The following is a 143,416-nucleotide window of genomic DNA, read 5'->3' on the forward strand; positions in this document are numbered from 1 at the left end:
GATTCAAAGATAAAGTTTGGGAGAAGAATATTATGTTGTTTAAGGGTTTACTGTGTTAATTAAACTTCCAATGCTTCTGCTTGGGCCTTAACTCTGTAACTTGGTTATCTTTAAGGAAAAATTAGTTCCTTTGCACTATTCTATTTTTAATGCTTGTTTTCATGATAGTCTTTACTCTGGTGGAGATTTTTGTTTGCTTGTTATGCGGAGCTATTTTTTGACCTGTTAAAATGGAGTCACCAAATGCTTTCATTCCTCAGATAGAGGTAAAGGAGTTTGAAGAATGGTTTTTTCTTAAGTGCAGAAATAAAGGGGGTGTGGTTTTTATTACACTGATGCTAGGACTGAAGAAGGATTTCCATGGAAAGTGCTATACTGCTAAAACTTGCATATGTAGTTATTTGGGGTTTGCAGAATATTAGTAAAGTACTTGGATATGTTGTGCTGTTAATTTCATGCTTGAAAAATGCTATTTAGTTCCAATTCAAATTGGAGAAACTGATTTTAATGTTGCAACAGATATTATTTTAACTTGAAACATCCACTTATGTACTGGTATGTTAGAGCAAAAGTTACATTTTATCACTTAAAATTTTGAAATTAATTTCATTTTTATCAAAATTAATGTGCAGTTTAATCTCTGGACACACTAGAATTGGCCATATGCCATTGAAACCAATCTTTCAACTGCCTACATAGGGAAGGAAGGCATTTTTTAAATCTACTTCAGCTTCTTGACTAGACTAGAGAAGGAAGTGAGGCTAGATTACTCTTGTACAAAGAAAACAGGCAAAAACAGTCGTGTTTCAGCTGTGCTGAATACTTTAGTTTTTTATTTTCACACTATAGAACTTAAATTTTTCTGAAGACTCAGATTTAAAATATCTTTAGTTCAGCTAAATTTTCACCTGTTTTTATGTATTTTTTCTAATAGATGCATTTTATTGGTATACATTGTAATAAGCTGCTGAATTTCTGCCAAATGTGGACAAAATAAAAGCTGCATTCTGTTTCTACCATTTAAATCTGTTCTTAGTTTCTCTCTTTTGTTTAGTCCGTGGCTGGTAAACTGTCCACTTGCTGTTTAGGTTAAAAGAGACAGTTGCCTTAATTGCTCAGAGGAAAACTGACCTTGACCATTTAAAGCTTTATGTATTTCTGAAATTACTGTAACTTCTGTATAATTGCAATAAAACCTTTTTAATACAATTCAGCCACTCTTTTATGAGCAACTTGTCACTATCTTTACTGAATGTTCAGGTGTTTAAAAAATTAGTCTGTTTAAAAACACCTGTTTTAATGGATAAGCACCCTTTATTCTATGCATGGTTTATTTTTAGGGGATCACTTTAAAGAAGGAGCACTGCGGGCAAAACACTTTTGTCAATGAGGGGATATCAAGAACACTTGCTAAACCCACTGATGCTTCAGCAAATTATTGTGAAGACCAGACTGTGGCATTTTTCAAAGTCTAACTCTCTGGGGTTTACATTTTATATTGCTGATCAGCTTGAAAAAGCGCACTAAGGTGTGCACTAGAGAGAGGGGGAAGTTGCCCTCAAAACCACTTTTGGGGGGGTTTGGGGGGACGGGGGTATTTAGGAGTGTTTTGGGGGTTTTTTGTGTGTGTTTGGGGGTTTTTATCACTATTTGTATTTGAGGAGGGCTCCACGTTTTTTCCTTTAAAATTTAAGTGCCCCTCTTCGAAGCCTCTCTGAGCTGTTCTGTATTTGCCAAGCAGGGAGCCTAGAGCTAGGCCGGGGTTCTAGGTTCGTCCTTGGCTCTGGAAACAGAAAATTTCGGTGTATTGCCTCGCACTGCCGTCTTTTTGTGTTAGGGAACGGGGGAAAAGGGTCATCTGTATTTCCTTCCCTTCTAAACCGCTGAAAATAAAAAAAAAAAAGAGGTATTTGCGCAAGGACCGTTTGGAAGCAAGTCCTGTGGGGGGCGGAGAGGAGCGCTCACTTTTTGTTGGTAGTGTTGTTTTTTCTTACCGGAGCAGGACATGCGGGTTTGCGCTTAATCCTCTACAACCCGTGTCTCTGAGCGCCCTGCCGGGTGCGGGGCGGTGTCGGCCCGGCCCCGCTCCCGCCCACAGCCCGGCGGGCCGGGGTCAGGGCCCGGCCGGCCTCGCCCCCGCCCGCCCCCGCCATCTTAAACCGCTACGCGCCCGAGCGCGGCCAGCCCTGCGCTGCCGCTGCCCGCGGCCATGGCGGGCCCCAGCACGGAAGCTTGGACATGGCTGCTGCGGCCGCCCACGGCCACCGAGCTGCTGCTGGTGGCCCTGTGCTGGCTCGGCTGCTACTGGCTGCTGCGGCGGCCGCGGCTGCTGTCGGGGCTGCCGCCGGGCCCCGCGCCCTGGCCGCTCGTGGGCAACTTCGCCTTCGCCCTTCTGCCGCCTCCGCTGCTGCGCAGGTGGGCGGTGGATGTGAAGGGCGACCGGCTCTCCCCTGCCTTCTCGCCCCACGTCTTCCTCACCGGCCTCACCAAGATGTACGGCAGCGTCTTCCGGCTCTTCGTGGGCAGCCGCCCATTCATCGTCCTCAACACCTTCGAGGCGGTGCGGGAGGCGCTGGTGCAGAAGGCGGAGGTGTTCAGCGACCGGCCCTCCGTGCCCATCGTCCTCATGATCACCCATCACAAGGGTAAGCGCCCGGGGACACCCCAGTCCCGCTCGGGGAGCTGCCGCACGCCCGGCGAGGCCAGCGTGATGCTTGCAGCTGCTCGGGATCGTGGCTGCTCTGCTGGAATTCATAATTAACTCCCACGGATTGTGGACTGAATTATTTACCTGCTTTTTGTCCCTCGCCCTGCTTCCCCCTCAGAGCTCGCCTGGAGAGGTGCAGCATCCCGGCGAGGTTGCGGTGCGTGCACCGCAGAGCATCTCTGGGAGACAGGAGTGCCTGATCCCTTTAGCTCTGTGTGCTGGAGAGGGGCTGAGGAGCTGCTGAGCTAGCTGAGCGGTTTGGAGAAGAAGAGGAGCCTCGGGGGAGACCTTATCTCTCTCTTTACAGCTGCCTGAAAAGGGCTTGTAGCCGCGGGCGTGGGTCTTATTGCCCCTGTGTCCCGGGTGATAAGGGACAGGACAAGAGGAAACGGCCAAGGGAAGTTTAGGTTGGGCATGAGGAGGAATTTCTTCACAGAAAGGGTGGTTTGGCAGTGGAATGCACTGCACAGGGAGATGGTGGAATTACCGTCCCTGGAGGTATTTATGGAAAGGCTGGATGTGGCACTCAGCGCCATGGTCCCATTGACAAGGTGGTGCTCGGCCATAGGCTGGAATCAACATCAGAGATCTTTTCCAGCCTTATTGTTTCTGGGCCTGGCATTTGTGCAGGATTTAAGGCACAGCTGGCCTGTCACCTGGGGGCTTTCTGATTTTGGCTGTGTGAGGGCAAGAAATTTCGAGTACTTGGGCACTGGTATGAAATTGAGCACTCCCCCAGTTCCCCCGGAGATCAGGCTTCTGTGGAGTCCTGTGGCTGCACAGTTCACGCTGCCTGCGTGCAAGCTGCTGTTGCTGAGATATTTCCAAATGTGTTATTCTGCTTGTCAGAACTTCCTGAGCATATTTGGATTTGGTTGTCTTTTTTTTTTTTTTTTTTTTTTTTTAAGAGTCCAAAGGAGAGTTACTAGCTTTTGCAGGAAAAAGGCATGAAGAGTTTAAACACATGCTGGTAATACTGCAGGTAGAATTTCTTCATGTTTAGGTTTTAGGTCATTACTGATTTCAGTGTTTATGGAGATATATTTACCCTTTTTCAGTTTAGGAGGTGTGCCCCAGAAGGCTTGTTAGTGTGCTAGCTTGTTGTGAAACTTAGCTTTTTTATTTTTTCCAAGGCTAGGGGAATCTGGTTTTTAAGTGCATGAAACATTTATATTTTTTCTATTTTTTTTTTTCTATACCAGAATTGCTCTAGCAAAGAGAAGAAGAAAGGGACCTAGATCATGTTTATTAAAATACTATCAGGTACTATTGCTGCAATCAGTTTAAAGAATAAAAAAATAAACTATGTATTGTGTTGATTTAATAATATTGTTCCAAGACAGATCTTACTGGCACCTTGTTATCATGCATGAGTATTTTTAGGTACAGTACTTCAGCAAGAACTGGAGGAGGAAAGGGGAAGAGGAGTTAGATAATTTTAGCAGTGCTGTAAATGCCTCATGTTCAGGCTCATGGTAGATTTCTTTTTCCTTGAATGCCATGAGTTTCAAATGTTTCTTTCTTCTGTCAGACATTTTTGAATATGGTGAAGCAAAGAGTAGCCTGGGCAGTTGGCAGCTTTCACCAGTGGTGCTCCAGGAGAGCTGGAGGTACCAGGAGCCTGTTGTCCATGGCCAGAGCAGGCTTCAGCTAAGCCCAGGGACGGTGCCTATGTCGCGTCATGGCAGGGACGTTGTGTTGCTCCAGGTTTGGTTTTATCTGGGCCAGGGATGTTGTGTTGCTCTAGATTTTGTTTTATCTGGGAGGTCTCCATAGGTGTGCTCATCAGGCAGCATCAGGGCTGCCCAGTGGTCCATCAAACATCCCCAGCTGCTCCATAGTGCTCACATTAGCAGCATGCTGGATTGCCACAGATGTAGGAGAATTGTAGAGTGAACAACAGGGGTGGTGTGTTCTGGGTGCACAAAGGGAGAAGTTGGTGAATATGGGCAGTGGGGCCACTGCCCCCTGCAAGCTGGCTCTCCAAATGCCAGTGGAAATCACAGATGCTGGCTTGGGTTTAGTGTTGGCATGAAGAGATGACTGAGCCTCTGTGATGCTGCGTTTTTGCAACGGGTGTTGCTTTTTTCGTGTATGGTTCATGGGGGAGGTAGATGGGTTACAGCTCTCAAACTGGAGGCCTCTTAAGATTGGTTTGGGAGATAATTTCAGGAGTTTGTGGGTAAGATGTTGCTGCAGGTCAGGACAGCAGCAGTTGTGTTAGTATTTACTAGGAAAGGAAACAGTAAAGGCAGGATGATGGTAACTTCAGATCTGCCACTCACAGTTTGGGTACTACAGCTCTGGGAGGTTTACTGTCCATTTTGGGTTCCTGCATGTCCTTGGGTTCTTTGGGCTCCTTTGTTCTGTAAGTGAGCTATTGTGGTATGAACTTACAGAGCTGTTTTCTTGTAAGCTACATTTGCTGGTGTAGTTTTCTCTTTATCCTGAGCAGCTCTGCCAGGTATGGTATGGAAGAAAGAGGGGGTTATCTCAGCTCTGTGGCTCTATTACATGTAAGATGCAAATAAAATAATTGTGCCAGGGGAAGAGCAGGTAGAAGTATCAGAAACGGCAAGTAGTACATTTCAGCAACTTGATTAACAAGTGAGGGAGGCCTTCTTGGCTGGATAGAAAGTGTTATAAGAGCTTAAGGGAGAAGGTAGTAGTCAATTCTTAATTCTTAATTGATCATCATGTATGTCTGCAGAAAGGGGAATAGTAGACTGGGGAGAAACAAGACATTTCTGTGGTCTAATTTTAGTATTTTATGTTTTTGTATTCTATAGCTATGAGGGGTAGCAAAGACTGAATCTGCAGGGTTCATGGAGTCTGAGTGTTTGTCTGCCTTTGTAGCCCTGCCCTGTTCATATCCACAGGTGGACTTCTGACAATACAGAATTTGAATGTTATCGAATGTCATGACTGCTGTGTTTGTCAGTGTTCTCAGTACTGTAGCAGCACAAGAGCTAGCAGTAAAAAATGGGGGGGGGGGGGGGTGGAATAGAGAAGAGGATGTAAGCCTTTGCCAGAACTTGCTTGTTGTGAGGATTCAATTTTTTTCATGTAAAAAAGGAGGAATAAAATGAACTCTCAAAGTTCTGTGTTTGTTAGTTGTATTGAAAGGGTTTCATTATCACTTCATAGAAATTAGACCTCTATAGTGAGCATGAAGTCCTGATTATTATTATTTCAGAATTTATTATTGTATGTCTTTCAGGTTTTTGTTGTTGTTATTTATTTTGCTTTAATTTGTTTGCAGGGGAGGTTGTTTTTGTTGGTGGAGGTTTTTTTTTAAGTATAGAGATGTCTGTGCTGAGTAACTTGGCTTTTTAGGGCAGGCAGATTTTCTTTGAAATCAGCAAAGAGCTATTCCATATTGTAGCTTGGTAAGGATGCAGTTGAGAGTTTTCTATCTTCTCTTACCTCTGTTGTTCTATCTTTATGCTCTTCTTCCATGATCTGTCTCCTATGTCATTCTTTCCCAATTTACAAATCAGTTATTAGTATTCTGCAGCAGTTAGGGGTTTGGGGACACCCATGCTCTCTGCAGGACTGCTGGAGAGGCTCACTGGGTGTGAGGAGGTGTGTTGTTGCTGTTAGCTTTTCTGTGGCCCTAGGCGAGTCTCTTTTACATTCAAGACAATAGGTTTGTTTTCTTTTATGAAAGTATTTGGATCCTAAAACTAATTTTCCTAACAACAAAAAAAAAGGGAAGAGATTGTGGGTGCATAGCCTGTTTTGGAGAGATTTGTTGTGGGGTAGAAATAGTGATAACTTTGTTTTGTTCCAAGAAATTAATGTTTCTTTCACAACCCAGCCACAAACGCTGGAAACCCAAGTTGGTTCTTGGCCAAATTCAGCCCCCGATACTCCTCTGTTTTTTCACTTAACCTACTTGAGACTCCAGTACTAACAGGAAACAGTTGAAAGAGGAAATCTGGAAAGTTTTTAGTTCTATTTTTGAAGTGCCAGGAAGTAGGCATTTGTATAGATTGCCTGAGGAATGTCTTTATGCAGAGAAGATGAAATTCAGCTGATTCTGAGCTTGTCCTGACTCTTCCAAATGTTCTTGTTTAGGACATTTGAGGCTAGGTCATGTGTTTGTATTCTTTTAGCATTAAGGGCTAGGAACATTAATTTATAATAGAAATGTAAGTAATGTTAAGTATTGAAACATGGTGCATCTTCTAGTACTTATGTACTACTTCTATTTTCTTATGGCCATTTCTCCTTTTAAATTCAATGTTAAGGTTTGCAGTTGACAGAAAAATTGATGTTCCTTTTACAAAGTAGCTTTTTGTTTCCAGAAAAAAAATAATAAAAACTGGTATCATTTTACTAGAAGAACAAATGCAGAACTAGGTCATGTTTGATGACTAAACTTTCTCAGGTTAACCATGGAGTACATTAGAAATCACAGGTTGTGTATTTGTTACCCTGTGGTATCTTTGGTGTGGTCTTTTAGTTCAGCCTAAGAGATGTTTCTGTTTGAAAGTGAGTAATAGAGATTTAATTTGTGTTTCATAATGACACAATCATGCAGAACAAGTGCCTAAGGGCATCAAAACTGTGGAGATGCAAATCAAGCAGGGTTTTGCCAAGTGTCTCTGAACCTGTCTTCACCCTCCTAGTTTTCTTGCAGTGTGAGTATCCTGTATTTTTATTATAACTTAAAGATAAAGCTCGCTTGTAATAGACACACTTGCAAAAAGTATTGAGAAGTTTGTATAACACGAAGGCGAAAAAATGCAGATCAGTTGATGTTTTAATGTCTTCTGTTATGCCTTGCTGAGGAAGATCATGTTTCAGAACGCTGGGAAGAAAAGGCTAACTGTTTCCTCTTCTCCATCTATTTATGTCTTGCAAAATCTAATGAAACTAGTGATGTAACTTGAATATTCATTTCAGTGATGAGGAGCAAGAGGGACAGGATTTCCAAAAGCTATAAGAACTGTGTGTTTTTCCTTTAGCTCCTAGACAGGTGCCTGGGAGAGATTTGCTGTGTATCATTTCCTTGTCTTCTGGCTCTTGGGTTGCAGGCATGTCTAAGTATTTCTAATTGAAAACTGGGCATTTTGGTTTCAGTCTCTCCCTTTTTCTTCCAGGTGTTATTTTTGCACCTTATGGCCCTGTCTGGAAGCAGCAGAGGAAGTTCTCTCTGTCAACACTGCGTCATTTTGGAGTAGGGAGACACAGCTTAGAGCCTAAAATCATTGAGGAGCTGAACTTTATAAAGGAGGAAATGCTGAAGCATGGACAGGATTCATTTAATCCCTTCCCAATCATTCGCAACGCAGTGTCCAATGTGATCTGCTCCATGGCCTTTGGCAAGCGTTTCAACTACGAGGATGACGAGTTCAAGACGATGCTGAAGAACATGGCCCGTGCCCTGGAGCTGAGCGTGAACAGCTACATGATCCTGGTCAACATCTGCCCTTGGCTCTACTACCTTCCCTTCGGGCCTTTCCGGGAGCTTCGGCAAACAGAGCTGGACATCACTGCTTTTCTCAAGAAGATAATTGCCCAGCACAGGGACACGCTGGATGCAGCGAATCCTAGGGACTTCATTGACATGTACTTCATCCATGCGGAAGAAGAGAAGAACAACAAGGAGAGCAGCTTTAATGACGATTACCTGTTTTTCATCATTGGGGATCTCTTCATTGCGGGCACAGATACTACTTCCAACACGTTGCTGTGGTGCCTACTCTACATGTCTCTTTACCCTGAAGTCCAAGGTGAGATTATTTTTATTCTAGGTGATTTATTCCAGACTGTAAAGCTCCAGATGGATGCTCAGAAACAGGAGCAATCAGCAACAGTGAAGAAATCATTTGGAGTGCCAGTGGTTTTTGTTGTATGTATGATTTGAAAGGCTGGTATGTAATCAGGCATCTTCTATCCTGCTGTTCTATGATGATTTCTGAGCTACTGCTATATATGCCCTTTAATCTGTGAATTTCTTCTGTCTTGCCACAACTTCATCTTTCCCAAGCAATTCGAGGGAGCTTTAGCATGTTTGAAAACCTTTGTCAGTCGTGACATTCCAGGCATATAGAAATAACATAAGATTGACATAAGGCATGTGAAGACCATAGCACTAAGGTCTACTCTTATAGCTCCCTGAGCAGGGAGGTTCTTGAGCCTGGCAGCAGAGTCTGGGGAATTGGAACACTACCTGCTGTAGAGGAAGATCAGATCAGAGACAGCTTAAGCAAACTGGACTTGCAGAAATGCACAGCACCAACTGCCAGTGTCATTAGAGGCCCTCTCCCCATCAGTCTTGAGTGCTCAGGGCAGTTGGGTGAATTGCTGATGGAGCACCTGACCACAGAACAGGGGCAGAACAAATTTGGCTTGTTCAGTGTTAGGGAATGATGACTGAGGGGAAGACTTATCCCTGAGGTGTGCAGTGAAGGGAAGGGAAGCAGTGAAAACAACCTACAAGAAAATTCTGATCAGACACTAGGAAAAGAAATTGCCCTGTGAACATGGCAGAGGAGTGACACAGATTTGCCCTGAGAGTTAACAGAATCTCTGGTTTTGGAATTTTTCAAAACTAAGTGGGTCATGACCGGTAGTTGCCTCATCTACCCCGAATTGGTTCTGTTTGGAAAAATCTCTTTAAATATGTCAAGGCCATAGTTTATTGCACAAAGTCAACCAGACTGTTGGCCAAAGATTGCAAAATCGGGCACCAGTTCAGTACATGGGAGAAAGAGTTCACTGGGGACAAATGTAAAGTAAACTTTTATTGTGTTTTATTCTTCTGTTTTTAATGTTGTGTTTTATCACACAACATCACACTTGTCTTGATATGCAGTTACATGGATTAGATATATTCTAAATTACACAAATGGAATCCAGAAGAGTTCATTTTTTTTAACTTTTTTCCTTCTGCCTGGTACTGTATGTATATGTGCTAGTCAATTTTCACTTTTCTGCTGATTTCTAACAGTTTTATTACCTCTCTCTGATTTCCCCATACACTGTGGCTCTTGTCAAGTAATCTAAATATGCTCAGTAGTCCAGACTGTCACTTTTAGTATTCCATTCCTTATATCCTGATTGCCTTGGAGTTATGTATAGGCCCCCCTTTTTTATTTTTGTTCCTGGTAATACATTTCCCTTAAATATCTTTGCTCCCTAGAGAAAATATCTGAATTGTGTATCTTTTAGAAGTAGCAAAAGTTGCTTGCAGACATGGAAAGGCAAACTAAGGGCTATCAGAGGGGGAAAAAAAGGATTTTTCTCTTTGGAAAACAGTTTTGCTTTTTACACGGAAATGGAGAATGATGTGGATAGACAATATGGTGAAGCCATGGGAAGTATTTAGTTTGTTCTGTTCCCTGACTTTGTTTTGGTCCTTGACTTCTGAAGATCTGTGACATTCTTAAAAATATCAAAAGTGGTGGTTCAAATAACATGCTATTGCAGAGACTGCTGGAGTTTACATTTTGCAGCTGGTAGTGTGAGCAGCAGTTTGGCTTCTCTCTGTATAGTTCCTCTTATTTTTAGAAACTGAACAAATGAGTTGTTCAGGATAAAGCACTGGTGTGACTTTTGGTGTGAGACAGTCTCCTTAATTTTTAAATTTGTTTTATATATTGAAAGCTTTATTTATTTGTTTAGATTATTGTGGACGTGCATGCCTGAATATAGGGCTATGATATGTCCCTAATAGAAGTAGCAAACCCCCACTAAGAAGGTCCTGGGGAGCCACCCCTTCAGCACATCTCTTGCTGTTTTTTGTATTTTTTAATGCTCCTCTTCTGGGGCAAACCCAGTAGGTGGCAGCAGTGGCTCGTTAGATACAGTTCAGGCAGCACTTGGTGATGCTGCTTGGGGAAACTGGGACAGCTTTTTTGCATTGAGCTTTTATTTAATCTTGTATCAGTGCTAAGGAGAGAAAAGAGCAAAAACTGTCAGCAGTATCAGCAGCCTGGTTGGAAAAGGTAAGCAGAACAACCACAAAGTACGTAGGATATAAAGGGGAAAAATGAAAACTGATTTTTATTATTTTTGATTAAAGGTTAGTTTTGAGGTCTCCTCTTTCAAGATTGGCTTTTGTGGTGTAGCCAGATTGCAAGTTACTTGCAAGAAGAGGCACATCATCCTGTATGTACTTAGGTGAAGCAAATCCTGAATCTTGGAAACTTCCATGAAGAGAATTCTTGTATGATAAACCTTCAGTGAAATGAAAGGGGCAAGGAAATAATTTGATATTTTTTGCCTCCCATGAATGAGAAAGTAGATAAGCTCATGACTTTTCTTTTTTTTGACTTTGCAGAAGGGCTGTGTGGGAAAGGAGCATCTGCTGCTGCCTCTGGGGGAAATGGGAAATAGCTGAGTTTAGGTTCTGTGAACAGGAAGTAGGAAATGTCAAGAATGAGTTAAATGGCTGGAGTGCTTGCAGAAACAGAACCAGAATTCCTGCTCCAGAATGAAGTATCTGAAGCAGCTTCATGAGAAATTTTCCCATCCCTTCATGCTCAGGCGTTTAAGTTTTCAATTGCAGAAACCTGATGTTTCCATCATTCAAATGACTGTATCATTAAACTCCTACAGTAAGATTACAAATACATTTGGAGTAGCAACAGGACTTTTCCTGTACTTTTCCAATACTGAAGTGTATGTCTGTCATCTCAGTAGCTTTACTCTTGACTGTTGTCGAGATTGTGCTTGGTCATTTTCTTCTTAGCTGAGTCTGTTCCTAAGGCTAATGTTGGCTTAGCTGTTTCAGCTAGGAATCACATCTTGAAGTAATTTTTGAGAAATCTATGTAAACAGTGAAGCAAGCGTGGTCAGATGAAATTGAGATGATGTCTTCTCACATATTATGTCTTTTGACTTCTTTATTTTTCTTGCTCCTTTTGAATAGAGAAAGTTCATGCAGAAATCGAAGCAGTTCTAGGACATGACAAAGTTCCCTCTCTTGCTCACAAGGCTCAAATGCCCTTCACAGAGGCAACCATTATGGAAGTGCAGAGGATGACTGCAGTTGTTCCCCTTTCTATTCCTCGAATGGCCTCAGAAACTGCTGGTAAGCATTTCTAGAGACTTGCTACTACAGCATTTCTCTGAGGATGAAGATCTAATAGGACATACAGTGATAATGTACAAAAACCTCATTTACGTATTAGACCTGTTAAACAAATATCTAAAATGCCCCTTCTAGGGAACAGGAGGCCTTGACATAGTTCTCAATGTAAACAGCATGTCTGACCTGACATTCAGCAGTTTTTCTAATCTCCAGTGATTTCTTCTCTGGAGGTCAGCTTGTATTCACTTATGTATTTAGTCATGGTTGGCAGCTTAGACTCCACCTTTGTACCTGAAACAGCAGAGCTGTTTTTGTCATTCTGACACAGAGGTCTGAAAACATCATTAATTGGTTTGCTAAAGGCTTATACCATTGACCTCCATATGTGCAGAAAATATTAAGAAATACCTCTTCCAACTCATCAATGTGTTTTCATAAACATAGCTGAGCACTGGCCAAAGTTAGTGTGAGAGAGCAATGCTTGGCTTTTAAACCTATTACTGAATTGATCTGTTTTTTAAAATGTTTTGATTTGCAGGACAGTGAGGTGCAACAAGCTGAAATGAGACTAGTCATTTCAAAACCCGTGTGTCACAACAGTTCAAAATCTGTGCTTTGACTTTGGTGGGACTCTGTGACAGCACAGGAGCAGGAGAAAACTGGGTCACAGCGTTGGGGTGCTGCAGAGTGCATTTCTGATAATTGCTGTTTCCTTCTCTCTGCAGAAGCTGTTGTTGTAGCTTGGTGTCTTTCCAGCTGCTCAGGCTTGTGTGATTCTGACTCAATCAGGGTAGCAGAGATCATCTTTGCCTTCAGCTTTTGCTACATTTGCAGCCCACAGCTAGGGATCCATACAAATTTTTGCCACATCCTCTTGTTGTCTTTTTACTGGCATTTTTCCCATGTTTCCTTCTAGCAACTTGTCACATCTCTTCTCTTCTTTTATCAAAGTGCTCCAGGGATATACTATTCCTAAGGGGAGTGTGATTGTGCCCAACCTGTGGTCAGTACACAGAGATCCTAATATTTGGGAGAAACCAGATGAATTTCAACCATCAAGATTTCTGGATGAAAATGGCCATCTAATAAAGAAAGACTCATTCATTCCTTTTGGAATGGGTAAGATAATCCACATGGAGTCATTAGCTGGCTGGGTGGGTGGGTGGTGGTGTTTCAAGTGTAGGGCCTTGGGGGTGAGAGATGTTAGTGTTGCACATAAGACCAATTATAGAAGTAGATTTAGTATCACAGTTGGTAGCTTGAGAAATGGTTTGAGTTTCTAAATAGCCAGTCACCAGAGAGAAGTTATGAATTGTCCTTTGATAATACTTTTGCTGTGGATATAAATGTTGTTAATATGAGCTAGTACAGATGAGAAAGGCTTAGACTCAAATACAGGAGCTCAGAGCTTTGGAGTTCATAGATTAATGGTAGTTTGAGCCTTTTTTGGACTATGTTAGTACAGGAATTACATATGTTTTTACAAATAGGTCAACTGTATAAGGCCAGTAACACTTCTCTTCTAACTGTTCTTTAGGTAAACGTGTGTGCATGGGAGAGCAGTTGGCAAAAATGGAGCTCTTCTTGATTTTTTCAAGTCTTATGCAAAGTTTTACCTTTATGTACCCTGAAAATGCTGCAAAACCATCCATGGAGGGAAGGTTTGGTCTGACTTTAGCTCCATGTCCATTCGACATAATAGCTTTGAAGAAGTGATACAGCATGAAAAAAAGATTAAGCAAAGAAATATATCAGTTTTAAAATACAGCTCTTTCCTTTTTATTATTTCCAGCTTATTTTGTTACTTTCTTTCCAGAAAAAAAAACAAAACAAAACAACAATTGCATAGGTTTTCCTAGTCAGTGAGAATGATCCATTTAGACTTGTGGAAAGAGATTTTTGTTTTTTGTCTGTTGTTGCATTCCACTAATAAACTGACAGCATAGTTTTAAAGTTGATACTAAAACTTGGTGGGCTTAACCTTTGTCTATTACTGTCAGTTTGTCAAATGTTGATTATGGGAGAATGGTCCAAAACATTTGTTACTGTTCTGACAAATAGTAATTGTAAGAGATTGTGAAAGTAGCACATAAACATTTCATTTACCAAAGGAGTGAAGCACATAATGTAATATTAAAAGTATTAATGAATGAGAAATTTTTAGCATTTTCTGTGAAAAGAAATATTGTAACTGAGCTTAAACAATTATGTATACTTTTTGGAAATTACCTAATGACATTACCTTTAATCTTGGAGGATTCTTTTTTGCAAGTAACTTGTAGGTGTAGTAGATTGGATCCAAACATCCTTGAGATTCAGGGCTCACTAAAAAAAACCAGGTACCAAGTCTGAAAACCCAGGATTTGAGGCCAAATGAATCCTTAAGTATGCCCTATTCTCCACATGAAATGAAGGTGCAGCATCTGGATGCAGATGTTTTATCTCAGAAAACAAATGAGAGTAGAATTCTCTGACAAGAAACAGCAGAACTCTCTTCTCTCTGGTGCCAAACATATTCAAGACATCTGTGCTGACTCTTGACATTCATTGTTTCCCTCATGGCAGCAGTGGCTGCAGGCTGGACGGGACCAGCAGCTGCTCACTGGGGAAAACACTGCATGTGTAGTCCTGAAGTTGAAGCTGGCACTCAGGTTTTTCATCCACAGGCACTGTGGACAGTACTGCCACAACCTCTGGCTTTGGGAACTGGAGTCTTCAAATATGGCATCACTAGAGTGGTACAGGTGAAGCCTTACACATGGAGCAGGAGAAAGCTGTCAAAGTTGAGGTTTGAATATAATGGCTCTCTCTTTGTTATTTTCCATATAGAGTAAAAATATCTGTAGTTCATACAGTTTTAGTGTATCAGTAACTTACTCTTTTCACATGCAGAATCTTAGTGCTGTTAACCACTGTCAGAGCAGCTGCCAAGGAAACCTCACGCTAATTGTTTCAGAACAGGGCATTCTGTCTTGGCTTGTATTTCAAACATGGAAAGTGATCTTTTGGGGGAATATGTAACAACTAACCTTTAAATAGTTGTTCTTAATCGTTCTTCAATCTCTTTACACTGCTTTTTATCTATCAGAATTTCATATCACATTAATTAAGTTCTTATATACTCTTCTAAAGATTTTTTCCTCCTCACTGGAAATCTAGTGAATACCCAGAGCCCTCCTAATGTCAAGTTTACAAGACTGGAATTGAATTTTAATGTAATTTAGAATTGGGTATTCCATAGCAGAAATGAAACCTAAATTGTAAAAGAAGAGACCACTTTTCAGCTTTAAATTAATGTCTGGTTTTGTCACTTTTAACCTTGAAGTTTTAAAAGCCAGGTAGTGCCTAACAAAGACTGTAAGATAGTTATTTTGCATTTAAATTAAGGTTTTCTGTTACCTGTTTTGAATAACAGAGTGCCTTAATTTCTGGATTATGTATTTGGTTGGTCAGGTATCCCACTGTTTGTGTGAAAACTTTCAGTTCTTAATTAGGTTGACTTTGGACTATGTAGGCTTGTGGATTAGGGTTTTTTTGTTTGTTTTTTTTTGTTGTTGTTGTTTTTGAAAACTTAGTACAATAAAAAGTTGAGTTTGGTACCAGTGAACTTGCTCTAAAACTTGACAGTACTGGTGAATTAAGCACTTTATTTAATTTAATTTTGTGTTTTCCAATGAATATATAGATTCTGTAGAGTTCGGATTTTTCTCTGGAAATCCTAAAATTATGCTTAATTGAGAAGCTAAAATTAAGTGCTGATAATATTTATCTTTCTGTTGAAATGCCTCTTTAAACAACATAATGATGTTGGTGTGCAACTGATCACTTGTACAAAATACCTGTCCTTTTAATCAATGAGGACACATTTGAAAAGCACTTTAGTATTTTTTTACAGATTTTGAAGAAGATGCAATTCACATAATCTGCTATGTGAAACTGTACATACTTGTGCTTGTTTTGCCTGCTGAGTTTAGTTTAAAATGTCACCTTTGAAAACTGTCCTTTGAAAATTAGCCTTCTGCAAATACTGCTTGGAGAATGTGTTTTTTGGTGGTACCTGTAATCAAATGCTGCAATGTGCAACAAGCTAAAATTACCGGTGAGAGGTTCCAACCACTTCAAGGTGTGCTAGAATACATGATGCTGTTGGAAATGACAATAAAAACCTGCCTTTCATACCTTCCAGGTGCACTGAAATTTTCACAGGATACCATAAAAGTAGCTAAACAATAACATAAAAACAGCAAAATCTGTGGTTTTCAAAGTGTGTTGCCATCTTTGGTAAACTGTAAGGAGTGGTAGCAGGTTTGGTTTGTTTTTGTAAATGTATCCTCCCCCTCTCCCTTTTTTAGCAGAGGATGCATCTCAAATGCCTTGTTGAAAAATGTATGTTCAGATAAGTGGGTGACTGTTTCTGAATGCTGAAAATATCTTTGCTTCTAAAATTACTTCGCTTCAATGTATTTTTATTTTGAATAAAGTAATTTCCATGTAAATGTTCCACAGCTTTGCACAGTCATTTCAATGAGTTTCACTTACTGACTAAACTTGTGGTGTTTGACATCTTACATCTTGCAGAAAAAGCTCCTGAGTAAGAAAATGTTAAACATGCTTTGGATGAGGTATGAAGGAGGTGGGGAAACAAAGTGAAAATGGGAAAATTCAGGCATGTTAGGATCCAATTTTTTAAAGACACTGTTACCCAGAATAAAAGAAGAGGGAAATTTAGGTCTGAGGAAGATAAAAGAGCAAATGAATTGTCAGCAGGAGGAGATGTGCTGTCTGCAGGAAAGAAAACCTGGGCAGAAGTTGAGGTGTAGTTTCTTTGGACTCCTGGCATCGAGGGAGGCAGAGGGCAGAGAGGGAAAGGGGTGCCAAGGGGGAGCCTGGGAAAGAGAGGGCAGAGAGTCCCCTGAGGGGTCTCAGGGGAAAGTGGGAGATCCTTCCATATGGAAAGGTGGGGCTGAGCAGGAGTCAACTGAAGTGTTTGTGGAGAAGGGGTGGATATCAGCACTGCTTTTAACCAGGATCTAGACACTCAGGAACAGCAGCTATAGGTGGAAGTCTTGTGTCTTATGTCCTTGCAGGTTACTTGGGATATTGTTTTTTGGGGGGGTTTATTTTCTTTGGGGTTTGTTTTTATTTATTGGTTTTGTTTTGTTTTATAAGAGAGATTCATTATTACCACTCAGGTGTCATTGATGTACACAAAGATCATTAAGGATGAGTAAAGCTGTTTCCACAGCCACTTCCTGCTCCTTCCTAATCCAGGTGATTTTTTTGTAATAGGTTTGTGGCACAAAGTGCAGATATGAGAATACAAGACTTTATTTTAATAAAACAAGCTGCTTAATGTTTACCCCAATGCTGACTCAAGTAGTAATTGCTGTGTTGTCAGCTGCTGCTGTTGCTGACTTGAAGTGCAGGTCTTTCTGGTGATAAGTGAATTAGATGGAAAAACAGGGCAGTCTGCATCTGATACGATTCAGCTGTGTTCATTTAGTGTTTATAATGGAAGAATTTTTGTTGTTGTTTCATTATATTTGTTATTATATGAAAGTCCCCTTCTAGTCAGGAAACATTTGTTGTGGAGAGAGAGTTTGGTTTGTTCACAGTGATGTGAACAGGAGGAACACTGAGGGGCTACAGCGTGTCCACAGAAGGGCAGTGGGGCTGGGGAAGGGTTTGGAGCAGAAGTCCTGTGAGGAGTGACTGAGGGAGCTGGGGGTGTTTAGCCTGCAGAAAAGGAGGCTCAGAGTGACCTTATCACTCTGAAAGGTGGGTGTAGGCAGGTGGGGGTCGGCCTCTTCTCTCACCCAACCAGGGACAGGATGAGAGAACACAGTCTTAAGCTGAGAGAGAGGTTTAGGTTGATCCCTTCACAGAGAGGGTGATTTGACATTGGAATGGGCTGCCCGGGGAGGTGCTGGACTCACCGTCCCTGAAGGTGTTTAAGGAAAGACTGGATGATGTGGCCACCTGGCGCCATGGTCCAGTTGACATAGTGTTGTTTGGTCACGGGTTGGACTCGATGGTCCCGGCGGTCTTTCGAACCCCATTGATCCTGCGATCCTGTGAGCAGCGGCAGCGGGAAGGTGGCGCTGAGGGCAGCGCGGCGACCTCTGCGCAAAGGGCGGGCATCAGCGCAGCCCCGGCCGGCCCAGCGCCAGCCAAGGGCTGACCTTGGCCTCGCTGCTGGCTCCTGAGGAATGTGAGGTGAAGGTGAAAGACCCAAGGCGCCTCCCGCCGGCGGGCGGCTGGGACCGGGGCCCGGAACCTGCCCCTTCCCCCGGGGCGGAGCGCGGCCCGGCCCCGCCTGCCCCGGCCCCGCCCGTCCCGGCCGCGCCGCTCGCTCCGTGCCTTCGCCATGGCTTTCGCCACCCGCCACTTCGTTCGCGCCGCCTCCTCCGACGCCGCCACGGCGGCCGCCAAGAAGCTGATCATCAAGCATGTCACGATCATCGGCGGCGGCCTGATGGGCGCCGGCATCGCCCAGGTGAGCGCGGGGCGGGGGGGCGGCGGCGCCATGGCGGGCGGGCCCGGCGCGGGCCTTTCCCGTCCCTGCGCTCCGGGCTGGGCCCGGGCGGGAAGGGGCTGGCGACCAGCATTAGTAAAACCCGAAACAGAGCAAAACAAGGCTCCTAGCGCGATGTGTTACAGTCCGTGGTCAGACTCCTTCGCGCTTGCCTGTCCGGGCTGTTTGTTCGGGGGGCGGTGGCTGCGCTGTGTCCCGGCCGCTGGCAGAGCGCGGCGGGCTCGGGCTCGGCGCTGCCGGGGCGGGGTACAAAGTGTACAAAGCTCTCGGCTTGCTCAACTTCCACTCTTCTGCTGATCACACGGCTGGCCAGAACCACCAAAGGCTGATGGTTTAAATGGCTTAACGTGATTCTTAAGACAATGCGTGGACTAACTGTAAACAGACAGTGGGAAAATGATATGTGGAAAATGTTGTTTGGGAAGAAGATTCTTCTAACTTGGCAAGGGAGCAGATCAAGTAACATTTTAGACACTTTACCAGTAGAAGGTGGCAGCTAAAATGAGGATTTAGCTGTCAGTCATCTTCAGAATTATGAAGTGGTTAATATTTAAGGAGTACTCATTTTCCCAGAGTTTAATCTCAGGCCTTTGGCTTTTAAGTTCACCTTTAACTTGACAGCTTTGGGACATGAAATTGGAGTCCTTTCAGTGATTGAAAGTTTCTGCACTTAGTTCATTCAGAGAAAGAACTTGTTGCTCAGGATACCAGGATAGTTGACAAACTTCACAAAGAATAAGAGGAGTAGGCAAACATCCAAGCAGAAAATGATTGGGGCTGGAGCTGGAGTTCATGAATAACAGTTCTCTATTTCAATGAGTTAATAGGTTTGCTGCTCAGAATGAAAGATTTCTTACATTCCTTGCAAATCTCTAGCAGAAGGAGTAAAGAGGCATTTTTTTTGTTTTGTTTTGTTTTGTTTTGTTTTTGCTAAACTTGGAAAAAAGTTGTTCTTTCATTTAAGAAAGATGTGCACTATGCAAAGCTTATAATTTTCCAGGTAAGTGAGCTGACCTTGTTCTGCTGGACTGCACATTTTCAGAGAGCAGCTTGTCAAGAGAAACATGTCTGGTATTTGACAGTAACAGGGGTTGCAGGCCTCTACCACTGTAAAAGACCCAGGATTGTTTTGCTGACCATCTGCCTCCAATATATCAATCCAAAATTATCTCAAAGCAGAGGTCATTATAACACTGAGTGGTGTCTCCCCTGTACCTTATTAATAAAGGTGATTTTCATCCCTTTTTGAACCCTTGAGAAATTGTGTCTCCTCTTGCTTTTGCATGCTAAAAGGTGTGGCTGAAAGCCATAATTTTTGATTTTGCCCTGTGAAAAGCACTTCTGTATGCGAAAAGCATTAATTGACTCCCCAGCACTCATGTTTCTTGTATAGCATTCTTAAGATCATTGGATAGTAGAGTTTAGGCAAGTGTGTGTTTGAGTTGCATGGAAATGGTATGATCTTGTCTCATTTGCATTCTCCCTGTCCGTGTAAATATGGTGGGAAATGGGAGATATTAATTTTTCTAGGATTTTTCACCAGCTGTGACACCAGTGATGGTGTCATAAATGGATCCTCAGTGAAGCATCTCTTAAAAATGTACTCGATAATGATTTTTCATCTGAAGATTAAAGAGTCTTGCTTCACTGTTACAAATGATCAGCAGCAGATGAAATTTTAGAAGCCTGGTTTAAGGAGTTTTTATGGAATGACCATAGTGAAAATAAAAAACCGAGTTGATTAAAGAATTATCTGTCTGCAGACTTACCCCTTGTTAAAGCTCTTCTGCTGCTGTCCAGAGACAATCTGGCATTTCTTTATTTGCTAGGTTAGTGAGGCAAATTGGATGCTTTTCTTCAGAAGATATCTGTGCTTTTGTTTCAGCTAGCTTTGTCGGAGTAGATCTTGCATAAGTCTTTAGTCATCAGATGTAAGGTTAAATGCAAAGTAAAAGACTGTGGAAGGGGAGCTCTGAAGTTTAGTGACTTTAAAACCATCAGTAGAACCATGTTTTAATATCTGTTTTGCACAGCTACTAAATCACAATTCTGTTAGTTCAAGGATTCTGAAAGTGAAGATAGGTTGTTGCTAACTAACAAGAGGAACATAAATAAAGTAAGAGTGAAGATAATGAGCAGCTGATCTTTAATATGCTGATGCAGTGTGAGACAGTGACATTACATGTTTGGAATTAATTTAAATATCAACCAAAAAGGCAATCCAGTGCTGCTGCATGCAGCTGAGCCAATGTTTGCACCAAGGGCATAATAAGGAGACTTTGCAGCCATTCCTGTCTGTGTGCAATCCTGGAGTGGCAAAAGTTCACTGCTGCTCCCAGCTCCCCTGTCACCTTCCTGTTGTTGCAGGAACATGCTCATGGCCTGACAGCAGAGCTGTGACCTGGGGACACAGGGTTGGCCAGCCCTTGTACCACCTGCTCACCCTGCCAGCATTCCAGTTTTGGTGTCCACAGCCCTTTTCATTACGAGATCCAAGGCTCTCAGCTAAAACACTGTTCCTTTCAAGATGGCTATTTGTTTTGTAGCCACAGCCACAGAATTTAGATGCCTTCAGACACAAGATTCTGCAGAGGGTGTGAGAGATTTCTTTATCCTTTTCCCTCAGGCTGTTTGAGACCTTTATCCCTTCAGCATCACCCCAGCTGTATACAGACTTTTATGATTTTTCTAGTCAAGTGCAGTTAATTCAATGTCTTTTAGCTCACTTTTGCCTAAATGCTTGGCATATTGCCTGTCTACACAAATCAATATGGTTGGTTGTTTTGTGACAATGATGTTGAATTTTTGGTGTTCTTTTACCTTTCAGGTTGCAGCAGCCAGTGGTCACACTGTGGTGTTAGTTGACCAATCAGATGAAATCCTTAAAAAGTCTACAAAAGGAATTGAAGAGAGTTTGAAGAGAGTGACAAAGAAGAAGTTTGCAGATAAGCCTGAGGTTGATGCCTTCTTCTTTATTCCTCTAGGAAAACTTGAAAGAATAAAAACTGCCATATTCAACTTATGACATTGCAGTTATGCATTATAGAGTGTGTAATTATACTTGCTTAAAAAGAAAACTTTTTTTCCCAGTGTGCTCAAGAACCTAGACTTTCAGTGTGTATTTTTTTTTTTTAATTTAGGGAGGTTGAAAGATGTATTATGTCTTACTTCATTTTCTTTCCTTAATAATAATTCAGCTTTACAACGCAGATTTAAACCAACTTGGCAATCTTTTAAAACAGATGCTAAGTGTGAAATGGAGTCAAATTATTCATTGTAACTTAAAAGCAAGCAGTCTTTGAATTCTTACCTGGGAATGCACCCATTTTGTCCAAAGACAAATAGTAACAAAATTGTCTTAATATGTGAACAAGGAGTCTTTTATTGTTTTTGTCCTTCTTGACACTTGGGCACAGGATTACTGCAAAGGAAGTGAAGAGTGCAAGTGACACATGTTGGATGTATAATTTTGCACTTGCAGCAATCCACTATGGAGCAGCTGATGAGTCTAACTTTGTATCCTAAGGGTTACTTGTTGCTGTGCTTGTTTCTCTAAAGTCCACAACAGATTTATTTATTCTTTTGATACATATTAACATATACAATGTGTGCTGATACTGATGGTTGCCAGAAAGTGATACAGCAGACAAAGGAAATGAAGGGCTTGTTTGCAGGAGTATGAAAGTGCCAGGATGAGTAGAGCATACGTACATAATTATGGGGAGTCTTGTAATCAAAAAGAAACCGTCCACATAATACTTGCACTTTTTGTATGATATTATATTCTACCATGTAGAGTTTTTTGAATTTGTACTACATCTCCTTTTACCCTTGGCTAAAAGTCTTGCATTTCTGTTTGACTTCTGCCCTCACAAACTATGTAAACAGATTTACCAGTGAAAAACATTTCCCCCCACTTTTTCACTGAAACTATAACTACTGATTGACCAGCCAGGTGATCACTCAGACTCTGGTGCTGAAGGCTGGACTACAGCAAATGGTCTTCCTAAAAGAATGAGTTTAAAGATCTCTGCTTCAGAACAGGTTTGATTGGCTAGGAAAATTTTGTCAGTGGAAAGCATTGTAACTCTACACACTTAGAACTTTCTCATTGATTTGGAAATGTGGCAGACTGCCTGCATTTTGGGGTTGTCAAAAACACCAGCGTACACAAGGAGATTCTCATGTAAAAGTTAAATCACTGTAAATAGACATTACAGCTGCTTAAAAATGTTTTAGGATGGTGCTGAGTTCATTAAGAAGACCTTGAAGAACCTCACAACAAGCACAGATGCAGCATCAGTGGTCCACAGTACGGATTTGGTGATAGAAGCCATTGTGGAGAACCTGGAAGTTAAAAATGAACTCTTCAAGACGCTGGATAAGTTTGCTCCAGAGTATGTGTATTTTTCCTGTTACATTTTGAAACTTAGACTATTTTATTTCCTATTTTTATATTTACAGTTAGTTCTCTGTTTTCTTAGCTGCTCTATTTATAAATGAGTTTTGCTGTCTTAGATTAGCTCCCGACTATCATGGTGTGGAATAGTTGTTGTGCCAGGTGCATGTGTTACAACCATCCTCATGCTTCATTTGCTTGTTGCATTGCTTCATTTGTTGCTCCAGGTGTGTTTAGTCATTAAGATTGCCCATCTACTTTGGCAAGTCAAATCTAAATCCAACTACAAATGCAGAACAGTAGAATTGTTCCAGTACACATGGGCTACTGTTAATGTTGTGTTCCCATACTTAAATAGGGAATTGGGATGCTAAAGTATTTGTTTCCAGCACACCTGACATAAACAAGTTTTAAGAAGTCTCAGTCAGCTCAATAATGTCTTAAGTGAACTAACATTACTTTGTATTGTCACAGGAGTTGTGAAACAGCCATTGCTGGTTATTATGTGTGGTGTAAAAGGGTAAATAGTATTTTAGTAGGCACTCATTCAGTTACTGAAAGTTCTTGGAAATGTCTCTGAACTATATTTGATGACTGTTGGAAGTTACTGTTGAATTGTATCTAAGTCCAAAATTGCTGTTAAGGTGAGTATGCAGTCTCAGAAATTTGAGCCTTGTAATTGATGAATCAGGATCACAGGACCTTGACTGCTTGCAGGTTAATCTGGGGGTATTGGCTAAGAGGTGTTCTTGTCTAACCTGTAGACTGGGCAAGCTGTGCTTTAAGTATCATGTCAAGGGAGAAAAGATGTTATCATTAGTTGACTTCAGCCTGGGGAAATTTTCATACTTTCAGTAATTAAAATTGCCTGGTAATTTTGAAAACAGTAAATTATCACAAGCAGCCATGTACTGAGCAGAGGGTAGCTTGCTATTACCCTGACACCCAAAAGTAAGTAGGTGCCTTCTGCATTTATGAGAGTACCTTGTTATGGTTGGATTGTTCCTATTTTGTGCAAACAGACCGTTGATTGCCTGCGTATTTAATGGGCAAATTGGAGTGTACTAAATGGTAAACTGTCTAAAAACCAGTCAGCAGGGAAATGTGGGTGTGGGAACTTGGAGCCTCACTTAAAAATATGTGTGTTTGGAACACCTGAGGCTATTTTTTGTAAGACTGAGCTGTTTACAGGATAGCTGCTGTAAGATTACAGTGTTAAAAGCTACTGGGAGTTGTTCAAATATGCTTCTCCCCATTGCAAAAGGGATGATTCTGTAGAGTTTGGAAAAAATGGCTAAGACAAGAAGCCTTCCTTTTAAAGAAGATATTTGGAAATTATTGTAAACATATTGATATCTTATGTGTAGGATAATGGAAAGTGAAGTGAATGGCAAAGAAAATGGGCGGAGGTGTAGAAAGTAGATAAAAATCCCATCAAATAGTGAAACTTAGTAGTCAAATGTTTAAAATACTAGCTTTGGATACAAAAGGTAATTTGTAACTGTGACAGTATAGAGTTGCAGCTAGTGTGCCTAGTGGGGGGAAAGACAGAAACCTGTAGTGAGTGTTTTTCCATGTGTTAGAAGGAAGCAGTAGGCTTTGCTCATCCCACATGGCACTGTGCTGGAATGGAAAGCTCTCTCTGTCAGTACAAGAATTCTACAGCCTGTTCTAAGACTGAATAGTTCAAAATTTATAAACCTATTTTATAGACTGTTGTGCCAGATCAGTAGGGGTGGCAGACTTGTGGTTAATTGGCAACAAAGACAGGATTTGTTTAAAGACAGCTTTGAGTCTCAGGAGGAGCTTTGCTCCTGGGGGGCTCTGGGCTTTGGTGACCCTCTGAAGTGTGGGTTATAGGGAGAGACCTGTGGGATGCTGTGGAGGGAGAACTTGGCTTCATTCAAATATCAGGGTGGATGATAGCAGGTAGAAATGTGAGGGGCTATGTATTAGAGTTGTTCTGACAAGATGATGAATTCTGCCTGGGGAATACAAGGTGTGTGAAACTGTGTTTTTCTTCTTTTGTGCTGTATTTCATGTCTTATGCATTTCCTCAGCTGCAACATGTGCTTGTTCATGTCCGATTTGGAAAACATCTCCAAGGAAAATAAAAAATCTGGGAAGTGCAAAAAGCTAAAATATTACATTGAAAAAGCATAGCACAATTAATTTAATTGCTCCTCCTTTTCTTATAAAATAACTGTAATTCCTCTGAAAGTGGATCAATACATGTAGGGGATGGGAGAGTTATTATTTAGTTGAGAGAAGTTGTATTTGTGACAGGGAGTGAATTTCTCTTAAGTGTTCAAATCAAATGTAATAAGCCAGGAGCATTTGGCAACCCCAGAGCACCTTGGAAACTCAGGGTATTCCTCAGCAGGGTAACTGTCCAGGTGAAACAGTGGATGCTGTTTCTTAGGTGTCATTATCCTGAGAACATACTGGTTTATGTTCTTGGAGCTTTGCAAAAATTTATGTTCTTGGAGCTTTGCAAAATGCAGAAGGCAGAATTGTATGTTGAGTTCCTCTCAGTATTATACTCACCATATTTGGTATTTATTACTGTGTTATATGGTCATCATTTTTGGAGCAGAGCAAAGCATTGCTACTCAGTCTTCGGTTTTGTTTTCCTTTTCTTGAATGGAGTCAGTCTTGCATTTCCATTTTGAAAAAGATCAGGCTAGGATTATTGTAGACACTGCATCACTTTTCCAAACAGGATCGTAACGAATATGACTAAGGAACTTTTGGGTATCCACTTTAAGAAATTTTCTGTACTTGCTTTCTGCCTTTTTTTCTGGACTGTAGGAAATGCCCATCAATATTCCTTGGTCTAGGATTTATCTTTAGATGTGGAAACTCAGCTTGGACCTGGCCAGTGTTTTCCCAGCTGTTCACTGTCTTGAGTGTGTTATATAACTGTTAAAGAAGGCAGCTGGACTGTAAGAATCTGATTTATTGGAAGTACTTATTAATGTTCCTCTTGTGTTGGGCTCTGCTTTTGACGTCTTTCCCTGAGCCACTAGATGGCACCAAGAGAAAGCACTCTGGTGCTGGGAAGGCCACCTCTCTTCACTCCTACTGGCTTCCCAATGCCTCCCAACTCTGATGTCACCTGAAGCATGGATTGTGTAACTCTAAGTCACAGAAGCAGGAAAATTCTATTTTAAACTCAACCGAAATCAGAGAAGAAAGTATAACTAAAATGCACTTATTCAAGTGCAAGTTCAATGCTTTTCTTTTTTCCAAAGCTTTCTATGGTGTGAGGCTGCAGAAGGGGTACTGAGGTAAAATCTCTTAAGTGAACTCAGATATAAACCTAACAGTTATTACATTTCACAAATCCATGTGCTTCTATTTTATGTGGATATTTTGATTTTTATATACAGTGGCAAATTTTTGGTGAGAGTTAGTGGCTTTTGTATGCACTGACCTTTCAAGGTCAAAACTATGAAATGTGGAATGCTCCTTTTAGTACCTCACCTCAGAACAGTGTAAGGCCACTTTATGCTGGGGAGATAATAAAAGAATATTTGTAAGAAGAGCAAACAGGAATTTTCAGGATTTTTTATTTCCTTCAATAGAAAAGAAAGCATAATAAAAAACGAGAAACAAAGTGGTTGTTTTTGTCTTGAAATGCTTTTTTTAATGCCGCTATGATTTGTCCCCATGCCTTGGACATAACTTTTCTGAAAGCTCTGTTTTAACACTGTAGTACAATGTAAGCAAAATATCAATTAGATAAACACTTGCTGAGTCCAGTAGGATAACTTTTTGAAGGGATGGTAGGATGCAGTCCAGAATGAAAGGTAGGTTTTAATCTCTAATTTAGTTTCTGATTTTCATGATTGGAAGAAAAAGCCATTCCTGTAAGGTTTTTGGTGTGGTAGCAGGGCTGTTGAGGTTTTGAGATATTTTTGGGAAGAAAAACCCAAACAAACAAAAAGCTCAAACCATTATAAATTGCAGTTTGTAAATCTGGTTCATGTCTGGAAAAGGACTTCATATGTCTTAAAATTCTCGGCGTTTTGTGTATCCTTTGCAGTGTCCTGTGTATGGCAGATCTTAAATTTTGTCTGTTTTCTTCCTCCATCAAATCTTTGCTCTGGTGGTAGATTTGCTCATCATGTCTATCACAGATAATTTTAAAACAGAGTAGATTGAAAATTTTGTGTAAGACTCCAAAGTGCATTTTTGATGTGGCATGTGATTTGGTTTCAATAGATGTGTAAATGCTTTTAACAACGAATAAAAATACCCTTAGGTTTCCAGGATTGCTGAAGGAATTATCTAGAATGGGTTTGGGGATTAAATAAAATTTTCTACTTGTGCAGTCCTTTTTTCTAGCACCTATTTAAAGTATTAAGTATAATTCCTCAAGAATCAGAAAGCTGCATGGTTTTTGCAGTGGTTATTTAATCATTGTTGTGCTTAGACCTCAGCAAAAGGACCATGATAAACTGCAGGGATATTTTTGAGAATTCTTGGATGGTTAGCTAATGGATGTTTATTTATGTTTAGTGCCTCAGTCTCCTACTGTCCTTTATGCAGTCTATATATTTCTTATTTCCAGGCATACGATATTTGCAAGCAACACTTCATCCTTGCCGATCACAAAGATGGCAAATGCAACCACCAGGCAGGACAGATTTGGTGGTCTCCATTTCTTCAACCCTGTGCCTATGATGAAGCTTGTGGAGGTGAGTGTCTTATGAGCACACCTTACAGGGGCTGTTATCATCATGTTCCATGGTAGCAGTAACTGCAGCCCAGCAATGCAATTGTCAGCAGTGGGCTTTCAGTTGGATTGACAGAGCAGATCTCAGCTTGCAGCTGTTCTGATATGGAATTTGCTGCATCTAGTGAATAGAGGGTACTGCTGTCTCTGTTGAGGGGTGGGTTTAAGAGACAGAGGTAACTAACTCCTTCAGTCTCAAGGCTCCTAAATTTTCCACTGAGCTGTCAACAGAGGTGCTGTTTTTAGCCATCATTTCAAACAGGGAGGCTTCTTCATAAGAAGTGCTACCAGTGTAGCACTAGTGATACCAGTGTAAAAATCAATAGAAAATGTCAGGAGATGAATCTTCTTGCCTTGTCACTTTTGTAATGGGTCGGTCAGTTTCACTGTTTCTAGTGCTACAGGCTGGGAAAGAGGGGCTGGAAGTCTGACCAGAGGAAAAGGATCTGGGAGTGCTGGCTGATAGCTGCTGAACATGAGCCAGCTGTGCCCAGGGGGCCAAGAAGGCCAATGGTATCCTGCCTTGTGTCAGGAATAGTGTGTCCAGCAGGACCAGAGCAGTGACTGTCCCCTATACTCAGCACTGGTGAGGCCACACCTCAAATGTTGTGTCCAGTTCTGGGCCTTTCACTACAAGAAAGACGTTGAGGTGCTGGAGCAGGTCCAGGGAAAGGAGACAGAGCTGGTGAAGAGCCCAGAGAGTAATTCACTTGAGGAGCAACTGAGGGAGCTGGAGTTGTTTAGCTTGAGAAAAGGAAGCCAAAGACAAACCTTGTCACTCCCTAAAATTACCTGAGAGGAGGTTCTAGTGAGGTAGAGTAGCTGTTAGTACATCTAAATGCAACACTTGTTATATCAGAAACGACAGCTGTTCAAATGGTTCTCTAGAGTGATGTCCTTTTGTTTCCCAACAGAGACTATGTAGCTTTTAAAGTTGTTTTGATATGCTATAATCTTCTAAGTGTGCTTTCAGAAAATGCTGCCTTTTACCATCCATCCATAGTGGCTGAGTGGGAAAGAGTCTTAAAGAAGGACAATACTGCAAAATGCTGTATCTAGGTGTAAAATAGCCTGTGTAAAATAGTTCTGTGCCTGTTACATATCTATCCATTGAAGCTGTTTTTTGCCAAACATTTTGTGAGTTTCTGGAAGAGTGTTCTGGATTACATTGCTGTAATGGGGAAATGAGAGAGATTCTGCTCATAAATATGCTTATGCTCTCTCTGCCTTTCCTGTACCCAGGTCATCAAGACTCCAATGACCAGCCAAAAGACTTTTGAATCACTTGTGGATTTTAGTAAAGCAGTAGGAAAGAGTCCTGTCAGTTGTAAGGTGAGTATGTTTTGACAGTATAGTGTTCAGAGCGTCTGTCTTTGTTAATTTCAAGGTGGTAGGTTTTAGTAGATGTATGAGCACTTCAAGAATTTCCAGGCTGCTTCTTGTCCAGTTCATCTTCGTAATTAAAAAATTTGACAAACACTCACATTTACCACAAATTCTTCAAGGCCCAATGACAATAGACATCTTGTCCAGAGCAGCAAAACTCACAGATATTAGGGCTTACTGTTACAGAGTCTTTTTTTCAAGCCCTGCAGAAGCATAGACTGGAGAGCTTAAGCAGGAGCTCATCTTTAGCCATGCCAGAGACAAAACTGCTGCCTCTTGTACTGTGAGGCAGTTGGCTGAATCCTCCATGGTGTGTGCTCTTTGCAAGTTTTTCTTATGACTGCAGTAACTAGACACATATTAATCTTAATTTCTTCTCAGCTTTGGGTTTTTTCTCTAGAGAAACACCCTGCTTCGAAAGCACACTTTTTCTGAATCCATTAAGCTGTGGTCTGGATGGCTTTATGCAAGCTACTGCTTTGAGTTTCACAGCCCCCAGGAGACAGTTGATCATGAAAAGAGGGGCATGCAATCCGGTAGATACCAGATTAATTAATTCAGCTTCTGGGTGCTGGACTCTGTTTCTGGCTATGTTCTCTAAATTCTGGCTAAATTGTTCTGTGGCCTCAGTTGACTTTTCTCCTATTTCTGTCACAGTTTAGTACTATGCAACGTGTAGAATATAGGATGAATTGTTATAAATTAGCTTGGATAGAGAATAATGCAGTATTCATGCCTGAACTTTTTTTTTTTTTTTTTTTTTTTTTTTAAATTCCTGCTTATAGAAGAAACATTGGTTGGGATTCTCTGGATTAAATATTGAGATAAAGTGGAATGAATAATAAACATCTGAAACAGTAGTAATATACAAAATAATACTATATTTTCAAAACTCCTTCTCTTGTGTTTGATTGATTGTGATTTGGATTGATGCTTGTTCAAAAGAAGTTTTGTATTCATTTGTTACGTTCTGACAGCATGTGTGGTATCTTTTCATTGTTAGTGTTAATATTTGCTGTTAAAAAATGATCCTAACTTTCAAAAGTACAGATCACCAGTGAGCAGTGGGGGAGAAGCAGACTATTTAGTCAGGAGTGCTTCTGGTAGTGGACACACACAAAAACCTGCTGGAGAAGAGCTGCTTTTCTCCTAATCTTAAGGTTAGACTCTTGATAGAGAAAACACTAGCCATATTAAATAAGATAAATTGCTTTGGGCTTTTAGTATTCTTAATGTTCTCAGTCATGATGACTATTTATGTGCCATTCCTTGTTTGAATTTCACAGTGTTTTATGCTTTAATACTGACCAGATAAATGAGATGAAAAATACAGTTCAGAGAGTATCTTAAGTAATGATATGGTGTCTTCATCCACTTGTTTTATTTGTCATGTAGCATTTGAGTGTAGTTCTGGTAAAGAGTGTTTACTTAGAATCCCTTTTTTATTTTTCCTAGGATACTCCAGGGTTTATTGTAAACCGTCTCTTGGTGCCATATATGATGGAAGCTGTTCGACTTTTTGAGAGAGGTGGGGTTTTGACTTCAAGGGATGCTGACATATAACACTGCTAAATGTTACATTGCTTCAGAAAAGCCTTGAGATTCTCTCAAAATTTTCAGGCATTAAAGGCTGGAAGTGAATAGGAAATGTTAAATATGAGCCAACATGTGTAGCTGGAAGGGCCTTGCCTTCACTTTGAAATGTCAGGTTATGCAGAGTTGGAAGGTACTTGCATGTGAAATTTCTGGGGTGGAAAACATCTCTGGCTTGGAGGTGGCAAGATGAGTGTAGTGCCATTATAAAAATACCCTGCCAGCTCTTTGGGAGCTTTCCTCTCTCTGTCCCAGGTGACATTGGTAAAAGTGATTGAAAGTCCCTTAATGGGACCATTAATAAAGTTCTCCTGAGTTCGCTTATATGGGGTTTATGAAAAAACCACCAGTTTAGTAGTAAGTGTTGTAATAGTGTCGCACAATGGAACTGGCACAGAAGTGATTTGAGCTCAGCTACTGCCACATAAAACTTCCTGTTCCTCTTCTGTGTTGATTTTTAACATAGGTTCTTCAGGAATTCCAGTCTCACTGCTGTTCTCTTTTACATTAATATGTAGGTAAAAATAATCATGAATCCCCGAAGAGCCACTGAATTTTTCAAAGCATTGAAGCTTGTTTTGAAAAGAAGCCAATAATGAATGTAGTGGATAAAGATGAAATTACAGACTATAATTGCTTTTATTTCAAGTGCTCTGCTCGTAGCTCCATGCTACTAAGAGTGTCATTTGAAACATTTTGTTTTTGAAATCATTGCTTTTTTACAGATGAAAGCACTCCATTTTTCAGGATTCCACCAAATATGCTTTAAATATTAAAAATTTCTTTTAAAGCACATGGAAGGGATGGTTTGATTTCAAAAAAAGAAGAAAAAAAGGAACAACACTACTTGTTTATCCATCAACAGATGTACCTAATTACATCTCAAAGGGAGAAAAGAGCAAATTTAGTGACTTGAAAGGCAAAGGCATGAATGCGAGGGGGGCATTATTCTTTTAGAGAAAGTCAGTTTTAAATAAAGTGTCTGGGTGTTTCAGTGTGTTTAAAAGAGGTGCCTTTGTTAAGTGATATGTATCATTGTGTATATTTCAGGAGACAACAGAACTATTAATTATATGCAGAAGAAAACAGTCACTGAGTTTGTATGTTAAAGCTGACTGCTTTTGCCTAAGCAAAAGAATATTTTGATTTAATCTTTTTTCTTTTTGTGTTTTCTCCCACATTATATATCCAAACTTGCTAAAGTTCATTTGTGACATTTTACCTCTAATGAAATCTATTTAAAAAGCTAGTTGATGTCTTGGGAAGGCTGATGGCTGTCTTTTAATTCATATGTTCCAGTGAATCAGGTTAAATTTTTGCCGTATCCTTTGTGCTTATTCTCAAAGTAGACACTTGAGCCAGATTGTCATCTACATTAAATGAAATTGTGTCTCTTTCTGGGTAACTCCAACCACTGAAATGCCATTTTATTGGGCTATCCTTGAGTTGTTATTTATACTAAATCTCATTCTGTTAAATGTGTACTTTAGCATAAGCAACATACCTTTTAGTATATTAACCATGACTTAAATGGGGCATATTGTAAATATTAGTGTATAGTGGTACTGCTCTGTCCTTAGTGGAAATGCTAAAAAGCAGTCAGCTAAGTTTCCATGGAAGTCTGCTTTATACTAGGAGAGACTAGAATGAACTAGGGATATAGCCCTTGTTTGCCCTTTGACTATTTTTATTGCATTGTAATGAAACTGTCAGGTGGCCTAGTCCCACATTTGACAAAGTGGGACAAATCTGTTGGGAGAATAAGTCTGCAATAATATCTGCATTAACTGCAAATGAGCTGAGGATTTGGCTGTGTTTGAATTTGGGGAACTGAAATTATGTTAGAATTAGGTAAGGCCACCCTCCACAGCTTCTCAGAAATAAAATGCAACTTAAAAAAAACATTGTCAGCTTTAAAGAGTAAAATGATGTATATATAAATTATTAGTTCGTACAGAACTGTCACTGAAGTTGTTACCTTTACAAGAGATTTTGTAATTTTATTTCTGGGATTCTCTGATCTTAGGCATATAAATTATGCAGGCTGTGTCTGCCAAGCTGCTGGACACCGTGGATGCTTGTGCAAATCAAGCATGGGGGTTACTTAACAAGTACCTCTGGGGTTTGTATAACTTCATCCTTTTTATAGGATCTGCAGAGAAAGTCTGCCTTTCTCAAAGTATGAGTTGGAGGTGTGCACTGGAGGTGCATCTGCTTTGATGACAGTCTAAAATATGCATTCTCAGCTAAAGAATAAGGTTAAAGTTAAATGTGGCAGTGCAGGATTTGTATTTTTATAGGTGCAGACAGTAGAAGTAACAATTTTTAGATAATTTTGATTTATTTTTAAATAAGTTTGGAATTCATGAATTCAACTGCACCTGCACAGTCATTTCAGGTCTCTCCTGTCTGCCCTCTCTGATCCCAACAGATATCCTCTGGTGATAGGTGCTGTAGCTAAGCATGTTACTCAGCTGCTCCTGCTCCCCTCTCCATGCCTGCCTTACCCATCAGCTGGATATCACTTGTGTTCTGCCAGTTGTAATGTAAGGGTAGCTCTGTCCTGTGCATCATTCAAAAGCTGCTGCTGATCTCATGAAGCTGAAATTGAGTTGTTTCCTCACTTGCCCTGTTCTGCTGCCTCTAAAACAGCTCTTGTTTCTTCATAGTGACCAGTTCTTCCTTTCATTGTTCTGATGGGGTCAGCATTGTAGCTGTGGCTCCATCAGTAGTGCAGTGTATTGAAATGCAACAGAAAACCAGGAAAATGGAAAGCAGGCCTGCAGGGCTTGCTTTTATTTTCTTTTTTTTGTTTTTGTGAGAGGTTCAACTTTATGCTCCAGCATGTGTATGCTGACTCCAGTTTTTGTGGCAGAGATTTCTGTGAAGTGCTGCACCAGGGTGAAATAACACCATGTTAATTATTTATAGGTGGTGCCAAGGAGATGCGGAATCTTCTCTGTTCATCAAACTGTCAATCTTTTCTCTAGGAGATGCATCAAAGGAAGATATTGATGTTGCTATGAAGCTTGGGGCTGGCTATCCCATGGGTCCATTTGAACTGCTGGACTATGTTGGGTTGGATACCAGTAAATACATTATAGATGGTACTGCATGATTTTTTTTTCTGCCTTTCCACTTCTTAGCTAAATTGTAAATCTTCTAATGCAAATGTGACTCTTAATTATTTAAACTAAATGTTTATGGTAATAGCCTTTGAACTGTTGAGGAGAAAGGAGTTAGAATTCAGCTCAGAAGGCTGTGTGAGTACAGCATTTGTATTGCATGCCTGTACCCCTTTGTACATGGGGACAGAACAGTGGTGGCTTTGCTGACTTCATGAAGTGCTGTTGGAAAATAATAGTATTATTAGCATTAATTGTACTTTATATAACTAAAAAGAATCAGTAGGAAGAGTGACATGTACTGGAGGTGAGGAATTCTATGAAAAACACCAAAAGTTGAGGTTCCCTGTCCGTTTTCTACCAACCATATTTTCATTCTTAATAGGAAACCCAGTAAATATCTCAAAAGATGTAAGTGAACCACCTCCCTGTCACTTCAGTTAATAAGTGAATGTCAATGCAGTAACAAAAACATACATCATTGGTGATGGCTTGTTGATGGTTGTTGTGCTCTTGAATGAGCAGCTTGAACATTCTCTGAGGCAGAATGTCACTTTGGCAATGGCATTTTCAGTGGAGCCTCTCTTGCTTTTAGTCAGTACTGTAGAGTAGTGTTATATTGTTCTAAGTAACTACATGTTTTGCAGGTAGAAATTTAGCTTGGAATTTCTTTGCACTTGAATTTCTTTTCAGCAGAGCCTTTATTTTATTTTCTTATACTTAACTATGTTTCAAAAGTTCTTCTTAATTGTTTTTAAAAATTCTAAGTGGTGGAGATTATAAGGTGTTTGGAGCACACTGAGCCTGAAGACTAATTGTTAGATTTGTACATAATCATCAATACCGACCTGGGCTTTATGAAGGTTACTGCAGGGTCTCAGAGAGCCTAGAAAAAGTTCCAGTCCTTCTTCAGTTTTCTGACCTTTGAATATTTTTCTAAGCATGTGCACATCTGTATTATCTTTGCATATAAACAGAACTGTTACTAATTCATTCACTTCCCTTCCTTTCCAGGATGGCATTCATTAGAGCCCAACAATCCTCTTTTTGCACCCAGCCCACTCCTGAATAAACTGGTAAAAGAAAAGAAGCTGGGTAAAAAGACTGGAGAAGGATTTTACAAATACAAATGAACTCTGGACTTCAAGAGGTGTTAAGCTATCTGTATGTGCTATTCAGCATTGCCATAATGCAGGTGTTTAAACCTTTCCAAGAAGGTACAAGCTGCATTTAGAACAAAACTCACCTGTGAACTGAGTGATTGCACTACTTAACCATGGTCAAAGCTTGATTTGGTAGATTGTTTTTTTTCTTTTAATTCCAAAAGCTTTCTATGTACAGTGCCTTCATGAATTGTTGATCTTTCTCAGGTGCAGTACAGAATGACAAGTGAATTTATGTATTTGAAACATTATTATATTGATGGGGAAAATCCTAAAAATAACCTCACTTTCATAAAAATAAAATTTTCAACAATTCTGTATTGAGTGTGCAGGCTTGCAGTTGTGTCTCAGCTGGAGCCCACAGGGTGGCAGTCTCTTCCCATGCTGGCAAATGCAGCCTGGAAAGGAGTGGGTTGTTTTGTTAGGATTTTCTGAAGTGCACTGCTAATCTGTAGATGCAAATTACAGTGCCTTGAACAATAATGTTTTGAAGTACATATTTTAAAATAAAGAGTCCCACAATTGCAGGCTCTTTCCAAACAGAAGGTTCCCAATAAAGCATTTAAAAGCAGAGCTCATGATTAATGTTGTAGTTTTCTAGCTTTTTCAATTAGTAGTTGAGGGCCTACTATTCCTAGGTGCTGTAGAAACATAATGAAGATTTCTAGGTGATTTCTGTTCTCAGGGGCTTAAGCTAGGATGCTGGTGAATACTGAATGTTTTCTAGAGTCCTGTAAATTGACTTTAAAGTGTAATTTTTGCACAATGCATTACTACTACTGTAGTTGAGTACCTTCAGGATTGCAGTTGGGAGTTTATGCTGTTTAAAAAGTAACTGTCTCTGGCTGTGTGAGGCACCCTTCTGTTTTGCAACTTCATTTCCTTGGGGCTTAGCAGAGCTGAATTTGTCTATGATGGGAGTGCATCAAATCCTGTCTTTTCTCCAAGTATCACAGAGCAAGTGGGCATGAGGATTGGTGTTCCAGTTCAACTCAGTAGTAGTGTTGTAGTGTTCTTTTACTTTCTGTACTTGATGTTTCTATATATATATTTAGTTACAGAAATTATGATTAATTATTTAATACCAAGTTGCTTCTTCCTCCCTCCTCCATCATCTAATTTAGATTGCATATAAAGAAACTGAGTGCTGACAGAAGTTAGTTTCCTGGCACATGATCACATAAGAAATCTCTGAGTAGAGAATAAAATTTTTGGTTTATTGGATCCTGGTCCTTATTTACATGTTATCTAATTTTGAGCCACTTGCCTTGAAAGAAAAGGTTTAAAGGAAAGACACAGTACTATAAGCAGTCTTTTTTCTTTACTAATATACTGTTAAACTGACTTGGTTTTACTGAAATACTGCTTACATATGAAGTCTGTTTCACTGGAGGTTCTTAATACTTGTAGCTCAGCTTAGTGGCTTTTAAATACTGCAGGGTGAAGTTAGCTTCAGTACTACTGTTTTCAGTAGTAATTAAAAATGGTAATGTGTATGACCCTTCTGTCTTAAGTAATGCTTTTTTTTTTTTTAAACAAAAAACATTTAGATAGAAGTAATTTGCTACTGATCCCTTTACTTGGATGATGATCTTTAATTTGGAAAGGGGAAGGTTTATAGCAAGGCATAGGGTATTTAATGTTAAATGTGCAAAATATTTTTCACTAGTAAATGTGATATTTTAGAAAAATAAACTTTCCCTAAAACTGTGTTTTCCTTTCAGAAGCTCTAACAGGTACAGTATGTGTATATGTAGTAAATAGAAGAAGCCTGAAAAAGAGGCATTTGTGAGTTGGACTTGGTATTTGAGAAGAGACTTCTATTTTTTTAGCAGAATAGGCCCTGTGGAAGTACTTTAATGGTGGGTGGGGAAAGTTTATTTTATCAGCATGTGGAGTGCTATGCTAGGATGAGTAGAGGTGAGGTAACGCATAAAAACTTCAAATGCTCCCTCTTAAATCTAGATGAGAATGCAGAATGGTAATTGTGTGACTGTAGTCATTGAAACAAGATAAGCCTTCTCTTTTGCTCCTCAGTGGGGAGGCATGGAGAATGTAGAAGTCCTTTTAAGGGAGGAAACCTCGGAAATTACCCAGAAGTAGGATATTAAGTAGTCGCTCCTGAATTTTACAGTAATTTCTACAGCTTTGAAAGTTTAAAGATTTCTAGAGAGCTTAAAGGATATGTAATGAAATAAAGGAATTGTCTGTTGCCACCTTTTCCTCAGTAAAGATTATTTCCCACCCCTTGCTGTGGCTTTAACTTGAAGCAGAGGTTCATGATCCACCTTCCACTGCACACACTGTTGGTGAAGGGGAATCTCCTGCTGGTCAGTACCTCAGATTAGCATGTGGTGCATGAGACCTGCTCTCACCATTCAGCTCTCCTTGAACTGTTATTAACAGTGGAAAAAACGAGGGATAGGAGAGAAAGGAGAGTAGGGTGTTTGGTTTCCCTCACAGCCTGCTTTTAAAACCTTTAGTCTTTATTATCATTTCTGTCAGCAGGCCCCAGAGATTTAAGCATGTGCCCCACTTTGGTCAAAGCTTTGGGATGTACGCTTGGCACAGCTCGAGGGCAGCTTGACAGCCAGCAGCTGAGGAGTGGACGTGAGCCCAGCAGCTGCAGCTGGGAAGGTGGCTCCAGATCCAGCATCTGGGGCATCTCAGCTGCCAAATGTGCTCCATCTGTGGTCAGCCTAGCTGCTGACAAGGCGGAGGAGAAACGGGAGCACTGCACATTTTAAACACGGACTTGAAAGCAGAAGCTTTATTGGGCAGAGGAGTCACTCTGCAGGAGTGGCTTATGGAGGATAAAGTGCAAGAGGCAGCAGTAAAGTTTGATCTAAAGAGGAATTAAATGTGTAGAATTGACTCAGCTACAGCATAAAATAACTTGAAAAGGTATCTTTTTTTCTTCCGTAGATGAGTTGTATTTGTCCCCCAAGACATCTGACCCAAGAGTTTTGAGGTGACAATGCAAATATCCTTCAAAAACCAATTAATAGGAGTTAAGTCCAGCATCTAGCACGGGCTCTTCAGTGATGGCTTGTTCTGTGGATGGGGCTTTTACACACCTCCAGGTATCTGCAAAACTTCTGAGGATCATCAACCAGTCTCTTCTGGAGATTCACTTAGTGGGTGAAATTAATGAATGTTTATCAGAGTGAAGAAGAAAAAATAAGAAGTTTGCTGTATAAAGTGAAGTGTAGTGAGATACAATTGTCTTGTTAAATCTGTATCTGTTATTAGTACGAGAAGGGCACCTGTAGAGGTGTTTCGTTTGCCTGCCCAAAAGGTGATTTTGGTGTGAAAAGGTTTTGTATGTTTCTGACTTTGTGCCAGGCTTTGGTCAGTAAAGTCTGTAAATGAGTTAGTGTAAGATAATGCAATGCAGTATATTTCTGTGTCCAGGTGTGGTGCAAGGAGGTGGGTGCTAGAGGATAGAGCTACTAACAGATATTCTCTGTTGTTTAATGCATGCTTGTTACTCTTGCATCTAGAGAAAGCCCCTTTACTGTACAAAGTGACTTTAAAGATGTGAGCAAACTACACACAGCTTCTGTAGTTTGTAGAGACCAACTTTTCCTAAAAATTTACTGCTGAGAGTTTTGGAGCTAGCTTTTTCAGGAAAGGAACCTATAGCTGTGGTGCTACATTCTTCCTTTTCTAACTAGGACCACAGCAGTGACACACATCTCAGTATTTTTGTTCACTACAGTTTGTAACCATGTGAGCAGTTATAAAACTGACCTAAATAATGCCTTTTCCTTGTGCTTTTTGGAAAAGCTGAGACGAGGCAAAAGCAGATGCTGTGATTCTTTTGAGAGCTAGATCTTTTCATGTTATATATTCCTTCAGTAGCTTTTCCTGTTATTCACAGCCAGAGGGATGTGCTTCCACTGAATTCTGTTAGAGAAGGGTTAAGTAGAGCCACAATCTGGTAACTGTAAAGATGATTTGTAGAATGATCTGCCTTGAGCTTTATGATCTTCTCAAAAGTTCACATCAAAACTGAAATCACTCTTTATATACTGTTTACTATCCAGTATAGTTGTTTCTTCATAAAGGCAATGCTATGCAGAGTCTTAAATGAAATCTATGAGATCACAGAACAGTCTGTGATGATGTCAGGTGTTACTGATAATATACTTGATTTTGATTTGTATGCCCGTGGAGCAACTTTGCATTTGTTCAATTCACTCTTTTATTCCCCTAGAGGTTTTCTATTTGGTTTTCCATAAATTGCAAATAACTCAGGGCAGTGCATTCTTTGAAGAGAAACCAGCACCATAAAGCTCTATTGCTGGCTGGAAGTTTTGGTTGCTTCTGGGGCAGGAATAATACAAAACATCAAACCTAGTTATTAAAGGAGCCCTTTCTTTTGTCATGTGGTGGCATGAGGCATCACAGTGAGGCTTAAGGCCAAGCTTTGTTTCCAGCCTGGGGTCAGAGGCTGCAAGTTGGCCATGGCACAGGAGGATATTTTAGCACAGGGCTTTTGCTTGGCGGGCACTAAGGAACTTGTCGCTTACTTTGGCTGTCCCATGCTGCCAGATAACAGGATTTTTTCCTAGCCTGCTGTTTGCTGCTGCTTTGCTTTGTGCATCTCTGTCCTGCCTGGTAACAGCTTCTTCTATTCTGATCCATTTTTTCTGCCAGCAACCACTTCTAGGGTGGTTTTCTGTAAATGGAGAAGCCCTTACAGTATTTGCTAGTTAAAGAATGCAAGTTTTTTGTCATTAGTAACTTAAACCTCCCATTTGGAGTCTTGGCTTCAGCAACAAAAATGTTGTGGATTAACCACTTTCACCAGCAAGAGGCTTTCTGATGAGCTGTGGGAAGAAGTGTATGCTTGGTGGTAGGTCTACAGTAAACAGCTGGAATTTGCAATGTGGTGAATTAGCACCAAATAAAACCCCCCTTTTTTCTTAATTATCCTTGCATACTCAAATGGATGTATTAAACATTTGTGCAATAGAAATTGGTAAAACCACACATCTACAGTAAGTGGATCTTGGTTGGGCACAGGCTGACATTTCTCTGCTCTGTTGGTGGCAGGACCTATGTAGGTAACACGTAATCCAATGGAGGGACTGCTCTGTTCCCTGACTCCCTGACTTGGATTGGAGCACTGCAGTCATTGGAAGGAAGCCCTTGCTTCAGCTCAATCTTCACCTACTTTACATTAACTTTGTTTGAGACCTCCTGCTTTCACTCCTACACAGCCACAAGCATAAGCAGGTGTAAGACACCTGTATTTCACAGGCTTTTTAGTTGTTAGTTTTCTCTAAAGAGATTGTAAAAGGTAAACTGTTTCTGACAACTGTGACAACTGCTTTATTTTTCTGAATATGTCAAAAGGGCTAATGGGTTCCTTACAGCTGATGTTGCAATCCTTTCTTCATTGCAATTTAGGGTGAAATTTCTAAAAGCCTTTTATTTCAGTTGGAAGCCTAGTGATGTTTTCCAGAATGTCTAAACAGATGAGGCATCTAGCTTCCTATGATTTCTTCTCAGTACTGAAATCCCTCTCAGAACTTGAAAAAAGTATTTATTGAAGAGCCTGATTTGGGGGGTACTAGTTTATTTTTAGGTCTTGAGCCTAATTTCCAAAGTAATGGGGAATATTAGAAAAAAACTGGCAAGGACCTTAATGGCAAGTTCTCCAACCTCCCTTCAGTTCTTGAGACAATGTGAAAGAAAAAGCAACTTTCATACTTTTCTTCCCCTGTTTCCTCTTTGTCTACTTTTTTGAACACAATTACTTGCAGGAGCAAAATTCTGCTCTTGCTAATTAGTAACTTCAGACAGTAGCAATGAGACTGTGATTCTAACAGTTGGGAAAAAGTACTGATTTCTCCTCCTGATTTCTTCACCCTCTCCTTTCACTTCCTTTTGAATCACAGGGTTATCCTGTCTGCTTATGGATGGATTTCTGAGTTCCTTTGTGACATCAGTGTCAGAGAGTGAGCAGTGGATACCCAAATAATGTTTTAAGTGCCTTAAAAGACTTTTGTGAGTCCTTTGAGGAGGAGCATGGGTGAAATAGACTGCAGGGAAATAGTTCATTGAGAGGGAGCTGCTTTGAAAGAGGCTGTGGATTCTGAAACCAGTCAGGGTGCTTTTAGGAAAATGGCACTGTGTGTGAAGTGTGAGATTGAGGATGGGCATTTAAATAGCTTACTTTAGAGTAAGAGACATAAGATATTGGAAATCTAATTTATTTAGTTCTAGAGAGATGAGGATAGGCGAGGGTTTAAAAATGGTAATTTTTTCTTGTAATAGGAGAGAATATGGGGGACAGAGAGAAGATGCTGTGAATTTCACATATGTAGTTTTCCTGATACATTTTTTTTTTATTGCTTTAAACAAAAGCATTACTTAAAACTGAGGAAGAAGTCTCTCTTTCTTAGGGACTTAGCATTTTATTTTTGGCTAAGACTGAAAGCTATTGTTGCCTAAGTTGACGCTTAACTGGCAAATCTATGAACTGAAGCCAGTATTGTTACTTGGATCTAAATTTGTAAGGACATTTGGTTGTCATAGATTAAAAGAGGAACATATAGTTTACCTCAAAGACAGAGTTATATTCTAAAGGCTATTTGCTCATGTTTACAGCTGAAGTAATTGCTTATTCTATTTACATGTGATATTTGAAGTAGCAGTGGAAGGGGAGAATAATGGGAAACAATGATGAGTATGTCAAATGGTCATACAATAGGCACTATCTTCACCCAGAGGCTCACTGTTTTTTAGCAAAGGCCAGAGCTTTTCCACAGTGGTACACATTTCTAACATTACAAGCAGGAATGTTTCTAGTGAAAATTATGACTTTGAAAAATTGCTTTTATTGTGTTTTTAGGGAATGAATGGTTTCAGTGACAGGTAAGACTGGGCTTAGCTACTGCTGGTATCAGTTTGACTTAGAATGTAATTCATATTATGAGAGTAGTGCTAGTACCCAGGTACATAGCTCAACTTGCAATGGATTTATATTGAAACTGGGAAATAAAATCTAAAAATCAATCTAAAATGAGTGCCATATTCTCTACCTTCTGCAGGCAAGGAAGTGGTTTTGAAGAACTTGCTGAATCTGCTCGGAAATGGAGAGAGAAGTAACAAAGTTTGGTACTTGGCAGCTGGAAATCCAGCGAGAGTTAGAGTATTTTAGATACCTTTGACTAGAAGTGATTTCAAAATGTGAATTAGCAAGGACATCCTTTAACTCACACTACTGTATGCTGCGAAGAATGTGGCAAGCTTTTTTTTTTTTTCTCCTGGTTAGGAATTGTCTTCTACTTAAATTAATTAAGTATTGGCAACAATGTCTAAGAGAAACTGTTTGAAATCTGGTAAAGGGACAGGTGAGAAAGTCCTGCCTAGTCTTCGTTGTTCAGCTGAGCAGTTGGAACTGCACTTTTCCATTTCATCTTTTCTGTGAGTGTTACTTCTCCTTAGTTTACCCTCAGCCTAAGTGTGGGTCTCTTCACACTTCCCTGGGGTCATGGCAGTGTAAATTCTACAACAGCAGTAGTGCCCCCAATAGAAAATAGTTTAGGTGAAACTCTTAAATCCACACCCTTCAGCTTTCTTTGTGCTTGGTTCTTTCTGTTCTGTCTGGGTTCCCTTGCCATTGCTTCTGAAAGTGAGCTAACTCCTGCCCAAAAGTGGCACAGGGTTAAGCTAGTGAGACAACAGCTGGAATAAGGTGATCTGAAGAATTCTTTGAATTTTGGTTGATAAATATAGTATATTCCATGTTTCTATAGTTGTGTAGTAGCTGTTATGGTAACTGTACCTGTAGTATAGCTGTGTGCATCTCATTTAAAATATCCTTTAATTCTTCCATCTGTGGTTTACATGAGTTACATGTAATTGTATCTGATCCTCACAACATACCTGGAAGCTAAGGAAGTACCATCCTTCAAATGTGCTTGGGTAACAGATATGGAGGGAAATTCTCTCTTCACTTGTCTAGAAAATAGTCTTTCTTCCTTCAAATTGTATTTATTTCCAAACTGAACAGAATAAAAATACAGTATAAGTGTTTAGACCTGTGCTAGATTGAAGTCCATTTTTCTAGGTTCCTAGGAAATCCGGCATTAGGTCATTGGAAGGGGGGACTGCTTCTGAGTGGGTGAGAGCAGTTAGCAAAGCTGTTCCATCAGCAGGGAACTCTTTCTGCCAGGGAGGACAGCCCAAGAGCAGAGAAGTCAGTCAAATGAGAGAAGGGGGAGGAGGGAGGAGCCCTAGAGTAGAAGAGAAATCAAATGGACTAGAGGAAGAAGGGAATAAACCACTCGAATATTGAGAAACAGCTTACAATTCAGTTTCAGTGTGTAATTTCAGTAAGTTCACACTTACTAAACAATTAAATATGGGTAGTCAGTGCTTTAGAGTACCAGTATAGGCAGAATTAGACTGCTCAGTGACTAAGTGCTGTGAGTGGTTTGATTTCTGGGTTGTGCAGTTATACCAGTCCCAGTCAAAGGGAAACTTTGACCATATGTGAAATCTGCCTTATAAAATTTGAATTTTCAAACGGTGGCTAAAACCATTCATGGTTGAATTTGTTGAGGGTTATTAGATTAGTGTGTTTTGATTGTGGATTCTTTCAGGCTACTGTCATAAGAACTTGAGTACAGTTTGAAGCTATCAGATCTTTCCAGAAAAAATGCAGTGGCTGTTCTGTCACATGATTTGTTTCCAAATATGATTACTGCCTATTAATTTAGGATTAAATTAGGAGTGTAGAATGAAAGAAGTTGCTGCTGCTGATGTTAATAATGACAAAATTAAACAGAGAAGAGTAAAAAGGCAGCATATTTCAGGGTAGCAAAAGCAGCAACTAGAATGTAAGAATCTGGTCCATCACAGGCTTTTTTCAGTCAAGGGATGTAGTCACTGCCATGTTGTGCTGTGTGCTGTCTCCTCTTTTGTTACCCAGCACTTTGCTTTCAGAGGCAGATGCCAAGCAAATGAATCCTATAGCATTTTGCTTTGTCAATATCTGAGTCCTTATTTCTGTGGCTTTTTCTCCCTGTGTTAAAAAACAGAGATGCCTTAACTCAGCTGAAGAGATATCCTGTAGGACTTTTTGAGCCATTTTTTTATTCTGCTGAAGATTTTATGTCACTTACCTTTTCTCAGCACAGTGAACAGTATGGACTTCTTGAGTGAGTTGCTCTTCTGTTATGCAGCAGAATTTTTTGTCCTGGCTCTGCTGGTTTATGCTGGTTTTCCATAACAGGTTAATGAAACTGTTGCTTATTTGTATGTGTTTGGTTTCTGGAAGGTGGGATGGGTGAGTTTATCAAAGTGTGGTTTGTAGAACATCATTCTCAAGAAGAAAAACCTTAGTTTTCTAAGGTTCCCAGACCAGGTATGCAGTGACTATTATCTCAGCCAAGCAGACATCTGTGATTCAGTGAAGGCATGGTTGTTACAGGAGTGTCCCAGCCAAAGAGGAGGCATCATTTGAAACCCAAGTTCTGAAGGTATGACTGTTTATCTGGAAGAATGGGGAGCAGTATTTCAATCCTTGTTTTGGCCCAGCCAAAAACTGGTGAATTAGAGGTTAATTTACCCTATTTCTGGCACATATGTTCCTTTTCCTGGGCAGATGCTCATTTGCTTGCTTGGCTTTCTAAACTTGAGCTTCATATCTATGAGGAGACTCAAAGGGTAAATTCATACATTAATCCAGAGTTTCTCTTCCTGATGTATAGTGGAGAAATGAATGTGTTTGGGCATACTTTCAGGTTTTTGATTTCATCTCAGGATGTGTTTATAGCCAACCATTTTCCTGTTACAGCTTCTCCTTTTTAGCCCAGTAGTTTTTCACTGACCTGACTTAGGAGAAATGTATTCATAGCTGACAGACTTCTGGCTATTTGTGGATTTACTTCTTTCCCCTCTAATTTTCTACTTTGTATTAGGTCCTTGTTCTGGAGGAGAGGCTTCCTTGTATGTTAGTCCCCTTGCAAATTAAGGGAAAAAACTGCAGCTGACTTATGGGAGAGGTTACAGGGCATTTCTTTAGTCTCAGTAGCATCCTTTGTTTTCTGCCAGTCTTGCTTTCACCTAATTAGCTGCCATGTAGATCAGAGCAGGAAGCCACCAGGAAACAGAATGGTTGCTTCAAAGCCTTGTGCACTGTAGTGGTTTCAAAGGGGTGCAGACAACTGATGCTGTGGATTCTGCTGTCCTAGAGCCTGGAGCAAGGATTGGGTCCTTAAGGTCCTACATTTGCTGCAAATTGACCCAGCACCCAAGCTATCCCTTGTACAACTAAGTTACTGCCTTTTCTGTTGCCTAATCCGAAGTGGGAACTACAACAGAAGATAATTCAGTAGAGCTGGTGAGTCCCTATAATCACAACTAGTGAATCTGTCATCACTTGCTGTGTAAGAAGCCAAAGTTAGCTGAAGCATTGTTCTTTTATGTAACACAGGGAAAATGGCTCTGGTCCAAGTGATCCAGAAGCCTGAGGAGACAGACCATCCTGTGATGTTGGCCTGATTAGCTGTAAATAATCCTGGCTCAGCTCCCCTGTTCTGTGTCTGCTGTTTTTGGTGAGGGGAGGGTGAAGGCTGTGTGTTTCCTAGGTACTGGGATAGCTCTGTGTTTATGAACTAGACTACCCATGCTGTGATCCATGCAAGAACTGCTTTTAGTACATGCACAGAACCAAGTGTGGGGGCAGAGAGTGGTTTGTGAATGCTTGTACAGAAGTGTCTGGATAATTAACTCAGCCATTAGGTAGGAACATTTAAATCCTTGAAGATGTTTTCTGTGGGAAATACAGGATAATCATCTCCTCAGGCACCCAAAAGAGACAACGTTAGATTCTGATGTCTGCCTAAATTGCACATCAGGAATTTAGGTGCTGGTTTTGAGTCTCACATGGACTAATTTGTTCCATGTCAGAAGGGTTTAAACCTAGTCTTACAGCCAGGGCAGTACCATCATCGCTTGGCCATCTTTACTAGCTCATCTCTCTCCACTGACAAGCTGGCACAGACAGTGAGGGCTCCTTTGGTCCCACAGGAACAAATGCCAATTAGCAGGGGAGGGCAGGAGTGGACACAGACCCAGTCACAGGGGATATTCGGGGATAGCTGGGTTACTCTGTTTCAGGTGCTCTCATGGCAGCATCCTAAGCCTTGCATATTACTTAACCTTTCCCATAGCTGCTGTATGTGAAAGGTCTTTGATCTGTGAATGAGCCCAACACATGGTGCTCGTTCACTGTATATTAACAGCAGAGATATTATTTTTAGCTCCCAAATTCTTTTTCTTCACTATTAGAGCTGAAAGACCTTTCCTCCTTAAAGCAGGCAACTGTTTGCAACAGTGTATTGGGGACAGCGTGCTACATGAAGCCAACCCTTCCATTGGGAGCTTTTTTTTTCAAATTGGGTAAATGGCTTTTTAAATAGCCATTAAAAAAATCTAAACGAAGTAGTCATGTTTTATAAAGTTCTAAAAAGAACTCTGTCTTTGGAACATGTAATTTGCAGATCTCACTGCAGTAATCCTTGATTTAGACCAATTACAGCACTAAGTACTTGCCTTTTTTTCCCCTTTAAAAAACAAAACCAAACCCCAAACCAAAAGCAAGACAGGTTTCCAGCAAAGGCTGGGATAATTGAATGGAAACATAGCCAAGTCTTGCAAAACTCCAGTATACAGTTGCTATTCTCTCAAGAGATATTTTCTCCTGCCATCTGAGAGCCTGGTCACTTGTTTTTTTATGTTAGGGGGTTTTTTTTGTTGTTGTTGTTTTTTGGGTTTTTGTTGGGTTTTTTTTGTTTTTAACGTAATCACTAGTTGCTAGAAATAAATATTGCAAGAACTAATGTGCTAGTTACAACCTTAAAACTGGGCATGTGTGCAGTGCACACTGGTTTAAGAGGAAGCTGTTTTATAACATTTTTAATTATCAAATTTCTTATGCAACCAAGTGAAAGGGTCATTTATAAACAATCCAGTTCCAAAGCTTCCTTAGGCAGTAACTGACCTATGTCATTTCTTGTAGCTTAAGCTTGACTCAGTCCAGTCTCACACCAAACAAGATTTGGAAGCTGGAATACAAAAAATGCTGATTCAATGTACAGTTCATAATATTTCTTTTCCACTCACAAATCAGTGGAGCACTTTATCTATGGCTCCAGTGTCTGGGTTTTTTTAAAGTCCCTTAGTAGAAGTGAGGCAGTGGTGCTGCTTGCTATGGCAGGAACATCTCCCAGGCACCACTGGCAGTAGGCAGGCCATGATGATTCTGGATCAGGCCCTGGCTGTGGAATAATTCATACAGTAACAAGAAATTTAACTTTAGGCTTCTACCTCTTGTGTGGGCATGGACTGCACCCAGAAAGAAGCAAATCTGTATTCCTAATCATCAGCTTAAACCACTGCTCCCTTCACTAGGATTTTGCTAGGAAAATGATGATGGAGAGATCCTTAATATTTCCACTTAGGTCAAAGCTAACTGAGCAGCACAACAGTGCATTGAGCCTCCCCATTCCTTATTTATGTTATGGAACTGAGACTTCTGCTCACTTTTCAAATAAAAAAATCATTTTCCAAAATCACTCCAGGTGAGCAAACAGCCAAACAGACACATTGCATTTCCTGCTACAGAAGATTGAGCCAAAAGTGTTCAGCCTTACAAGTGACTGTGCCCTCCTGAGCTTGCTTCTACCTTTGAGGGATTCTAGCAGAAACCATTCTTTTTTTTTTTAAAGCCAATTTTAAAGACAGTTAACTTTCATTTTATTACAAAGCTTTTATTAAAAAACAAATGCTCAGCACATTAACTCAAACTGGAATGACAAAAAAAAATTGGTTGACAGTATTTTTGGCAAAGGCTGTGCCTTACTATTTTAAAAAATGGGTACATCAATGCTCATTTCAACAACTGGCATAAAATCCCACTAACAGGCTAACAAAAACAGATACAAATACAGAACAATTGAAGTAATAATTCAAGTGCTGGGCTTTTTACAAGGAGAGGGGGAATGGGTGAGAAGGAGAACTCACTGCAGTCAGATTTGCTGGATGTATTGCTTATGTTTACAGAGTAGATGATGCAAGACTAACGTGTCTACTGACCAGCTGACTGTTGTTACATTTATTTAGTTCTATAGGACACTGTATTATATAGACTGAGAGGCCACTATTTGTTACAAATAGTTTAACAAAACAGCCACCTTTTTTCCATACAGATTTTTCCTCTGGCAGAAAAAAAAGAAAAACTCCTTTTATTTAAAAAGTATTTCAGATTTCTGACACTTGTTTAAAAGCTCATACCTAGTAAAATATACACCAAAGAAATTACAAACTAAAAGTTAAAATATAAAAGCATTCAAGTTTCTTAAAAAAAGCTAAAACCAAAATTGATCCTGTCGCACCATTAAATAAAAAGAAGGTTGAGCGTGTCATCCTGGTCCAGGCAAATTCCATTCCTTGATGTGCTGTATGGGGCAGCTGTGGTCTAGGTTATTCTGCTGGCTGAAGCAGGCAGAGACAGCCATGCTACTGTGTTTGCTGACTCAATATGGACACAGATGAGATGGGGGCTTAAGAGTGCAAGGCAGAGGTGAAGACAAAAGCTGCTCTGCTGACCCAGGAGCTCGTTTGCTCTATTTATATCAGGGCTGGACCTCGTGATAGTGAAGGATTTTGGCAGTGATTGTCTTTATGATTCAGTGTCTCTAGCAGTGACATCAGGGTGAATGACATCCTGGACAGACTCCTTGGGGGTGGTCTGTGCGGATGAAGGGCACACCTAGGGTTTAACAAGCTTCCATCTCCAGAAGGGGTCCTGGTGTCGCCGCCTTTGCTTTGCAAGTTGAGAAAGCATTTCTTTTCCCACCTACAGGGAAGCAGGGAGGAAGAGAGAGAGAGTGTGATAAAGACTATCTGAAGCCTTTTAAAAAAAAATGAATTCTTCAAACAAGCTGGTGATGAGTCACTGTAACTCTTACAACTGTGTTAGTGGAATGTGCATTACAATGTCAAAGTTAAATGCAGAATTCATTACTACTTGCTTTTGCTTGAAGTTTGCAACTATATTTATGGAAAGTGCTTTGGACTGTAAAGGGATACCAGCTAGAAAGGTGGGGTTTTAAACATCCAGCATATTACAGAAGTACTTCCCTTTTGTAGTGGATTTCATTTATCTACAACATTTGACCCAGATACCATTACAAAATTAGACAGCCTTGGGCTTTAGTACTGCAGTGCAGTGGTTGAGGTCAATTAAACCTCTATTTCAGAGCCTCAAGCTCTACTCCCTGCAGACATTAAAAAATGCTGTCTTCTGCAAGCAGTTTGGTAGGGGAATGTGGTGAATGAGGCTCGTGTGAACACTAATTCTACCATCATCCATCCATCCTCATGACTAGAGAGGATTTGTTCTGCTCTTCAGCAGGGTAGGGAACATCTTCCAGCTGTGTAAGAACCATGGGCCTCCTCACAAGCAGTAAAGTTCACTAGATCTTGGAAGGATTTATATTCTTAGAGCGTGTGAAATGGCCCATAGTATAGGCCTAACAGGAACTGCTTATCCAAAAAGGAACAGTTTAACAGTTTTCCTCCCTAGGTCTCTGGGTTACATCAGCTGATTTATGAAATTGCCAACTCAACCATCACCCTTGCCCTTCTGATCCAGACAAGTGGGTTATAACAGGGTCTCCACCCAAAATCTCTCTGATGAGTCAGACGTTTTTCCACACATGGACGCATGCTCTCCAGTTACTGTCTGGGGATTATTGGTATCAGAAAAATCAACATTAACCTCTAGGTCTCCATGTACTACTCAACTGCCAAACAAGTAGAAGGCTCAATGAACAAAGCTTTTGAGAGTGATAAAAATTAGCACAAGAATGCAGTTCAGTGGAGAAGATAAATGAATTTTCACCAGAAGAAACACAAAATGCTTAGTCACATAAAGAAGTTACACTGCCAGCACCCTGAGTCACGCAAGGCAAGACAGAACAAGTTTATGAAGAAATGGTTTAAACCACAAGTCAAACTTCTTTTAGGCTAATCATGATAGATAGACTGCTTAAGCCTGCAAGAGCCACAAGCTGAATTAGCCAGCAAATTTTACATTACATTACATTTCAGCAGTATTTAAACCAGGGCCATTTATAACTGAGCACCCACCTCCCATCAGCTGCAGGATCCATGTAACCCATTGCAACACAAAGTGTTTCACTCATAGTGGATGAGTAATGTGGCAGCTCATGAGTAAGGAGTTACACTGCCTCAGGTAGTAGAAAGGGTACAAAATCAGTGTTAGAGGCTTTTTACCCTATCCAGGGTAGAAAGCCTCTAACACTGATTTTGTACCCTTTGATTTTAATCAGCATAAGCTAAGGCCCCAAAATCTTACTAAACAAGTTGACTCCTTATCAGAGATCACCCACATGGCTATTGTCATAGTGCAAAGTTGAGGACACTTAAGTTCAGCTGCAAAGGTAGAAAAGGCCAGCACGAATTTATAGCAAACTGCTCTGTGTAGCTTAGAGTTGGTTCAGGCTCCCTTGTCACCCAAATACTGCCATCCCTGATACATAAGGAATAACTTACACCTGCTGCTGGTAGCCATAAAAGGACATTGAAAGCCACTGAGGCCTCTTAAACAGCATGGCTAGAAGACCACTGGCAAACCAGCAGTTTCAACAGAGGTGGTCTGTATTGACTAATTCAGTTCCTATTTCCTCATAAAACCAACCCATGTCCCAACTAAAAAAAGCCTCCTGAGCTTCCTGCCTTTTTTTTCCCTATTTTCTATAAAGTAGCACAGTGCTCCGTAACACGTGCGGATCAAAGAGCTACGAAGGGCTCTACCTTTCCAAGGAGCACGAAAGAGAGGCCAAGCAAACAGCAGAGAAACACTGGGGAGAGCACCCTGCAGCTTTATATTTATTTTGTGCCTTTTCATCCCCGATTTTCAAAGGTTTGGTCCAGGTTGCTCTTCCTGGGAAGGTTTTCCTCTCAGTCTTACATGAAAACATTCAGCTTCCTGTTGAGGAATGGCCTTGAGGCGCCAGGCCAGTAGTTCACAGCAGTCTGATACAAGCACTGTGATTCAGAGCTACTCCCCATTAGCAGCCAGGAATGTCTACTTCACTGAAGGAAATGAAATGCTCTTCTGTTGAGATGGTTCCCTGCCTCCTCCCCCCTTCCCTTACCAGCAAGCTGTCTTTGAAGTCAGGAGGTTAAAATAACGACTGTGGCCTTGCTCTGGCCCTTCAGCTTTTTCCAACAGCGGCCATTGCTTCTTTCCCAGTCCAGAGGCAGCTTTTGCAGCGCCTGCCTCCTTTCCATAGCTCCTAACTATGCCCAGCTCCTCTAGAAAGGCTGCAGACACCACGGTGATTCTGGGAGGGGACAGGCACAGGGAAGCCCCACGTATTTTTATTTCCAAGCAGTACAGCAAATTACACAGTAGCTGTCCTTAAAACAGCATCTAGAACCCAGCCTTTCCCCTGCTGCACATTAAGGCTACATGCTGGAAATTGCTTCTGCTGCTGATAAACCAAATAATACCTAAAACATACGAGTGATGATGGTGTTGCCTTACAGATATAAAACAGGTCAAATCAGGATTCTTTTCAAGAAACCACAGGCATGTGCTAAGGAGACTGAAGACTTCCCACATCTAAGGCTTCACTGGGGGGCTGCAGCTGAAGTCTCGCCAGGCGAGGCATGCCCTAGCAAAGCCCAATCCACAAGTGAAGTCGGCACAAATCAAAGACTGCAATTACAGCTCCCTGGCTGTGGTTAGGCTTCAAAGAAAGTGCTGCAAGTCACATTTTACATATGTGAAGTCTTGAGCCTGAGCCACAATAGGAGGCACTGTCTGTGCCATTTGCAGTGCACATCTGACTGCAGGAGGAAAGGGGAAAAGAAAAAGAAAACAACGTCTCGAGAAAGAAACAGACAGAAGATTCAGGAATAATACAGTGCAAAAAGAAAAGCCTTACTACCAAAATGGTAAAACTGTAATTCAGGAATTGCTACAGTAAAACTAAAGTCTCCTGGCAAGCCTGGGCTCCGTGGCTGAGGGGATCACAAGGAGATCTGAAGTCATCTCCATGCTTTGGAATGAGATGGATTGAAGGGTGGTCCAAAAAAGGCTTGTTCTCCTCCTCTGGTCTTTTAACTTTTCTAGAACAAGGGAGAGAATGCAGCTTCATCCAGTTATGCTAATCAGAAAAGGTTATTGAAGAAAGTCTGGGTCAGTACAGCAGTAAGTATGGAGTAAAAGAGATATACCTAACCCTTCACAGAGGGCAAGGGATATTAAACATTTTAAATGAGGTACTTTTTTTCTACACCTTTCCCTATCGCGTTGTTTGGATACAGTTCTAAGAAGAGACAAGATTACATATAGCGGGCAGCCACATGTATTTTTTTAAAATACATGTCTTGTAATCCAGTACTTCAAACAACATGGCGAATTCAAGGACCCAAAATCTGAAACTGTCATTTACTTTGTAAGTCCAAAACGAACATGTTCGACTTACTGCCAGCCATGGTTTATTCAGTGCTCCAGAGACCTGGCTATGCAAACCCAGATTGTTATTTATCAGGGTGGTTTGTGCTGTCTGTGAAGTCCCTCTGTATTTTCTCTCAGAGCAGAGCTGCAGAGGGTTTCAGGCACAGGCAGATAGATGCCGGCACTGCAGTCTGCTCCTCTTCCTGCCCAGCTGTGCCATGGTTTGTGGGTTTAGCCCAAACCAGATCCTTGACATGTTCAAGGCAAACACAAACAAACTCTCCACAACCCTTGTTGTTTTTAAACAAAAAAAGCACCTCCCAACAAAACCCCAGTCATTTCAGTAATCCAATTTGCTGCAGGGTCCCACAAGCTGTTACAGAACATGGAGAGACCTACGGCAGACAGGAAAAAGCCCTCTCTGCAAGAGCTGGATACCAGCAGGCGGCAGAGGAAACTTTTTAAGCTGTCTTTGTATCCCAAGAAATGACATAAAATTGGGCCCTAAAACTGTAACAGATGCTGCCATGTTGAAACTATGTTAATATGAAGTTTTTCTTGGTCTGTCCAACCCCTCCATCACCCTTGCTACTTTTAACCTGTATCTATTGCAGGTAACTGTGAATGGAAACTCCAACAGCAAATTATTCACTGCTGTTTCAAATGCCCTGAATTAACTGCCCCTGAAAATACCTCTCCATTAACTACAAGTGGAGCCTGGAGCCCTAACTTCTGTCCTCATAGTTTGACCTCAGCTAGATGCATTATGTGAGCAGCAGGAATATTCCTCCCCCAGCCTTCCCAAGCCAGAGACCTCTTCCAGGGCAATTAGTTTCAGCATGGAAAACGCCCAGGTATTTTAGGTTCCCATTTTGTGCAGCTGATGGCAGTGATACCAAGCAGGTGTGGCTCTTATCAAAGTGTAGGCAGCACAAAACTACAAACCCTATCACCAAGCTAGAATCTTTAAAATTATCTTACTGGGAGACCCAAGACATGTTTTTCCTGTTGGGGGTGGGAGGGGAGAGAGGCTCCATGTTTATAATAAAAACCAGATTGCCTCTAGACAGCTGTCTCTAGCTTCTTAAAGAGGAACAGTATACTAAAGGCGAGGAAGAGGGGGGAAGACACAGGTTTGTCTCCTTTCTGTATCTTTGTGGCATATAATAAATATTCAGAAGACTGTTTTTAAAATTATTTATTTTCTAGACTGAGAGCTAGGGGCACTGAAATTGCTACTTCAGTTTTCATCTGCTGTAACAGGGAAGAACATGAGGTCTGGTAAAACAGTAAGTGAAATTTCTTTCAGAAGAAATAACATGGGTAGTTTCCTTTGTAGGTATTTTTTTCTGCCACAATTAAACATAGGTTAGAATTTACAGTACTTTGAAAGATAATCTCAACAGTTAAATCTTCTGATACTTGGAATAATTTAAATAGTTGTCTTCATGAAACCAAAGGCAAGTCAGATGTAACCTGGATATCTTCTTGTGCTTCCATCAACTTTCCTGCACACAGGCATCCACAGAGCCACAGTACAAGTACAAGACAACAGTACCCAGAAACCACCACAGGATTCAAACATACCAAATTCACTTTGATGCAATTAACTCATCTCATCATATAATCTCTCCTGGTCCAAAATACACAACAGGAAGTCTGTGTACCTCAAAAGACACACATATGTGAAGAAAACCAACTGTTCATCAAAACACAGTCCCACCTAGTGTGTGATTTGCCTTTACACCATAGAAACCAATTCTGTGTAGTTATTTTGGCAATAATATTTTACCATGTGCAATTTCAGGTATCCCTGAGATGAAGGATAGATAGAAGGCTCTCATAACTCCTGAGTTTAACTCGGATACAACTTAATATTAATGAGGGAATACAGATCCTGTAACTTTCGAAAGGAGGAAGGAACTTCAGAAATCATGCTCTCTTTGCTCACTTAAGCCTACTTTGCTCTTTTAACCCCTGATTCCACTGCACTGATGCCTGTGGCAAGAACACCAATTCAGAGATGGTTACTTTCCTCAGTTGCCTCTACCCTGCTCACACATTATGTCCCACTGCCAGTGACTCCTTCACTGCACAAATGCTTCAACATTTGCTCCTACCACTGGAAGGAGGAGCTGAAAGCTCATGTCCTGAAAGCTCTCACTAAAGCCCATAATGTCTCACTGACTTGCCAGGCTCATGTTTTAACTGGCCAGGCAGTGGTGCTTCAGTTGGCCCTGCTATGAAGTTACCTACTTGCACAGTTTTCCAATCTGCAAGCTTGCAAAACTGTCTATATAGTGCAGTCTTAACAAGCAGGGAAAGGGTCAGAGATTTAAAAGATGATGTGCATAGAAAATTCTTAAAGAGGAGGATTAAGGAACTGACTGATATGAGAAGGTTTGCTCTATTAGCAGTGTTGCTCTAATATTATGCTTAAGGATATTTGGTTCTGTTCTGTTCTTTTGGTTACTTTTGTCTTCAGGATGGCTAGGTTTGCATTCATGTGTATCAGAAGACTTCTTTAATAATAATCTCTAAAATCAAAAGCAAATGGAAGCAAAACACAGTGCCAGGGTATGCTAAGATTTTCTAAGCTTTGATAGAACTGTATTTGAATACAGTCTGTTGAAATGAGAAGACAGATTTCACCCAGGCTTAGTCTCCAGAAACAAATGGGAAAGACTTTGACAATGCCATAAAAACTTGCTTTCTAGCTCATCAGGAACATAACCTCATTTTGAAATTTTTCACGTACATACACCAAAAAAAGTGAAACTGCAATGCAGACCTGAGAAAAACACTAAAATTCTGAAGTTTTCTTCCAATTGGAAATGAAACATTTCAAAACCTTACATCTTATTTATGAAACAGTTTGTTGCTACAAAGTTTTTCTCATGACCTTAGACTTCTCAGTCTGGTGGTGAGTTTACTAAATCCACCAAAATACACCGTTTTCATCCAGAGAAGAATGGTGCACCAGCAGGCAACTCCCTGTCCCCACCCTATCCCACAGGAAGAGTCAGAACAATAGTTGTCCCACTGCTCTCCTCATTCTAGCCCAAGCCACCTACTGCTAACACCTCAGAAGTGAAACAATAATGGGTTTTTAAATCACTTGTAAATGTGGTTAAGTTCAAACTTCATTAAGCATCTCCAATTTCACAGTAGGTTCTGCAACTTGAGTGTCTCCAACAAAACAAACACATTTACCTCCTGAATTACCTGTTTTTTTCATTTGTCAGTGTCAATTTAAAATATGAAACGGTGAAAATCAGCTTCATAAGTGACCACACTGCACTTATTTTGCAAAAATCCTTAAAGTTTTTTCCTTATTTCTCTAATCCCATATCTATGCTGATTGTCTAGTTGAAAGTGTTCTGCTGTTCTTTAATTTGGAAAACCTATGCTTTGCTACTACCCTCACTTACCCACCCATCCCACAGGCTGTGACTGCACTGAAAATAGCCCTTCCTTCCTTCCTGCCTTCCTTCCTTCCTTCCTGGCTGCCTTCCTTCCCTCCACAAGGACCTCCACCAGGATGGTAAGGGGAAGCAGGGACCAGGGTCTGCTCTGCTGCTCCTCTCCCAGCAGGTGTCAGTGCCTCTCTGCAACTGCCACCTGCATGGGGCCCTGGCTTCTCTTTGGGTTTGCTCTTCTAACTTTGCCTCCATGTCAGAGAGCCTGAAAGAGAGGAAGGCTTCTGTCTTTCACCCCAGCAAGGTTAATGTCAGGTCAGAATTAAGCTGAGTGAGGGGACACACAGGAGGGACAGGATGCCATCCAGAGGGAATTGGGCAGGCTTAAGAGGTGGCCTGTCCAAACCTCATGAAGTTTGACAAGTGCAGGTTCTGCAGCTGGGTCAGGGCAATCCCAAGCACAAATACAGGCTGGGTGGAAAATGGACTGAGAGCAGCCCTGTGGGGAAAGGCTTGGGGTGTTGGTGGAGGAGACCCAGCCATGGGCACTCCCAGCCTAGAAAGTCATTTGTGTCCTGGGGTGTATCCAAAGCACTGTGGCCATCAGGGCAAGGGAGAGGATTCTGCCCCTATGCTCTGCTCTGGTGAGACCCCACCTGCATCCTGCATCCAGCTCTGGGGTCCCCAACAGTAAAAGCACATGGACCTGTTGAACTGATCCCAAAGGAGACCACAAAGATGCTCAGAGGGCTGGAGCAGCTCTTCTCTGCAGACAGGCTGGGAGAGCTGGGCTTGTTCAGCCTGGAGGAAGTTCCAGTGAGATCTTATAATAGTCCTCCAGTTCCAAAAGGGGGCCTACAGAAAAGCTGGAGAGGGACTTCTGACAGTGGCATGTATTGATAGAACAAGGGGGAATTGCTTTAAACTGACAGAGGATAGGTTTAGATTGGATATTAGAAAAAAAAATTCTTTAATGTGAGGGTGGTGAGGCCCAGAGAAGTTGCTCCATCTCTGGAAGTGTTCAAAGGTCAGATTTGATGAGGTTTTTAGTAAGCTGGTCTAGCTGGAAGGTGTCTCTGGCCATGGTGGGGGGGCATTGGAGCTAGATGATCATTAAGGTCCCTTTCAATCCAAGCCATGATCTGTCTGAGGGCTATACACATTTTCAGTGGAGGGCTATACACATTTTTAATGGAAATTTTATGCCTATCTGAAATAATACAAATATTTAAATCCAGAAAATTTTCTTCTGCTCATTCCATCCCTCTTGCGTGTGCTGAAGGCCACTATTCGTGGGCAAAATGGGGAATAGGGAAATACAGGAAACAATTTTGAAAGCAAATCAGGACAAATCTCTGCACCACCATCACCACACACATTCTCAGAGAGAATAACTTCGATGCAAGTTCTCCAGGCTGTGTTTAAAGCTTTTGAGCAGTCAAGGGCTGTGGAAAAGGGTATAACATTTCTCTCAATTTTAACTACTCCAGCAGCAATTTCAAGAGCACTGGACAAGCCAGGTTTGAAAACATGCCTCAGAAAGGAAGGTACCACATCCTCTTTGCATCTCCTTTCTCAGATGCTGGCCAAACACCCATGGTCAACCATGACCACAGTCATCAGACACCTCTTTTCCACAGTACTCTGGCTGTGGACTGGTAACTTTTTAGTCCGCTTTCACAGCCTCACTCAATTTTATTTTTAAGTAACAGGGAAAACATAATCCAGTCATAAATTGCTGCCCAAAAATCACCTCTATGCTGAAATTTGGCTCCAATTTCCATGTAGGAAGTTTGAAATGTTAAGATAATTCATTGTTCAAAGTTAAATGGTCTTAATCTGATCCTTTTAAGTACTTCTGATTGCAAATCAGTATTAGTCAAGTTCTCTTGGTTTTGAAAGCTTTGCTAATGCAGATGCTAATTGTCATGGAATTTTGCAACCCACAAATATACTTCTCACAGGTTTTCAGATGTCTATTAAGCTTCTCTATCACTCTCTTTAGCCCTTGATGATATGCCAAAACACAATGTTAAATTATGTCGTTTCCCAATTGCATCCTGCCACATGTTGAATGATGTGCCTTTCAGAGCCCTGTACAGAGCAAGTCATAAGAAGTTAAGTATTTCCATGCTGCAGAACAATGAGGAATTTTTCTTAGTACACTTCTTTTCCCTTACTGATTTCAAAATACTCATGAGATGCTAAAAATCACCTTTTCTTTTTCTTCCAAAAGTCAGACTAGACAGGAAATTGGAAATCTCCACTTCCAAGACAGAATTGCTCCTATTTACAAATCCCCTAGAACACTGTGCTTAAAGTAAAAAATCACCACTCACCTTTCAGAAAGGTGCTTAACAGGTGATCTCTTATCTTTCCTCGTTTCCCCTTCCCTCCTTGGCCTCACCTCAATTTATTTTTAGCATTAGCAGGTCTAATTCCACTCTTGGTTGATTTCAAAATAAGAGAATAAATAAGAGTTATTTCTTCAATAAATCAAAGCTACTTCCAACAGTGTGTTGGGCTATGTCAACTGCAAACAAAATCCTTCTTAGGACAGTTCCACAACTCTTGACACTTTGGAGTAATGCAGGATAAAATATATATAAAAATATAGACTGCAGAGGGTCACGGTGTTCCTAAAGCATTCTGAAGTGTTTTACAGATTGGCCATTTAGCAGGCTGGAGATCACAGAACTCAGTTACATGCTAAGCACTGAAGCCATAAGATGCCTGCTGCTGTGTACAGCCCTTGGAAAAGGGGCAACTTAATGCCACCACCTTGACTTTACCATTCTAATTATGTTCAAGTTAAGAAGCAGGACTAGAGGTCCACCTTAAAAATCAGTTACTTGCTGAATGTTCATGGACAAAAAAAACCCCAACAAAAACCCCACACCCAAAGCCTTCACAGTATCTTAAATCATGTCTGTTTGCATGTCTCTTCCGTTACTTTCCTCTGAACATCCCACCACACAACCCTCCCACCATTTCATCCTTCTCACTTACATCACCGTAATTACAGCCCTGGCTGATCTCCTTTGTGCTGATCTTGAGATTCTTTCTTTGGTCTTGCCACCTACTCATTTCTGATTCTTCTCAGATAACAGAAGGCTTGTCTCCTTCCCAGACCTCCCACCCTCCTTCTCCCTCTTCCTCACACCATCCGTGCGAGTAAGAACGCTATTCCCAAACTTATTATCTCCATCCAGCAAAGACTACAACGGCTCTGCCGTGGGCCTGGTAAGATATTATGCTTGTGGGCAAAACATTCTTTGGATTAGGCTTGCAGAGGGCAAGAGCCTTAACCTTCAGAAGTTTACTTTGAAGTCTGGCTGATTCAGGCTCCCTAAATCATTCTGTGCATCTACTTCCAGCAGGAGCACATCTGTACATCTCCGGTGCAGATCATCCACATGAAACACGTCGTGGGGCTGCCTTCACGTGCATGCATGGAGGCAACAGCACATTCCCCCTCTCTGAAGAACATACTGCTGTTTTCAGACTCTGCCTGAAGACAGAGACAGCTATTGCCAAGAGTTTCCACACTGCTACAAAGCCTAAGAGGATGCAGGAAGGTGGGAGTGTAAAGGTCAAAGGGAGAGGAAACCCCCACACTCCGACCATTCAACCTCTAATACTGAAAATGCAGAGAAACTCCAACAAAAGTAGCTCAGCATAGGGAAGACTATAAGGCATACAAGAAACCAAATACAATCCCTGTTTTTCAGCTGTCACTTGAACCTTAGTTGTATTCCAATCCCAATCAAGTGCTCTGCATCAATTCAAATAAAATTATGGGTATTTTGCCTACTGGTACTGTTAAGATCAAAGTGAAAAATATTCACAACAGTCAGGGACCTGGGCAACTAAGCTGAAATATCAACTGTAGAACTCAAGGTTAAAGCACTTTATTTTTCAGTAAGTATAATGCTCTAAGTAATGATATTTTACAGCTACATTTGTTGTATAGGCTACAGAACCCAACACTGCAATCCACTCTTAAATCAGCATGACTTAGGTACATTGCAAAGGGCAAGGCTGCCTGCTTGCCTGGAAAACTTCTGCTAATTAGGAAGTAAAAAAGAACACAGATTTTGCCTTTTCACTTCAACTTAAAAAAAAAAAAATCTAAAAAACAAATCACCAAAGTCTTGTCTTAACCAAGTTTAGACTAAGCAGCGTAATGGCATAACTCCAGAAGAGGCCTGAATCATGCTGACTGCTGACTGACACACTGCACACAGGAAACTGAAGTTGGCTTTCTCAGGCTGGAAGCCTAAGCAGAGCTGAGGGCCTGCTTTGCTGACTACTCTTGAGTGCCACAGGGAACCTGTGGCCAAAGGAGGCAGAGGAAGAGAGGACAGAGTCCATTTCTGATACAGCGTGTACGTGATTTTGAAAAGTAGTTTTATTTTTTGCATGATTCCTGGACTTCTTGGGAAATCTCCCAAGTGCAATCTGGCTTAATTAGACAGTTTAGAAGCAACTATTGTTTCAAATTAAAGCAATTCCTACTAGAAAACACATCACACAGAGAAACAGAAGTACCATCCTTCCAACACAGACACTGAGAAATTAGAATCTCACTGTGGTACTGTGTGCACTGACAAGCTGACTAGATGGTGTTATTGCCCATGTGTAATCACTAGTCATTCCACCCTCAGTGCAGGTAATATGATACAAAGAAAGAAAACACTGGAATACTGTGCTGGAAATACAACAACCACAAAAAACCCCAACCTGTACCACACAGGAAATATCACTGTACAGCTGTGGGAGAAATTCTGAAACAACTGAAATACAATCCCATTTTCTTAGCAGGTGTTTTGTTAGTATACAGGTGAATAAATTGTTTATAAAAGGTGTACCCAGCCAGCCAGAATCGTGTTGATGTCAGCACATAAAATGTGCTCCAGAGCCAGCATCTACCCTGTTCTTGTGAGCTGTGACAGTCTGGGAGAGCTTGCACCACTTAATAAACCCATCCCTGCTTCACAGGCAGACTTGCAGTGAGTCAGTGAGGTGTGGTCAATTTGAAAATATTATGGTTAAGCAGTGAAATGGTGAACACCTAATAGATAGCCGGTATAAAAACCATCAGTAATCAAAGTAACATTAGCTTTGGGATATGATAGTTCTGCAATTTTTGCTAAATTCATATTATTGCATAAAATTTATAAGAAGGCTTATTTTACAATTCAGTTTTATCAGCAGGAAAGCTTTAGAGATGTTCTTACCATGCTTCAGATGTAGGCAGCTGTCATTCTGGGGCCTGTACCTGTAGAAGATTGTTTTCCTTTAACAAATTTCTGTTACAGAGTTTTTGCACATTCCAAGTAAGTTTGTTTGCTATAGTGTTACATGGAATTTTTTTTGTGTGTGTTTTTTGGTTTTGTTGTTTGGGTTTTTCATGGTTCTTATACCAGCCATTTTTTGTTGGGGAAAACAGGGTGTTTCTTTATATATATATTAAAGGCAAAGAGGAGACTTCACTGATGATTTTAGCCAACCTACTAGGCAGCTGTTAGTGTACAAAGAAATGTAAAATACAGTGAGAAAAAATACAGTTACTACAAAAGGTCTGTGTAAAGTTTCCAGTGTCCAATCATACCACACAGTATTTGAGACACAGTTAAGTCTGAAGATCACACAACACTGATTGAGGAGAAAAGCAGAGGTGAGACAGCACAGTGATTGCAGCAATGAGTAAGTTCAGCCAAAGATGTTGATGCCATCAGGACTGCTGCTCAGAAAGGGGTAAGGGAAAGGAGGCATGGGTTGTGTGAATGGGCACAAGCATTCCAGTATCTTGAAACGTCCATCAGAAGCAAGTGTTAGACAAAAGCTCGTAAAAATTAAATAGCTCAAGCCCTGGTTTCTAAAATACACCTGAGGTGAATGGCAAGTACAAGGTGGTCATGGCCTACCTGATGCTGATTCCTGCAACTTTTCTCTCTTCCTCTTCTTTTTCTTCCCCTGAAAAATAGGAAATTTTATCATACCATTACATGCACATGACTTTATTTTGTCACCTCACAGCAAAAAGTCATCTGGACACTGAAAATGTTAGAAGAACCCTATTACTTCCAGAGTAGCTTTTCTATCCCACTTTTAACTAGGTCAGTGTTAACAAAGTTTGATCTGAGCATCTGTGGAGAAATATGCACATCAGTAATACATATATTTATACCCACATGGAATTACAATTTTTGGCAGTTTTTCAACTGACACTGGCAGCCACAAGCACCTAAGAGACTTCTCATGCTCAATAATCTGATGACACATATGTTGATATCATAATTTATGGCTCTTACAAGAACTCTTCACACGTTCAGATACTTACACAGTCATACATGGCAGGAGCAGACAGGGTGTTGAAAGCACCTAGGACGACCATGGCTTGTCCCCAGGGTGCAAACCAGCCAAGTGAAACTGTTCTGATAATGCTCCTACCTGAACAAAAGCCAAGTCTGCTGTGGCTGTGCCTGGAGAGCACACTCTGCAATAACCAAACAGCAGACACTGAACAGCAGAGCACCCTTAACATGGCTGAAGTGCAGAACACAAATGGATGCCTGGCAGCTGTCTTTCTGAGAGACCACACTGGCCACAGCGTGCCAGCCTACACACTCAGCCTTCTCCTGCACCCCATCTGTGGAAGTGGCCACAGCTCCTGCTTCACACAGCCTGTCAACTGAAACACAAGGCCAGCTTAGAGCCACAGTTTTAAACCTCAGTCATCTTGCATCACCCTAACACACACTTCCATGTGCCTTGTCTTTATTGCCCTGTAAAGTCAGTGAAAGCTTTTTGTGTGTGTTCTAAGAAAAAATAATATTTATTTATATTTTAAAGAAGCCTCCAGAAAGGCTGATTCTCAAGATCCTACCCTTATTTATCCCAAGGCTGGCAACAGGGCTGGGTAGTGCCTTGTGAGCAAGATTCTGAATTTAGGACCAATACCAGAATTTGGAAAACACGTTTCAAGGGCTCTGGGGAAATCACAGCAAGATACTTTATCACTTAGGCACCATGGCAGTACTTTTTTAGAAGGGAAAATGCATTAGTGCATATGTTAACATGGAAAAGTCATGGGAGAAAACTTTGTTTTATTCTCTATGTCAGGCTGACTTCCAAGTGCTAAAACATAAACTAAAAGCTGATCTGAAATCTACCTATAAGATTGTACAAGTGAAGGAATAGAAGACTGGGCTGAAAACTAATTGTCAGCATTCCCAATTAAGATAGTTTCTGACAACTGCAGCACACACAGTCACCCTCATGTTGTGAAATGTAAAAATGTGAAAACATTGTGCTTCTCATGCCTATCACACTATTTGGCATGACTGCTCTGGGTATCAGTAATAAAAACATATTAAAAAGGTAGTTTTAACAGTTGAATAACAATGTATAACGTTTTCTTCAAATTCCTAAAATCCTGCTTAACCAGGCAACCCAAAATAGAAGAACTAAAACCAAACAGTATGTCTTTGTTACTTGTACTGTTCTGTGAAACAGAAGAACCACCCCTAAGTCACCTCCAATCCTCAAAATACTGGAGTTAATTTACCCGTGCTAAATTAACACAATTTCACTTTTTTGGAAAAACCCAAGATGACATATATCTGAGAAGGTTTCAATGATAAACTGTGCTCTCCTCTGATCCCTGTTGGAGCACCACTGCAGAACGTGTGCATTCCTGGGGAGGCAGAGGGAGGGCTGCAGGAGGAAGCTAGCAGAGTTCTTCATTGTAACATACAGGACTGGAGTATGTCAGAGCTATACTTCCACACAGGATGCAGGCTGGAAGCACATCAAAGGGATAACTCATACGTGCCACCTCACACACTCCAAATGTCTGTCAAGGCATTCAAGAAACCTCAGGTCTGCTGCTTGAGCTGTGTGGCACGGGCTGGGGCAGGACACAGGCTCTCAGAGCCACCATGACCAAACATCACAGCACCAGCTTGATGCCTGATGTCCAGCATGCACGAGCTGACAAGGCTCCAAAGTGGTGTGATTTTCCAGCAAGTAAATTTGGGACAAGTAAAACCCCCCTGTTTCCAGGGAGTCTTTTCCTAAGACCCTGTTTGTTCCCAGCTATGCTTCAGAACAGCTCTGTTGGCACAGTCTGGCTACTGGAAATAAACCCTACCTGTGTAGTGTCAGGAGAGGTTATTGGCTGTATAAAACAGACAGAAAGAAGCTTCTAGGGCTTTCAGTTGTGTGTGTGCTTACAGAACTGGGCCTGCATGTCAGCAAGTCCAGGGTATTTCCTTCAGAGATAATCACACAGCTTCTGTGTCAGTGCATTCTGTGCCAGTTTCTACAGTTTCTGTTAACACTGTATTCAGGCACCTCATCCTTAATGTCCAAAGACATCACTGAAGTAGAGAAAAACTACTGTCCACCTAATGCAGAAGGAAAATTGAGCCAGATATAACATGTACATTTCCTAGGCCAGTAGATGGTGTCACATCTAATGGAGGGACAGAAAGTAGCTCAGATCTCAGGTTAGGATCAGTTTCTCAGGACTGCAGCTTCTGGGTTTGGTGTCATCATATTTGCCTACACTGACAGCTCATTGTGGGCATCAGAGTGTAACCACACAGTACAGGCTATTTGGTATTTAGTTATAAAAGAAGAGTAACTGTAAGAAAACTTCTTAATGTATACACATATGTATCCATGTATAACAGCAGGCTTTACCAGGAAGGTTACTTATAAAAGATTTCCACAGATGGAACATCCTAAATTAGTTTGACTTAAAGCTCAGTCTGCATTGAGACCCTTGGGCTTGCAGTTCTCTTGAAGGCAAGAAATCAATTTTTTCTGGACAATAAGTGATCAAATAGAAAATGATGGAAAATTCACAGCTGTACAGTACAACATGAAACATTACTGGCCATTGTTTTAGGAATAAAATTTTCCATGTTATTTTTTCCCCTTCAAAACTGTGAATTTCATAAGAAGGATCTCAACAACAGCAACAATATCTCAAGTTTTCTGGGTGTTTGAAGTGAAAACAAATATAAGGTTTATGTTATATGTATATTCACCATCCTGTCATCCAGAACTTCCCATAAGATACAGAGAAAAAGAAGCACTAATAATTTTAGAAGTTACAAAAAGAAAGTGAATTTTTAAAAATAACCTTCAAGTGAATGACTTACATAGTTGTCTCTTGCAGACCAGCCTGGATAAAGCTGCATGTGTAGCTGCCTTTCTTTACGAGCTAGTTCATAATATTTTGCTTGTTCTTCACGGGAGAGAGCATGCCACTGCAAACAAAATAAACACATCTTTAGACCAGGAGCTAACTTACACCTAGGCAACAGATGACTTGAGCATTTTAGTGACTTGATTCAGTCTTTCCCCACTGCAAAAATGGCATTCATTAGCAATTACAAGCACCTGTGTTTATTAATGACTTTCAGGCATTTCTCAGCTCTGCAACTGCCAAGTGCCTTGAGCAAGACAAAAATTATTTATGGAAACAGGGCTCACCAAATAATCTGCTCACAGAACCATGCTCTCCCAACACTACTTAAAAAAACCAACAACAAACAAACAAAAGCAAACCCCAACAAAAAAACCAGCAACAAAACCAGCCTTTGGCTCCTGACAGAACTGAGGGGGTTTGTGCTGCTTTTAAAGGGCAGCAATCTCCCCCTGACAGAAGGGGCTGCTGTCTTGTTTTCAAGCAGCAGCTAGATACAAGTTTTCAGTGCCAACACAGAAGGCTTTCTGTGCACTCCTGCTCCAAAATCAACTTCTAAGTATTGAACTTTAAGGTACCTTCTTTCTGATTGAAATAGGAAATAGCAACTGCAAAAGTTCCAAAGATAACGAAATCACAGAACTAGCCTTACAAATTACATAAGTTAACCTTTATAGCCAAGCAGGAATAAATTTCCTGGTTTCATGTACTTAAAAATAAAAACACCCCCCCCCCTCAAAAAGCAAACAAAAAACCTCACGATCTGCACATTTGGAAAGGTACCAGCTACATCAGCATCTAGTAATTTTGTTCTTCTTGAAACATCTATCACAGACCTGAACCAAAAAGAGTAAAAGCCTTTTATTTAGAATTAAGAATTAAGTTCCACTGCTGCAGCATTAGATGCATCTTCTTGTTTGACAACATCCATGGGGAAGTAAGGGGAGAAGTAGTTATTAAAAAAAACCAAAAACCAGACTAACCATCATTAATAAATCTTTAAGACACTCATACAAGACTAACATACAGAACTAAGATTTCAGATCAGATCACATTTGTATGATTTAATATGTTGTCTGGTCACACATCAGAGGATGTGAACTAAAGCTCTTGTCTGCCTTGACTTGGCAAGTTGGATGTGCTATTGAGACCAGAGCAGTTCAGCTTGTCTGCAACTCTCAAACTCCACATGCACAACCAAGAACTGGAAGGTAGTGAACACAATCCTGTGGGATCAGCAGCATGCAAAGTGTCAGCTGGTGGGAACAGTTGTGGTGGTTCCTTCTCTGGAATAGCACAGGCTAAATAGTGACCAGGATGCCTGAACACAAAACAATGGACAATAATTAATGTCCAAGGAATTGCATCAGATAACTCATGCCTCATTTGTACCACAGGAAAAGTGGAATTTGAGGTACTTTCACAGAGAATAGTAACTTGAAAAGAAGAGTGCAAGCTGCAGAAAAAGCATGCAAAGGAGCCCTGAGGCTGATTCCTTACCAAAACAGAGATAAATAAGCCACTGCCCTTGTTCAGGCCAAGAAAACAAGGCTGTTACACTAAGCAACTAAGATCAATCATCTGGGAGTGCCATCACCTGTAAGAGTAGTTCACAGATCACAGAATACTGTGAGTTGGAAGGGGCTCTCAAGATCATCAAGTCCAACTCTTAAGCAAATGGCCGTGATCCTAGAGACTTGCATGAAAGCATGGAAAAGGCAAGTACTAAGACATCCTTTAAGGGGAGGTAACAAGAACAACAGAAAGCAGAAGACTGAATGAACTGAGACAAGTATCAGCAGATTTCTGCTCTGTTTGGAGGGGGAAGTCTTCCAGCTGTAATATAAAAGAAGCACTTTAAGGTCATGTACTGATTTCCCACCTAAAAGTACAGGGCTTTCAGAGAGTCGTGCCTCTCAATACTGCCTTGGTCAACAATCAAAAGGAGGTGCTCACTGGGAATTTGAATAATCCCTACTCAGACTCAGATTGATACAAAAGTCACCTCTTTCCTCATTTCTGGGAGTCAATTGCAAAATGGGCATTTACCTCTGCTGCCTTTCCTTGGAAGAATAACACTGGCAGAGAACATGAAGGCTGTACTGTGTGTTGGCCTGCAGTTTCTTTCATTACATGGAAAGCACAAAGCATGGCTACAATATGCCACAGAAGCATACAGCTCTCAGCAAGGCTCTGGTACACTTACTGGGATCCTCAGTATTAAGCTGGTGACTCCAGAGATAATCAAAACTTGGCTGGCAAGGTTCCTGAGCAACCTGATGTAACTGGACCTGCTTTGTGCAGATGTTGGACAACATGACCTCTATGGGTCCCTCCCAACCTACATGACTACAGCTGGACCACGTTACATTCACTTTTGATTTTCATCTCCAGTAGCATCCAGTGTTCATCTCTGAATGATCCCTTCCTGCCCTGATGGACATCAGCCTACAGGAGGACCCAGAATGTGATTAGAATAATCTTTCCATGTGTGACTGAGGGCATTTCATGTCTGAGATGCTGACACCATGAGTGGAACAGACACAAATTTGATGATGTTGCTAAAGGTGAAAAAAGAAAATCAAAATAGGCTTTTATTTCTGTTGCATGTTTTATCTTCTATAGCTAATTTGATAGTTGACATCAGTTATCACCTCAAGCAGAAAGTCAGCCTTCACACCCAGCTAAAGGGAAACACAAATTAGCAGCACATGTGAGTGCTCACAAACCCTTGTGTACATACCCTTCTGCCAAGGATCTGGTTGATAGCTGCACTTTCTTTCAGAGTACACTCTGCTACAACATTTGCTCTCATTTCTTTCATGTACAACATGAAAGCATTCAGAGGTTTCTTAATATGAGGTCTTTTTGGCTCTTGTTCTTTTCTCTGTTCATGCTGAGGCTTCCTAAAACGTGGTTGGGAAAGGGAAAGGAAAGGAAAAAAAGCATTAATTTGCCTTCAACCTAAAAAGATCCAATGAAAAATTACTAACTTGTGGTTACAGTAGCATTCAAGTAGCAAAAATGAGAATTTCAGTGGTCATGTCCCATCCACTTTCATATATTTCAGTTTAATACTCAGGGAGGATGTCAGGTTGACATTCTCTAGCAAGTAACACTTAATCTGTGAATCTGCTCCAGACTTGTCTCAACTCTTTTTGAAAGGCTATCCATGGTACCCTAAAAGATCACTGCCACAGGCAGGACAATAGCCTCTCATCCCCTTCTTTCCTAGGTCTTCTGCCTCTGAGTACTAAGCAATGAGGCTGCTTTTTACTGGGGAGTTTGCAGGTAAGAAGTTCCCAGCAGAAGTTCATGAGTTCACAGACACAACTGGTCCACGATTCTGACTGAATCAAGATGGCTGTTGCCAGCAACTGAAAAGTGCTGGACTGGAATGGAAAATGGCTTACCATTACTCTCACCAAATAGTAGAGTTAAAATTCAAAGAGGTCATAAAAGGCACTTTTTTTAAACATACTTGACTCTTCTTCAGAGAGAATTAGTTCTCATTATTCATTAGAGGCTAGAGCAGAAAGGCAGACTCACACATGCATTAGTTCACTGTCGTTGTGCAGATGTTCTTGTTTTACTTGAGGTGTTACAATAGCTGGGTGAGGGATTCCAGTTGTGTGAGGGCCTGGAGGACCAGGAATCATGTGATGTGAAAACCTAGAAGAAAAAAAGAAAGCAAGGTCTGTAACCCCACTGAAGACAGGCATCAAACATATATGACAGCAGAAGGACACTCCAAGAATGCAAATGCTATGGAGCTTGCATGAAGACAACTCTTAGAGAGCACACAAAAATATTTGGCTAAGATTTGTGCATTGTAGCCCAAATATTCAAGAAAAACAAACAAACAAATCAGTCAACATTTTGGTTGTAGAGAAGTTGTTTTATTACCTTTCAGGCAAATACGAGAAGTATTTAATGTTTGTACTGTTGCACTGTCTAGCAATAAAAATACACATTTCTTAACCAAAAAAATGTATTTCCACACCAAGATATAGACATCCTTGAAATATCCACCACCAGCCAATGCAAAGGAGGAAACTGCCATGCAGAAACAAATAAAATGAAAGTAGAGTCTTTTCAAGAAGTCCCTGATGGCTCTCTTTACTTTTCAAGGTACTTAAGGTAAAAGATTTATCATTTCATCTGAACCCACTATTCTTACCTCAAGTGTTTAAAATAAACTTTGAAAATCCTGCATCCTGGATGAAAGATGGGAGCAGGGAGAGATTTTTGTCCTAATTAAAGCTTTCTTTCATTTGAACAAGAAGGAAAATGGAAAATAAATTCAAAATACCACTAACTGAATAATCCTACCTTACTAACCCAGGTCATTCTCAAGGACAGCTGAGACAGATCTTGAATGTGCTGAGCATTGCAAACTCTGGCACAGCAGAAAACCTGCATGCTGTATTTTAAACCAGTGGAAAGTACTGTTAACATCAAAAGCAAGCTCATGCTCCAAAATTTTGCTGAATGAGTGATGGCTAAGGAATGGCATCCAGCCTCTCCTTTCACCATTCCCTAGTCCCCTTGTTGCCCTTTTCCTTCATGTGATCAAAACAAAGGAAACACAAAGCCCTGTAACCAAATCAAGTGATTTTTATCATGGAGAAGGAATGGGTTTTCTTCCCAATCACCCTGACAAACACAGGCTTATCATTCTCCTCTAAGGAAGTGAAGGGACAGTGATAATCCAAAGGAGCCCACACACAAAGAGGTAAGAGTGCCTACCACTTATCAAATAGCCTGCCTTAAATCCCTGTGCAAGAGAATGTCTCTTCTACAGATCACAGAAAAAACCCCAAGAATTGTGTATTGCAGCCTCTGGTACACCAAGCACAGGATGAGAAGCTGCCTTTAGAATGCAGAAGCAGAGCATAGGAGGTCTGGAGTGTGTCATGGCCAGGACTCAACTAGCATTGCTTGCTTGCACTTAGACATAAAGACAGTGCCTGAGTCACACACCAGTACAAACACCGTGCTGGCATCCCCTGCCATTAGTGGCTTTGGGCTATGAAATACCTTGTGAGCAAGTTTCCACACAGAGCATTACCTACGTGATTCAAGACTAATTACCAACAACTTACAATTGGAACTAGAGATCACAGACTAGAGTGACAATCCACCTGGTTGCATACTGACATGAGCAAAACCCAAGGATGCTATGCTGTGTGTTGCATCTAGAAATGAACAAATTACTCATTTCAGATGAAACAGCTCGATTAATTGTTGACAATTCACTGGGTGCTCCTCATTGCAACACTTCAGAGACTGACAGGAAAATGCTGAATGAGACCAGTGTGGGATCCAGGCAAACTGCATATACACACAAAAGTTAAATAAAAATGAATGCATAAGGGTTTAGCTGACTGAAAAGCAAGCAAAAGCAGACCAAGATGCAAGCAGAAGAGCAACTTGCCCTCTAATGCCAGCAGTTACTCCCCAGTCAGTCATTCACCTCCTACACCTACCTGGACATGGAAGGGTCGACTGAGAGTGAGGATGGGTAGGGCTGCCTGAATCCACTCGAGATGGGATATACAGGCTGACCTTGCCTGAGGTCACAGAAGAAAGGAACCCATCAATCATATGATATGGTATTCAATGGTTACTCTAGAGTTACAAGCTCTTGATGGGAACTCAGTACTAGTCACAAATAAATAGTAAGAGCGAACACTTTCAAGAATTCTCCTAATGAAACTAATGAATACTTAAATGCTTTGAACTTTCTTCCTTGCTATTGAAAGACTCCCAATCTAAGTTTTCACTGGGAAGGAAAGCAAAACAACCAGCCTTCCCCCCCAAAGGCACACACACACACATGCACACTCCTCTATCTCCATCCCTCTCTCACCTAGTTTAAGAAGCACTGGAATCAGATTTGTTAAACAAGCTATTGGGAAAAAAGCATCTTATTCCAAATAGTTCTACTGTAGCTCAGAGCAAGAACACCAGATTGTGAATTATTAAGCTAAAAAACTTTTTGAACAGTTTTATTAAATCTTTGAAAACTTAAGACTCTCTCCATTAGCATACGCTACAGAGAGGTACAAGTGGACAGCTTTGCTAAGTAGAAATTTATTTGATAAAAAAACCCCAACCCAACCATATAAAAGCCCACAGCAACACAAGTTTATCTTACTACTTAAATACCAAACTTTGCAGTCCAGTAAGAGAAGCTTGTGTGAAATTTTTGCCTCCTTTGCACTCCCATGTATACAGAATATTTTGCCACCAGTCCATCATTTGAGGTCTTCAATTTTTGTCATCATCACTACATTTTGATCACTTTCAGTCCATGATGGTTCATTCACGACTACATACAGGGAACACCCTGAAGTAATGTGAGCAAACACCAAACTCCTCTACCAGCCAGAGGGACACCACACACATCAATCCTGTTCAAACAGTTGATTGACTGGTCAATCAGCTCTCAGATGAGAAAAAATGGAACCTGGCCTTTGTAAGGTTCAGGACACAGATTTCACTCTAGGAGCGTATTACTGGAACTGAGCGGCACTCAAAGGGAAGAGGAAATGAAAAAAAAAAATTAGGAAAGTCCCAACAGCTCTACCTCACAGCAGGGAGCCATAGCATAAGGGACAGCTGAGTATGTCCTGCTGTTGGTGAGTGCTGCTGAATCTCTGAGCCTTTTAAGGTTGGATCTTGTCCTCCTCTTCTTTCTCTTTTCCTTCTTCCCTCCCCCCGTTTCTGCACCGAGAAACATTCAGAAGAAATGTTTGACCACATCTGGAAAACGCATGCTAGCAACTGCATGGTGGCAGTGGAAGTGAGGAGTCAGCTAAGCAGCACAATGGGGAAGAGGGGGGTAAAAAAGATTTTAAAAATATAGTCAGATATTTCCATATTTTAGTTTGATATCTACTAATTATTTGTTCCCAAAAGGTATGTGACCTTTCCTGAAAGATATGCCAGCAATACAGTATTTCACCATCTTCTGCTCTCTACTTTCTCTGCCTGTTGTCATCTGGATCACGTTTCCCTCCCATGGAGACACTAAAACCAAAAAAATCTGCATCCCTCACTGCATGGGCACAGACTAGTCACAATACAGATTCTAAAGCACTGGAATGGTGGCCGGGTTGCCTTATTCCCTGCTCCAAGAGAACTGTAGGCAAGTACATATCTACCCCAAGAAGACATGAAGCACCCTGCCAAACCTTTTACTCTAAAAATACCACATTTCCTCCAAAAGGAAAATGACACCCTGAGTGGCAGCAAGAGATCATGAGAGTGCTAGTATTTAGCAAGAGCAGCAAGATCTCCCAGTGGCAGAGGCTTCTCTCCATACAGAAACTGTAAAAAGCAGCAGACTACGATAGTTTGTTCTCCATTTGGGGCAGTTTCAAGATTTCCCACCCCATACACACTTCAAAGTTCTTTCTTACCTCCCCTCTACTCAGCAATTGCAATTTTGTTTATTAAAATTTACATTTAATTACTTGAGAACTGTTTTCTGCTATCTTTCCAAAAGCTAAGAGCCACAAATCTGCGCCATAAGAAACATACAGACTTCAAAGTGAAACCTACACACTTCAATTTCTGTGTGTGTTCAAAAAACAGATTCATTTAATTTCAAAGATTGACATTTTTTTCATCTTTTCAACTAAAATAAAGTAGGAATTTCTTACAGGAATGAGATTATTATTATTTTGTAAATGCTGTGATTGATTCAACAATAGCGAATGGTGTGAACATGCACCTGTCTGAAAAGAAGCTAAAAAATCTTACCAGCCAAGAGGTGGTGTTATTTGTCCAACCCCCCCTGGAGACAAGGGATAGAAGGTAGGGAGATCAGGAGCTGGAGGATGCCTGGACATGCCTGTTAAAAAGCACAGAAGAATGAGTGAGTTTCCCCTCAAAATACTTCTTCCACGACCTACAGTTCCCAGCTAATACTGCAATGGAACTAGTGCTGTGGATAAGGAATAACCACCTTCTGGGTTAGTGTTACAAGCAAAAGGCTCCTCAGGCCACCTTTAAAAATACTGCATACAATACTGCAATTCAAAGAGAGATACTGGAAAAAAACAATGTGGAAGGAGGAAATAAATTAAGGTAAGGAGCTGTGCAAGTTTAGATCTCCTGTGAAGTGCATTAGGTGCTCCTGTCCTCTCAATGGTCTCACCAAACCTGACAGGATCCTGAGGACCTCTTCTAACACATCATGAAGCAAGGGGAAATAAAGCATTGTCAAAGAGGCAGCACAGAAGAGCTATTAGATTAGGTAAATTGCTACTTTTATATTTTCACGGGTTCCCTTATGGATTCACAGATTTTGGAAACTTGCTACCACAGAGGATCAGTGGTTAATTAAGAATCATTTTCAGGCCTGTAATGGTCACACTTGATATGATTCATTTGGCTTCCAATTGTCACTCCAGTTCCAACTAAGCTCTTCATCAAGTTGACTCCTGTGGGCTCCAAGGTCAATCTGTTTTGCAATGGTAGTATTTCATGGAAAAATAAGAGTCCCATCAGGAATGATCCATCAGCTCACATTCCCCAGAACACAGAGTTCTACAACTGCAAGAATCACCTCAAGATTAAAGCTAATCCTCATCCCAAAAGGGTCTGTGGTCTCCATTCTTCACCTAAACCTTGTGCTCCCAGGAGACAAGGAATTACAGTTGCAGAGGCCACAAAGACATTGGTTTATTTAAATGTGTTTGGGGAAGAGGGGGTGAAGCAGAAGGAATTGTTAAGTCTACTTCATATGTTAAATCAGCTGCTTTAAAAGGGTATTAAATATTTATGTAGTGACACTCCAAAGGTCCAAGACTGAGCGTGTGCTACCTTGAGACTTAGTTTATAGACTGATGTTACTGATTTATTCCTCTGCTCAGTTTGTATTCAAATCTTCTGAATTTAATTACAAGATTTGAAGAATATTTATCAGGACCATGTACAGAAAAGCATGGGAAATAATACCAGTGGCGTCATTGTCTCAAAAAACCTGAAATTTCAGACTTGGAACCACAAGCTAAGTGAGGATCGAGTTTCAGGCCAGTTGTCTTTTCAAAGGTGTAAAACAGCTGGTAGCTGACAGAGAAAGAAACACTTTACATATCCCAGGGCTTTTTCATGAGAGGAAACACTGTTTCTGAGTGGTTAAAACAAAGAAAAACTAACAAGGTGTAAAAGCCCAGCGCCTCATCTCTCTCATGTCTGATGATGACTGATGCTCCTGGAAGTGATGACAGGACCTTGCCCCAGCCAGACCAAGTTCTGCACCAGCAGCTGGGCCCCCCCTTCCCCAGAATCTGCAGTTCTGAGACAGCACTGCTCTCTCTTAACTAATGCACAGTTGTTATTGCTAATCCAAAACTCCTGGCTCTTTACAGAGGGCTACCAGCACCTAGTGCCTGCAGGAGCACACACAGCTACAATATGGCCAGTGCCCTCCAAAGCACGTTCTCTTGAGAGGTCTAAAAAAAAAAATTAAAATTAAAATTAAAAAAATAAAATAAAAAAGTGACTGCCTTTAGGAAAGCAGTGCTGTGTGTCCATCCCAAAGTGCCTTGGGTGCAAGAGGCAGTGCTGAGGGCAGGCTGCTGCAGACCCCTTTGTTGGAGGATTTGGTGGGAGGACAGCACCCTGGCATCAGGGCTAGGGCGCCAGGGCAGTGCCTTGTTCCAGACCCACAGTGGGAGGCAAGGACAGAAACAATGGTTGGAGGCATTTGGCAGAGGACCTGAGGAAAAAAAAAAAAAATCCTCTCTTTGCAGCAACTGCATGGGCTACTTCACTGTGGCTGCTCCCACACGCCAGTGGCGCCAACAGGGAGCATGGACAGAGAGACCACACACATCAAGGAGACCATCCCAGACAAAACCAGCAGTCTCCAGCCTGCATTATCCACATCATCCATCCCCATCTTTGTCAGACACTGAGCAAAGGGATCAAGGCCCTGTTCAGGAACACCAGAGGGCAATGAGCTTTGTGCCTCCTGGCAGAGCCCCTCAGCAGCCTTGCACTCAGGGATGGGGATGTGACTGGTGGGATGATGGACAGGGGAGAGGGTAAACAAGAAGCAGAAGAGAGGATGTGCAGCAGAAACAAAAAACCAGCAAACCAGATGTTGTTCAGTTGGGGTCTGCTGCACAGGAATACAAAAATAAACTGGGGTAAAGGCAAAAAACAGGGCACAAAAGGGCAAACTCAGCATGCAGCAAGCAAAAACCTCTTGAGCTCACAAACTGCAGCAGTGGGTTGTGCCCAGCTGTCACAGCCAGCTTCAGCAAGAGGTGGAAATCCCGTTCTCTTAACGCTTGGCACCCCTGGGATTTCAAGGAATGAGTGTGAATATCCTTCTCCTGGGCACTGATGCAAAGGAGGAAGACAAATGAGGACAGGAGGTCTCCATTTGCTTCTTCCAAGTCTGAAAAAGATATTATACGTGTATTTACAGGCCAGGCTTTCCAGGCAGAGTGTTTTTTGTATTGCCCCTCCCTAGAAAAAAACAAAACCTAACCAACAAACAGCAAAAACCACACAGAGCCACCAGGCCATAGCATTTTCTGGATGTAGCCCATGTTATTATCTCCCTAGCACAGCCAAAATGAAACCTAGGCATTCAAGGAAAGACAGAACAAAAAAGCCTCTTTCCCTGAACAATGATGACTAAAAACCTCTTCAGATAAATGAGATAACTGTGCATAGGGATGTGTGCCCAGGTAAAGCAGAGCTTCAGGATTTTGTCACCTGGGTGTCACAGCACGTGGTGGGACATGAGAGTGCAGAGAGAGGCAGGGAGAGGCACCCTCCAGGACCAGTCATGGCACTGACAGACTTCCTGCCCATGCAGAGATACCCAGACTACAGTGAATGCCTTTGTAAACCTCTGCTCTCTCTCCTTCCCTCCTCACCATCAGCTCTCCCATGCAGGCTCCTTCTGCTCAGGTGCTTACCCAAACCCTGGCTCAGACCTGCAACAGCCATGGCCAGTCCTCCACTTGCACCTCCCCAACATCCATCACACCCCTCCCAGCTCTGCAACCCTCTGCAAGGAAGCACACCCTTCCTGGAATCCCTTATGTTCTCCCAGGTACTGGGCAGAAACTCTTGGCACAGGCAGGGCTTGACACCTTGGAGACTGCCTGCTCTTCCCTGACTGCAGGCTGACCCTGAGCAGGGCTGGTCTGACATTCCCACATGTGGATCTAGGAGGCTTTTGTGTTTGCCTTAAGGGGTCCTAGAGGTGCAGAGAAAACTGACATGCATGACTTGGACATCTAAAAAGATGCTTTCTGCAGAAGGCAGCCAGCACAAGAAGGTTAAAAAATGTCAGATTTGTAAAGCTTTTACTGGCACAGGCTCAAAACTATTTTTATGGGCAATGCTTTGATTATGCCAACTGACATATAGAAGAATATGGACAACCAGAATACAAGGACATAAAATAAAGTGAAAGAAAACGTTTCAATAACACCACTACTGAAGCACTTGTTCCGTTTTTGGTGAGGGATGGTTGCCCTTTCTGTATTTGCATGCTGCAAGTCTTGGGCACCACAGGAGATGGTGAAGACTGGATGCTATTTATTGAGATTTTGAAAGACTGATGAGAAAAGTAAGCTCAAATTATCACATTAGAAAGAGCATTAACAATTCAAGCAGCCAAGTTAAATATCAGCACCCCGGCAGAATTACCACCCCTGAAAGCGGCATATGCACCTGGAAGCCTCCCTCTAAAATATTGAAATTGGTAACATTGGCTCTGTTAGCAGCACAGAGGGCACCAGGACCACCCTGCATCCCCAGTGTGCTGGGAAAGGATGGGCTCACCTTGTTTGGAGCTGACCTCAGAGGGGACGTGAGACGGGTGTGACCCCGGGGAAAAGTGCTCATCGCTGTAGGTGATAAGAGGGGTGAGGGGGTGAACCGCATGAGAAGGCTGTACCACGGGCACCTTGTTGGACTGCAAGACAAGAGCAAAATCAAACTGTGTTAGCCAGGTGAGGCTCCTGCTTTGACAAAAACAAAAACACACCAAAATGCTGTTTTTAAATATTTGCATTACCAAAGCGGCGGAAACAGATGGAAAGAGAGTGGGGCTAGTGGATGGAAACCAGGTTTTGCTGCCAGAATCAGCATCCTCAAACCACTGGTACCCTAAGAGGGATACAGCCACTGAGGAAGCACAGGGAAATGGGTGGGAGCTGGGAGCAGGAAGAAAGGCATTTGGGAGACATGGAGACAGGGCTGTGGAAATGGCAACTGGAGAGATGCTGGGCAGGAGGAGCTCGGTGCTGGGCAGGAGCAGCTCAGTGCTGAGCAGGAGGAGCACTGTGCTGGGCAGGAGGAGCTCAGTGCTGGGCAGGAGGAGCACTGTGCTGGGCAGGAGGAGCTCAGTGCTGGGCAGGAGGAGCACTGTGCTGGGCAGGAGGAGCTCAGTGCTGGGCAGGAGGAGCTCAGTGCTGGGCAGGAGGAGCTCAGTGCTGGGCAGGAGGAGCACTGTGCTGGGCAGGAGGAGCTCAGTGCTGGGCAGGAGCAGCACTGTGCTGGGCAGGAGGAGCTCAGTGCTGGGCAGGAGGAGCTCAGTGCTGGGCAGGAGGAGCACTGTGCTGGGCAGGAGGAGCTCAGTGCTGGGCAGGCAGGGCTCTCCACCAAGGCTGTGTCCTAAGGACAGCAGGGTCAGCAGCAGCACTGCAGAAACTCTTTGGTTACAGGAACAACATTTATAAAAGAAGGCTTAAAGTACAGGTTTGCCATACCTCCAGCCTTAAAAGCAGCACAAGATTCATCAACTGCCCTCTTCCTCCCCCCACTGCTTTTCCTGCATGGCCATGGCACGGCACAGCTGGGACAAATCCCTGCCATCACCAGAGGAACAGCAAGTTTGTTCCTTGCAGTTTTACAAACTCTGGTTGAAAACTCTTGGTCTGTCTAACAGGTAACTAAAGGGTCACCCCTAGAAGGCTGATTTCATACAGGAGCAGCTGGCAATGGCCTCTCCAGAGGGTCACTTAGAGGGGAGACCTGCTGAGAGCACAGGGACAGAGCTGGAGGCCTCTGACTCTATCAAGAACCCAAAGTGCTACAAATGTCCACAAGGGTCCTGAAATGGGTGCCAAAAGGTGATGTCCTTGCAGGGCAAAATTCACACTTCCCACCAGCAGTTCTCACAGTACAGAGGCACAGGGGAGGAGGCAGGCAGTGTGACAGGAGGTGCTGTCCAAAATTACCACCTAAGACCAAGGCTGCAAGACAACAAAACTCCTCAATCCCAATGGAATCCTGCATTATTAACACTGCTTGAAACTCAAGCTGCTCTTTCCATGGTGGGACAAGGCATAGTGATGATGCCAGCATGTAACAGGCACCCCTTATTTGTGCCCTGCCCTCTACCCTTCCCCTTAGCACAAATAATTCTGGAACAAATGGGTTTTTAATAAATTTCCTCCCCCACCACCCCCCCAAAAAATAAAGCTATCCTTCAGACAGACACACTGGCAGCAAGGACAGCCTGTCAACATAAGGAATTAAGAAAAAAAAGAAATTGAGAGGCCAATGAAATGAATTTTCATTGAGTTCACTATTGAAATCCTGGCACAAAGCAGATGTTAGGACATTGCTCCATGCACAACTCCATGATTTTTCTGGACTTCTGGAAGCAGGCAGGTTATTAAATGGACAACTCAATTTATTGTTAAGGCTGGTAGGAGCAGAGGAAAGGGAGCAAACGGGAGCCAGTGCAGCATTTTCTGCTTTCCTTGTTTCCAGAGCACCACCTTAAGGAACTTGCATTAGCAGGCAGTATCTTCTTAATGTCTGACCTATCCCTCCAGTCATATAGCTCAGAATCTGGTGCCATGAATTTTTGCTAAATTATGCTATCCTTGCTCTCCTCTTAATTTTACGGTTTTCAACACAGATTTGCTTTCCTGTGGGAAAGAGATAAGAACCTGAGGATTTTAATTTAAGCTTCGGCCTTGTCTTATATTTTGCAAGATGGAGAGAGAAAGCAGCGCTGGTAGGTGTTTTAAAGCCAACAAGCATTAGGTCCATTTTTATGACCAAATAATAAAAGCAATATGAATTCTCAATAATATCTATGAGTTGAGTCGTAAAGGGGATAGCTCAGGCTGCTATTCATCTTCCCCATCCGTATAAATTCCACAAAAAACAGATGCCAACAAATTTCAGACGATTTACAAATCGGGCCTCAGTCTTTAGCTATGAGACTCGTGGGCCAGCCCACCATTCAGCCATTACTTTATCAACAATAAACTGTGTATTATGAATAAAGATAAGCAATAGATGTATTTAGGTCACACACACACAGCTGCTAATCAGCATTAATTTCTCAAAATTTAGTAATTAACATTTTGTATTGTACTGGATGTAATTGTCATGCACACCCCTGGTATCAGGGCTCCTTGCTTTCAGAAATCACCCATTTATACTTGGAGCATGCCAATCCCTGTACCCCTTTGCTCTCCAGCATCCAGCAGATTTTATTTTATTTTCTAATTCTCGGCACCTTATCCCCTAAGCCCATGGCAGCGGCTTTCAGCGGGCAAAGGAGCCGTGAGAAGTCAGGAGAAAAGCAAACCGCTTGTCAGCGGGCTTAAAATTAACATATAAACGGGCCATGTCTCCATTAAGAGCATTTGGGGTCTGCAGAGCCAGAAATTGGGAGAAAAAAAGTAACCATAAAAAAATAGGAATAATGCAAAGCTTCCCAGCCTGCCTGCCCCACACTGCTTTGGAAGACCCAGGGATCTCTGGCAGCCAAACCCCGCTGGTGACCCCAGTGTGACAGCAGAGGGGGGCTCGCTGGCCACAGCTGAGCCTCCCTGCTCCCACTGATGGCCACAGTGAGGAGGACACACAGGGTGACACGTGCACCATGAAACCAGGAGAAAGGCCTGATGATGTATTTTCCAAAAGCCCCATGGACTTGCAGTGGTTCTGCCACGGCACCTGCCCTACAAGGGAACCCAGACAGCCTTCCTCACAGAGAGGGTTCAGGGCAGGAGACCAAGACCTCATATGCAGACACCTGGATGCCCCTCTTGCCACCCCCAGCTGCAGTGGGGGATTGGCCCCAGGTGTCCCACCCAGTCCCAGGCACACTGCCCTGCACCCTTTGCCCCGGGGACATCTGGACTGGGGATGCTGCCAAAGCCCCTTGCACCATCTACTGCTCACAGTGGGCACAGTGCTTTCCAGGGCTGTGAACCATGGCCAAATCCTACCTCACACTGAGCTACAAAACTGTGCTGGTCAGACTGCTTCTACTGCTTCCCAGTCTTTACCCACTGGCTTCCTCCTCCCACAAACCCGGCATCCCTACTACATTTGTCTCCCCAGATCCTCCAAATACAATGCACACAGCTACAGAAACACTTGAGAGTCTGACAGAGACCCACTCTTGGTCAACATGAGCTCCATGCAGGGGGAACTCCACTTCCCATGGCTTGCTGAGCACCTGCTGACCAAGCCCACAACCAGCTCTCCCTGGCACACTGGTGACATTCTTATCTAATACAGGCATGGTCCACAGAGTGCCTTTTTTTCCTCAGCACAGCCTGAAAATCTGCAAAACCTGATCAATCCACATGCCTTCAATGAGACAATTACATAATTACACACTGTCTTATGTGAGGTTCTTCAGTATTTCAGTACAGAAATTATACTTCATCCACCCACCAAATCATAGCATTTCGGTGCAAGTAGATACCCAAGCAGCTTCTAAAACCACAATAAAGTGAATGAGGATGAAATTTCCATTTCCATTCTCATTTCCAAGACAATCTGGAGAAGCTGAACATTTGTTGAAACTGTCCCTAGCACAGCTCTGGTGCAGCATAAATGGTGCATTTATCACCACACCACACCAGTGAAGTTCCATTTTCTGTGCCTAAGGTTCTTCACATGACCTGGAAAGTAAAGGAAATGGGACATACAGCACAGCTCAAGATATGCAATTTGGAAAAAGTAAATTGCTAAAAATGTTGTTTACAACCTGAAAACCTCCTGTTATGTTTTAGGACACCTTATCACACATGCACTACCTGTTACAAGCACTAAAGTCTAATGGCAAAGGGATAGCCCATTCCTGCTGGCCTGGGGACACACAGCTGTGCCCCACAGCACTCAGCTCCAAGGGACACTCCTGAGGCACTCAGCCTTGGTGGTCTCCTCAGAGACCACATGGCCACCAGGGCTCCAGTCCCAGAGCACAGTCTTGCAGCACAGACCACGCCAGCATCCTTTGGGAACTGGCCTCTGTGTGGCCCTCCCTGGGGTGCTTTTTCTCATCAGCTTGGCCTTCCCAGTTGGCATCTTTTATTTCTCCCAAGCATGTGCTCTCAGGCTGAACTGAGGCACTGCAGGCAGGGGACAGTCCCCTGAAGGACACCAACAGGATTGGGAAAGCTTATGTGTACTGGAAACAGCAGGAGCCAAATTATTTGGCCAGTTAGGACTAAGATGAAGCTGTTATTCAGTTTTATGACTGACCTGAAATAAAACCCCCAAATTCCCAGTACAATGCTGGTGGGCAAAGGGTAAGAGCTCGCAGGGAAGAGGGCCCTGACCCAGCAGTCAGCATTATCCCAGCAGGAGCTTTGCTATGCACAGGACACCTGTGTTAAAGTAACTCAGGAACAGGTCAGTACAGCAGAAAACAAACAGAAAACACTTCCCTTGCAAACAGCAATTACAGTCTGCAAGTGCTGAAGCTTGAACTACTCAGGCATCTTGGCCAGGGCAAGGAGCAGAGTGAGAAATCCCCTGGCTGCAGCACTGGCACAGCTGCTGCCACATGGCTGGATGACCCCTGCAAGTGCCCTGGACTGGCAGTGCCACACCTGCACTCTCAGAGCCACTCAGCATTTCAGACATGTGCCTGCCCTCCCATCCGAGGAGCACACTGTGAGACTGCTCAGATTAATCTCTGCCGAGTTCATGGAGAAATGCTGCAGCACAAATTCAGCCTGAATCCAATAAGTTATCCCTCATTCTTGAAATGCTTCTGAAGAAAAGCAGAGTCCAGAAAAAAACCAAACCAACCAGCTAATGCTTCAGTGAAGGCCCACACCTGTAAGGTATCTTGTATGCAACAAGTGTGCGAAAACTATAAAAAGCTTGAGACAGCCACGGCAAAAATGCCTGTAGGTCAGCGCTGGGCGAGGCGGGCAGCTGGGAGCTCCTGCTGGAGCTGGGGCCACCATTTGTTCCAGCTGCTGCACAGAGAAAGATATTAAATTAATGACCCTTCAAAGGACAGGCATCTACAAAGGAGGTGGCAGGCAGGCAGGGAGCTTTGCAGAGAACCATGAGGCAAGCAAGACTCTGCGCACAAAACCCGAGCGTCCCTCGTCCACATCCAAAGAGGTGCGGGGCTGGTTTTGTTTTTCCTCTTTTCTTTAAACACAAAGTCACTTCTAAAAAAGCTGAAAAAAAGGCCCCAGCATGTCCACTCTTCCTCTCCTGTCAGCAAGTTATGCATTGGTTACAGATACTAGCAGATGGTCTTCTCAATTAAGACTAAAATAAGACAACTGAAAAAAAAAACAAAACCACCAAACCAACTTAAGGATGAATAAATGCATGCATTCCCTTTCATTCCTGAAAGAGGGAGTCATTTGAAGAAACAGCTTCAACTTTTTGACAGCAAGTGATAGCTCCTCAAAAAAAGCCAAAAACCCACCAGAAAACATCTCCAACCTTTCCACTACTGCTATAGCAGCACCTCAAAATAAAGGATTAAATGGTCCTATTATTGTGGGAGAATTTGAAGCTACCTTGATCTGAAGAGACAAAAAAAAAATCATCCCTTTTTTAGCTTGTTCTCATTTCTAGAGCCCTGAAATCATCCTTAGGCTGAACGTTTTAGCAAACCCAGAAGACAGCAGTTTCAGCTGTCCTCTCAAAATACCAACAGCATTTTAATGGCTAAACTAACTCTGTATTTATGCCTTTGCTGACCAGCTGTTGCAATAAAAATGCAAGATCAAGAAGAATGTTATTTTGGAGCAATGTCAAAAGCAGGCCCATGTCTGGGCTCACCATGGTCAGCAAAGGAGTACCAGTGGTGCAAAAAGAGAAGGCAACACTAAAGTGTTTTGGCCAAAACTAGTTACCAGTAGAGGAAACAAGTTCATCATCAGCAGTAGTAATAGCAACCACAGTTTGCCACCTCCCTGGGAGCTACTGTACAATCCCTTTTCATAGACAACTTTGCAAAGATGCAGCAAGGTCAACACATACAGAGCTCAGGTTACTCCTCCATCTCCAAACCATTTTTTAGAGGAAAGAGTTTTATGTCCTAAGTCAGCTTCTTTCTAGGCTCTTGACAGCAGAAATAATTTTATGTTTGGTTTTCAAAACCTTCTCCATCTTTGGACAGTGCAGCTGGGAAAATGCCAGAGTGGGTACAGTGGGGGGGCTCACAGCTTCACTTTTAGCCTCACCTGAAGCTAAAAGGAGCAGGGATAGGAAAGCATACCCACAGGAACACACTGCTCACAGGAAACAGGGGCTTAGGAATACTGTGATTTATGAAAAAAAAAAGGTTCAGTCTTTTAACCCTGCTTCACAACTGGGCAGCAGGAGGCCATTTATCTCACTGACCTTTCATGCCCACCAGCAGCAGGGGGGACACCCCAGGGACTCGCCGTTTTAAGGAGGTGAAGTGAAATGCTGCATTGATGCTGATGTGAAACTTCACAGCCTCACAACTGCTAACACCTACTCAGAACAAAACTAAAATCAAAACCACACGTTTCAGGGGGCAAACTGATGGCTTCATGAGATCAGAAAAAAATCCTCCTGGTCCCCCGTTTCCTCATGTACTGTATTCAACTCTTTACCACGGAACTAAGTTGCACTTAAGTTCTGGAAGTCAGGAAAGGGCAGAAGAAGAAAGTTACTTTAAGTCAATTATTGAAAGTTTCCCCATCTCCCAAGGACACACTGTATCATGAAACCACAGCCAGAGCATGCCAGGAGCCCTTAGAAGCTGGAGAGAAGAACTGCCACTAGATCATCAGGAGGTAAAGGAAGCACCCAGGATGCTTGCTAGAGCTTCCGAAAAGTTTGTGATCTTTTTCCAGTTGTTCACACCACCTTCCTTTTTGGGAAGCCCAGCAGCAAGTGGCTGTGTCTGCAATGCACAGGAAAGGCAGCTTCATGGCCAACAGGACCATGCCACAGTCCACAGGCACAAAGATCAGCACTTGAAACAAAGGGCTAAAAGTGCAGGCAGCACACAGGGACAGACAAGAGGAATTGGAGAGAAGTGCTCTGCCTGAAGACTGAAGGGTTGGTGTGCAATAAAAAATTCAGTGCAGCAGCCAGGGGAGCATTGCAAAGGAAAGCACAAATGTGATTTGACAAAGCCTAAAATAAATATTTATCTAGATGGATTACAATCAGTCACTAAATTCGGGTTAATTCCAACATTAGTGAGAAACCACCACTATTGGCTAGTCTACATTCTTGTCTTTTTTCAACTTTTTCACCCCTCCCTCCCTTTCAATCTTGGAAATTAATATAGCACAACTGTGATTTTTTTTTGCTGAAAAGTTGTAATAAGCATTTGAGTTCCCTCAAGACAGCTTTAAAAACACGGGTGTTGAATATCTGACAGAAACATGCTTTATTTCAAGTGTTCATTAAGCACTGCCATTAAGTAAGTGATTAAAGCACACCCAGTATTAAAATAGCTTGATTAGAAATCCCCTGCTATCTCCATTTTCTTTTCTCCCATGACTTCTTAATTTGTTTGTTCTTGCCTGCTCAGGAAGGCTGTTGGGAGACCTGGAGTCCTGGTGAGCCAGGCAGGTCTTGTAAGGCTCTGATCAGGGGAGGAGAAGCCCACTTCAATTTCTGCACTGTGAGTTCACATATAGAGATTATACCTAGTTTTACATAGCCCAATGGTTCTGGAAATATCACTGATAGGGCATTTAACTGGCAGAAAAGCCACACACTCACAGAAAAGACTTTCCCTGTTACAATACTTGGCAATATCTTATTTCACTCTCCAAACTCAGCAATGGGTTCTCTTAGAGATCAGCTGCCAGCAAACACAATTTCACAGCCAATGCTTGTTTTAAGCTCAGATTTCTGCAAGAAGGTCCTTTGACTCTGGCCATCCTGAACAGCTCATCTTTTTCCTGATGTAAAGACAAGCCTCACACCGAGCAGGAACCTGAATCATCAAATCACACACTCAGCCCCAGGAGTCTCTGAACATCCCCAAAAACCTGGTAAATGGGACTGCTGCCACTACAAATGCTCTGGATGGTGACACACCCATGGTCCTCTATCCTGCATAGTATCCCTTCTTTTGCCTAGTGCATCCTTGTCAATTACAAGCAATCCCATGAGCTGGAAAGGTGTTTTCCCCCATTGTTTCCTGACCTGTCCAGAACATTTTCTGTTCATTATTGGCTAAAGAGAACAGAGGCCCAGCAGTGTTGTAACCAGCCCAGGCTTGAGCCCCTGGGATACAGAGTTCTGGCTTATTGCTTGCTTGGACAATAAGGACAACTGTCCTAAGGCACCAGAGGAAGCCCACTGGACATCAGAGGAGCCCAGCAGCTTGCCAGGTGGGAACAGTGGAATGTGACCAGAGAGCCCCAGTGGCTCTGAGTGGGGGGAAGGGGCTGGAGTCCCTCCTGCTGTCACCTCTTGTGCCATCTTCAGCTCTTCCCTGGGGACAAAGCTGCTCTGGTTTCTGTCATCAGAGCTGTCTGCTGAGGTAAGACAAAGGCCTGAGCTTGTGTTGCATGCCTCGAGGTCATCAAGATCCCTGCTCACAACAACTTTGGCATTTTCTCAGCTGCACTCACACTCACAAGCTCATGTGGTCTCTCACAGGCAGAGGGATGTGCTTTAGCTCAATATTCCTACCCTGGGAATGGCTCAGGCAAGTAAAACTCCATCTAGCACAGAAGCACACTAGTGTTGTGTGAAAGCAGGCTGTCTGACAGCAGCTTCTGGAGCCCAGCATTCCTGTTCTGGCAGACAACGTGCGTCACAGGATGGGATGACTCTTCCTCATCGGCCTCCTCAAGTCCCACAGGATACAGGCCCAGGCTCCTGGGGGGAACCAAAAAAAAAGTCCATCCTGCACCCTGGTGACAGGAAGATGCCTTTTGGCACTGCACACACAGTGGATCAAAAGTTCTTGAAATAGGACCTCTCTTAAATGTATTTATATTAAGTCTGTGTTACAGCCTATCTGACACTGTACATCATAAATCATAACAAAGACTATCAGAGACCCAGAAAACCCAGAAATGGGTCAGCTTCTCTCTGAGCTGAGTTTTCAAGGTGCACTGAACGTTCTTGGTTAAGAAAATGCAGGACTATGACATGTTTGGGAAAACATCTTAGCTCTGTCACACAGGACAAGGGCTCAACACCTGTCTGAGCACATGGCACACCTTTCTTTACATCTTCAAAACCTCTTCACCATGGCTAAGTCTGCAACACAGAGGTTGACCAGGCAGCATCTTCTTGAAGCAAAAGAAGAAGCAAAGCAGAGATCATGCTGGGCTGGTCAAGCTACCCAACATGACTGATGTTTTTAGAAGTGCTCTTGCCTTATCCACCCTCTATAAAACGGGAGACAAAACGAAAAAAATGTAGGAAGGGATGTGATGATGGAGGAGTGACAAATTTGATGACATCAATGACTCCTCTCAGCTGGCCTTTGTTCCTGGCAAGCCCTGCAAGGAATTAGGGGTGGGAAGGCAGGCAGGGCTGAGGGGGATGGGTGCAGGGGCTGCTCAGCACATGCCCTCAGAGGGGGCATTTCCTCCAAATTCGAGGCTCTCAGCCATCACTGACCCTGCATATGCACTGTAAAAAGTTTTCAAGTAACTTCCGTGAGTCTGGCTAAAGCGTATTAACAGATTTATCCAATAACATGCAAATTCAGGTTTTAATGAAAAGTCTTAAGTCCCAGCTCTAAGTGATTTGGACTTTTCTGCTAATGGCATCGGCTAATGACCAAAGATTTAATGCATCAAGTCTTAGCATACATCAGTGCAAACAATATAACCATTTAGTGGAGGCAAAAAGTCATCTCATTAGACATCCATCATTGGATGTGGGCAAGATGGTCCAAAGGCTTAAAATAAAATATTCATTTTTAAAGCAAAAAAAAAAAAAAAAATCCCTAAAAATGTACAAATGATTAGGCCAAAAGTAGCAGTCTGCTAAAGCTTCACTGGGATTGAAAATGCAAACTGCAACGTTTATCTGGAGGTAAAACGCATTTTCAAGTACTTAATTTCAGCAGCACTGTTCCAGAAGACAAAACCAATTTTAACAGGAATTAAAGCAATAAGGCCCTCCAGAAACAGGATGTCTCTTAGACAGGTTATTTCAACCATCAGTAGAAGGTCACAACAGGAATTATTTCTCTACCACATTGTGCAAGATGATTTCAGTACAAACAAAAGTGTTGAAAAGCTACTAACTTAATTTTATAGATCATTCCCGCGAGGGTTTGTCACATCAATGAGACACAAAAACATGCCCTAAAATTACATTTTTATGTAGCTAAAAATACAAAAATCACAGCACACTGCTAAGGATGAGCAACAAATGACCCGAACAAGGCATGGGCTCAAAGAAGCAGGGCTGGAAACACGTTTTTTGGCCCAAACCATTGATGCCAAGTGTTTCATTTGGACTCATGAAAAAAAGAGGAGCAATAAACCCTACCACATAACACAGCTGGATGCTGAGCTACTGACACAAAATCTAAATGCTCATTATTTTTAGTCTTGTTTGCCAAATGGCATCTCAGAAGACATGAAAAAACCAGACTGACACCTCCCAGCCATGGGCTGACAGTGGGAGATGATTCAGGTAAGAGGAGCACTGTAACTATAATGGACCTGTGCAAGCTGCCAGTTTGCAGGAGCAGTGGAAAAAGGATATCCAGGTAAGATGGAGCACCCCACTTTGGTGTCTGCATGCTGTCTCTCCCAGGGCAGCTCAGGAAACATCTTCTTTTTTCCACTCCCCAAAAAGCAGATATGGCAACCTCATGGTAAGCCCTGCCTCCAGACACAGAGGGAAACCAACAAAGGAGGGACTCCAGGACAACACCAGCCTGACAAGAGTTCAAGAAGTGTTTGGGCAGAAACTTGGGCACGTGCTGTGACTCTTGGGGTGTCCTGTGCAGGACCAGGACTTGGGCTTCTTTGTGGATCTCTTCCAACTGAGGATATTCTATGATTGTAAGAAAATGCATCTTTCCCTGTATTGGTGCATTGGCTCTCTTCCAACTCTTCACTAGCCCTGTTCACCACCTATCCCTGCCTCTGCTCCATCACCTCTGGGAAGCTTCCTGGGCCTCCTGGCCCTGCTTGGCCCATTTAGCTGCAGAGCACCCTCAGGCTCCCCAAAACCAAGCATTTCCTTCAGCTTTCAGGCCTTTCACATGCAGGTGCATGGCTGTCCTGGGCACTGGCCCAAAGTTGCTCTGGTGGCTGGGGTGGCAGCCTATGAGATGGGGGAAGACAGGAAGAAAATGGGGCTCACCTACTCCTTCTTCCCACCCCAGTCAATCTGGTTTCCACTAAGCTCCTTCACCCACTTGGCCACAGGGCTTAAAAAAAGGTTGTTGGTATGCACAAGACATGTGATGCCTTTTAAATCCTGCACAGGATATTTCTGCCTGCTGATAGACTTGAATTTCTATTTTTTTCAACTCAAGGGCTGCCCTTTAAAATTTAAAAATCACTCTTAAAAACAAAAAACCACACCCAGCCCACAGCCTAAGTTTTGTGCAGCAGGCACCTACATCCTCATAAAAGCCCTGGGCTTTATAACATGGGTAGAAGTCTAAACATAATAAAAACCTGCCTAAATTGCCAGATTGCCCAAGCCTCCAGTAAATCACCCTTCCAGATGGGCTTAGAGCTGCACACAGAGCCCCACTAGTAGCAACGGGTCACCCTGCAATTATATTTCAATCCTACTAAGCTCAAACAACATTATATGAGAGTTATGTCTGACTGCATTAAAGAGGCACTTCCAAAGTTTACCATCACCCAGTCATTACTAACAGTTTGATTTTTCATTCAATTAGTGCAATTAATTCCCCACTCAAAGCACTGCAGAGGCCGGGATGGACAATTTCCTATCATAACTACATCCCTCCTTGCTACTTTTCATTGCAATAAAGGCTGTGCTCTGGAGAAACACAGTGTGTTAGAGTCTGCAAAACCACTAAACAATTTATCAGGCAAAAAATCTCATGCCAGGAGAGCTTGGGGCAGCATTCAGCCCCTCACCCCCTCCACTGCTGACAGAGCAAATAGTCAAGAGTGCCAGAGATGCCCCAGTGCAGCTTAAATCCTTTTCTTTGTTGGCATGGACACACACAGGTTCTACATGAGACCTGCCCATCCCACACTGGCTGCTGTGGGGCAGCAAACCCTGGAACTGCTGCAGTGTCCAGCACTGGGGCTGGGCAAACTCTGCCAGTGACATTCCCACCCAGCTGCCACCCCCAGCCACCAATGTGGGCAAGGCTGGCCACCACATACTGGAGATAATTTTTTATTCTGCTTTTTTTTGTTTGTTTTTTTTTTCCCCTGCTTCTTCCTGCTTCTCTCTGGCTTTCCCCTGCTCCTATCAGGACTGGCAGACTCTTTCCCCATTGCCATCATTTCAGAGGCAAGCACCTCAAAAGAACCTCACCTCTCCCCTGCAGAGGGAGCAGACTTTTTAGCTGGATGATCTGAGGATGAAAGGCACAGGCACTCCTGCTGCAGCCCCATAGATGCTGCACACAGACATTTTGAGTTTACTCCAGAGGCTCCATGTCCACAGCCAACCACACAATTTGCCACCTTTATTTGCAGATTAGGCAAATTTTTACTGCCCCATTTTTCAAGAAACAGGCTGGGAGACAGATTAAGGGACACTGATTTCAGTCTTTTAATCAAGGAATCAAGTGCTCTGCTCTAAAAAAATTAATTCATTTTCCTCTTTATGGCAGAAACTACCCTTTGTGATGGAGAGAAATCATGGTCCCTCTTACTTCTATCCTACACCTAGAACAAGGATACCTTAACCTCATCTGAAATTGAAAATTACTCCAAATTTCAGGCAGTTAACAGAATTCCACCATCTCACAGGCAAGACACTATTCACACCATGAAACAGGCAGAGTTCCCCATGCCTTTCTCAGAGTTTTAGTGATGCCTTAGGTTTCAGCTTTTATATTTTTCAGTTTCTCTGCTGCCTGGTGTGTGACTCTGAAGCCTCATATTGGGGGTTGGTAGGTTCTCTTCACAGGGTGGTTGAACAAAACAATCCCTTCCTAGCTAGAGAATTGAACTGGTACCCAAAAAGCATTAACAATGGCTAAGGGAAGGGGGCTGAGAGTTCATAGCCTGGGGCTGTGGTTGGATAACTGACCTCAATATGTAGATGAACCAAAACTTATAAAAGTGTAAAAACTCATGACGGGATCCATCTTGGATTTGATTTGGGTGTAGCCCTGACCAGGCTCTTACACTGCCCAAAGTGTATCCTTTCAATAAATACCTGTTTTATTCCTTTTGCTCTGCACAGTCTCTATTCCAGGTCAGCCTTTCCAGGCATCATCAGCCTGAAGACAAAGATAGCAAATACCCTATGCCAACCAAGCAGGCTAAGGACAGTCAGTCTCCAGACAGTCAGAGACAGGACCATGAGCCACGGGTGAATCCTTGTCACCCCTACTCCAGGGATGCACTCCCCTCACGCCACTGAACTAGAACAGATGCAAAAACACAGCACTTCGTGTGGAGAGACAGAGACAGACAGGATTTGCTCATCTCAAACACCTCTTCCTTCCACTCGCCCTCCCAAATCTCTCTGTCCACGCACAAGCTGCTTGTGGGGGACAACCAGCTCAAAGTGAGTCACTGAATGCCAGTCTATCAACCCAGTGAGAAATTAATATCCTCTCACTGGAAGATACTGCAGGTGATTTCTGATCTGCCCAGGATTTTGGCACTCACTGTTTCCATCAGTTGCACAGAACCAGGAGCTGAGAACAGAGGAGAGCAGCCCCTCGGTGTAGCAGGGACAGAGCACAGCTTTTATCAGCATTAACTCTCTCGTGCTAAGTCGGAGGAAGGAAACGCCGCCTCCCCCACAACATTATTTTTTAAAAACAACCACCTTTCCCCTTGAGAAGGCGCAGGCCAGGTGCTCCATGCTCTCGCCACGCAGCTCAGGCCAGGCTGGCTAATCTGTAGGTTCGCTCGTTCACCAGATAAAGGATTCCAGCTCGCTGCCGCGGGAGCTGTGGGCTGGAGGAGCACTGCCGGCAGCTGAGCGGCACTCCTGGAGGAATGCCTGACCTTTCCCGGGGCTTTGATCATGCTGCCTCGCAGCGTGAGATAACCAGCCCTTTGCAGAATCCGGAGGTAATAAAAAAAGCAGCTTTGAGGCCTCGTGTTTTTGCAGGGAAATACTTACCTGTGTCCCCAGCACCCTCCGCCCCAGATTCCAGCCACTTCACAGCCAAACCCATTGCTGTCAACTAAGGGAAGCACGTAAAGCCTGCAGACGAGTTTTTAGTTCTCCTTTAATTTCTCTTAATTGAAGAGGGTACTTGTGCACCGTTCGTAGGGAGGATACAGAGACTCAAAAAGGAGCAGAGCAACAGAAGTAAGGTCCCCAATTAGTATGTGATTAAGCTGTAAGGAGGATAATAGGAGGAGAAATTTTGTATCTTATACAAACAAGATAGCAAAAGAGATAGATAAAAGCATGTAAAGGAATAAAGCTTTATCCCCAGTTTCCCTCTCAACACTCAAGCCATACAGAAAGGAGTGGATTTGCTGAGGGTTTTTTGTTTGCTTGTGATTCTTTAAAAGGTGGGTGTCTTTCTCAAGGATAGGATAGCTCATGATGGGCAACTTAAACAAGCCAATGTAGTACCAGGTTAGTAAAGCATGAAATACTTGGAACCCTGGGCTGAATGTGCTGAATCTGTAAGTGATATTTAGATTAATCTTGAATACTTCCTTTAATGAATCTACACAAGCACCTTGTCCACCCAGACAACTTTTGGTTACCAACCCAGAAAAGTTTGCATGATCTTCTCAGGCTGGGGTTGTTTTTAGTTTTGTTCTGTTTGGGACACTGCAGCACAGTCTCTGAAGCTGGAGCTACAATACCTTGATGCTCTCTGCAGGCTGTGGATGAGGCACAGGAGTGCTCTGCAGCACTGATGCTGAACCAAGCAGACCTGGATAAGTTACCCCTCTGGGGGGGAAAAAGTTGTACTCAGCTATGTTGTCTTCCTCACGGGGTTAACTATGTAGATTTCACATGCAAATTTTACTTTAGGGCAGGCTTTATGGTATTAAGAGTCTCTTTTTCAGCCTTCTGAAATTTCATATGTATACATGCTAGAGCTCTCTCATCTCTCTTAATTGGGTTTCGTGGAATTTCAAGGCCCGGGGGCCAAGAGGGGAGGGCTGCTGATTAAAGCACGCCATGCAGAAGTGAATGCAGAAGTGTTGCACAGTAACAGGAGGGAAACAATTCCTCTGAGCTACCTGTCTCCACATGCAAGCCCCATCTGCCACTCGGGAGGAACCCCATCTTTTGTCCTGGTCTTCCTGAGGGTGCAAGGATGCCTCCTGCCCTCCGCAATGGGCACTGCAGGGAGGATGTTCAGCCCTACTTCTTCAGATGTGCAAATCGATTTCAGAGGTTTAGAGGCAGCTACATTTGTTTATTTCACTGGAAATAAATGTGTGTCCCTGTGTACTCACTGCAGAACCAAAGGGGCCTTCTTCCCACAGTCCTAACCATGACTTAGACACTTCAGGACCATTAAGGAGGAATTAAAGGGTATCTAATCTCCCTTTACCTCTTTTCCTAACCCAGCACATACATGTATGTCAGAATTTGTTAGGCTGTGATGTCTGAACTAATGAGATGACATGTGCCTGTGTGTACCCACAATGACAGCATAGAAAATGTCCATTCTTGCATTTGGCTAAATTCTATCTTTCCACATACAAGGATTCAGTCCAGCAGCCTGCCTGCAGCAGCTAAATACAGATATTCACACACCCATTATAAATGCAGTCTAGTTTCATTTTTAACCCACAGGAGGGTGTGGAGGGAGAAGACATCAAAGCATGGACACAGGCTACCCTGGCATTCTGGGCGTGCAATTTTATCTTCCCCTCATTTCCCTCCTCTCCAAACCAGCTGCTACAACTATCATGATGCTTGCCCTCCGGCCAGTAGGCTGGAAAACTGGCTTGCAAGGCAGTCATTAATCTCTCCCCATTGCCCAGCTGGCACAGGATTTTGCTTAGATGGAAGAAGAGTCAGCTCGGTGCCCTCTGAACAGCGGTGGCAGCTCCGCAGCCAGGAGACACCGGCACCGCCTGGCACCGCTCACCCTGCTGCAGCACAGGGTCACCAGCACGGAATGAGAGGGGCAGAACTCAAGCACAGGCACTGCAGAGCACTGAAAGAGGAACTTTGAGTTATATAACCCCCTCCTGTCAGCAGTGACGGTGAAAAGAAGTGCTGTGCATCTTCGGGGGAAGATGTCTTGGCTCAGAGCTAAGTTTAGAGGCTGACTTTTTGCATAGCAATAGCAGCAGAGAGTAGCCCCTACATATGCAAGTTATGCAAGTGAAATGGGATGCACATAAACCTTTAGCAGGAGAGCACAGCTCAGCAATGCTATGCTTTTCATTCAGCCATCGGGGTTCAACCCGTCTGAGGTAACAGTGCTGGAAATACACAGAGGTGCACGGTATGCTGAGCACCAGCAAGGGCTGCTCCAGCACAGCCAAGCTCAGAAAGTACCAGGCACACACCACTGCAAGTTTGTGAGGGAGATAAAGTAGCAAGAAGTGTGCTTTATGTGATTATAGCCTGAAACACACATGCACTGCACTGTCCCAGCAACTTCTGAGGCAATGTTTGACCATCTACTTCAAGTCAAAAATGATCTTTTCAGAGAATACTTTTTTCCTGTGTTGATGGGATGATTCATACTAAACTCGTCATATCCTCTCATACTCATACTACTCATTTGCCATTTTTAGAGGGGAAGAATGGGGCCCACCAAGATGCCATGAATACACACCTAAACCTGCATTTGATCTGTCAGTAGTACTGTAGGTTTCCCCAAGAAGAAGAAACATGAAGGCAACTTTTTGATCTTCCTTAAAGTACTGCTTATCTCAGCTTTTGTTTGTTTTCTGTTTTTCAGGTGTGGGGTAGTGTCTGATGTGAATGCCACCCACTGTAAGATATCTAGGCAACGAAACAACCATCATAAACCACCACTGGAACAAAAATAGCAACACCTTTCTCTCCCCTGCCTTCCCCAGGCACAGGCCACATGCAGGACAGTGCTGACAGCATGTGCAGCTACAAGCACACTTGCAAATATAAAATTCAGAGGTGCTAAGCATGGGTCTCCTCTCATGTATCTTCCAGCCATTTGTTAGGGAACCACTGAATCCTTCTGGATGGCTACCAGAAAAGGCAGCCTTTCATAACAGCTGTGGAGCAGAGGGCTAGTCCCCCAAGGCTGCTAGGTTCAAACTCCTGCTTGGCCCAAGGAAAGCTGCCACCTGCAGTACAACCAGGCAAGTGAGCACTTACAGCAACACAGTTCACAACGAGCCTAAACCACAGTGAGCTGAGCCTTCTTCCACTGCCCAGGCCTTCCTCTTCTCACCTCCTCCTTGCCATCTAGAGGGAGTGCCAATCCACAGCTAGACACAGGACAGGGTGCAACAGCTACGGTACCAAATCCTTGCTTTGAATGGGGAGACTGGTCTGAAAGGGATTTACATGAGGCTGCAGGTTAAACCATACTCATCCACATTTACGGCTCAGTCCCTTTCAAGTGCAGAGCAGGCTGGCCAACCTGGGCTTGGAGGAGAGGTTTCCAAGTGGCTACTACACTCCTACCAGCTTTGGAAGGGAAGAGAAAGGACAAAACACGCCAACAGCAGGTAGAGGAAGGAGCTCTCGCTGAGCAGGAGGCAGCGATCAGCCTCTCTGCGCCTGCTCTGCAGCAGCCAGCCGGTGAGCATGTGGCACACGGGGCCACTGATGAGCACCACATGAGCTCTCCATCCCCAGCACATCCTCCCTCCCTGGGAAAGGACAGAAACCCCCGGGACACCCAGCTGTGGGGTCTGTTGCTGAAATCCTGCAGGGCTTCTGCTGAAAAAGGCACTTAAAACACATGCTAAAAATAGAGCCTGCACCGATGCTATATTTAGCAGGAGGGTGCACACTTTCAAAAACAGGCTGTTGCCCCCTCCAGCAGCAGAGGGAAGGCAGCCAGGCATGCCCCTGGGATGGTCCTGCATTCCAGCCCTGCTGTAGCAGCACGTGCTGGCACCCCAGCATGAGTGTGCCTCTGGAGAGCTGTATTTTCCTATGGAAAGGTGAAGACAGGATGCAGGAAACCATTTGCAAGGTCACTGGATAGCCCTGTTCCACAGAGGCCAAGGGGATGCAGGACCCTGGACCTCCCTGGGAGCTGCACTGCTGGCCACTATCAAAAATGGATGATTCCTTCCCTGTGCCAGGGTTTTTCTAAGTGCAATAATGAGCATCAGGCTTTTCATAAAGCACTTGCAGATATGTTGCTTCGTCCAGGTGCCAGGAGAGCCAGGCACGGCCACTGAAAACTTGTCAGCTAGTGAAAACACAAAACCTCCCACTTTGCCTGTCAAGCCAAGTATCTGTCAAAACACTTGACTAACTGTTTCTCAAGCAAAGGGGAAAATGCTCATTCCCTAGCTGGGCTACTTAGGCTATGGGGGCAGATCCAGAGCTGATGCGACACAGGCACTGGTGACATTGATGACATTGGCAAGCCCAAAGGGACAGGTTTGCACTTTCCACATTTTGTGCTGGGTTTCCTCTCCCCCAGAGCAAAGCCAAGGGGATGTGCAGCACAAGAAAGGATGCCACACGGTCCATCCAGATGCTGCATGGGAAAAAGTGGCATCTTCTCCCCTTGACTCACTGAGCCCTGTGGGCTGGCAAGATGTGGCAGAGGTGTCCCACCTCCAGGGCCCAGGAGGAGCCACTGAAAGCCAAGCTTCTAATTAAGACCACAGCTTTGGTTAATTGAGTCCAATTCACCTGTGACATGAAGAGTCCCAATCCCATCAACAATAATGGAACTGCATCGGCTTACACCAGTAATGACTTCAAATCAGTGGCATAATAAAGCTAATTCAATACTTTTCCAGGTCCGGCTGATGAGGCTGCCAAGGGAGAGCAGAAACAGCCTTCCTCCCTCAGCACCAACACCTGCTCCAGGAATAAGGGAATAGACCAGAACAGATAGGAAATGTAAAACATAAACTATGTTTCCAACAAGACTAAGGCTTAGTTTTAACACTGAATTACTCCTGCAGGCGACCTTGCGCGAGTGCTGATGACAAAGCAGCACTGCCCACAACTTTCCAGGAGCAACTTTAAAGGCAGCCACAGGTTTCCAACCTGCGTGTGCTGCCGAGCCATCCCAGCCAGCGGAGCCCACCGGGGACAGACCTTGTGTCACATGCTGGAGAGCACCTGCCAGGCGGTGGGAAGGAGCTCCGGAGAAACCACCCCGCGCTGGCAGCCCTGGGGAGGAACGTGGGGAAACATGGAAGTGGCCCGATGTAGGCAGACATGCAAATCAGCAGCTGCGGGGCCACACCGCCAGCTCCTGGTGGCCTCAGCAGCCTCCTCAGTGCCCCCAGCCCTCGGGCAGGCACCGGGCAGAGCCGGGAGCAGCGGGAGGAGCCAAGCCCTCCCACGGGAGCAGGGGATGCGCTGCCAGGCCGGTGCCGCCCTGGGACAGCCCGAGAGCCCCGAGGGGTGGGAATGGCCCGGCTTGGCCCCCGGCCGCCCCACACAGGCCACTGCCCTGCACACACAAATTTGTCTCTGCCTCGAGCCAAAAAAAACCGAGCCGACACTCTTTAGAAGAGACGCGCATTTAGAGCAGTCAAGTTATGACTGGTCTGATTTCCATAATACACGCTCTGCAAACATCTGCCTGTTATTTAAGGCTCGGCTCCGCTGGGACAGAACTTAGCAGGGCAGACCTTTGAGCCAGTGTCCGTGGAGGACTCCTTGCTGCCAGAGGTATCCCGGGGCAGAAGGATGCCCAGCAGGCCAGGCTGGTCACTCCTCGCTCCCGCAGCCCCATCCCTGTTCATCGCTCCCATCGCTCCCATTGCAGGAGGGCTCTGTAGCCCTCTCTGCCAGAGTAACCCCCCAGAGGACCCAGCAAAGTGTCTCTCATCGTGGGCACCTACAAATCACCTGGCACCTTCAGGCTGTCTGCCATTCTCGCAGGTTTTGTTGAAACCTGAGTGTCCCAATTAGACGAAGTTAAGTGCTGCCCTGAACAACAAGCGCTGCTGGCAAGAAAGTTACCCCAGCGTTATTAGACTGCTCCCTCCCTGCGAAGAGACCGCAAATTAGTGTTTACTTTAGAGGCCAAGTAGGCCAGCTTTGAGAAGCTGTGCCTGCCCCGCCATCCCACAGGTTTCCCAGGAGCTCCCTGGGGGTTCCTCAGCGCACACCTCCACGCCGTGCCTTGCTCTGCGATTAAAGCCCAGCCTCCATCCCAGCCTGACACAGCATTTAGCTACTGGTTTTATTCCCTGCGTGCTGCACTGGGAGAGTTGAAACAACTGAGTCTCTGTCCTGCACTGAGTTGACACAGGCTAAGTCAATTAGCTGCTATTGCTGAGATGCTCAGCTAGGCCAGATCAAAAGACAAAGAAAGAAAAGCCTCACACTGAGAGAAATCAGGTCCAATCAACGCATTTGTCTTCGATACTTCAATCAAAATATTTGAAATGGGAAAGGGAGATGGCTGATGCTTCCCAAAGCAACTAGGTACGAGCTTGCTTTCCTAAGGCAGGAGGGACAAAGGGACCAGGCAGAGCATTGCAGTTCCCATTCACCTCTGCTTCAACCTTTGCTTCCATTTGACAAATCCTTCAAATAAATACACAAAAAAGCAAAATATATTCCAGAAGTTCAAACTAAGCCACTTTCCATTTCAGAGTGGGCTGCTTAAGCCCTGTAAGTCTCCTAGTTCATCCTGACTCAAACCAACACTCTTTGCAGCTTGTGCATAGCATTCTTCAGGAAGGACACAAAAGATCACAATGCACCACAGGCCTCACAAATCCTCCTCCTCTGGGCAGGATTATAATTTTGCAGATCTCTGCTCTGTATCAGCCATCCCAAGGACTGCTGGTCTTCCCACTGGCTTTTGCAAAACTACACTAGACAGCAGGCGTTATATCCAATACCAAGCATTGTGAGTACTAAGCCCATTTTTGCCTCCAAAAAACATAGAATGTTTCTTTTGAGAGGCTGACAATTAACTGATGACAAGGCTTCACCTACAGCTGGACTGAAGGAAATCAAAACTGGCTAAGGACAAAAGCAGGTCTGCAACACGGAGCTGTAGCAGCCTTCAGCCCCAGTTCAGCTCCCTGTGCAGCTGCTGCTGTTGAGAGGTATCATGGCAAGCTGCTCCTCACTTCAAAAAAGACAACCATAAGAACTATGAAAGCAATTTAAAAAATATTATCTTTAGGATGTAATCTACCCAGAGATGAATGGGAATAACTATCTAGCTGCAGATTTTTATGTGGTTTTTTTTTAAGGCAATAACTGGATGAACATTCATTCTAAGTAGTTACCTACAGTAGCTTCCATCTAATTGAAATGAGAGACTAGAGATACCATCTCTTTTCACAGCGTGGGCCACGTATTCCATACCATATTTCACAGTAACATCTATACTCACTAACCCTTTTCCTATTCAGTTCACAATCCCATAAACACCTCTGCAGCAGCTCATGCAACTGTTCACGTAGAAAAGTGCTTTCTGTTTTTCTCAAAGCAGCAAAGGCAGCAGTTCAACAGCCTGAAGTGAGAAGATCCAGCTCCAGTTTACCAGGCAGCTGTCTGAAATCGCCCCCTCAAATTCTCACTGAAGAGTAAGACCTAACATCAATAACCTTGCCTTAGCATTCTTTAATCTGCATACCTTGAATCTTCCTCTTCTGCTCTGTTGCCCACCTCTGAAATGGATTTTATGCCACACTGTTGATGGGGAAACAGGCCCTGAGATACCAGCTACTGAGCTGAAGTTGCACATCAACAAGACTTCCCAAAATCCTTTGAATATCAGTTCATTCCAGGTATTTGTGAATGCAGTGTACAACCTAGGTCTATTATTCACTTTTGGTTGGATAGATATGTTTTCTGTAGCTATTTCTTGAAGCATTACCAGCTCCTGTCTGCCTCTTATGGGTACCAGCACCAGCTGTCCTGATCAAGGGATGCCAAGAGACACTTCAAACTCCTCCCTACAGTGCACAAACAGGTGCTCACCCCTATTAGAAACACCCCAAAAGAGGCAACAGAAACAGGTCAAAGCCAATGGATCTCTTTCCAAAAAAGGCTTTTTTTTGTTTGATTAGACTCCTGGGATTCAGTCCTGAAGAGACACACAGAGGGGTTTAGGTTGCATATCACAACACTGAGGTGCAATGCTCTCCTCTTTATAGGTTAAGGCTTAAGACACATACTTGAGTCAATAAAGGCAGTTAACAGACATTAAAATTTTCATTAAAGAGCTATGAAAAAATGTTAAAGGACTCCAATCAATTAAAAAAAAAAATCTACTTTAGAAATTCCTTTGTAATTTAAATTTATTGGGAGGCAGGGTGGGGGAAGAAATAACCCCAGAAGAAAATAGTTTTACTTTTTTTTGAGATTATGCATCTTTCACCAAATACTTAAAAAGAAATCTCAGTTCTTATTTGTAATGACAAGAGATTATCAGAGCCCTTGCTTTACTGTTGAAGTCTGCAGAGAAGTTTCATACCTTGAGTGAGGTGCAGCCTAATCCCTGCATGTGATTACATTTAGGAGTGAGAGGGAGGTATGTGGGGGGTAGGGAGAAGCAATTTTTATTGAAGACAACGCTTCAGGCAGCCCTGGAGCAGAGTGGATCCAGTTTGAAAAGAATTGGCAACCCTAAAACTTTTTGATAAGATAAAAATTCATTGATGTTGGCTCACACTAGGCCCACTTCAACTCTGCACTTGTCCTCTGTGTTTCCTTGGCATATCTGTTCCTTTCCTCTATCTGCTTTAGCATAACTTTATTTTTCTCTTTTATCTTTAGCTAACTGCACCCAGGGACTGGAGGGATTGATTTTTTGTTTTGACTTATTGTTTGAAGATCTGTAACTCAAAGCAGCTTCTTGAGCCTCTGATGTCTAAGCCCGAGCAGTATAAAAGGTAAAGCTCATCCTGTGTACCAAAGTGAGCAGGGATACCATTTTATAATCAGTCATCTGTGTTTTATTTTGTCTTTTAGGGAGGAAAACTATTTTGAGACTTTATAAGCAATAATACTTTAAATAAATATTCTCATAGCAAATACTGCACACGCCAGTTCCAGTTTTTAAAGACAGACAGCTATCGCTTACCACTCAGGGGAAGAAAAAAATAACTTCCTAATTAAAGGAGGCCATTATACATCAGAAGATATTTCCAGCATCACGTCACACTACCAGCAGCCTATTGCAGCCAAAATGTTACCATGCAAATGTGCAGATGCTCTCTCTCAGAGATGCGCTGCCATGAGGCCAGCTAAAATCCCCGCTGGGAGCGGAGCAGGAGACAGGGATGCTCCTCATCCCTCATTGCCATGTTAATGCCACCCCGTCCTGAGGCTTGCTTCCTCTGCCTTCTGAGGGCCAGGCTCTGGAGATTTCTCCTTTTCCCAGGCAATTCTTCCCTCCCCTCCCCCACCCCCGGACCAAAACGCCTCTGGGCTGTTTTAAACAAGCAGCTCCAGGACGTGCACCCGGGTTTCTCACTGCCCATGCACATTTCTGTATCCTGGAGAGCCGAGAGTCATGGCACACACGCACTTTGTTTACGATCGCCAGTCTCTGCCATTCCCTGAAGTTGCCCAGCTTGCTGAAATATGGTTACATATGCAAACATTATCTCCCAATTGTAACCTCATTTTCTGCTCTGCTGGACAGCGTGACCAGCATTTGTCATCTTGCCGCCCCCGCCCGGCACATCATTCATGTGTCTATAATTGTCATCAAGATGTGGCATGTCAGCAGGACTCCCGCGTCCGCTGCTCCCCATCTCCACGCAGTCACTCAGGTAACAAACCCATAATCTCACCCTGTTTTCATGATGGTTGAATTACACATAATTGTTTCTGCACAGTGATTGATTTCTGCCTGAATAGAGACCTCTGCCTTTTTTCAATGCGAGCGAGTGGCAGCCAAGTCTCTCCATCTAGGAGGAGGCAGCAGCCTTTGAAGAGATCAAAGCCAAGGCCGCGAGCAGTTGTGCGCCCTGGGAATATGGAAAGCCTTTATGCTCTCAACCCCATTTCCAACATCATGTTGGATTGCAGCTGCATTACATTCTGCCAGCATTCTTAATGCTTTTAGTATTGACTCTGACATCACCGATAGCTGTTTTAAAGTAACAAAAGCTGAAGGATGACTTATTTTCACAACTCCGTAATTGGAACATGCAAAGTTAGGGGAAGGCAGCATTTGTTTTTAATCTGAGATACAAAAGAAAGCACAGAAAATTATATAAGTTCCCCAAAATTAAAAACACGTTTTTCATATGGAAAGAACAGAGGGGGCATTTTTATAGCTTAGACCACACAAAATGAACTGATTATGCACATGCTTTTTCAAGCCTAAAGGCTGAAGTAAAAATATGATTGGGCAAGCGAGTCAAATTGGGAAAAAATATTGTGACACTCAGTATGTTTAGTGACTTTTAGCACCTGATGCAAGGGAAAATAATGCAGATTCCCAGGCTGTTGTCTCCCCTCTCAGCTCTTGTAGCAAACTGACTTTCACTCACCTTAAACATGCACATGGCAGACAAACACTAAACCTTCATTAACTATCTAAAAAGATAAAGAACGACCTAAAAGTATAAAACACTGCAAAGCTTTATCTAAAGCTCCCTCTCCTCCAGTCATACAGACAGCTCTTGGGCTGCCTTAAAACTACTCTTGCCACAATATTTTTTTCAGGGGCATCAAATGCTCCCATGCTCATCCTCTCACCTGGCTTTGCTAGTGAAAACAAAAGTAAATTTCTATTAAGAAAAGATTGTCCTGAATTTTAATTAAATGTAAATCTACATTACTGTGAAAAAATATTTCCAGCGAACTTTAAAAACCTATCAGTAGAAAGCAGGGAGGATAAGGAGGATGTAAAAAGCAAGAGCCCAGGAGGGCACAGCAGCTGTGTGTGCTGCCCAGTCTGAGCACCAGGGCAACTCTGACAAATATTTTTATTCATGGTAAAACCATGGAATAGGAGCATTTAAGAGCAGTAATTTTGAAATATGGTCCTGCTGCTACAGTGTGCAGAGTGGTGAGGAAGGAAGAATGTGCAAATAAAGCATAAGCTGTAAGGAATTAAACATTACGAGCACCCATGTATTAGCAATAAAAATAATTTCCTCTTAGCTGTATCGTTTTTGTTCGCTATACTAACACGCCTTTCCTCCCTGTAGTCATTAAAACCCCGACTCAAAGACAACAGCAAAGGGATCTAGCCTCCCTCCCTATGGACACAGAGCTTATGTCCCTGTCATTTCAAGGCTGGGAAACTGTCTCATTTTCACTTTGAGTGTTCCTTAACACACTAACCATACTGAGGCTGAAATTAAGAGTCAAACATAGCAAGCTCTTTTCCAAGATGTAAAAGCTTACTGTCTTTTTAGTATCAGGACAGAAGTCTCTCCTGTTGCAATCCAAGGTTTTGGAGTTTTTTCCTCCCTCTACTCTCCTGCCATCCCCAACAAATTTACTGTTTCCTCTGCACAGCTTGCTTTTTAAAATCAGGACTAATTCTTTGTGACTCTGGTGTTCACTCTGATAAGCAGAGGGATGCTTGTAAAGCAATACACATGGAAGAGTGGCAAGATACAGGGAGCTGAACCCCTCACTGTAAACAGAGGGATCTGCTGCCATTATCTGCAGGACAGCTAATTCAACTTCTGCCTATCCCACGAGGAGTCTCAAGTATCTGGAAACGAATGCCAGCCTCCAAAAACTGAGCAAGTAACATGCACAGCATTGCAAAGGTCTCTAAAACACTCACCACTATGAAGACACAGCAGAAAAATAACTTTTGCATGGTGCTGCAACCCTACCTTTCAACGTCAAACCATTACTATGATGAAAAAGTATGTTTTACTATAATTACTGCTAATTTTCCCTTCCGGGGACTTCTGTGCTCATTTACAGAGGATTCCCTTGCTACTTGATACTTTTTCTTGAAAGCTTGCTCCTGTTTTGCTGCTCTTCAGTGAAACTCAAGAGACACTATTTAGCCCAAAAGAGGCACCTGAAGGCTGCCTGCCAGGTTTTCACCCTCTGCAGCCCACTCCATAACCTGCACAGGCAGCATTCTGTGCCCAAGCAGAGACACAGCTTCTCCTCATGCAGGATCCTTTGGTAACCACATTAGAGAGAGCCAGCCACCCGACGACCAACCTCACCAGCTCCTGAAATCAGGAACTGAAATCCCTTCAAGGTGACTACCTGCAGACCACAACAAACTGAGTTTTAAGTCTGGCTGTGGTGCTGGTGACCTGCAGCCACCAGCTGTGGCCACAGTGTGTCAGCTGTGGCTACAGAGGTGTGAAGAAACAAAAGAAAACACCACAGATGACCTGGGTAACCCAGGCAGGGCAATGGCACTGGGGCACACTGCCTAAGCAGCACGGATAGGAAGCTGAGAGCTGTGCTCCAGTGAGCACAGCCTGGCTGCACTCTGGTGGATTAAATAGAAGGTATTTCAGCATGCCCAGGAAAAAGTTTAAAGCTTCCAGCTGAAAATGAGCCGGCACCTCCTTGCAAACCATTCTTCCCACCAGAGGCTGCCGAGGCACAGGGCACAGACATCACAGAGGCCTTGGCAGGTGCCCACCATGGCTGGAAGAGGAAGATAGATGCCATTGCTGCCGAGATGCCATCCCAAAAAGCTGCTCTGAAATCTTCCCACCCTCACAGCAAACAATAAAACTCCCACCAGGTCGGTGCCAGGGCAGCTGACAGAGAAACCCTGGCTGGTCATTCCCAGCACATTGTGTGCAAGAGCTGTGAATCAATGGCAGGTTCCCAGGAGAGAGCACACCATGCTCGTTATCTAATTGTGTTTGCACTGAACTTCTGAGAGGGAGGGAGACTAAAGTGGGGGATGAAAATAATGATGCTGAGAGCAAACAGCCTGCTCCCCTGCAGGGGAGAGAGCAAACAGAAAACTAAGGGGGAAGGTATGGGTGCTGTTGTGTTGCAGGGAAAAACAGCAAGTCTCTTTTTTTGACAAAACATTTTTGGGCTTATTTTCTTTGGCCTCTTCTTGCTTTTATGTAGAACCTTCAGTAGATTGTTTGCTCCTTCATTCAAAGGCTAGGTATGAAACACAGCCACAACCACGACTGACACAAACTTTCTTCCTATCTGCACTGGCTTTAATCCTCTTATTTTCCCTCCCTCCACCACACACATCTCAGTTTTTACTTTCTCAGACTTCTTGTTTGCTTTCATAAAAAAAAAAAAAAACAAAACCAACCTAAGAAACACATGTTTAGAAGCGAGCTGTCTTTCAAGTAAATTCCCAAAGTGAACTCAGGAAATACAGACTTTGTTCCCAACCTCTGCCATCACCTTCCTCTAAGACTCCAAACAAATCTTGCTTTTTCAGGTTCTCATTTGCAGAAGTCTTTTCCCAGACTGTGTCTTTGCTTTTGGGGGTGGAGTGGGGGGAACACCCACACACACAAACACAGACACAACCCCAGTGCCAGCGTGGGCGCCAGGGATACTTCCCAGGAATCCGCCGCCAGTCACTGACACACCGCAATTTCCACGGGTCAGGTCCTCATGCTACACTCTAGGTTGGGCAATTATACACAGAATTTACCTATTTCATGCTTAATTGCACAGGCACAAACTTTTGCTCCAGCCCCAAAACAGCTATAACTTACCAGCAGCACTTATGTTACCACAGGCACCTCTGCCAGTCCTGGTTTAACCTCTTAGGACCAAATCTCAGCCACTGGCTTAACCAGCCATCCCCTCCTGGGAGAACCCAGCAGAGCAGAGAGAGGGCACACAGGTAACACAAGAAAATCCAATGTCAGCCCACAGCTGGCTTGTGAGCTGTGAGTTCCTGGGCTGTGACACACCACCTCCAGAAGAAAAACACAACACCCACCTGTAGGCTCTTCTGCTGACTGAACATGAAAAAATAATTTGTCCACTAGGTGTTGGCCAGAGAGATTCATTTAATGGAGAAGGGCATTTTTTGGGCAGTAAGCACTACTGTGTAACTATCCAGCTGTATTTACTTGGAGCCCTGAAGCTGGGCAAGCTTCACAAACCCACTGCTATGATCTCCTTCTCCTAGGAAGTCTGCCTGTGCCCCAAACACAGGGGTCTCTGAACTGGCTTTGATTCAACCACGTTTCCCAACTGAATATTTATTGTTCTGCCCCATTAGCCTGCATTATTCTCACTTACACACATATCCTCGGAAAGAAAAAGCAATAAAAGGAAGGATTTAAAGTGTCAAAGAAAGAGGCAAAGCTCCCAACACAAGTTGTTTTGGAAGCACCCTCAAACTAAAAAATGTTTCAAGACAGCGTTTTGACCAGCTCTCCTACAGTCTGTTAATATTTCCTTATTACAAAGTATGAAGTCATCCTCTTACAGGTCACTCTGATAAGAAGATTATATTTGCCAGTTATTAAAAAAAAAAAAAAGAAAAAAAAAAAAAGAAGTGTTTGCAATATTGCTGTCAAACTGTCTGGGGAGTCGCCTAATAAATTAGCATTTTCTTGTGGTTCTTCTATTCCAATCCTTCCTTCTGAAGATTTACATCTCAAATAGGATTGCTGTGCTATTATCTTAGAAATATCCACCAAATAACTGAGATAGAAAAAAAAAGTCTCAACAAAACCCAAAAAATCCACACACTTAAGAGCTAAGCTTTTTAAAGTTTTATTTATTTTCTTTCTCCTTTAAATCCAGCACAGCTTCCTTTCCTTCCTACAGCAAGAGTATTTTAGACATGAAATAAAGTGCAGGAGGCTTTGAGTAACAATTTTTTCAAATCCAACATATTCATTTGAAACTTTTCTTTTAAAAGTTGAATTTCAATTGTGTGCAGGAGGCAATCGGGCTGTAAAAACCAGACCAAAACACAGCCCAGCATGCTATTGTCAGAGGGCAGCCAAACAAGGGGCATTCTAAGGGGGTGAACTAATTTAACCACTAGTTTTTAAAAATGTATTCCAGTACATTCAATGTATGGCTTATTTCCTCAGTATCCTCAGCAGCTCTCCCAGTGCCAGCTGGGTGAGCTCACTGCTCCTTCCCGTGTCCTTCTCCAGCAGGCAGGAGGGGAGCTGGGCTGCCCTGCCTGCCCCATCTCCCTGGGCTCCCACACCTGACCCTCGCTCACCTGTCAGCTCCCAACCCACTCCCAAAGCTCCCCGAGAGGCTGAGCCTGCACGTACGTTGGTGTTTGGGAAAGGAGGAGCTGGATGTGAACACAAGGACCCTGGATGTGAACACAAGGACCCTGGATGTGAACACAAGGATGGCTGTTACACAAGGATGGCTGTTACACTCACATCCAGAGGTTCAGGGGAGAAATTAGCCTCCCCCAGTTCGGAGCATTGGGTCAAGCCCAGCTATTCTCCGGCTTCACCTCAACTTTTCTGTATACAAGTGTTTCTTCAGTTTAAGGTACAGTTTAAGAAGTGCTGCTGACCAGACCACAAGGATGGAACAAGCTGCCACAAAGCCTAAATTGAGGAGAGGGCACAGATGTGAGAATGAAACCACTCTGCACAAACTAATTGAAGAAGAAGTACAATGGAATTTTCCAGCATGGAACAGAACATGGATTAGTGGCAGGAACCTTGCTCACTGTGAGGGCACAAGGGAATGATACGAAACTGCAGTGAAGGAAATACAGGACTGGCAGGGAGCAAAATAAAGAGGAAAAACACAATTACCACTTGTAAATGCAGCTTCCTGAACCCAATACAGCACCACACAAACTTCAGAAAGGAGAGACCCTCAACAAATCACTGGATCATGGCATTTAAGCAAAGTAAACATATTTGCATTGCTGGACACAGTTTATCTGCATTTTAGCACATTGGCAGGCAAAGAGCCTTCTCCCAGACCGTGGTCTGTGTCTGACAAGCGTTGACACCTTTAATCATCACCTCCACATTGTACTTTTTTTATGCCAGACAAAGCTTGCCAATGCAAGACTTGATAGGGATGAAGAAAGATCAAGGCAAAAAGATACGCCAGAACTGTGGAGAGACAACAGACGGTCACAAAGATAAACCTCTGAGGCAGTTTTGAAACACAGAAAAAGGCAGAAAATTGAAGAAATAGAGCCTTATAGCACAGCTAAGTCACCAGTTACAGAGAGAGCTCTAAGCAGCCAGTGTCACTAGGATGCCTACTCAGAAGTACAAAGCCTACAGGGATAGCATTTTAGAGCTCATCACTCTCCTCCTCCGAGCCAACACAGCTGCCCCACTGTCCCATGATGCCTTCCACTGTTTTTTAAACATACATGATGAATCAAACCATTTCCAGACTGGTTTTCTTTGGATAATGACTGCAATCCCATCCACACCTCCGTTCAAGCCAGCTAAGGTGAAGCTGAGCTGTCATCGGCATCCACAGGATTTCAGCATCCTGCCTTCCAGTTCTGTGCAATCTCACTCCTCGTGCTGACACTGTGGGGCTCACTGCAGCTCCCACAAGTTCCAGGTTTCTCAGAGCAGGGCTGCCTGGCACTGTGCTGGATGTGCAGCACCCAAAAAGCAAGGAGGAGGAAAAAAAAAAAAAAAAAATAAAGGTCATACAAGCAGCTTTCTGCTACTCTTTGCCAAAGGAGCATGACTAGGGCTGCCTCACACCTCATGCATCCTCCTCCTTTGAAGCACCAGCACTGTCAGAAGGTACAAACACTTGCATGAAGTCCCTGCTCCCAGGGGACTCCTTCTCCTGGCCTGGTCTGGGAGAAGCAGACCTGCTCGCTGGCTCGTGCGGCTCTGTTTGAAGTGCAGGGCTGGAGTACTGAAAGTGCTTTTGGGAATTAACTGCTCTCTGGCTTGCTTAATAACTCCTAGCCAAAGCAATTCTCTGGTTTATGTGTTACAGCTGTTGACAGCACTACACTCACTATTTAAGTTGAGCTGCCCATTTTATAAATATTCAATCAAAGCCCCGTAACTTTACACTTGTAATTTTTGCTGACTAAGCTCATCCCATTGATTTTATGCCTCAACCTTACCTATATCCACAGCCATTTAAAGAAAATAAACAATCATTGAGTCGACCTTTGAGCTCCATGAAAATGTTCTTCTACACAAGGGATTTGGTAACTTTGAAGAACACAGCAAAGATATTCTAAGTCCTTCATCTCATCCTGAAGCCCCAGCAAGCAACACCACCACCAGAAGCCATGGAAGAAGAAGGCCAGCCACTTTTCCTCAGGCAGTTTAGGTCCCTTTTCTTCCCCTTTAGGAGAGCAGGCAATTCCTGACTGATTAGCACAGTTGGTGCATGTGTTAACTCTCTTTTACTGTTAACTGCACTTTCAGCTCAATCCCAAAGATTCAATGAATACATTTTTATTTAAGTGCTCAATCACTTTCTTGCTGAGAGGACAGATTCCTTTGAAGTGGGAATCCCAAACTAAATAAACATATCCACAAGATCCAAGACTCAAATAGAAGCCACTGGGTTGCTAGATTAAGTTATTCTGAATGCAATTTTCTTAAGTGAATCTAATGCTTACAAGGGGCCGGAGAAACAGAGACACTAATCCCCAAGTGCCAGGGCTGGAGCAGCCCATCAGGACCTCCTGCTGTGCCTCCTGCCACCAGTGTTCTGCAGAAGGGGACCAAACCCAACAGCAGAGGAGAACTGTCCCCATATCAAACATGTCTTACAACCAAAACCAGCTTGGAGAGAGATGCATGCTACACAGGACCTGGCAGCTGGGGTCAATGGGAGCCATATATGCACAGCTGGAGCATCACAGCACATGGTTCAGGAAGGATCTGCTGGACCACTGTCCAACCACGTGAGAGCAGCACAGGGGATCACAGCAGGACACAAACACAGACCTCACATCACAAAATGCTCAGTGTCCACCATATTAAAACAGACTCTTGCATGTTTGTCTCTTTGTCTTCTTGAGAAACATGGTGTTTTACTACTAGCAAAAAAAAAAAAAAAAAAAAAAAAAAAAAAGCACATGCTTCTGATAGGACTTCAGAAATATTAAGCAGCAGTAAAATGCTTTTGTGTGGGTTATTTCCTTCCCATATCAGGAGGCATTTTCACTAACTATAAACAGAAGTTAAGTACTCAAGAGAAGCCAGGCCTGCGGTACCCAGGCTTTCCAGTGCCTGCAGGCATGCAGCGCTGCAACTATCTGGAAAAAGCCTTTTCCTCTTTTGATGCCTGAACCTGTGGAGCTTCAGGCTTTCTTCTTGAGCCATATCCTCCTTGGCACTTGCAGCCCATAACAAGCTATTCTTATTAACATTTTTTCTGGGCTGGGATTAAGTTGGAAAAGAGACAGGAATGACATTTTGCTTAAACCACTTTAAAAAGTAAGCAGCGGCTCTACCATTTAAAGTTTATATTGAATCAGCTCCTAGATAAATAGAAAAAAGGGATATTTAGGACATAAACAGGCAGGTATTGCTATACAAAAGCTCCAACTTTGATGATGTGCAATGGGTGGGGTTTTTGATAATGCCTCTACTCAAGCCACACACAATTGCTGCCTCTGCACTGAGACGTCAGGAGAACATTTTGTTTTCCCCTGGCCCATTCACAGTTACATAATTTGCTAATTGCATCAATGTGACAAGGAGGAGGCAGTGAAAGCTGAAAAGGTGCTCTCTTCACCAGTATGTACCAAAGATCACTAACAGGGAACTATACCCAAGACTCTGCCTGGAGCTCTGATCAGGAGCAACCAGACCAAGCCTCAGACAAGGACAACCTAGAGGCACTGTGGTAACTTCTTCTGTCTCCTTTTCCAAATGGACGATTCATCTTACTAAGTGGGAGAAAGAAAACACCACCAAAACTCATCCCATGGCCATTCACAGCTTGGATTTATGTTTCAGCGGCCTGATTTGTAACTTAGAGGGATCAGCCGTGATTGCTAGAGCCAGAGCAGCTGAGAGACACGTTTGCAGCAACCAGGTCCCGCTATTGGGGCTGAGCAGATTCCCGTTCTTTGCCGGTTCTGCCTATTCTTTTGGCACGACTCGCCGAGCACCTCGGAAAATAGTGCTAGTATTCCTCCCCGGGCAAACACTAATACACTCTGTCAAGTTCTGCTTGCATACAGCCAGGAAGCTTTGTGCTCCCCTGCGCTTGGTTTCCAAGTTATTTCAGGAGCTCACGGGCATCGCTGGACTGCGCTGCGGAGCCGCGCGCCGCGCAGGGTGAAGCTGCAGAGCTCTGGGGCTGGATGAGCAGCTCTGGCTCCTGGAGCCCCACAGCTGCCCACTTCCTCAGGCATGGAGGGAAGAGAGACATCTGTGACAGGATCACAGCTGCCCAGGGCCCCCAGAGCATCCTGCTCCAATGCCAACTTGAAAATCAGAGCAAAGCTTTCCGGTGGGTGATACGGGAGCAGGAGCCAAGCCACAGCTTCTGCACTGTGAAAACCTATTTCACATTGGGCCAGGGAGGTTCCAGCTGACCACAGCTCCCAGCAATTCCCTACAACTGCATAGTGAGGAGAAGCAAATTCCCAGGAAAAGACAATACAATGAAAAAACAGGTTTGTGTCCTTCTGCAGCTCCCATACATTCTCCTCGGGGCTCCAAAATTTCCCCACAAGTAAGTGAATCAGCTCACTTCCAGAGGAACTGGAGATGTACCTAGTGAAATAAAACCCTCTCACAGAGGCTCCGTAGCCACTCATTTTTTGCTGTTTCTACCCTCATCCTGCCATTTCTGCCTCTGAATCTCCTGGGACATCAGCTCTTCAAATGGGAACTAACTCCACACCCCCTGCCATGCAGAGACACACAAAGAATATCCAAAATTTGGGCTAGTCCTGCACTGCTCCTCGCAATCCTACTCTCTTAAAATAATTCCTTGTCATTTTCAGATATGCTGCATTGTGCAAGTTGCCATAAAATGTTTATACACTGTATCCTCCGACCTATTTAACACATCCAGCTGCTACAGTTGAGCCAGAAGAAAGAAACCCAGACCCTAAGAACACATAAAAACAGACAACAAAGGCAGGTTGCAGAAATCTCCTGTCTTTCCATAGGAAATTTAATTCATGAGAAATAAATCCAAAATTATCTTCTGGATGAATTTACAACGTGAAGAAATGATCCTTCTTCAGTCACCTCCTCTGTTCCCACGTTCCCATCACAGTGCCAAAAAAGCTTTTCCTCCCCAAAACTAGTCTTCTTAACCAAAGAAAAAACCCTGCACGTTAGAAAACAAACAGCTATCTCCACCTCCCATCTTCAGTACCCCCTCGATGCTCAGAAACCACCAAGAGATATCTCGAGCACACAGGATGCACGTTCACCAGGTGTTGCTGTGGTTTGGTACCATCACATGCCACTTCTCCTGCAGCAAACCGACTGCTGCTCTTCTCCCCACTCACCCACCTATCTGATAAGGACACATACTGTGGCATGAGGCTCCTACTGAACGTGCAATTAACACCCTCCTGCTCCTACTAACACAATTTGGAAATAGCAAAGCAGTTGCCAGTAAAATAAGAAAATTAAAAAACAAAAAAGGGGGAGGAAAATGGGGAAGACAAGACCTCTCTAACAGCAGATTTTGGAAGATTCTAAATCCTTCTCAAACACCCTCTCCTTTCCAAAAGCTGCACTGAAATTAGACCTTCATTTTTTTTATTATTACTGTTTATTAGGCAAGTTGCGTCTGACTATAGATTTGTCTTTTTAATTTTACAAAGCAAGCTCCTAAAGCATTCTTTTTTTAAAAAAGAAAAGGAAAGGCTTTTTTTCCCCTTCTAGATATGGTGATGAAAGAAACTTTTTTCCCTTTCCAGGAAAGCTTTGCTCTCGGTTCTCAGAGATGGTCCTTGTCCTGTGCCTGGACACCAGTCCCCAGGGGCGCATCCCCGGGGCAGTCTGCAGTCCGCAGGTCCTTCCCAAGGTGGAAACAAAGATTCAGCGCCCCGGGGCGCCTTTTTAATCCTGGCTAACACCTCCAGGCAACAGATGCATCAACAAGGAGCGTCTTTGTCATGCAAATAGCAGGGCGCAGGTACACACCAGGCACAAATGGCTGGGGACTAGGACACCCCAGGGGAGACCTCTGCCTCCAGTGCTCGCTGATCTCAGCTGCTCCTTGCCCCAGCCCCAGCAGGCTGCCCTGGAAAGGGGAGGCAGAGCAAAGCTGGAGGGCTGGGATCCCACGGAGGCGAGTGCCAGAGCCGTGGAGAGCCGTGGAGAGAGCGAGCGTGTCACCTCGTGGGTGCCGCGGTTTGATCTCGCGCGTTAAAACACAACTGCCAGCTACGAGCCCAGCAAAGATTACAGTTCAATTAAACACAAAAATTATTTAATAACTCAAGCGTGTAGCCTTGTGGTTAAACTGAAAGAACTCCAGGCTTATGTCAACATCGCAGCCCTGCAACGGCACTGCTTTATTGAAATAGTGGTGCTGCTGTAACATGCAAGAGCAGCACCGAAGTAAATTTGCCCCTCAGATGTTCAGCAGGCAGCTTTACAATTAAAAACAAGATGCTTTTCCCCCCCTTCCTCCCCTCCACCACACCCACAAAGGACAGTTCCTCAAGTACTTCAGACAAGAGCCTCTGCAGGATGTTCTGAGGGCATTGATACCAGATCTGTAAAGACTGGCAGCCCCACAGCATGCATATATGGAGAAAATTCTCAGTGAATAATTAAACTGGAGTTTGCTATTCCAAGCCATGCACTAACACTCAGGACTTCCTTAGGAAGGTAACATGGCAAAGAGAAGGGAAAAAACAAAGTCTGAAGTTTCCTAGTCCTCCAAAGAGGAGGTTTGAGTCTCTTGAAAAGCTGCATGCTTTTCCCTATGATACATCCAAAAGGAAGTTTTCTGTAGAACAACGTTTACAACAACAAATATCAACAGACTGCGATCATCATGCTTCACCCTAAATGGCTGTAGGCGTCTGAACTGGAATTTATACACAAAAAAACCCCACAGTTATAGAAAACAATATATTGCATGAGTTTCCTCATCTTTCAAATGAAGATTCATGTGTTTCCCAGGGCCAAAGCACCCTGTCATTCTGACTCCAGATATACACTAATTTAACATGGTTTGCTGCTGTCAAATTACCAACACAGATCAGGCCCCCTTCTTTTTGTTTTTGAAGTCAAATGCCACAGTTCTGAATAAAAATCAAGAACATCAGAGAGCAAAACAACGCCATGACAGAGACCTTCAAGTAAAAAAATCTAAGTCAGTAAGAGGGAAAACTGCTTTATCACAGGGAAGTAACAGCATTTAACTTCTCCCACCACAGCACACATAACAGCAGTGGCATTTTTCCAGCACGATGCCTACAAGCAAATTGTTTCCTGCTCCACTCCGATTCTACTAATATAATTTCCACAGCTCATTTTAACAGTGCCTCTCCATTGCTCTATATGTATACCAAGAGGCTTACAAAAATAAATGGGAATTGGCTATCCAGAATTAAAAGTACATTAAAATCCATTAAACATGCATCTACAGCGACAGAAACAGACGGACCAACCTGGAAGAATCAGTGCTTGCCACAATGTAAGGGAAAGCTGTAACTACTGCATCATGGTTGATATTAATTCCTAAACGACCATTTCACAATTTCTGGCTGAAGACACAGAGTATGTTTCAAAGCAATGCTGCCAGATACATAAAGCCTTCATGCAGACCAACTGATGGTGAAAATAAATATCAATCAGCAAAGAGCAATGCCACATCTGAAGGAAAAAAAAAATCCCAATCTTCTCATCTTACTGTCATGCAACTTTAGCAGTTCTGCTTCCAGTCCTTGATTTTCCTCAACAAATGAAGAGTTAAAGCCAGAAAATTCACATCTGCCCAGTCACTACAAAGACAGCATTTACATCATTCTGCCATACATTATCCTACAGTAGCAAACCAGGGCTACCCCCACAAAGCCCCCAGCCCTGTCCACAGACATTAATCCCAGCTTTTCCACTGTGCTCATGACCAACAGCTCTAAGAGCCCTCAAACACCACTGCACAGAGGCTCTGGACAGCAGAAGTTCAACCTTCATTGTCACTGGAGCTACCCACAAGACCCCACTGTAAACAGACTCTGCAGACCAAAGAGGAGGAAAGCCAGCTTGCCAAAACCAGCCTTTGGAAGAGATAACTCACTGTTCTGGGGATGGGTGGCGACAGAGATCCATTAGGCATGTATGGGTCGTTATTCATATTTGGCATCATGATATACCCAGAATAACCAGAGTATGATGGTCCCTTGCTGTATAAGCCACTGTCTGGATGCTTTCCTATGGAAGATGAAACAATGATTACATTATTCTTCACATATGCATTTCTCATGAGTTAGAGAACTCAAACAGGTACTGTGCATAGATAAAAATGTTCTGCATGCATGGAAATTACTCATAGAAATTATTGCTGACAGAAAATGATACAAAATAATTTTTAATAACATTTTTTTTAGGAAGAGTTAATTCTTAAAGGAACAGATACTCTTGGTGAGGAGTTTGTGTTTAAAATACAGAATAGCCTCAAAAATAATTTTCCTAGTACTCATTCAAATCAAAGTAGACACATCAGCAATGACATCACATTTCTCAAGTAGCAGTTTTCTCCAATTTTATACATGCCTCTAATATTTGTCAGTTTAGAATTATTGCCAGTATGGGTTTTCAACATCATTGTTAGGAAAGGGAGGACAAAGCTGTGATAACTGGATAGAATAATTTCCTTCTCTTGCTAAGCTGGTGTGTGCAGCAAACAATTCATTCTGGCTATGCTCATTGGGAACAATTAAAGGGCAGGGGTGTCTTGGAAGGAGATCCTAACAATTTGGAGGGGGGGTTGTTGAACACACACAGTACAGTCAAGAGGAAAGCCAAGAAAGGGAGGCTATTTGTTAGGAAAATAAAGTGTTTGAGTCCAGGCCCTGCAAATAGGGTGAACAAGTCTCCTACCTAAATGCCCATTGACAAGGCTGCTACTTGAAAGTGAGGTTTTAAGATGCAGAGCTGAAAACTATCCAGCTGAAAACTACTCCTCCTCACTGCCCAAACACTATGAGCATGGACATGATTGCTTTCAGGCTGTTTAATTACAAATTTGGAGGAAGATGGCCACGGAGTCCTGGAAAGCACCAGGACTGAACTATGTATGTCTTTATATGGAATTTATAATCTGGTTTAGTTCGTGATGATAAGCATTTGATTTTAAACATAATCTCCCATCCTCTACAGCACACATTCTTTGCACGCATGTCCAGCTTTCTAAATTATATTTTATGAACTCTGCTATTTCCTCAGTCCTTCTCAATCAAAATTAACCAGTTGGCACATTAAAAAATGCAGGAGATGTGTTCATACTTAGATTGGAAAGAGGAGATTTAAGTGACAGAATTTGGCTATGGGGAAAAGCAGAGGGTTTCTGAACACAACTGTACACTGTATGAGTGAAGAGATAAGATGTATTTAAGCTGATATCCTAAAAATAGTTATTTCTTCAGTGAAGATCCATTTGGCCTACTTATCAGTTTCTAAACAACTGGAATACCATTTGGTCACTCAAGATAAACGCGCTGCACGTTCAGCTCCCTTTTAAAAGCGCCTTGAAAGCGCTCAGGCATCTCCCCCCTCCAAAAGATTTGCAATTTATGTTTTCCAAAAGAAAGCAAGTTCCAGTTTCAGGACTGAGTGAAGGGTTTCAGAGGGACAATATTGCAAGACAGGACTGCGCGCGTCTCACCTTCCTCGGGGTGTTCTCTGCCTTTATCATGGTAGGAATCCTGTGCTTGATTCTGCCTGGAAACCTGACCGCAAGGAGTCCACCATCAGAAAAGAAGAAAAAGAAGAAAAGTCATTGTAGGGATGCTCGTTTATCAATCACGCTGCTACAGTTTCTTGAAGGAAGAGAAGAGTTAAGAGCACAAGACAAGCATCTTTCTTTTTCCTCTTAAGTCGCTTGGAAGGCAACTGTACCAGAAACGTTTGTGTAAACTATTATTTTATGACAAGGTAAATAACTATAGGGCTTTGTAAAGCGTTTCTAACAGAAGCACCCCGCATTTAATGAAAGTGGATAATTTCTGGAAAATATTTGGCACACTGGCGGTCAAAACGCTCTTGGTAAAAAGTTACCAAAAATAATAATGAAAATCAGGTTGCCCTCCTTAGCAGATCTTTAGGAGAAATAAAAAAAAAAAAAAAAAAAGGGAAATTTAAAAAAAAATTTAAATAATTCTTTAAAAAGGCATGTTCCCCGCTCACCCTGAAGTTATTTTAGAGTCGGGAATTTCTTCCCAGTTTTATGCAAATCCCTTAAAGAGTTTACAGCTAATGCTCCGACCCCGCTGGTTTTACTGAGGAAATTTCATGGCTGCTTGAGGTCTAAAACCAGCGCACCGTCGGGGAACTCGCGGCAACTTTCTCGTCCCGGGCCGAAGCGCGGAAGGGGCTCTGCCCGGCGCACCTCCGGAGGCAGGATTGGGGGTGGAATGATCTCTTTTCCTATGGGAAATCTGTCCCCAGCGCCCTGCCGAAGCTCCCTCCCCGCGGCGGCGGCCGGAGCCGCCGGCATCCCGCGCCCCTCGGTCCGCGCTGCCCCGCGGAGCCCCCGCGGCCGCGCACCTCGTGCCCCGTGGCGCCGGGGGCGATCTCGGACTCGTTGACGAGGGAGGACTTGATGTCGGCCAGGTCGCCCTCCTCCTCGGGGTGGCTGATCTCAGCGAAGATCTTCTCTTTCTGGGGGTCCCCCTCGTCCTTGAAGGGGATCATCTCGTCGGTGGCGCAGAGCTCCGGGTCCCCCCCGCCGCCCCCGGCCCCCGGCAGCTGCGGCATCCTCACGGCAGCGCGGCGTCTGCTGCGGCCGCCGGCCCGCCGCGGGAAGGGGAGCGGGAGGAGCAGCGGGCGGAGGAGGAGGAGGAGGGCGGAGGAGGAGGAGAGAGGAGGAGAAGGAGGAGAGAAGAAGGAAAAATCCCGTGAACTCCTCGGGGTTGCTCTCGGCAGCCGGAGACCCCCGCCTGCCCGCCCGCCCCCTCGGGGCCGAGGTACCCCGTCTTCCGCACGACACCGACGGCCCGGGGACCCTCGCCCCGACGCGCCGCGCGGCCGGAATAGGTCGAAATGCGCCCGCCCGGGTCCCGACCGCGCCAGGGACCGCCCCCCAGGAGACCCGACCCCCCTCCATCCCCCCGGGACCCGGGCTCACCCCGGGGGCGAGGAGACGCGGAGGGGAGCGGAGCCCGCCCGCGTTTCGCCTCCGAGCGAAGTTGCCACCACCCCGGCGGGACCGAGTTAAAATGGCTGGGGGGAGGCGGGCAGGGGGAGGGGGCGTCCCGGGGGAAGGGGCCGGCGCTGCCCGTGCCGCGCACCCACCGGGCCTTTGTCCGCCGCTCTGTCCGCGGCTCTGGGCACCGCCGGGCTCGGCTCGGCAGCACCGCGAGGGGCGGGGGGCCGAGGAAGAAACAGTCCCGGGAGGGAGGGAGGGCAGGAGGGGAGGGATGGAGCGGGCGGGGAGGTGACCCCCCTCCCGCTTCCCTCCGCGCCCGCGGGCAGGGGAAAAGTTGCCGGAACGGCGCCCCCGGCCGCCTCCGCGCTCAGCGCCCGGCGCGGGGCCTCAGCCGCAGCCGGCGGGCTGCGCCCCACGGGGGGCGGCGGTGGGGCGCGGGGCGGCGGCGGCAGCGCAACTTCAGCATCGCTGCCGCCCTCCCTCCCTCCCTCCCTCCCTCCGCCGTCGGGGCGGGGCGGGGCGGGGGCGGCGGAGATGAAAGGAGCCGCCGCCGTGACTGACACCGTGTCCGGGCCGGGAGGGCCGAGCGGCGGGGGCGGGGAGGGGGCCAGCGCCAGCGGGGAGGGAGGAGGGGGCGGGGGGGAGCGGGTGCGGGGCTGCCCCCGGGCAAACTTTGCTCTGGCTGCGCGGAGTAGCCTGTCTGTGTGTCCGTGTGTGCATCTACACGCAGACGTGTGCGTTTGTGTGTGCGTGTCCGCGTCGCGGGGGTGCGCCGCGGCACTGCCGCTCTTTTCCCTCCCCAGCCGAGAGCCCGCCGAGGAGGGCACAGGCACTAGCTGCATCCCCGGGAAGGGCGGACAGACCTGCTTTTTTAGGGCTGCTTTGTTGAGCCTTCCCCATCGCCACATGGCGCTGCTCCGGTGTGGGAAGCGTGCGAGGGATTGAGCCGGCTCTGCCCGCTCCCGCTTCGGACGAAGGGCAGAATTAAGATTTCCCTATTGAATCTAGACTATGCCGGGCAAAAACGAGTAGTAGCCCCCGAGAGACGGGGAGAAACCCGCCGGGGTGAGCTCGTCCCGGTTTCGGACCGGTAAATGGAGCCAGAGCAGTAACGGAGGTTCACCCCTCCACCCTGTCCCGTTCCTCCAGCACTGCTCTGCCCCGTTAGCTCCCGGCTGATCCGGCAGCGCCCTGCAACGGGGCACGAGTACAGAAAAAAAAAAAAAAAAAAAAAAAAATCCAGACAAAAGCAGGGGCTGCGCTTGGGAAACGTCAGGATCCGCAACTTTTATTTTGCGAACATGATGGGCGCACATTTTGCAGGAAACAACTTCCCAGTATTTTGGCATCGGAAAAGTGTGCTTGGTGCTTTGCACATGCCCCGTCAGGTTGCTAAACCTTCAAGCGCCGGGAGCCGGAGGAACGGGAACATGTGGATGCTCAATCCGTTTTCGGCAGATGCCGGGTTCGGCACGGCGGCACTGCCGGCCGGGACACGGGCGGGCCGAGCCCGGCTGCCCACGCCGCCGCCCGCCGCTCTGCGTCAGCCTCCTCGAACGGGTAATTAAAATCCAGCTGAGGAATTAGACCCTCCAAACCCCGAGAAAGGGAGCAAAGTAGCGGGAAACGGGGGATGGACTTGCCAAGTCGAACAAGTGTGTGAAATAAATGATCGAGAAAGAAAGAAATTAGAAATGTAACTCCTGGGAACAGGCTTATTTGTGCAATGCTCCCAGATGCAGGGAGACCCCCCTCTCTCCCGGAGACGGCTGCAGAGAGGCGGTGGGGAAGCGGTTGTTTGGAAAAAGGCAGCTCGGGGATGGTTCCTGAGCGGAGATGCGCATCTCCGCATCCCTCCCGCCCCTCTTCCTTTTCCTGGCGCTCGGCGGGCACCGGACACCCGGGCCGGGCAAGGCTGCCCCGGGACGGTCCCGTTCTGAAAAACAGACTTTGGCCGAGAGCTGAGCGTTGCAACCCGCTCCCCCGACGGGACGGGATGGGCGGCCCGGGAGCGGGCAGGGACCTGGCCGGAGGAGCGCGGCCACTCCTCTGGTTCATTACCGGGTCCCTCTGGAAAAGCAGATCTCCCCCCGCCCCTCCGCCGTGCCTTCACGTGGGCTGGAGTCTTTCCCGGATCGGTTTTTCGGTGGAAGGATTTTGAAGGCAAAAAAGGGCCGGGGTGGGGGCGGCGGGACCGGGGCGGGAGAATGTGTGTGTGGAGACCGTAATGATTTACGACAAAAAGATAAACTCAGGAAACGTCAACTCCAACGTCAGATTTGACTGGAGACAACACAAAGCTGTCGCTTTACCCGCAGTCTTGGGGCACGGCCGGAGGCGGGGGGCAAGGCCTGGGCTATGGGGTCGCCCCACGGTGGCCCCGCTGTCGCCCCGGGCGGGACCCGCCGCCCTCCCCGGGCCACCGGGGGAGCGCCCAGCGCTGCCGTGCCCGTGCCCGGCTCCGCAGCGGCCGCCGCGCCGTTCGCTACTTTCGTAGGGCTGATTTTTGTGCTTAGGTGCTTCTTCTTTTTTTTTTCTCTTTTGCTTTTAGCCTGAGTTTGTACTTTCCCGTGGTTTTGGTTTTGCTTTTGGTTTTTTTGTTTGTTTGTTTGCTTGCTTTGTCGTTTAATTTTCGGCAGGTTTTGCTGGGGCTTTTTTTCGGTCGTTTGAGGGGGTTTTATCGTTTCAGAGGGAGTTGGAGTTTTTCTTCGTTGGGTTTTTTGCATTTTCAGCGTTGAAGGGACCCGCACTCGGAGCTCCCCCGACGAGCAGCCCGGTGCCCGTACCCAGAGCGGGGGCGAGCGGCGAGGGCGAGCCGGCCGGGGCGGGCTGAGCAGCAGCGCTCGGAGCAGCGGGACGGGCCCGTAGGGCTTCAGGGGGGCTGAGCGGGGAGAGGGGAAACGGGGGTGCCCGTGGGGACCCTCCGGGAGCAGTGAGCGGGCGGGGGGACACAGGACACTCTGGCGTGCGAAGCGCCGTCCGCCGCCGGCGCCCCCTAATATAGGGAAGGGCGGGAGCGGGGCGGGGCGGCGGCGCCTTTGATGTCCCGCCGGCGGCCCCTTTCATCCCCCCCCGGTCCCCCCCCGAGCCCTTTGTGTGACTAAATTTGGCAGGAGCATGGAGGCGCGCCAGGGCGCCCACGTGTGCGCCGAGCTCCCAGCTGAGAGAGCCGGGGTTTTCTTCCGGGTAAGGAGACAGCGGGGGAGATCAAAGAGTTTGGGGAGCTGGAGCCGAAATGTGCAGTGGAAATAAAGTAAAATTAAATAAATAATAATAGAAAAGGGAGGTGGGGGGGGATTCTTCCGTCCTGGACGCGTGCCAGTCAGAGGCAAGGGGGAGCGCAGAGCGGTCGGGGGAACGGCGGGAGGGAGGGAGAAAAAAATATTCTAGCAAAAGGGGGTTGCAGTTGTTTTTTGAAAAGAAAAAAAAAAAAAAAAAAAAAAAAAAAAAAAAGAATAAAAACCAAACAACGAACCAACAGACCAACCCTTTTGTTTAAAGCCGCCCGGCTGTGGAGCCAAGCGGGCTCCGCCGGGACGAGCCGCCCGACAGCGCGTCCAGGAGCGCGGCCGGGCCAGAACTCCTTCGTACTGCCCGACGAGCGGGCAAACAGCGCCAAAAACCCCTTCTCCATCCCGAGAGGCCGGTTCGGAGGAGACTTTCTAGGCAAACAAACCCCGCGGATTTTTCTCCCCCTGGGAAGCAATGTCGAGGGTGGGTGCCCCGAGGGGTGGGTGCGCTGGGGCCCGGCGCTCCCTCGGCATCCCACGCTGTGGCCGGCGGGCACCCCGCTGCTGGGGGACTCCTTCCCGATCCCTGCCGTGCGCGGCTGGCACAGCCGGGATGCGCCGCGGGAATCCTCGGGGCCGCCCTGCGCACGCTGCCCGCCCCGGGCCCGCGGGGATGGCTCTCGCTGCTCCCTCGGGACTGCAAAGCACAACAAAGAATGTTAGGTTGTATTTAAAACGTCTCAAATCGAGCCTTTTCGGTGCCTTTTCAAGGCAATGTGACTGAATTATGCGTGTTCCCCGGGTCTGCGTTTGCCACCCCATTTAGATAACATCGGTGATTTATGTGCAAGTTGAGTATATAGGCTGAATTCCCAAATTCCTTCTGAAGCAAATAAATCCTCCTCCTTCAGGACGTGGGGTGAGCAGGGCCAGAGCAGGGATGTGATAATTAACCCTGGCTCTGCAGAGTTATCGCTGTGGTGTCCTGCACATGCCACTGCTGCACAGCATCACTGGGGAGCCAGCCCCAGGCTGCCTCGGGTTGTGTGGAAGTGTTTAGAAATACAGACCTGTTCAGTGCCTCTAAAACAAGGATAATACTTCTAAGGCTTCTTTTTACCCTGTGAGAATAAAAGCATTGCTGTGTTTAAAGAGACTCTTCTTCTGATGAACGCCATAGGGAAAGCTGTAAATAACAGATCAGGATTTTTTGGGGGAAAAACCCAGTGTCCTCCCTCACTGTTGTGTTGTGCCAGGCAGACAGTCCCTTTGGTGCAGTCCCTTGGCAGTGTTTTTACAAGAACAGTGTCCAGATATCTGGCATACCTTTGGATTTGGGTCCAGGTTTGGATTGCGGACACCGTGGCTCACATTCCATGGCCTGTGTCCAGCTGCTTTTTGCTGTGGGTCACCTGCTCTGGCCTCCAGATGATGCTGATGCCAGTTCCTGGTAGCCTTGAGGGAACTTGGGTGTGGTGAGGAGGGGATTGCTGATTGCACATATGATCATTTCTGTCATGGTGGCTGAAAGGGATTCTTTCCAACAGTCAAGCCAAAAGGATTCTGCCGAGTGAAGGGACCTATTCTGTATATGGTGCAGATTTATGTTTTAAAGGGAGAGAAAATCCAAAAAGGGAATAATATGTTCAGGTTTTGAAGACTCATTTATTATGAGCCTTTATGAAATAAGGACTCATTTTTAAAATTTATAACAAAGGGCATCCTGGCTATGTTTCTAGCAGCTATATCAAAGAGTAACTGCACTTCTCATTTAAAGCTACTTTGAAAGAGATCACATGTAATAGGTATTAGGATATTAAGAGTGTATATGTGCTTTTTGCTTTTTAATTTACACATCCAGCTTTCCAGTTCTGGGATGCCATTAATGTTCTTAGGCCAGAATTACTCTATTTAAAGAGCTAGGTTTTCTTAGTTCTTGCAACAACATGGGCTTTATGAGATTTGAGTGGGCAAATCTTACCAGTGCATTTTTACTGTAAGAGCTTTTGTTTAGAGGAAGGCATTGGTGGCTCAGATCTCACAAATGTGTTGTTATCTTATTTTGAGATTAACATAGTTACTAGTTAGTGGCTTCTTTCTTATTATTCTTTTTTTCTTTTTTCTTTTTTTCTTTCTTTTTTTTTTTTGTTCGAAAGTGCAAGATAAAATACAGGGCAAGTGGCATGATTTATTCAAATAAATGATGACACGAAGTAACTTGCAAACTAACCCTTACATTGAGCAGTGCAGGATTATTTCTGATGACTCATCAGATCAGATAATCCACAGCATGTGGATAAAAGGGGACACAGGACTCAGAACTAAACCGAGAAAGCCATGCTTGGAAAAATGCAAAATGTGAGGTTAATGTTGTATTAAAGGTAAGACCTGAAAAGAGCACGGCAACATGCTGCCCCCCAGCAGGGATTTTTAGCCTGGCATTTTTGAAAGGACCAAAGAGATGTTCAAAGGGAGTGGAGTAAAATATCCCTGAAGGGGCCTTTGAAAATCCAAACTTTAGTAGTTTTGTGGGACACCACATTAATGTAGATTCTGACTGAAGAAATGTGTTTTAATTTCAGGGTAGCAGTTTTGCCCATTTGCGTCAACATTTCCTACTTTCTTGGAGGGGGAAGTTTTGCTCCTGAATAAATAAATGTTATACACGTTCCGGAACGGATGAGATTTTCTCCATCCCCGAGAGCCAGGATGCCACACCCAGGGGCAGTGTCTGTGGGCAGGCTTTCAAAGGCCCCTCCAACTGAGTGCTGCTTCTGCACCTCTGGCTTGCACTCAGAAGTGCTGGTGAGTGTCTCATGCTGCAGCTTCTTGGATGCACCAGGGAAAGCCCCTGAGGGCCTTTTGCTGGGCTTTTGTGCATGTGCTGTTGGAAACCTTATGCTGAAATGTTTATTTCTATTTGTACTTGATTGTACAGTGCAAAATTAATATCTGGAGCCCCATAAGTATATGAGGTGCTTTGTAAAGCAATCACCCTTTCACGATAGCCCTTGGCATGGCTCTAGCTAGATCTGTTTTGGAATTCAGCATACACCAATTGATATATTCTGCCAAATATATAATGAACATGCAGAACTGACTGTGCACCAGTTTCCTTCTAGCTTTTGAAATGGCGATCGTTCCCTTTCTGTGCTCCCAACGAAATCAAAGCATCTTGTAGTCCTTTGCTTGTTTTTAAGTGACAGTAGTCCTCTGTTCCCTGACAAATATTGCCAGCAGAAGCCTGGTAGCTCCAGACAAGGTCCTTTGAAAGAGGTGGGAGGGGAGAGAGGCTCTGCAGGCAACTTTCCAGCGGCAGCTGTGCACTAACGGCATGGGAGTGTGGGAGGCTACTCCAGGGTTAGTAAGACAGTTCAGCAATGCAGTGAATGTGTGCTCCCAGTACACGACTCCTATTTACTTTTTTTTTAATTCCCTGACCTTTGTCTGACCAAGTGCATCGCCGAAACGCAGCTGGATGGGGAGGGGAACAGCAGCCAGGCTGTACCAAGGATCTTGCTCGGTGAAACGTGCAGCACTCCCCCAGGGAAAGTGCTTGAGGCAAGCAACGAGGTGGCAAATTTTCTTTCTTGCTGAGAAAGTTATTTGGAGTTGGGTCTTATTTTACTGTAGCACCTCTCACTTCCCATGGAAGTAAGTCCCATTAATTTGCCCGACAGAGGTATTAAACTGTAACAGCTGAATACCAAAGTCAAAGGCGGCAGTGTTTGATAGGGGAGTGCCAGAGAAAGAGGAGTTTGCAGGAATCTGGGGTATTGTGCAGAGCCTTGTGATCTCAGCATCACAGCTTCACGGTTTCAGGTCTGGTAATGATCTGAAAATACAAGTCTTCATGGTGACTGGAAGGTGGAGAGGCACAGCCTATAGGGACAGCAGCTGGGGCTCACCTTTTGATGAAAAGCAAGATCAGTCTGGGTCACAGCTGGCCATTTTACTTTTAGCTCCATTTTCCTTTGAGTGGGTCTCATGGACTACTTGTGTCCATGTCCAGGGGAAACAGGCAGTTTTGGCTTGCCATTTAGAGTTTCAGAAAGACTCTCTAAGACTGAGGGAAGTAAAGAGATGTGAGCAAAAGTCCTGCAGGTGTGGCTGAGTTGTCAAAGGAGAACATCACATGCTAGGAGGTTTCAGTCAGATTCTGCAGACCTTGACTCATAATTATGCTGGAGCAGGGACCTACAGATGGGAGCCTGCACTGAAAAAGAGCTGATGAGGGATGATACTAAGGACAGTGTGGGGCAGAGGAGAAAACTGTAAATGAATCGTTGCACTTGAAGTTCCAAAATTCCCTGTGTGATGCTGCTCTGAGTCTCTCAGACCACATTTGGTTCCTGCTGAGCTCAGACACAGCGTGGGTTCTCAGGCTCTCTTCAAGTAAGCCCTGCCTAAGGAGCAGAATGGTTTCTGCCCTGCTGGAGAAGGGCAGTGAGAGAGTGGGACCTTTTAGGCTAGCTAGGCTATTGCAGAGGGTGGAAGCAAGGGTTCAGATTGTGGTCCTTGTTGCTCATCTGCCAGGTTACACCATGATTGATCTGTTAGACTCTGGCCTGTACATCTCCACAGAAAGCTGTACTTTTTCTCCTGTTTCTACCTTGCCTCCTCTGCTGCTTTGTGCTGGTCAGAAGGAAGGAGCAGCTGCAAAACTTGCATGTCTGGGTGAGCCTTGAGTGGCAGCTGAGCCAACACTCTTTGCCCATGTAACAAGGCTTTTCAACCATACAAGAGACTCCAGATAATAATGCTCTTCCTGGGTAAAAGACTTTAATAACTTTTACTAACTTCAGCACCTTGTTAAATATGTGTAATGAAATTATGAAGCCTCTTGCTGCAAGATGTTATGGAGGCTGACAGGATGAATGGATTCAGAAAAGGATTAGGCAAATTCATTTTGTCTCTGAAACAACTGGTCGGATACAACCTCCAGCTTAAAAAAATCCCTCAGCCTCCAGTTGCAGGCAGTCATCCTGGGAACATGGAAGGTGATGCAGCAGAGGAGTGCAGACTGGAAGACCAAAAACTGCAGAAAATTACTCAAATGCATGCTGTGATGGAAAAGTCAGAATCTGAATTTGCAGCATGCTGTCAGTCACTGGCCTCAAGCTATAACCAAGATTGATACCAGCTGATGAATGCATGCCACTACTTATGTTGATAATGAAATAAAACTTTCCCTGCTTTATTTGTCTGTCCCTTGAGGAGTTCAGTTTTTCAGACCTCTCTCACAGCCCAGACTACTTTTTATTACATTTATTTATGTTTGCTGGCTGTGAAGCATCTAAGTAGTGTTTCATTAAAAAAAAATCTTTATATGAGAAAGATCAGAAGCGTTCTGTGGTATTTATTTTTCTTTAAAGAGGGTATCTTTGGCATGCAGACAGGCTGTGGCTCACCATTATAAGTTAGCAAAGGATCGTCCATGAGATGTTAGCCATAACCAGAATAATATTAGATAAGTAGAAAAACTAGCTTTTAAGGGATTTCATTTCATGTGAGATATATTATTTTGAGTTTCAGTAAAGTTTTCTATTTTTCCTTGAATGCAAACAAACACCTAGTTATTTGAAGCTGTCTTCCTCTTAAACACTGTGCATTTAGCCCTGATATGGGCAGGATTCACCAGATTATTCTGCATTAGAAGAGTGCTATCTTTAGTGAGAGCAATTAAGGCAAAGGGGCTGCAGGCCAAAGCACTGGAGCTGTATAAGGATAGCAGAAGCTGTAGATTAAGCTGTATATTAATTACTTGGTTCCCTACTTGGAGCTATGAACAGTGAATTCTTTAATTTTATGTTGCGTTTTTTAAGGTAGTTTGTGGTTCACTAAAACCCAAAGCATCAGGAGGTTTTGCAGGTAGATACTAAAATGGTGAAACTACTATGAATGTTTTGAAAAAAACAGCTGAAGCAGACTCCAGAGGTGGATCCAGATGGAGGGTGCAGGGCAGCACTTGGAGATGTCCAGGTACATTGCTTTATGCAAACTTTCACACAGAGCTGCAATAAGATGGATTTACTTTGTCCACACCCTGACCTGGGCTGTGGATTTGATGTCTGATTTGGGCAGGAAGGTCTCCCTTCCTGCTCCACTCCATGGTTTATGGAGCTGCCCACACAGCCTCTCTTAAACATGGTGTGCTCTCCAAATTAACAGGATTCTGTGCCAGAGAAGCTTATGCTCTGGAGGAAGTTTGTATCTTTGAACTTATTTGTACTATCCTCATCTGGGGGAATGAATTATCCTTCAGCTCATTCTCATCTCTCAGAAGCTCCTTGTCTCCTCAGCCACACTTTTGTCTCACTCCTTACAGCTGCACATCCTCCCTGTGGAGTCCTCCCACAGCTGGGGAAGCCTGCAAGATCCCCTGGGGCTGCTCCTAATTTCCAGCCAGGCACCAGGGCAGTGCCCAGGCTGGGGAGGGGACCCTATTAATATTACTTTGTTCAGTTGATCTGGGTCTTGTCAAACATATGTGCCTTCAGAAGTCCTGGCTCTGACCTGAGAAACAGGTGGCACCTTGTTAGCCTTTTCAAAGGAAGTTCTCCTGATCTGCTGTGTAATTTAGGCTTCTGTGTTAAATATAGCTCAGTGTGGAGAGCTGCCTGTAACCATCCTGCTTGGGCCAGTGCCTGCATGTCAGTTCAGTGGGGCAATGCACAAATGCAAGAGCTCCCACTGGGAATCCTCCCACCAGGCTAAGGGTCTCTGCTGTACAGGGTGGCTGTCCTCTGTCATGCAGGGAAAGGATCCTTTGTGCCTTACTCCCATCAGAAGCACAAACACCCATTTCCTACATGGCAGAGGAGGAAATGGAGCAGCAGCAACACTCACACTGATTCTGAGATGCATCCCTGCCACAGAACCACAGAATCAATGAAGTTGGAAAAGACCTCTGAAATGCTTGAGTCCAACCTGTGTTGGACTATGACTGAGCACCACCACATCAACTAAACCATGGCACCAAGTGCCACATCCAATCTTTTCTTAAACACTTCCAGGGACAGTGTCTCCATGACCTCCATGGGTACTCCATTCCAGTGTCCAATTCCCCTGATAATATATATTAGTGTAATATAACTTAGTAATTGGGTAAGAGTTAACATTTTACTTCTCTGCCCCTTTTCTTCTGTCAGGAACCTAAATGCCAGTTGTCACCCAGGTGGAAAATGCATGGCTTGAGATTGACCCAAGGGCTGAGCTTCTTTCAAAATTGCTGTGTGTCAGGAGGATCCCCAAGAGAGACATGGGCTCCCATCAGCCCATGAAAGAGTCTGTGCCCCAACAGGGTTGTTGGAAGTGGTTTCAGTCTCTCCCTGGAAAAGCAAGAGGCCCCAAACCAGGACACTTTATTTGTTGTTACCTGCTTGTACTGACTGAGTTTAGATCATATAGCTGTGGGACAGTGTGAGCACATGTAGCTGGGCTGGTGTGTTGGCTGTGCTTTCCCTCAGCTCTCTACAGTGCAAGTTATTGTGCTGGGCTGTACCAGTAACCAAAGTGCTTAGCCCAGAAGGGTTTCTGCAAACAGTCCACCATCTCTTTTGTAAAGGTGAGCAGGTCTGGCCATTCAGACACACCAGTATAACCAGAAGGTGCTATCAGTAGGCATTTTTCAGAATACTTATTTATTTAATTTACATAAAAACTATAAGGACAGCTCTCTACATTTGTAAGGCTTTAAAAGCTTAAACCAAGAGAAATTATTAGAACACAAATGTGCTCACTCAACTTTGTCAGCCCAGCTTCTCTCTCAGAAACCCACCTCTGCTGAATGCAGCCTAGAAACATGTGATGTACAGTGCATGATGAGCCTTTGCTGATGCTGTCCTGGGAAAGGTGAGAAGAGCTCTCCAGAAAGCTGAAGGAGCCCTCCAACAATTACACTACCCTGGAGCACTTGCCTCTTCAAATTTCACAGCATTTGGCACAAGCAGCTCTGTCAGATGTGATGGTTATGGAGTAGTGCATGCAGAGAAGCTGTGAGCCATTTGGAGCAAAAAAAAAGGTAAGACACCTGAGAGTATGATGTCACATGGAAATATCAGTGGCACTCAGTAATAATTGCACCTGCATGTTCTTTATCAGCCACATTTTGGGGATGTGTTGGCCCTTTCCTTTATGAGCATGAGGATCTACCCCACTACTCCATTGCTACCCTATTCTGAACTTATTTGACAGGAGAGTCAGTCAAGCACACCATCCCAGCAGGTTTGTGTGGGTTTTTCTGTGTTTTAACCTAGAAGTATTTTTTTTCAGCAAGATTTTGGAGCAAGATTTATTTTCAGTTTCTTTGAGGCAGTTTGGAGCCAGAATGGAACAAAAAAGCCTCCAAACACCAAAGGAAATGGTGCCACTGAACAAAGGGTCTCTTGTTTGTAAACTTCCATTTTAAAGTGTTGGTGCATATTCTACTGGAACAGTTTTTCATTTTTCACCTACATAGTCCAATGTTTTAAATACTAACCTATTCAAGAGTCAAGTACTTTTTAGGGTCCTTTGGAGTGTCTTTTCAGTGCTGTGCCTGTTTCTGAGAAAGCTGAGCTGTCTTCACTCCTGTGTATAGATCCTCTTAGAGAATGCATCCAAAGAGAAAAAGGAGAGAGTGTTTCAGTTTGCAGAGAAGCACAGCTAAAGAGACTGAGCTGAATCTGTCCTGTAATCTGTCAGCTGCAGAGCCTTCATCACTGAATGATCCTCACCTCATGTTTCTTGCAGCACAAGAACAGGACTCTATTTCAGAAAAATAGCAACCCAAGAACAAAATAAAAAAAAAAACCAAACAAACCCCCCACCCCCAAAAAAAACCCCACCCCTACACTCCCTTTCTCCCCCCTCAATTTTCCTTTGAATCTAGACATGGTCTAACCAGGAGAATTTTTTTTTTTTCTCTGCACTTCTACCTTAATATTTCTGTCGACATTGCTGTGCCTCTCTCTGCCGCCAAAGCTAAGTGTTTGCTGAATTAAATAAACCATGCTGCATTGACAGAGCTCGTGAATGCTGCTATTGTCACCAGAATCCCTTTTGCTGGTCTGACCCCAAATCCTAATGCCAACTGTGGTGCAGTCATAAGTGAGCAGGAATCGATCATGCTGACGAGATGAAGAGACTCTCCAAAAGGTAATTTTACAGGCTGCTTTTGTCACCACGTGGCAAAACCTTGGATATGTTACATCTGGTCTGCCTTGGAATCACTCCTGCCTGTCAGAAAAAGTTTTTTTTTTTAAAAATTAAATGCTCAACACATTCAAGAAAAGCTCTTGTTATATGGCTAAAAATCCCCAGGTAACCATTTCAGTTACAGGGTCGTTAATAATATTGGATTTAATGGATTTCTAGTGTTTGCATTGTGCAATAGAGGATCCACAAGGAAATGGATTGTTCCTATATGTATTGTGCAGAAGAACTTAGGGTTGATGGAGTGATTTCAGACAAGATAGTTTCTTTAGTCCTGAGCAGGAGAGGTCTGCATTTTCAAAACAGAAGTGTAATAATTAAAGTCTCCTAATTTTGCATGTCTTAAATGCCTACATGCTGTTGTATATTCCAGAACCACATATTACTGAGAAGTTCATATAAAATATTGGGTCTACTCTTTTTTGTGTGAGGTCTAGAGACAAACATGTCCAAGTTAGTCTCCAGCTGGTCTTTGTCAAACTACCCAGGAAAATAACATCCCACCTCAAATCCTATATCATTATTTCCTCTGAGCCCTGTTGCTACTTCTCCTTTTGGACATGCTGAACAGCAGCTGCAGCAGAAGAGTTGCTCTGGGTACTTTTGGTGAGGAACTGGTAGCTCAGACCAATATTGGAGTTCCAGAAGTGGTACTGACCTGTGGGTTTCAATTTCTCTTCCAACACATTTGCATGAGGCAGCATGATAACCTTTTTTAGCAATGTTTTCCTCTTCACTCTGTCTTCCTTTCTGACAATATAGCACAAAACCCTTGATGTGGTTGTACAGAGAGCTGCTGCCTGAATGACTCAAGCTGTGTTCCTCTGACATGCATCCTCACCTGAGAACTACAGTGTCTCCCAAAGTTGGCACTTCTTGTGTGAGCTTTACAGAACAAGGAGAATTTTCTTCTTCTGCCTTAAAGCATGAGGAGAAGTGTCATAGCTTTTACAAAATCTCTTGTCCAAACAATGATGCCAACCTTGCCATGGCAGTGATCAGCAGAGCCCATGTTACCATCTGATTCCTGCTATGCAAGCAGAGGCTGGTACAAACCAAACTGATAATCCACATCCACCAGAATTCAGATTGCAGCTCAGAAGTGGCTCTTTAAAAGCTTTGGAATAATTATTTCACCTGTGGTTGGAGTTTTTTTTCTCCAGGCTCGACTTACAGTTTATAAATATGTGAGACAGGCAATTGGTAATTCAGTTTATAGTTTGTATGAACCCTGAAGCTTATGTCAATGCTGTTATCTATTATAGAAATGCAAACATGCTCTTTGATGTGTTATTCTCAGTGACTTGGGAGGATAAAGATGGAATACTCTATGGGCATTTGTAAAAGAAATTCAGAAATTGCAAGTCTACTAGGACCTAACAACATCTTTTAATTTATTTTTTTTCTCCTTTGCAATATGCTTGATTACAGTACTTAAAAACAAGAGAAATATTGCATCTGTCTTGGTTTCTGCAGTAGGAGAGCCCTAACTGGTTCCTCTGCTATGCCAAAAGTCCTTTTTCTGAGTATGCCAAACCTGTTTTATATTACAGCAGAAGGGTAATTTGGTGCCACAGATGTAGGATTTATTCTGTTGAACAGATTTCCTTGCTATAGGAGCACCTCCTGCTGGCTCTGCACTGCACTGCCCTTGGACTGCCCGTGTTTCCCAGGCCTGGGAATAGAAAGGAAGCTAGATGAGGTTTCCTGAGATAGAGGAAAATGGTCATGGTGGGACCAGTTCTGCTGCTGTGAAGGGTGATAGGGGAGGCTCCAGTGGCTGACACTTCCCAGTCTGCCACAGATACATATTTCCATAGTCCCCAATGGGGTGTTGCTGCTCCACTAGCTCAGTGCAGGGGTAACACGTTGTCTGCTCCCACATGTCTGCAGCCAAGTCCACAGAACAGCTGGGAGTAAAACTCAGTAATAAGGAGGTGAGAGAGAGCAAAAAGACATTGTATTTGTCTCTGGTAGTTTCAGTTTGCCCATGAAAAATAGCTTGGAATGCTTTTCCACATAAAATGCCATTCTTTTTTTTTTTTTATTTTATTTTCCTAAAGAAAAATGTATAGTGGCTTTGTGTCCATTTTAGTGAGTTTTATTTGAAAATATAAAAGCAAGATATTAATGTGTCCTTTTTGATTACTGCCACAATAAGCAGCTTCAGCGTTCTTTTTTCCAAACAATTTCTTCCTTGAAGGTTTATTTAACATTTGTTTTCTAGGAGGCAGTTTAATAAAATAAATAAATTTAGCCTACAAATGATATGATAAAGCTAAGTGAAACATGCTATCCTGACCAGAGTGCTTTTCTTCCTTGGAAAACTAAACCAATTGAAAATACTTTCTGTCATTCTGATGCACAAGAAAAATAAGTCCAAAATATCAACATTTTCCCCAGAATGAGAACACTGCCAGCTCTGACACGTTTCCTTTGGTGATCAAAGCTCTTGGGATGGCTGGAGATGGCATAAAGAAAACGTGGTTTGTTCGTTTAAATGCAGTGGGTGGGGAGCATGAGAGAGCAGAGTGTTGTAGGGAGTAGGACTCAAACATAAAATGAGCAGTAAAGATCTGTTCATCAACACCTTCTCCTAGTAGTAAGCATTAGAGCTGTAGCAACCCTTAAAAGCTTCTGTTATTGTTATTCCTACAGTCTCTGTTGAAACAGGCACCAGTGGACAAGCACAAGGAGACACAGACCTTGTCTCACAGCAGCTGAACTTCTGGTTTACAAAGGGACAGTGCCCTCAGCCCTACACCCTTTATGGCACACATTTTGCAGAAAGAAAAATCAGGAAAATTTTCAAAAATACTGTAGAAAATGGTTTTAAACTCCTCTGGAACTATTTTGGTAAATCTTGCTGCTTGTAAAGCCAGGCTCCTTTTATCTCTTAGGAACTGAAAGGCAGAAGAAAATTGTGACTAATATGTTTTCAAGAATTAGAAAAAAATTACCTAACCCCACATATTTGGAATATCAGAATATTACCATTTAAGGCTGTGATTTTCAAAAGAGCTTATGGGATTGTGGCACCCAGACCTACTCCTGCCCCCATGGAAATGCATATTAATTTGCTATCAACTTCCATGCGAGGGATCAAAACTCTGCAGCTCTCACTGAATTTCCCTGGGAGGTTGGTGACTGTTGCAAAAATCCCAGCTCAAACCTCCTCACTGTCACTCTCTTTCCAGGAGAAATTCAGTGACTATTGCAAAAATCCCAGGCTGAAGACCCGATAAGTCCTGCCTTTCTCTGTGCCTCCTCCCCAAAACCAGCAGCAATCTCTCTTCTGCAGTTCAGAGGGGTTTGACACTTTTGCCTTTTGCATCCCTCATGCTGGACAAATAATGATGTCTGAAGGTTGTGATGAGTTTCTGTTATTTGGGGATTGAGAAGAATCCATGTCTGGGCAAGAGAAAGCAATCCTTGATCTGGCTGTAGCGATCCATTTCTGTTAAGTAGTTACTCTTTGAAAGGTGTCCAAAACCTGTAGGTCTCATGAGCTGGGCTGGGGTGTGAAGGGACTGGGGCAGTCACAAACACACATCCCCAGCCCATTTCAGCTGTGCCAACCCAGCTGTACAATGTGTCTGTTTGTGTGTGAGGATGCTGGCATAGGAGGTGCACACCCTGCTTCATGTCACACCTGCAGATGGACAGCAGCAATGAGAGGGACTGCTTGCAGAAGAAACAAATCTGCTTTACACTAGCAGCTCTGGATCTCTGCTTGTTTAGAGATAATATACTTACAAACACATAAACCAGCTGTGCTTGCCTGTGCTCTCAGAGCGATGGTAATTACATAGATTTTTGGTCAGTCCTGTCATATTTACTCCACCAAATTGATTAACCTATGTAATGAGTACAGGACTGTGACCAGTACTGACCCCACATCAAAGCCTGATATTGCTGCAGTGTGCTGACCTGAATTTTAATTGTTCAGTAGGTTTTGTAATTAAACCACAAATGTGCTAAAGAGGAGATTAGGCATTGTAGCTAGCAGTGTATGTATTTTCCCAGGTGTGCCAATTGTGTACACTATAAAATGTCCAATGCCTGCCTCAATACACAAAGATATAACAACATGACATTTCATAGATGACTAAAGCTTCTTCTATCTTTTTCTTGATGCATTAAAATACAGAAAAAATGTAATTTGTACCCGAAATTTTTTATATACATTATGGTGTAACGCTAAAGCTCTTGCATAAAGGTATATAAATAAATCAACAATGAATAAATTAGGACTTCAAATCTCTGTGAAGCTCCCACAGGCTTGTACGCTTGGTCCTCAGAGTCCAAAGGAGCTACTGCAGACAGATGTGTTTTTGTTCTTTAGGATCATCACTGTGGTACATCTGTTGCTTCAGCCAGTGGCTATGCCAGACTTGAGAGAAAACACGTTGCTCATTAAAGACAACTATCATAAATAAACGAGAACATTTGGAAAACTACCCATGCCTCACTTTTGTTTGAAAGAAACTTCTCTTTTGGAAGTTCTCCCAACATAAAAGAGAGGAACTGCACTGCCGCATTCCACATGATTCTTTCCTCTTTCATTTTTCTGGAGAAAAACATGTGTTTCAAGATCTGAGTTTCCAGCAAATGTTGCCTTCTACCTCATGTGCCTGCTCCCTTGGCAAGGAGAAATCCAGTGCCTCTGTTGGTGCTTTATTTTCGACCACACAGAGGAGAGGGAACTAGAAGGAGGTGGGTTAATCTGGAATTGGGTGGCTTGCGCTAGAAGGGAGCAACTGGAAAGAAGATCCATCTTTCATTCATAAAATTTTGTTTGAAACATATGGGGAGAATTAGGAGCTACATTTTCATCTTGATGAGCTGGGACTTGGGAGCCTGCCTTGAGATTTATTCAAGACCATGAATCTGGTTTGAAACTCTTCTTCTTTGGTACAATTGTACTTCTTCCATCTTCCTGTGGTCTAGTCCATCTATCAGTGATGGGTGGCACCAGGACTCACAAAAGGTGATTCACTCTGTGGGTTTGACTGTGAGCATAGAGCTTGGCTGAAGGAAGAGCAAGAGTTGGGTTTCTTTCCTACAGGAAGACTGATGTGTGTAAAGAATAACGAGGGCAGGACGATAAAATGTGGCAGGTTTGGGGAGTAGCAGATTTGGAGATAGAAGTAGAGATCTGAGATACAGGCTGTTTGTCTCATAGATTTGGTAGCCAGAGTTCATCTGGAATTGGCAAAAAGAAAAGCAGTTGGAAAAAAATATAAAATTGAATGTAGATATGTAATTTTCTGGAAAGGTGAAAGAGTCCTCATCCTTTTTTATTAAAAAAATCACCCTGCAGAACAAAGAGTACCCACCTGGCACTGAATAGTGTCCTGTAGGCACTGATCTTAACACTGGCAATGTATCCTCCAGGAACAATCTCTGCTTTTCTTTTCTTTCCTGTGTTCTGCCCAGAAAACCCAAAGGCACCTCTGGGAAGATTTTTCTTTCAATGGGGAAATGTTTTGTTCAGCCATGTAGTTGAGCTCACCAGCTAGATGTGTTTTTCTCTTTGCATTGTGCTCTAGGATGCCTTGATCCACTCTAAGAGCCTCAGAATCCAGCTGAGCATTGCTTGGATGTGAACTTCCCTGCCTGTTTCCCAACACAGGTTGCTCTCAGGCACAAGATTCTGTAAGCTATTTTGGTTGGTCCTGCCACCAAGGTATTTTCTCCACGCTGGAGTTTTTAAGAATGTTGATTTATGTCATTTTGACAACGATGTGTTGAAATTTTTCTACCATTTTGCAATTGTTATTCATCCATTTAAGCAGCCTTGATAAATCAGGGAGGACTCTTAACTGCTGACTGTGGGAATCCATGAAGAATGATGCCTTCATTATCACACTTGAATATGCACTGAACCTTGCTTCCCTGTCCAGAGGCACCCTCTCCTCCACAGAAAACACCTGACCTGCCATGCCTGACTTTCTTGAATGTATTTGCAAGGACTGTGTGTTAAACTAAACACCTGCAGTCTAAAGTAAATAAAGTAGCCCTGCTAAAATCTTCAGTGTGTTGTATTCCTTAAGACTGACTGCAAGCACCTGTAGGAGCAGATTTTAGGTTGCAAACAAGACCTCCACATTTTCCAGCTGTCTTAAGCTTGCAGTGACAAAAGACCTTGCAGTGCAGAATGATGAGTCCAAACAAAAACATATAAATATACCAGATAAATAAAAGTTTTTGTTTGCCAGAGATCTCAAGCTCTATGAAATAGGTTTGGACTGTTAAAGTGAGACAACAATTTTTAAATAAAATTAAATGAGGTAACCGAAGACTGAAATCCTAATATAAGAATTAAGAGGCAAGAAAAGTCATAAACAAATTACTGATATATAATTTTAAGGTAAATATGTTAATTTAAAGTAAGTTTGCATACACATTTGGAAGATGTAATTTCAAGAGAGAATAACCAGTTTAAAATTAATATAATTTATTAACAATTAAAATTATAACACAAGCAGAGCGAGGTTGGAGGTGAAATATTGAGTTTCCTTTGATAGGTAGAGTAATTATGAAGTATGCTTTTGAAGTTCAAGAAGAGAGCCTTAGGACACAACATTTTTTAAAGTAAAAATTGGCTTGCACTCTGCTCATGATTTATTTTTCACTAAGAAATGGGTGTGAGACATGATGTGATTTAAAATGTCATCCCTTGATGGAACTGCTTGAGGGTGACATCATTTTTTTTCATTTTTTACTCTACTTTTATTTATGCATTTGGCTGCTTTATTTCTAAATTTTTCTATCTTAGGAAACCAAGGAAACCATGTAGATATTGAAAAAACACCAAGCCATCAACACCTTCACTGTCTCTCAAATAAAGCTTTCTCCTAAAGTTCAGGAATTTAAAGCTAGACTCTGGAGGGAGCCACTGGGAAGGAACAGAGTTTTCAGCCCCATCTATGTCATTTGTGTTGCAGCCAGCTTTGAGGAATTGTACATGCCACCAAACAAGCACATGGAACAAAGGCTGTAGGAGTGTTGCTTGTCTTCAGCTTGTCCCACACATCCCTGGACTGCTCCTCCTCTGCCCTTTTTTGCAGGGACCTGGAGGTACACACAGGTTTTCTTAGAAGCAGGGCACTGTGGACACATGTGGCAGTCAACACCATGGCTTTTGTCACATCTTTGCTTCCCTGCCAGGGGGAGGCAAAGCTGGCTGCTGTGGCAACAGGCACAGAGGACAGAGGTCACGCTATGGCCAAAATACACACTTGCCTTGCAGACCCACAGCTAGAGAAGCTTTGGCTTAACCTCAGTGACATTTTCGTATGCCTGGTGATTTTTATCATAAATCCCACAAATTTTGTTCAAAGCCCTAGCTGTTGGAGGCAGAGGATTTATGTGAGAATGTCATAAATTTAACTTCCATGTGAACAGATCGGGACAAGCTTCTGGACATGCAGTAGTGTGGTTGGGCAGCTGTAGGGCAGATCCACCTGTGCTTGTTACATACAGAAATATAAAGAAAATAACCCAAATAAACAGCAACACCATCACCACCCCCCAAAAAACCTCAAAACCAACTCTCCCAGGGAAAAAAAACCCAAACCAGAAAACAAACCCTTCAAGTTTCATACAGATGTGCTCTGGAAAGCCAAGAGATATAGATGCTCTCTCTCTGTGCTCTGCAGGCTGAACAACTGAGAACAAGGGCAGTGTATTTCATCACCAGCATGAAAATGTTATAACCTAATACCCACAGGCACATACCTGCTGAGTAAGAGAAGCCACGTTTTTCTTTGCCATTTCTTCAGATAAAAACGCCATCTAATCTAAAACATGGAAGTCTTTCTGAAAATCTATGAATTCTCTTTGTATGAGGAGCTGTAGCAAAGTTCATAGCCAGACTTGCTGTAAAAACACAGGAGTTAAAAATAGCTGCACAGTCAGGGAGCAGGATCCAGCTCTAAATGGGTGGCCCAGTTTGCTCTCAAGTATTGTAAACAAAAGTCAACCCCTTTGTTTTTAGGCTGCTGCTGATAGCCTTTTCCATGGGGAAATGTTGGTACTTCTTGATTATTGGACAACTTTCAACTCTTTTTGTGAAAGGTCACTGCCAACAAAGTACCAGTGTCATTTTGACTGCAAGCAGGATTTCTTTGGGAAGGTGTTATTCATGGAGGAGAGGGAGTAGCTTTTTTTTTTGTTTTAACTGAAGAATATTGGAAAGATTTCTGCAGGGACTTTGCAGGGAGCTCACAACACTTCTTCTGGGCCTGCTGCAGTAGTTGCTGCTGCCCTGGCTAGCAGACAGAACTGCTACTGCAGTGGGAGATGGATTGGCTCCTTTTTTGCCGTGACAGCCATGAGGCTGTATGAGTTACACAGCCTGGTGTTCTGGGTGGAGCAGTTCCGGAGGATTCATCCCAGCTGGGTCTCACACCAGGTGGCAAAACAAACTATAAAGGGCTGAGGGGCTGGGGGAGTGGGTTCCCTTCTTTCCTGCTGTGCTGTGGGTGATTGCTGCCCTCCTCGATGCACAGTGGGGAAAGCTGAGGCTTTGAAAAAGGAGCAGGGGGTAAGTGATATCAAAAAACTGGTGTAAGTCTGTCATAACTGGAAGCTTGGGGCTTTTTAAAAATGCTTGGTTGAAGAACTGAGTCAATTCTGGCTTTTTACTTGTGTTGTCCCCCAGCCTGGATAAAGCCAGTGCCGTATTGCTTTGCAGGCTTTGATAGAGAGATCTCTCTATCCATCTATTAAATGGAAGCATAGCATTTATTGGTCTTACAAGGTTTTTTACCCCTGAGATAATTTTTTTCTTTTGTTTTTAACTCTAAACTCTTGAGGCTTGGTTCTTGTCTTGTGTGACTGCTTGGTGCCAAGCAGTGGTGGTGTTAGAAGCAGACTGTAAATAGTGCCATAAAAACAAGGGCAAAAGAATGAGAAGGCATTCCTTTATTTTAGCTGCTTAAATTGGTGATAGTCCATGGAAAGCTTTAGGCATGTTCTCCATTACTAACTCATGTTTTAATATGTGGTCTTATGGGAGCAAACACGTCTGCTGTTTTCCTGGTATTCCTAATACTTTATACCTCTGATGCAGTGTGAGGGACAAAGTCAAAATATGTATCTGTTGCCCAAGATGTGTTTGATATTGTAGCCTATGGTGTCCTACTGCTGAATCAGCTCTTGCAAGAGGCTTGGAAATCTGTTACAAAGCTGGGAAACACACGGCTAATCCATAAAACCTAAAATATATGTAAAGCAATGTGCAAATGACACCTACTAACTGGAAATTGCTACAGATAAAAGAGATCTGGCAGCTGAATCACAAAAATATTATTCAGAGTAAATACTTACACCAAATTAATAGCCTAAAAACAGTTCCACCACTCAAACAGCCTTCAGAAGTATCAACTGATTTGAAAGAGTGGGCTGCTGTTAAAATAATAATGAATCCAGCCTTGTCCTGTCTCCTTGGTATCCTCCAGGCTTTCTCTGGTAGGGTGTTTTGACTGCTGTGAGGATTTAAAAGAACTTTCTTATCACTGATAAATATCAAAGCTGGTAAGACTGCTGTGTGTGGCTGCAGGTTTGCAATATGAGAGCATTAAATACTGATGCTGTACTTGATGCTGTAACAATTTCTGCTGCTTTAACAAAAAAATATCCAGGAAAGGTATCTAGTCTTTTCCCAGAAGGGAGTGGGCACATTAAAATGAATAATGAAGAAACTGACATGTTATTGATGCAATGTGTTTGCATTTTCAGCTAATGAAAATCTACTTGTTTCAATTTTGGTGAGGCTTGTGTTGTCCTGTATCCTGATTTGAAGGACAGGTGTCTGCCAATAAAGGCAGAAGCTTCTCTTTGAAATGGAGAATGTAAACCCCCTTCCCCCAAATTATTATAATTTTGAAATTAAGGGGCTCTCAGGCAAGGATATGGGAATTAGGAATAACAGTTCTTTACTAGGAAAACTAAAATAGAAATACAACATTACAAAGAACAATCTCAAAAACACTGTCAGAGTCAGAATACAACCTGACACCCTGTCAGTCAGGGTACTGGTAGCAGTCCCATTAAATGGTGGCTGCATCCTCCTGCAGGGGCAGATGTGGTTCAGCTGTAGCAGTGCTCCTGTAGAAGGTGCAGTTTTCCTCTGAAGGTCCAGAGATGATGTGAAAAGGTCTGGTTTTCCTCTGGAGTTCAGTAGAAAGAAGGTATCTTGCTGTCCAAAATCTCAGTTTTTATCTGGGTAGGAAAGGCTTGGCTCCTCCCCCTGGCTGGAGCATCTCCCAGTGGGATGGTGTAATTTTATCAGTCATACAGTGGGACTTAATGGCTCATCAGCTCCCTCTCCTTCCTGGAGGGAGGATGGGTTGTGGAAAAAATAAAGATGACTGCCCCACCTGGTTTTAAAGATGGCCCATTAGCAGATGGTATGTGCCACAGAGATAAGGAATCACTGCCCCACCCAGCTTCTGGTCAAGCCACTGGTGTTATGGTCTAAGGTACTTGCAGAGGAATATAATCTACCTTCTCTATATTAATATCTATGAAGCTTGGGACTGGGTTGAACAGAAGCGGCTCCTACCATTCTGAAGAAAAAGCAACAAGAGTGTTACTTTAGGGATCTTTTTTTTTAGTTAAGGACTTCTGATGCTGTAATTGCAATAAAAATTAAGTTCTGTTTATTTTGGGTCTCTTCCAGTGTTGATAGAGAGATCATCTGCTGAGCTTGATGCTGCTTCTCTGGGAGGTGATTTGCAGAAGGCTAGGTGTCTGCCCTGCATTGCAGGCTGCACTGGGGACATGCCTTCAGTGTGGGATTTCCAAAGCACTTCTCCCTCATGTGTGGCAGATATTCCTGAGTGGCTGCTGTTGCTTCACAGTCTGTGGTTCAGGTATACAACTTACAGATTGGGTATGAGACACATAGAGGACTATTAGATAGTGTCTTCTGAATTCCACACTCATAAACACTGTGAAAGGCTACCATGGTCTCATAGATTGTTAAAATGTTGTATATTCCTCACACATTACATGAATCCAGTGCTCAGCATCTCTAAGGACCAGGTTAAAGGTTAAAACCCCAAATTTCTTAGGCTGAACACCTCACAACTATTTGACCTCAGTATTTATTGAAGAACACTGTTGAATCTTAAAAAGAAGATGATAACTTCTATTTTACCTGTCAGAAGTAGGAGGGATACATCCTGACACATCTCACACATGGAGATGTGTAGCCCAGCTGTTGGCTCAGCCTCTCTCAAGGAGAGCTGAAGAGCCACATGGTGTCTCTGGGTGCTGGATTCTGTACTTGGACCTGTGTATTAACACCCATCCAGAGTGGCAGCTCACTATTGGATGTACATCTGAAGCCCATGAGAGTCCAAGTGCAGTTCCAGCGAGGGTCTGCTATAAATTACACGTGGTAAATTGGCTCCAGATAAATCTGTTTTGGACTCTGCAACATAAAGAGTTCGTGTGGTGTGCTAAAGTCTCCTATTTCTTGCTCAGACCCTGCCTTTTGCAAGGAGCTGCCATGGCAGTCACAGAAATACAGATCCAGAGTCCCACAGGTTTGGGATGGCAAAATCCTACTGGATCACCTTTTGTACCAAGGCTGCCATCAGCCTCCTGGGCTCGTTACTTAACTGTAGTACAGGCAGTGGGATCTAGGGCTGTATCAGATACTTCATTTAGCTGTAGCAAGTTGTCTTTAAGCAGCAGATTCTCCTTGATTTTAATACATGCAGGCTGAGATTATGGAAGAGGTAGACGTGGTACAGTTGTTTAAACCTCAAAATGTATTTTAAATAATTGATTTCCATGCATCTAAAGTAAAGATCAGTTATTCAAAACATATTTATATTTGCAAAAAAAAAAAAAAAAAACCCAAACCAAACAATATGACAAAACAAATACTTATAAATAATTTAAAACATATTTTGAGGCTTTTAATGTTGCAAAATATGTGTCTCCAACAGTGGTAAAACCTCAATAAATATGATTTAACAATTCTTTGTATTTAATACATAATTGTGCTATTGAGTAGAAAAAGACCCAGGTTTAATAAAAAGTTTGACAATGCGGTGGATGAGCTAGCAAAGCCAGTCTTTAAATTAACACCTGTTTAGTGAAAGGCACGTGCAATTAAAAGTAAATGAGTTCTGCAGACTGCTAAGATCAAGCAGTGCAAAGTGAAATTTAAAATGGTTGGTGGTATCTAGAAGAGACTTTTTATCTCAACTGCTGAGGTTTTGACTGGTTGCATCCCTTTGTCCATTTGCCCTGGGGAATTTTAGTTCTATACCTGAATCTTCTCTACTGATGCAAACAAAAGGTGAGGTATAGATCTTGTTTTATGATACAAGAGGCAGGCTGGCTGCCCTTCCTTGGGCAGAGTTTCTACTGGCTTTACTGGCTGCTTCCTTGGAATAAAGACAGCAGAGCATGCACCAAAACAACATTTAGGTACTAGACAGTGTACTAGACAGTAGGCTTCAGTCTCACTTGTAATCAAGTTGCCTGCCTGTAATTTCCCTTCCTTTTTTTAAAATAGCTGTTATTTGAAATCCATTTATGATACTGACCTTCCCTTTCTATGGTAAAATCAGTTCTGGCAAAGACAGACAGGCACAGTAATTTTGCAGCCTGCAGATTTTAAGCTGGCTTTGACTGTGTGCCCATCATAGGTTGTCATAATGCAATTGGCCTCTTTGTAAAGAGTTGCTGGTCTCAGTAAGTTGTGGGCTTGTCTACATGAAGTGTGTTTAATAACTGAGAGTGTGAATGAAACTGCATTAACTTTTCTTCATGTGTCTGTATGGATACTCTTGGTCAGGCCACCTTAATAAAGATTGGGCTAATCCACATCCAAAGTTACTTAGCACATTAATCTGTTCTATGCTAACTTTTCCAGTCCTTGGCAGGCTCATAAATCACCTGTCTCTCATCTTTCTTTTGTTCACCCCCATGATATCACAGTGTGATTATATACTCTGAATATTTCTGAATGTTTCTGAAGTATTCTCAGCTTGGTGTTCCCCAGCTAGAAGTCAAAGGTTTCATGTTGTGCTCTCTGTGAGATGATGGGGGTACCTATAAACATATGAAACTCCTGGGTCTCTGCTGTTTAGGTGAGCATGCTCACCTCCCATGCTCACCAATACTGTTTTGTGTGCCTTTATGGAAAGGGTAATGCAACACAGAATACTCTACATGGATTCTTCCAGCTCTGAATTAGTCTCTTTTATCTGTCTCTGACCACAACAGATGTTGGCAGCCTTTATATTCCATATCCTTAAGTCAGACTAAGAATATAAGTTCCGCTTAGAGAAGCTGTAAGGGAAAAATTTAACCCTTTCAGGATGATTTTTACTGTGTTTTTTCTTGAATGCTCTTGATTCGATTTAATTTAATCTTTGGGGCACCTTCAGTTTATATTCCATGGAAGTGCTCATCAGTCTCTGCATTTTGAATCAACTTCCCTTTTACTGGGAACACAGGGGCA

The 143,416-nt window shown here is 43.5% G+C and overlaps 3 protein-coding genes across 9 annotated transcripts; 2 read left to right on the top strand and 1 right to left on the bottom strand.

Annotated features, from left to right (window-relative positions):
- The first annotated feature begins 2,000 nt into the window (after positions 1-2,000).
- Positions 2,001-16,256, top strand: LOC130252143 (cytochrome P450 2U1). Its single transcript, XM_056489397.1, has 5 exons — positions 2,001-2,645; positions 7,816-8,448; positions 11,592-11,753; positions 12,705-12,872; positions 13,291-16,256. Exons 1-5 carry the CDS (start codon positions 2,210-2,212, stop codon positions 13,467-13,469), a joined length of 1,578 nt encoding a protein of 525 aa, XP_056345372.1. The 5' UTR covers positions 2,001-2,209; the 3' UTR covers positions 13,470-16,256.
- Positions 16,257-18,026: 1,770 nt separating this feature from the next.
- HADH (hydroxyacyl-CoA dehydrogenase) lies at positions 18,027-35,268 on the top strand. Its single transcript, XM_056489399.1, has 8 exons — positions 18,027-18,249; positions 21,116-21,244; positions 22,528-22,685; positions 27,264-27,390; positions 28,671-28,760; positions 30,270-30,342; positions 33,398-33,514; positions 34,547-35,268. Exons 1-8 carry the CDS (start codon positions 18,121-18,123, stop codon positions 34,663-34,665), a joined length of 942 nt encoding a protein of 313 aa, XP_056345374.1. The 5' UTR covers positions 18,027-18,120; the 3' UTR covers positions 34,666-35,268.
- A 12,195-nt stretch (positions 35,269-47,463) lies between these two features.
- Positions 47,464-117,928, bottom strand: LEF1 (lymphoid enhancer binding factor 1). 7 transcript variants are annotated; one of them, XM_056489404.1, is made up of 13 exons: positions 117,643-117,928; positions 116,896-117,124; positions 116,015-116,078; positions 114,428-114,561; positions 76,679-76,811; positions 72,626-72,716; positions 70,345-70,428; positions 68,405-68,527; positions 67,599-67,761; positions 64,809-64,916; positions 61,563-61,611; positions 60,873-60,913; positions 48,490-48,577 (listed from the first exon to the last, which is right to left on the bottom strand). In XM_056489404.1, exons 2-12 carry the CDS (start codon positions 117,103-117,105, stop codon positions 60,879-60,881), a joined length of 1,194 nt encoding a protein of 397 aa, XP_056345379.1. In that variant the 5' UTR covers positions 117,106-117,124; positions 117,643-117,928; the 3' UTR covers positions 48,490-48,577; positions 60,873-60,878. The 7 variants fall into 7 exon arrangements, with proteins under 7 accessions (XP_056345377.1, XP_056345378.1, XP_056345381.1 ...); XM_056489402.1 differs by lacking the exon at positions 60,873-60,913 and having other exon boundaries at positions 47,464-48,577; XM_056489403.1 differs by lacking the exon at positions 60,873-60,913 and having other exon boundaries at positions 47,464-48,577; positions 116,896-117,127.
- Positions 117,929-143,416: the final 25,488 nt, after the last annotated feature.

Source organism: Oenanthe melanoleuca, chromosome 4 (genome assembly GCF_029582105.1).
Source record: "Oenanthe melanoleuca isolate GR-GAL-2019-014 chromosome 4, OMel1.0, whole genome shotgun sequence".
Taxonomy (NCBI): Eukaryota; Metazoa; Chordata; class Aves; order Passeriformes; family Muscicapidae; genus Oenanthe; species Oenanthe melanoleuca.

Excerpts from the sequence above, each read along its gene's own strand:
- LEF1 (XM_056489402.1), bottom strand. The coding sequence starts at position 117,105 with ATGCCGCAGCTGCCGGGGGCCGGGGGCGGCGGGGGGGACCCGGAGCTC. Across the intron at positions 76,812-114,427 it reads CGCCACCCATCCCCAGAACA|TCCAACAAGGTGCCCGTGGT; the intron begins GTGAGTTATCTC and ends CTTGTCTTGCAG. Across the intron at positions 72,717-76,678 it reads TGAGGTCAGCTCCAAACAAG|GCATGTCCAGGCATCCTCCA; the intron begins GTGAGCCCATCC and ends GCTTTTTAACAG.
- HADH (XM_056489399.1), top strand. The coding sequence starts at position 18,121 with ATGGCTTTCGCCACCCGCCACTTCGTTCGCGCCGCCTCCTCCGACGCC. Across the intron at positions 21,245-22,527 it reads AGTTTGCAGATAAGCCTGAG|GATGGTGCTGAGTTCATTAA; the intron begins GTTGATGCCTTC and ends AAAATGTTTTAG. Across the intron at positions 33,515-34,546 it reads CAGTAAATACATTATAGATG|GATGGCATTCATTAGAGCCC; the intron begins GTACTGCATGAT and ends CTTCCTTTCCAG.
- LOC130252143 (XM_056489397.1), top strand. The coding sequence starts at position 2,210 with ATGGCGGGCCCCAGCACGGAAGCTTGGACATGGCTGCTGCGGCCGCCC. Across the intron at positions 2,646-7,815 it reads CATGATCACCCATCACAAGG|GTGTTATTTTTGCACCTTAT; the intron begins GTAAGCGCCCGG and ends TTTTTCTTCCAG. Across the intron at positions 8,449-11,591 it reads TCTTTACCCTGAAGTCCAAG|AGAAAGTTCATGCAGAAATC; the intron begins GTGAGATTATTT and ends CCTTTTGAATAG.